Below are 121,896 nucleotides of genomic sequence, written 5' to 3'. Positions count from 1 at the left end.
AACTGACAATGATAACATTTACCTCCCAGTGTTGTAAAATGGGAGAGAGAAAGTAATGGATATAAAAACTTCTGTTCAGAGCAGGGACGGATCGTCATTGCGATCAGGGTGGGCGACCCGAAGGGGGTCATGAGCTTAGACCTTGACAGATCTGTCGTGGTCTGGATTTGGTTTGATTCCTGGCTATCTTTTCTTAACATTCAACTGGCTCTAGGTTTTCTAACCCACTCACTTTCTTCAAGGTAAGTGTGGCAGAAGCCTGGCGCATGCGCAGTACAAGCACCGTAAGCGGCGCCCCGCCCACGTACTACTACAACTTCCGGCAGGCTCCGCGCCCGCCTCAGGCGCGTCGCGGGTTGCTGACGTAATGCAGTAGCGCGGGGAATTTCGAGTGGTATTGGAGCGCCAGAGGCTAGTGGGTGGCGGACCCCTAGCATCTTCGGGAGAGACCATGGACTCCCTGGCCGAGCCTCAGTGGCCTCCGGGCCTGGCAGTCATGAAGGTGAGTGCTTCGGAGAGGTTGGGAGCTCCCGGGTGTCTGCGGGGGGAGGTCCCTCCCTTTGAGGAGGATGTCTTCGCCTTAAGGAGAAAGGATGAGGCGCGAGCGTAGCCCTGGGCCAGGGTACCCGGCTCTGCTCTGCCACTAGCCGACCGCGTGGCTCTGGGTCTCAGTTTACTCCTCTGATAAGTGCCAAGGACAAGCCTGGTGAGCTGAGGTTGGCAGTCTTATGGAACCAGATATTCTGCGATCCAATCCCAACAATAACTGGGAGAAGAGCAGTTATTCTAAACAGTGACATCGACAGCTGATCTTTACTGAAAGCTTACTTTGTGTCAAGCACTAAACAGTGACACCGGACATGGTTTTGGGTGGAAAGTTTATCAGATAACATGTATGTAATCACGTAGCCGAGCAGGTAGTCTCCTTTACAGGCTCTTTCATTTATTCTGATTATTCTCAATAAACCTAGTGCTAGTTTGTTGTGACATGCTGCCCCAACTCCTCTCTAACACACCCTCACTCTTCTCTAACAATTGCTCATCTCTCCGTCTTTTAAACAGAGATCAGGACTCAGGCCCAGCGCTGATCTTGCATTGCATCTAATGATTTCACTTAAATAACATTTATTTTTGTGGCCACTTTCGGTTTCAGCAAGGCATACCAGTTTCCATTTACAGTAGCGGTGGGCCCTGGATTTGCTCAAGAGCAGATGCACTTTGCTGTGCTGGCTAAAAATCAGTTGCTTAGTTTCTTCTTGCTCTGTGATTATTTCCGTTTCTGACAGTGGCTAAGGTAGCCTTCTTCTCTTCCTCAGTTTTGTAGACTTGGGGATTATAGTATCTGTCCCACTGACTCATAAATTTGACTTTAGAATTAAGTGAAGGCTAAAGTAAGTAGGCCTTGTTCTTCCTGCTGTTATCAGTGACGTCTAGAGTGCTTGCGGACTTGAGATACCTGCATGACGAGAAGCTGACATTGTGAAATGATCCAGGAAAACTGTAGTTTTGAAGTTGTGGTGGGCTTGGTACCAGGATGCAGTGGAGAAGAGCACAGATATGAGTTCCAGTGGTCCTGGGTGAAATCTCCTCTCTGCCTCTTAACTGTGTGACCTTCAGTTAGTAACTTAACCTCTCTGAGCCTGAATTTCTTCAACTATAAATTAGAGACAAAAATAAACAGTTCATAGGATTGATTAAATAAATTAGTTGATGTATGTGGGCACAGATTCTGCTGTGTATTCACGTGCTTAATGCAGTGCCTGACACAAAGTGGGTGCTCAAATATTTGTTGCTTGATTGAAAGTATCTGGAATGTAGTAAGCATTCAATGAATGTATTTTATTATTATTAGCACGGTGTTGAGTGCTTCTCTCCCCTTTTAATTTGTTGTCATGAAGCTTGACTTGGATAAGGAAAGTAAAAGAGCTCTGTAACCTGTAAAGCTCCTGCTTTGTAGATTTAAGCATACTTTACATATTCCCACAATTTCAGTGTTCTTTAGAGGCGGGTTCCATGTCTTCTCTGACTTTGGTATCCCACCACAGCACTGAATGTAGAGTGTGGCACCACAGGGTGTTCAGTGAGTGTTCAACCAGAGAGTTGATTGAGCCCATATTTTTTGCTCACATTAGAATCATGGAATCTTAAGGTTAGAAAACCAGTCCCTTTCAGTATTTTAACCTCTTGTATAACACATCTGCCAATTTCTCGCTTAATTTTTGCTTGAATTCTTCCAGGGACAAAGAACTCTCAGATCCCAGAAGCAGATCTGACTGAAGTTTCTTCTTTTATTGAATAGAAGTCTGACTCAGAATGCATGGTTGCTAACTTAGGATCCACCGAAAGACTTTGGAGTCTCAAGTTATTTGTAAAATTTTTGTATGTATATTTTTCTGAGAAGAGAGTCCATAGTTTTCATTCAATTTTCAAAGGAATCTGTAACCCCAAAAACTTAAAGAATATTTTTGTAATTATTACATTTTTCCACCTGTTTTCTACTTCTCTCTTTCACTTTCTCTCTAAAGTAAAGAAATTTTGGGGGATCTGCTGGCCACTCTCTATTTAGGCATCATTTTTTGTTTGGTTGGTTGAGGCACATGTGATATGCATGTTACTCTCTTGGAGTGACATGACCAGAAATTTTAACAGAAATAGCTCATCTGATGTAGTGTCAACTTCCACAAATTGTGCGCTACAGATCTTTCAGAATCATTCCTCCACCAGAAGAGGATGGCATAGATAAGAAAGTGTGATATGATAGACTAGTTCTGGCTTCTGGGCCTGCCTCTGCTCTTAATTTTTGTGTCTGTGACAGCTTACCATCCACAATAATGGAAGATTTTGGCAGGTTTTACTTTAACAAAAATTTACTGTTTTTGGCAGATCGTAAATGTAATATGTGTACACAGTAGAAAAAAATTAAAATTCAGAGTAAGATAAAGGAGAAAAATAAAACCATCCATGATTCTACCACCCAGAGAACCAGTGTTTAACATTTTACTTTATTTTCCTTTGGTTTTTATGCATTTAAAATTTGGGACCACTGTGGAGTCAACTTCTTGGGTTTGATCCAGCCAACTTAGGAACTCTGTAGGCTTTATTTTTAAAATTGGGATATTGATGCTGTGGACTTCGTAAGATTGCTCTGAAGATTAAACTGCAGAGTTGTTATGTATTATTGGCACAGATTTATTTTCTGATTTTTATTTTCCTATGGCATTAATTATCCTTTGAAAGCATGTTCTTTAATGACTGCCTAATATTTCATCATATGAACCGTTAGTGACATTAGTCTTTTTTTGTTTAAATTTTTAAAATTCAGGTAATAGGTTCACATGGTTCAAAATACACATAAAATAAAAAGTAAAAGTCTTCTTCTTACCATGTTCCTGGCCCTGATCATTATTTATGACTTCTTGTTTATATTCTCATAATTTATTTATATTTACGATGAAAACAGAATGCATTCTTTTTTCCTTTTTTTTCTTTTTTGAGATAGGGTCTCATTGTCGCCCATACTGGAGTGCAGTGACAATCACGGCTCACTGCAGCCTTGAACTCCTGGGCTAAAGCAATCCTTACACCTCAGCCTCCTGAGTAGCTGGGACTACAGGCATGCGTCACTACGCCCAACGAATTTTAAAATTTTTTTATAGACATGGATTTTTGCTATTTTGCCCAGGCTGGTCTCGAACTCCTGGACTCAAACAATTCTCCTGCCTTGGCCTCCCAAAGTGCTAGGATTACAGGCAAGAGCCACCATGCTAGGCCTATTAAAATACATTCTTATTCACCTCTTCCTTTAAAAAAACGGTAGCATAGAATATGTACTGTCTGTACCTTATTTCCTTTATTCACTTATCTTGGCAATCTTTTCATACCAGTATGAAGGAGAGCATCGTCAGTTTCACTCTGTCATGCAAGCTGGAGTACAGTGGTGTGGTGTGGGCTCACTGTAGCCTACGCCTCCTGGACTCAAGTGATCCTCCTGCCGAGAGCTTCCTCCTTTTAAAAAATATTTCCATTGAATGGAATACTATTTTAAACAATTTGAAAGATTTTAAGTTGCAAAAGTAGTTCCTTTCCTTTTGGATTGCATTCCAGGTTGGCACACATCTCTCTTTCCAAGTTGTCCACTTTCCCTTCCTCTGCTTTCACTGCCCCAGCTCTTTCCGGGCTTCCTCATTTGGCTCCATTGCGTGGTACCATGCAGAAAGCACTAGACTGCCAGAAGGGAGACAGGAATTTTGGTTTTGACTTGACTAATGCCTACTATTCTGTGCCTGCTCTTGATACCAGTTTCCTCTTTTGACTAGACAGTTTCTAGTGTTTGGCTTTAACATTCTTTGATTTGATTCTTAACCTGTGTGGTGGCAATGGCCACCTTTCACCCAATAGTGACTATAGGCTAAGTATTGGAATCCGAAGAGGAGGAGGCTTGGAGTAAGAGCTGGAAGTGCATTAGAAGTGGAACAGAAGTACAGTAGCCTTTATGTGAAGGGATGACAATATGGCACAAGAATCGGTGCACCATCATCTTTAGCTGTCTAAAGCGATTTGGGCAACCTGAGACTGAATGTATAAGAGTCATATGAGAGAAATTTTTCTTTATTTGTCAAGATCCCTTGCAGTTTATCTGGAGTTAGCTTTTGAATTTGTGTATTTGACAAAGAATTTGAATTTTTTTTAGGGGATAGAGAAAAACTTTTGTGACAAGACTTCCAATTTTGATGTCTTTCTGATACGTATATATGCACATTTGCATTACAGACAATAGATGATTTGCTGCGGTGTGGAATTTGCTTCGAGTATTTCAACATTGCAATGATAATACCTCAGTGTTCACATAACTGTAAGTATGCTTTGTTCCTGTGAGTTAGTAAATTGTGATTTTTACATGAGGTAGTGTTAATTTAACACCAAAGATACGTGCACATATTTATGTTTCACCTTTAGCTCTTCTATCTTGTAGTTTTTCAGAAGGTCTTTTTCACTGCCTTCCTCTTGAATATTGAAGGTTTTTACAAGGCTTCTATATTTTCTACCTCATTCCTCCTTGATATGTTTATGCCTTTTATAGCATTTATGGCAGTAAAATTTTTGGTCACAATAAGTGATTCTTTATTTGCCAAAGTGCTTTTTGATGTTAAGTTTCAGAATTTTTGTTTTTAACAGGGTAACAGATAGGTGGTTCCATCAAGTAGTACTTGATATAGAATTTCAAAGTTTAAAAATTCTGTAGCAGTATTTCCCCAGTGGGAGAATTCTATCACTGGCTTTATTACAGACAGTTTTATAACTTAACTGCTATGTGATGCTGGAAAGACTCACATTGGAATTTGTTTGTACTTCTCTTTATGAGTCTAGTATATAAGCATTTAAAAATATTGTACCTTGAGATATTTAGTGCATAGGGGTTACCCTGTCATTGTTGAGGAGCTAGACACACAGTTTATGGGTTATTTAGGATATTTAGGTTCATGGTCTTTCTTGTCCTCTATTTTTGATTTATCTTGGAAAGTTAAAAAACAGTCAACTTAGGCCTAAGAAATTGGTTTTAGTTGGTAGTAGCTTTGGTGAAAAAGTTTATGTAGAGAAGACATAATAAGAGGATAACAGTGATGGAAACACGGGCTTTAGAGACATCCTTGGGCTTGACTCTTGAAAATCTGGTGAGTAATTACTACTTCAGAAAATGTTTGTGAGAATTAAATGTGCAGAACTCACTGCACATTATGAGTCCTTAATAATGTTAGTTTTCTTCCAGACAAGATTCGCATTAAAACCAAGTTAAGTTTTGGAGATTGTTTTAAAATATATTTTAACATCATCTTTATTTGGGTATAATTTACATACAATAAAATACATCCATTTTAAGTGCGCATTAAAGTATAAAAGTGTTAATGAATTTTGACAAATGTGTATGCTGTGTAACGACTGCAATTAAGATACTGAACATTTTTATTATCTGATAAATTTCTCCGCATCTCAGTCAGTATGACCTCAGCTAGCCATCTGTAGTCTATTTCTGGACTTTTTTGTTCCATTGATCTTAGAAACTTTTTCACCAAAACTACTGCCCACTAAAACTATTTTTTTAGACCTAAGTTTACTGTTTTTTAGCTTTCCAAGATAAATCAACTTGAAAATAGAGGACAAGAAAGAGCATGAACCTAAATAATCTGTAAACTGTTTGTCTAGCTCCTGAACAATGATAGGATAACCCCTATTGCAGTAAATACCTCAAGGTACAATATTTTTAAATGCTTATATGTCTGTCCTTGTATCAGTATCACACTATCTTGATTACTGTGGCTTTGTAGTAAGTCTTGAAATCAGGCGTTGTAAGTCCTCCAACTTTTTTTTCTTTGGTTCTTTTAGGATCTTTGCATTTTAAATGCATTTTCCATATATAACTTAAAATCAGGTTGTCAGTTTCTACCAAAAGGCTGCTGGGATGTTCACTAGAATTGTATTGAATCTAGAGATCAATTTGGGAGAACTGACATCTTAACAATGTCGAGTCTTCAATGTGTGAATATGATATACTTCTCTATCTTTATTTCTCTCAACAGTGTTGTTTGATTTTCATTGCACAGACCTTGCACAAAGAAATATAACTTATATTGACCTTTCGTCTTCTGACTGCACTAAATTCACTTAATTCCGGCATATTTTTTGTTAATTCCTTAGAAATTTTTGCATACACAATCATGTCATTTGTGGGTAAAGACAGTTTTACTTCTTCCTTTCTGATCTATACGCCTTTGTATTTCTTTTTGTTACACAGGCTAGTACCTCAAGTACAGTGTTGGAAGTGGTGTGGATGGACATCCTGTCCTTACTCTTATTTTATGGGGAAAGCATTCAGTCTTTTACCATTAAGTATGATGTTAGCTGTAAGTTTTTTTATATTCTTAATATGTTTTCATAAACTTACCAAGTCGAGGCACTTCTCTACTCCTGGTTAGGTGAGAGAATTTTTTTTTTTTTAATCATGAATGGGTGTTGAATTTTGTGAAGTATTTTCTGCATCTATGGAGATGCTCATATGATATTCTTCCTTTAGTTTGTAACATAGCTAATAACATTATTTTTGTTTTTTTGTTTTTGTTTTGTTTTGTTTGGGAGACAGGGCCTCACTCCCTCACAGTGGCTTTGTTACAGACTGGCTTTGTACTGTATTCCCCACTTATCTGTGGTTTCAGTTACCTGTGGTCAACTGCAGTCTGAAAATACTAAATGGGAAATTCTGAAAATAAGTAATTCATAAGTTTTAAATTGCACGATGTTCTAAGTAAAGCACTGATGAAATCTTGTGCCATCCTGCGCATGATGGAAATCATCCCTTTGTCAAGTGTATTCATGTTACATATGCCATCCACCGTTAATCGCTTAGTGACCATCCCAGTTATCAGATTGATTGTTGCAATATGGTAGTAATTGTAACTGTGTTGCAGAACACAGTAATTGTGTTCAAGTAGCCCTTATTTTACTTAATAGTAGCCCCAAAGCACACAAGTAGTGATGCTGGCAATTCAATATGACAAAGAGAAATCATAAAATGCTTCCTTTAAGTGAAAGATGAAAGTTCTTAACAAGGAAAGGAAAGAAAATTGTATGTTGCTAAGATCTACAGTACAATCTACAGTACCCCACAAGATATTTTGAGAGAAAGACCGCATTTACATAACTTTTGTTATAGTATATTGTTTTAATTCTATGTTATTAGTTATTGTTCCTAATCTCTTCCTGTGTCTTCTTAATAAATTAAACTTTATCATAGGTAAGTATGTGTAGGAAAAAACGTAGTATAAATAGGATTCAGTACTATCTGTGGTTTTAGGCATCCACTGTGGTTTATGGAATGTCTCTCCTGTGGATAAGTGGGCACTACCATGTAGAGAAAGCCCTTTACTAGTCAGCTTGACTGCAGATTCTAGGGGCCTCTTAAGCCTTTTCTGTGGATGTGTCTTCCCTGGACTTGTGATTATAAATTCCCAAGTAGAGAGCTTTGATCAGTTTTTTCATTAGCTGGTATTTTTCTCTCTCGTGTGTCTGTCCATGGTATTGCAGGTTCTCCAGAGTTGATGTAAGCCATTGACCTCTTTTTTGTTTTCAGCTGCCCTCAAGCATCTGAAGTATGCTGATCCAAACCATCCCAAGTTGAGTGAGACAGAAACCGTTCCCTTAGGCAGTCCTTTGAAAAGGTCAAATGTTGGTCGCACACTCCACTATTCTCTCCCTGCCTCCCCTCCCAAGATAAGCCACAGAGCTATATCAGCCTCTGTCTGCTGTACTATGGGTCCTCTGGATCAGTAGCAAGCTACCCAGCTCTTTTTTGTTCTTAGCAGACTGCATTCACCTAGAACATGCTGGGTTCATGCTTAGTGAGGTGAGACAGAAGCCAGTCCTATGGGCATCTCTTGGAAAAGCTAGAACATTGGACTGTGTTTCCCTTCTTTCTCCCCCCAGGCAGAAGGTTGGGGGTTTCTCTTCCTTGCTGAGCTGGGGGAGGCACAGTGGCCAGTGAGTGTGGTACTAGTCCAGACCTTTGCTTTTGTTCTCAGTGGCCCTCAACCAGGTTCCCTTTTCTGTCAGTGTGTAGATTCAGGCAGTTCAGAAACCAGTTTCTCAAGTAGCCCCCACAATGTAAGTGCTTGTCTTCTGTTTGCCTCCCTAGGGATATATGTTCTTTGCTCGCTTCTTCATGACTTATAGCTGTCACTTATGCCATTCTTTAAGAGGAAGTCAGTGGAGGAACATTTCAGTAATGATTTTTTTATTTTATGAGCACTTTTTTTTCACTTGTGAAGTCTCAATATTCAGTAGGCCTTTTCTGCTAAACACCAGTTGTCACAAGTCCCATCATGTCTAAAATTGGCTCTGGGTCTGTAGTGTTTTAATGACACAAAGCCCCCAGGGCTTTAGTAGAAGCCAGGTCTGTCATGTTCTGATATCATCTTGGATTGACTAGAATTGGTGATCCAGAATCCTAGGTATTTATTGCTGCTTCTTAGATTTTTCATGATTTACCGTTTTTAAATCATCTTATTTTGTTTTGTTCTGTTTAGGTTTTTGGATATGAGTAATAAACACTACATTTGTAGTTCTGCAGGTACAAAGGTGTGAGTGGGTTGCCTTGGCAGAATGCAGGTCAATTAAATTGATCTAAATTTGTGCTATTAAAGAGTATTTTGGGGGCAAGAGGGGGCAGACCTACTCCAACCCATAAAACACCATTAAGTGAGAAATGGTCTTGCTAATAGACTGATATGCTCAAGTGCCAATTTTCTTTGCACTTGTATAATTTTTCTCACTTAATAATGGAAGATGATCAAAATATTTGCTCCTAGATGAAATAATTGGCTTGTGGACACTGATAAATTACCACTATTTAAAGCTTGGCCAGCAATCTTTTTTTTTCCCTTTTGTGGATTTTGACTCAAAAAATTAATCAAAGCTTGTGTAGGAGTAAAAAGCAATTTTATTTCATTTTTTAAAAAAAACTGAAATACGAAATGTTCCACTTACGAAACCTTTGCTAATTCAAGAGACAACGTAAGATTCTGTTAGGCATATAATAAACGTGTTTGTCTTCTTTTATATTCTCATGAAACAGCACTGTGAAACAAGACAGAGGAGAAGAGAAATAGTTACACATACAAAAGGGACATACAATTATGCAGAGCTGCACTTCTGGAAATTCTGAAATGCTAGTCTTTAGTTGGAGGGATGTTATTCTCTTATCAACTAACTGTCCCTTAACATTAGAACTGGAGGCAGATGCCAACCTTCTCAGCTTTCTTGGACCTCCTGTTCTTTTCACACTGGGAACTGGAGTTTTTGCTTTTAACTGGGCACTTTAGATGTTTCTTTCTAAAACATTCCTTTTTTCATAAAGTCCTTAAGATTTCATACGACAAGGATTGATTTAAGTTTTAGAAATTTCCTTTTTACTGTTGAGATGCTAGGCTCTTTTGATGTTTGAAAGCCAACAGATTGCTGTATCTTGCTTGGGATTAGAGATGGCCCGTCTCCCAAAGCTTGGCTGTTTCTGTGAAACTACTGTTTAATTCACTGTTGTTATTATACTGTCTCCTACTCTACCCACACATCTTTTTTGGACTCTCTTGGATGGAAAGACAAACTTCATAGGTGATTTAAATGAAGCCCTCTGGGAATACATGAATTCAAAACTCTTCAGCTGTTCTCCCTTGAATGGAAGGGTTGTCATAGTTGCCCACTAGAAAATAAGTTATGCTGGTCTGCAGCTTACCAGTACATATTTGGTAGTAGTCTAGTAGACTGAAATTAAGCCTAGGGCTTGATCTACTCAGGACTCCATATCTGATTCTCTGCATTTCAAAAGAAAAGGAAAGGAAAGGAAACATATACAAGATTATGCAGAAGAGAAAGCAGCAGCCTTATTATAAAAATTAATTTAAAAGGCACATGTGACCTTATTAATTAAATATTATTTAATTGATATAAGTATACATAATATATAATATACTATATATAGTACAATAGTAACATGTATATATAATATATATACACAATATGTTGTATAAGTATAATATAACTATACATAGTACATATTTATATACATATACATTATTTATAGTGTAAACGTACAGTATATATTTATTATAAACAAATATTTATAGATATAGTCAGTCCCTGACTTAACGATGATTTGACTTAGGATTTTTCAACTTTACGATGGTGTGAAAGTGATACACATTCAATAGAAACCATACTTTGAATTTTGAATTTTAATCTTTTCCCAGGTTAGAGATAGGTATATTAAATACATTTTGGCTTATGATATTTTCAATTTATGATGGGTTTATTGGGATGTAATCCCATGTTAAGTCAAGGAGCATCTGTAATTTTAAGTAAACATATTAAGAGTATGAACTGTATATTAAAAATATATATTAAAAGTATATTTTTAAAAAGTATATTAAAAAAGTATATTAAAAAATATATTAAGAGTATGGACTGTGGTGCTTGCCTTTGCCACATATTAGTTCCGTTATCTTTGGCAAGTTGGCTGAGCCCTGTGCTTCATTTTTCCTTCTTGTCAAATGTGACTAATATTGGTACCAACCTCAGGGTTGCTGTAAGGATCAAACTAGTTAATACATGTAAAGTGCTTAGAACGGAGCACATACTAAGTGCAGTGTTTGTTTGAACCACATGAAATTGCAATATTTGTCCATTTTTGACTTAACCAAAAATGTCAGTTTCATATAATTCAACTTAATAGTAACAACTTATTAATTTTTAAAAAATTGTTGTTGTTGAATCAATATCACATATTAAGGATGTGATTTACTGACCAAAATCCACTGAATCACTGTGACTGGGGGTAGAGTCTGGGAAACTAAGTTAAAACCAACATGAATCTCCCTAGGTGACTGAGCTGAGCAGCCAGGTTTTAGGATTTCTTGACTTACAGTATTGCTCAGGAGACTCTTTTAGTATAAAGAGAATAGCATTGGTAATTAAGAGAATGAGTCTGGACAGGAATTTTTGCCTCAGGATGATTCATACCTTGAGTCTCATCCATATCTGATTTAGGTGATATTTAGATGAGACTTTAGATTTTAAACTTTAGTTTTGGTACTGGAATAAGTTGAAACTTTGGGGGCTGTTGAGATGGTATGGATGTATTTTGCATTTGAGAAGAACATGAATTTGGGAGGTTAAAGGTGGAATGCTATGGAGTGAATTTTATCCCCCCCTAAAGTCCTATGTCGAAGCCCCAACCCCAGTGTGTTGGTGTTTGAAGATGAGGCCTTGGGGAGATAATTAGGTTTAAATTAGGTCATGAAAGTGGAGCTCTAGTGATGGGATTAGTGTCCGTATGAGAAGAGATACCAGAGCTTATGGACTCTCCCCACCCCCTCGTGGGAGGACGCAGTGAGAAGGTGGTTGTCTATAGACCAGAAAGACAGCTTGCAACATAAACTGACCATATTGGCACCTTGATCTTGGACTTTTAGCCTCCAGAACCATGAGAAAACAATTTCTGTTGTTTAAGCTACCCAGTCTGTGGTATTTTGTTATGGCAGCTCGAGCTAAGAAATTCTTTCCTCTAGTCTTTTGTACCATTGCTGTCATTCATTTCACTTATGCATAAGCATTCATAAGCATGCATTTTTATATATGCATATGTAATAAGCATCCATAATTGAATACTTTGTTATTATTTTTGTACAAACTGTTATCTGTTAAATTAACAAGAAAAAGTTTTTATTACAGTTTCACATATTCCTTCTCCAATACTCTTCCTTTCTTTATGTAGATTGGAGTTTCTGACCTAAATTATTTTCCTCCTCTCTGAAGAATTTCTTTTAGCATTTCTTGCAAGGGAAGTCTACTGAAAACAGATTGCTTCAATTTGTATTTGTCTGAGAAAGTCCTTATTTCTCTTTGACTTTTGAGGGATAATTTCTCAGGATATAGTTTTAGGTTAGTGATGTTTTTCTCTCAACACTAAATATTTCACTGCACTCTCTGTGTGGTTTGTGAGAAGTCAAGTGTCATTCTTTGCTCCTCTGTAGGTAAGGCCCCCACTACAGCTTCTTTCAAGATTTCTTCTTTATCTTTGATTCTATGTAGTTTCAATTTGATTGGCTGAGGTGTCTATTTGTTTTGTTTTTGCGTTTATCCTGCTTAGTGTTCTCCGATCTTCCAGGATGAGTAGTTTAGTGTTTAACGTTAATTTGGATAAATTATTAGCCATTACTATTTCTTCTGTTCCTTTCATTCTTCTCTTTCTGGTATTCCCATTATGTGTATGTTACATCTTTTGTAGTTATTTTACAGTTCTTGGATATTCTATTCCATTTTTCCTGTCTTTTCTCTTTGCTTTTCAGTTTTGGAGGTTTCCATTGACATGTCCTAAAGCGCAGAGATTCTTTCCTCAGCTGTGTTCAATGTATTAATGAACCTATCAAAGGCATTCTGTTATAGTGGTTCTTTTGATCACTAGCATTCCTTTTTGATGCTTCCTTAGAATTTCCACCTCTCTGCTTATGTTACCGATCTGTTCTTGATGTTGTCTACTTTTTCCATTAGAGCCCTTAGCATATAATTTTTAAAAATTGCTGGTCCGATAATTTAACCATTTCTGGTATATCTGACTTTGGTTCTGATGCTTGCTCAGTTTCTTCAAACTGTGTGTGTTTCCTTGTGATTTTTTTCTTAATAACTGGAAATGATGTACTGGGTAAAAGGAACTGCAGTTAATAGGCCTTTAGGTATGGGCAGAGGGGACACATTCTGTAGTCCTATGATTAGGTCTTTTAGCGAACTTTGCCCTGGACTGTGAATGTCACTAGTGCTCCTCAGTTTTCCCCTCCTTAGATGGGACAGGATAGAGGGCTGTCTGTCTGCAGTCTAGAGGGCTGCAGTTGTGTATTTCCTTTTTCCAAAGTCAGCTAGGCTCTGATAAAACTCCAATAGATTAGGCTCTGGTAAAATAGTTTCTCCTGAGGGGGGGCTTTGTTAAGAACACACTACTCTGGGCCAGTGCAGTGGCTCACACCTGTAATCCCAGCCCTTTGGGAGACCGAGGTGGGCGATCACCTGAGGTCAGGAGTTTGAGACCAGCCTGGCCAATATGGCAAAACCCCATCTCTACTAAAAATACAAAAATTAGCTGGGTGTGGTGGCGCACACCTGTAATCCCAGCTACTTGGGAGGCTGAGGCAGGAGAATCACTTGAACCCAGGAGGTGGAGGTTGCACTGAGCCGAGATTGTGCCACTGTACTCCAGCCTGGGTGACAGAATTAGACTCCGTCTCGAAGGGAAAAAAAACAAAAACAAAAAAACAGACTACTCTGACTTATTTAGAAATGGTTACTTTTACCCTTCTACTCCTGGAATGACTAGGGGGTTTTTCTCCAATATTCACTGTGAAAACTTAGAAGAACTCCTGTAACTGAAACTCACAAAAGTATGAGGACATCCTCCCCACCTCTGCAATGACAGGGTTCCCTGGAATTTTTAACGCTCAGACTTGCCCGCACTGAGCCGCCAGCAATTTGTCAATTACAGCTCAGGTTCTCCCACTCCAGCACTGGTTCCAGCACAGGTTTCTTCTCTGGTTCCCATGGAGGTTTCTGTTCCAGTAAGTTGTGATTCTCTGTATTACCTCTGTCTCTCCCCATTTCGGCGGGCAGCAGTTTGCCCTGTGACCCTGCTTTTCTGCTGGATCTAAGAAAAGTTGTTGGTTTTTCAGTTTGTTCAGCTTTTTACTTGTTGTTAGGACAGAGTGGTGACTTCTAAGCCCCTTACATGCCGAGTCGGTCCCCTGTATTCATCTTTGCTTCCTAAAAGAACTCAACCTGTTGTCTGTTTTATCCTTTTCATAATGTATTTCTTTGTTTTTCCTCGTGGGGTGCTCTTACTTAGGCTGGCAAGACTTGCTTATTTCCTGGATATCCGTACCATTGAAATTATGTTGTCTCCTCCTCAACTAAACAGAATCCTGAATTTATACAGTATACTGAAATTATACTGTCTTCTCAACTAAACAGAATCCAGCTGAATTTGGGCTACTAGTAAATTAGCTTAGATAATTAGTAAGGTACCATTCTGTTAGTCACATCTGCTTTTTCTTTGACCGGGAGAATATTTTACACTGCCTTGAGTGTTGTGAATTTAGTTTGTGCCCATTTCCTGCTTAAATTGTTAGGCTATATTATGCTGAATTATGCTGTAATTGCTTCACTATTTTATTAGCTCCTTGAGGTCAAGAACCTTCCATTATATATATTGTTCTTAGTGCCTGCCACAAAAGTACTTGTTAAATGTGGGACAGAGGATATTATTTACAGAATTAAGATATAGACGTCCCTAATTTGATAACCTGGGTGTATATTTTTTCTTAATATGTTTATATATATTATTTCAAAATTTATATTTTCAAATGATAAGCAGTAGAGATACCTGGCAAGTTTATACAGTACGAAGCTCAAGTCTTGCACGTGTGTTTCCTGTATTTTGCAGATGGAGGACACAGAGTGATGTATGTTGCTTGTGTAGTTGTGGTATCCTAAGGACTTACAATATTTGTGTTTTCCTTTCCTTAAAATGCTGTTTAATCACATGTATAAGTGTGCATAGAGTAGAGGTACTAGAAATTTAAGCTTATGATGATATACCTTAGATGATGGAAATAGTCTAGGGCTTAAGATTTTGTTAGAAGTCATATTCCTGTATTAGTATAACCTCGTTAACATTATGTTGCACTTTGTGTTTTGCAGACTGCTCTCTCTGTATAAGAAAATTTCTGTCCTATAAAACTCAGTGTCCAACTTGTTGTGTGGTGAGTTTTTGTTTCCTTTTTTGAAAACTTACTGACTACTGCAAGTATTTTTGCTTTGTGTGTGTATAAAAGCCTGTGTATATGTAGGGTGATGTGTAGTTACTGAATTAAGCTATATGAAAGACACTTTCGGAAAGGACCTCTAAAGTACGTGTAAGAAGAGCTGGGCTTTGTTCAGTTTTTTGTTAAGATTTCTGAAAACCTAAATGTATTTTAGGAAGTAAAAACTAATTTTAAGTTCAGGATGTAGCGCTCTTTAATTCTTATGACCCATGTTTTTATGGCTTCTAATTTTTAATAATTTCTCACTTTGGTAGAAACTCTGATGGTAGGATTATTCATTTGCAAAGAACTGGTCTAAGTATTTGTGCAGAAAAATATGCATGGCCGTTGGACTTAATCCAGCCTACCTGTTCCCTTAGGTCTTTCCCCTACCAGAGCTTCAGGGAAAATACTAGGAAGTTTGTTGTTATTGTTTCTGAAACTTTTCAGGTAGTGGGAACAGGTGGAAAAGCAGACTAAAAGGGTAATTAAACATAAGTGGGAATAAAGAAGAGACAGGTGAGGTCTGACAGAGCCGACGCTAGGACTAGGTAAGGAGTTTAGTTAGTTTTGCCTCTCTGGTAGGTACGTGGTGTCAGGGTGTCACTGAACCTTGCAAAACTGTTTCTCTATGTAAGAAATTTTGTGATTTGGCTGTCAAGTCTAAGATGTTTACAATATGTTACACTGCTTTTGTCAAGATGGTCTCATCACTAAAATAAACTGTGTACCATTCATACCAAATAAGTACTGGGTTTATCACTTTTCTCTTGCATTCCTGAAAACCATTCTTATTTTAAAATTCTCCTTGAACACTTAATGCCTCTCCCAATGTTAGTACTTAAAAGAACATTTCTCTTCTGTTTTTCCAGAGAAATTTTTGAGAAAGCTGAGTACTGGCATTTTGAAGAAAGATTCTTGCTTATATTAGGTTTGATTGTAGTCAGTACAGAATATATATGATTATAAGAGAAGCTTTGGAGAGCTTTTATCAGACTTCCAGTCAGCAGATACTGATTCACTGTTTTAAAATTTCATATTAGCATGAGATAAATGAACTTTATTTTGAGGCCGCCTTAGAAGACTTAGTGGGATGGCGAACCTCAGGAGGATGGGTCAGACATTTTCAAAAACAAGATTATGACAAGTTGATTATTGTTTTTGACCTTTTTCCGTCTGTTTTTTCTAGACTGTCACAGAGCCGGATCTGAAAAATAACCGCATATTAGATGAACTGGTAAAAAGCTTGAATTTTGCACGGTATGATTTAATTTTGTGACTAACCTCTAACTACTTTTGCCTTTTATGTGTGTTCTCTCTTTACTTTCTGCACCTTTGGATTAGGGAATAAAGGGTTGCGTATTTTATAGTCAAAGAAGGGAAGTAACAGTAGTCATTATTCACACATGGAAAATTTACTAGAGTAAGATTTTCTTCCTTTACTTAACAGAAATTCTCCTGTAGTATAGAATAATTAAGAGTTAAAATGCAGATTTGAGGGCTTCCTTACTTTTGGGTGCTCTAAAGATACTCCTTTTCCTGCCCAAGCTCTAGAAACAGCCATTTCTCCAAGGAGCTCCTCCTATTGGAGAATAGCATTGAGAGACCAGGATCTGGTGCTGGGTATGCTTGTTGCTACTGGGGTGTCATTGCTTCTAGGCCCTCTCAATGGGCAGAGCTAAGTAATATATGTATATTATGTATATGTATGTACTAACTCATGTATATACACATCTGTAATTGATTCTGTCTGCTATATATTAATCTATTCTTAATCCGATTTATTCAGCATGTATTAAATGGTATGGCATTTGAAATATGTAATTGCTTGTACTTTATAAAGCTCAGATATGCAACTTTACTTCCTAACTGTCAAATGCATGAATGTGTGAAAGTGAGTTTGGTCACCGAAAGGGATATGAAAAGCCATGTTTCAATATCTTGGATTACTTTTAGTTTTAATCATGCAAGTCAAGCAAGAATTTTTATGAAGGACATACTGTGTTTAGATAGTGGTCAGGTGCCCCTGTAGTTAAGTGTAATCATGTGTTGCTTAACAGGGATATGTTCTGAGAAATGTGTCATTAGGCAATTTGGTTGTTGTGTGAACATCATAGAGTGTACTTACACAAACCAACATGGTGTAGCCTACTACACTCCTAGTCTATATGGCAGGGCCTATTGCTCCTAGGTAACAAAACCGGTACAGCATGTTACTATAGCTAATATGGTAGGCAGTTGCAACTCAGTGGTACCTATTAGTGTATCTAAACATAGAAAAAGTACAGTGAAACTATGGTATAAAAGATAAAAAATGCCATACACCTTTATAGGGCATTTACTATGAATGGAGCTTTCAGGATTGGAAGTTACTCTGGATGTCAGTGAGTGAGTGACAAGTGAATGTGAAGGCTTAGGCCATTACTGTACACTACTGTAGACTTTATAAACCCTGTACACTTAGACTACACTAAATTTATAAAAAAGTTTCCTCAATAATTAACCTTACTGTAACTTTTACATTTTATAAACGTATACTTTTTTTAACTTTTTGACTCTTTTGTAATAACACGTAGCTTAAAACACAAACACATCATACAGCTGTAGAAGCATCTTTTTTTATATCCTTATTCTGTGAACTTTTTTCTAGTTTTAAACATTGTTATTATTTTTTCCTTTTAAAATTTTTTCTTAAAAATGAAGATGGAGGCCGGGCTCAGTGGCTCATGCCTGTAATACCAGCACTTTGGGAGGCTGAGGTGGGCAGATCATGAGGTCAGGAGTTTGAGACCATCCTGGCCAACATAGCGAAACCCTGTCTCTACTATAAATACAAAAATTCACTGGGTGTGGTGGCACATGCCTGTAATTCCAGCTACTTGGGAGGCTGAGGCAGGAGAATCGCTTGAACCAGGGAGTCAGAGGTTGCAGTCAGCCGAGATCATGCCACTGCACTCCAGCCTGGTGACAGAGCAAGACTCCGTCTCAAAAAAAAAAGATGGAAACACACACATTAGCCGAGGCCCACACAGGGTTAGGATTATCAAGATGTCACTTAGCAATGGGAATTTTTCAGCTCCATTATCATCTAATGAAACCATCACCATGTATTTGGTCTCTTGTTGAACAAAGCATCATTATACGGCTTGTGACCGGATGGGACTTCTAGGCTTGTTGGAACATTCTTGGAGGTACCTTATGTTGCTTTTAAAAATATAAACAGATTTCTTTCAATAGAATTGCACATTTCTTTATTGGTTTGCATTCTAAAAATGATCAAATTTGTACAGTTGTCGCTCAGTCAAGGGAATTGGTCCCAGGACCCTCGAGAATACCAAAATCTGTGGATGCTAAAGTCCCTGACATAAAATGGCATAGTATTTGCATATGGACATGCTCTCTTATACTTCAAATCACCTCTAGATTACTTAGATTAGATTACCCTAATACAATGCTATATAAATCGTTGTCATACTGTGTTTTTAAAATTTATATATTTTTTATTGTTGTATTGTTACTTTTATTATTTTTTGAACATTTTTGCTCTGTGATTAGTTGAATCCACAGATGCGGAGCTGGCAGATGTGAAGGGCCGACTGTACTCTGAGCTAACTTCATGTACGTCCTAGAGATTGGCTGGTTAGTTATTTCCTTACGGAAAAAAAGAGGGTGTAGTTTTAAAAAGATGGCATACTTTCCTAGATTAAGAAACTTTAAAATTCTCTGATTTTCCCAATTAAAGCTACTTTTTTTCTTAGCATTTTTCACCAGTAAGTTTTTGAAATCTATGAGAGGAAGGGACCATGCCTTTAAAAGGGAATTGATTGCCTGTTTTTCTCAAGGCTTATTTTTTTCCTCAGCCAGTACTAAAAACATAACAACTTCCCTGCTAGGATAAAGGAAGCCTTGCATATAACAGCATCTGTTTGTTGAAGAGAAGTGATCAAGGTCTTTGGATTCACAGACCTTTTGGTGTAACTTAAAGGGAGGTCATGGAATGGTTGACCTCTCCTCTGTCCCTTCTCCTTCCCGAAAGGAATACATGATTTAATTATTATAGTGGGTGTGGTAGGGTGGGAAGCATTATTTGTAGAGTTGGGATGGTTTATATCGTTTGTGCCTTCTTGGAATTGCTGCTCTTCCTAGCATCATCCTTGTGGTGAACATTTGTCATGGGTAAAGTGTTGTGGTTCTTCATTTGCAAACTTAGGAGGGATGAAATTCAAGCTAGTCAATTTCATTACTTGTTTGAACTGTGGTTTAAGATTTATGAGGGAGGAAACTTAATCCTATGACCAAAATATAAGATATTTATATTGTCTGTCAATTTCATTTCTTGGCATTCTCATTTGTCATTGTCATTTTATGTGCCATTATGATTTTTAAATATTTAATATTCTAAATTTAATAATATAAAAAGGATATTGGAAATAATTTTAGAGGTTTTCAGATACAAGGCTGCATACAGCTCTTACATTTTCATCTGATCTTTTACTTTTATTTTCAAAGAACACATGATTTTTTCCTTGACTTAGTTTTATTTAAAATAATGTTCTTAACCTGTTGTTGAACATTTATTAGAATATTTTTGTGTAAGTGTAGCATCATTCTTGACTTAAGTGAATGCTGTTTCTCTGTTTTTGTAGTCAGTGTCCATCTCTTATTATTTTTACAAATTGAGAGTAGAGAGCATCATTTACTGCTTTTGTTTATCCACCATTAAGGGATAAGTTTTTCTGCAAATACTCCAAGTTTAAGAATTTAAACATTTTAGATGACAATTGAAGTAAAATTCCCTCAGCAACTCACAAAGAGGAAGTAGAATATAATTTCACCTTTTTTATTGTACAGTTTAAAGCATACTGATGTTGAATTCAGGCAGAACTGGGCATTGGTCTAGGCCCTATTAGTTCTAATGTGATTGTGATCAAGATGTTTAATCTCTTTGACTCCTGTTTCCTCATCTAAAAAGATGAGAATAATACTGTCGCTGCCTTGAGGATTAGAAATGAAGAGCTATAGTAAAAGATATCTAGCATAATACCTAGAACAAAGGAACCTAAAAATATTCCTATTATTATTATTATTATATATTGCCTATATTTTCAATAGTGTTGATACCCTAAGATGCTATAAAAAGAATTTGTGTTTGGGTGGGCCTCTGCTTGTGTAGCCAAATGGTTCTAGACTGCTGTTTACATGTTTCTGATCAGAACTAGCATTGTGGGGACTTCAGTTACAGAAGTCTATGGAATTGATTGCATAGGTTTAATGGCTACTCATGTCTACCCAAAGGCCTATTTTGACTCTTGATTCTTAGCCCCATTCTGAAGAGGTAAGGTTATTGTATAGTTCACAGATGGACAAGACCTACCTTCCTTCCTTCCTTCCTTCCTTCCTTCCTTCCTTCCTTCCTTCCTCCCTTCCTCCCTTCCTCCCTCCCTCCCTCCCTCCCTCCCTCCCTCCCTTCCTCCTTTCCTTTCTCCCTCCCTCCTTTCCTTTCTCCCTCCCACCTCCTTTTTCCTTCCCCACGCTATTCCTCCTTCCCCCCCTCTATTCCTCCCTCCCCTTCCTTCCCTTCCTCCCTTTCCTCCCTTCTTCTTGCTCTGTTGCCCAGACTGCAGTGCAGTGGTATGATCATGGTTCACTGTAACCTCAAACTCTTGGGCTCAAGGGATTCTCCTGCCTCTGCCTCCGAATTAGCTAGGACTATGGGCATGTGCCACCATGTCCACACTGAAGAAATATAAACAAAGCTTCCTTAAATATGTGGTAGAATTTACCAGTGAAGCCATCTGGGCTTGGAGTTTTCTTTGTGGAAAAGTTTTAAATTATAGCTTCAGTTTATTTAATAGATAATAAGGGCTCTTCAGGTTTTCTGTTTCTTTGTCAGTTTTGATGAATAGTGCCTTTCAAAGAATTTGTCCATTTTATCTAAAATTTAAAATTTGTTGTTTTAAAGTGTTCGTAATGTCCTCTAATTATCTTTTCTATAGGATTTGTAATTAGGTCTTTTAATTCTTTGTTTTGGTAATTTGTATTTTCTCATTTATTTCATGTTCGGTCTTAGTAGGGATTAATAATTTTGTTATTTTTTTCAAAGAACCAACATTTGGCTTTGCTTGTTTTCTCCTGATATCTCTTCTATTTCACTTGTATCTCTTATTAGTTCCTCCCTTCTTTGGGTTTAGTTTGCTGTTCATTTCCTAACCTTTTAAGTTGGAAGCTTAGAGTAGTGGCTTTTACTTTTTCTATTTTCAATAATTTTCCCTCCAGGGACAGTTTTGGCAACCTTTCATGCTATCATTCAGTTTAGAATATTTTCTAGTTTTCATTGTGATTTGACATGTGGGGTTATTTAGAAGTGTGGTGCTTTATTTCTTAACATTTGGAGATTTTCTAGTTATCTTTCTGTTGTTGAGTTTCATGTAAATTCTGTAGTGGTGGAATCTATGGGTTGATTTTTTTTTTCCATCAGATTTGAAAATTCTCAGCCATTGATTTTTCTAGTATTGCTGATTTTCCATTCTTTCTTTCTATTCCTCTGGGCTTCTACTTATGCCCAATATCTCATACTTTTTTGTGTCTGTCTTTTTCATTAATTTTTCTCTCTGTGCTTAGTTTGGATATTTTCTATTGACCTGCCTTCAAGTTTGTATTGTGTGTTGTTATACTCATCCAGTTTAGATAAGGTATTTTGCAATTGTAGAAGGTTCATTTTATTCTTTTCTTAATGGATTTTATTTGTCATAATGCGCTATCTTTTTATCCTTTTTCTTTTTCTTTCTTTCTTTCTTTTTTTTTTTATTTAACATGTTTATCATAGTTTGAAGTCCTTACCTAGAAATGCTATTCTTTGGATTACCTTTGGGTCTGCTTCTATTGAATATTTTATCTCTTGATTAGTGGCTACTTTTTCTTGCTTCTTTGCATGTTCAGTAATTTTAAAATGTGTGCTGAACATTGTGGTTGAAATGTTGTAGAAGCTGTGAATTGTCTTCTTTTGAAAGATGACACATTTTGTTCTAACAGGCAGTTGAATCACTAGCTCTTCATCTTTGTTCTTTCAAGGCCTGGTATAATGTTTTCTTAGGTTAGGTCTGTTTGAGCTTTGTTTATATTTCTTCAGTGTGGTCCATTTTTCTAAGGTGTGGCCTTTGTGGGATCTCACTTGAATGTCCATGATCTTCGCCAAGATTTCTCAGCTTTGGCTGAGAACAACTAACTTTCCAGCAATGACCTTTGGGATTTTAATTTACCAGTATCAGCCTCCTAGTGGGTCTCCTGTGTTTTTGTCTAATCATATGCAGCCCTGGAGATGAGCAGGAATGGATGTGAATTTCTAAGCAGACTTCTGGCATTCCCTTTCAGTAGCTGCCGCATGTCAAAGCACTCTGACCCCTCAGTCCTGGCCAGCTTTGCCCAGAACTCTGATCTCTTATTTTCTCTACCAAGTAAGATCAATGTTTCCTGTTTAGACTTCACATTAATACCCAATTCCTAGAAAATGTTTCCAGGGTAAAGTCTTGGAGGAAATGTTGGATTACTTCATGTTTTCTTTTTCAGGCATTGCAGCCTTGTGTTGATTTCAGTCCAGTGCCTACAAAGAGTTGTTTTTTATGTGTGTTAGGCCGTTCTTACATTGCTAAGTAATGTAAAGAATGCTAAAGTAAACTTGAGGCTGGGTAATTTACAAAGAAAAGAGGTTTAATTGGCTCATGGTTCTGCAGCTGTACAAACCATCTGCTTGGCTTCTAGTGAGGTCTTGGGCTGCTTACAATCACAGTGGAAAACAAAAGACAGGGGCAGCATATTACATAGTGAGAGCAAGAGAGAGAGGAGGGGAGGTGCTGCACACTTTTAAAACAGATCTCATGAGAACTCACTCACTATTACAAGGACAGCAGTAAGGGAATGGTGCTAAACCATTCATGAGAAATTCACCCTCATGATACAGTCACCTTCCACTAGGTCCCACCGCCAACACTGGGAATCCCATTTCAATGTGAGATTTGGTGGAGACAACATCCAGACTATATCCCTATATTTTGTTCAGATTTTAAAGTTACTTATGGTTGGAAATTAGGTCTCACATAAGCTATTCTCTGTGGCCGAAAGCTGATTTCGTTTCATTTTGTTTTATTGACACATTAACTGCTTTTTAAGTTAGATTTATTGCTTTGAGTTATACTAGAAGAAACGTTGGTTTGGTTGTCATTATAGTATAGGTCCTGTATTTCAGAAAACAAGGTTAATTGGGAAAACAGCTTATGTCAGTTAATTTATTGTATACAATTGGATATCTTAATCATCTGTTGTGTTTTTTGTTCTTCAAGGAATCATCTATTGCAGCTTGCTTTAGAGTCACCACCCAAATCTCCTGCTTCTTCCTCTTCAAAGAATCTTGCTGTCAAAGTATGTACTCCTGTAGCCTCCAGACAGTCTTTAAAGCAGGGGAGCAGGTTAATGGATAATTTCTTGATCAGAGAAATGAGTGGTTCTACATCAGAGTTGTTGATAAAAGAAAATAAAAGCAAATTCACCCCTCAAAAAGAGGCAAGCCCTGCTGCAAAGACCAAAGAGACACGTTCTGTAGAAGAGATGGCTCCAGATCCCTCAGAGGTTAAGCGTCCTGAGACACCCTCAACATCCACTTTGAAACACATTACTAAAGGTAGGAGGTTATTTTCATATGTGGAAATATGGAAATCTTTTCATCCACACGACATAAGAATAAATAGGCAGCATCTTTGAGGGGGAAGGAATGGTAAAGGACAAACAAGATTTTACTGTATCACAAACCTCAGACATTGTTGTAGGTATGTTTGTTCTCTTTCTCTCTCAGAAATAGGAATTCAGGCTGACTGCTACAAAAAGGAAACAGTTTTAATTAGTTCAGGCTTTCAGTATGGCAGTAGCTTTCTGTTTTCAGCTTTTAATCCTTCTTCCCCCCATTCAACATATCTGTTGCCATTTAATCTTGAAGAGCTCTTTTAATCTTATTTTACCACCACTTGAATGCCTCCTCACTATTCTACCTGCCATGTAAAGCCTTTGACAATTTGAGCCCTACTCTAGTCATCCCGCTTTATTGCTCACCTCTCCCTCTCAGAAGTCCTGCTCTAGCCAAGCTGATATCCCCACTGTTCCTCCAGTACATTGAGGAATTGGCAAACTACAACTGGCAGAGCTAATCTGGCTTGCCACTTGTTTTTGTAAATAAAAGTTCACGTACCCATTTGTTTGCATATGTCTGTGGCTGCTTTCATGCTACAGTGGCAGAGTTGCATGGTTGTGACAGAGGCCATATGATCTGTAAAGTCTAAATTCTACCTGGCTCTTCACTACCTGGCCCTTCACTAAGAATGTTTGCCGGTCCCTGTTCTATACCTTTACAGACTATCCAGATCCTCACTATTCATTTGTTATGTTAGAAAACACTGTCTCACGTCACAAAAGTGCTATAGCACTTGTTTTCTGGAGTGTTTTGTGTCCCATTTGCTTAACTGTTTGATGGATATGTCAGCTTGTTTAACCTTTTGTTTCTGTGTCTTCTTTCCAGTGAAGTTTAGAGCACCTTTTAGGCAGAAACTCTTAGACATCTTTGGTATACCCATACCACACACAGTGCAGAGATGTGAGTGTTTATTAAACTTAGATTGAAATTAGTTTATTAGTACTTAACGTGTTTACATCTTTTAAAGATATATAAATTACACTTATATTTTCTACTATGTCTATCCTTAGTCTTTTTACCAATTGACAGTTCTTATTGTAGTATTTTTTAGCTTGATGGTTAACTGTTTTTCCCCTAGCAGAACCTTTTTTCCCAAATGAAATTTTACAATAAACCATAACATTTTAAAATAGATAAAACAGATTGTTCTGTTTCACCTGCCCTCCTTCTGCCTATTATCCATGGAGGTCTGTAGGCCCGAATTACCCCCACAGATCCCTGCAACTTTATGAAATAGTTTGAGAATGATTGTGTTCCTTACTTTTAACATTATGTATAGAATTATAAACGAGAGCTAAATTAACAAATTTGTTTAATTGACAAAATTGAACAGTAGTTGGCCCAACTCAATAAATTACTAAACTACCTTTCCTTCACCCAGCCCCTGGGCCAGGTGTGTCTTAAGTTGTTACTATTGCTTCTATGCTAAACATGGATAGCTCCTAAGGCTTGGGAAAATTTAAGATTAGTTCTATAGTTTGGTCATACCTTGTTAGAAAATATTTAACCGAAGCATTTTCTAATAAACAAACTTTCAAGCTTATTTGCAGTCTCTTTCTCTGGGACCAGGACTTCAATTGTGTGACTTCCCACAATTTAGCCATTACCCAGTAACCAGTCTGTCCCACTCCTGTTGTCCCGACGGGCCGTTCTTTTTCTTTTCTGCTTTTCTAAGTGCATGTTAAGTTGGGATTCTTTTTTACTTTACTTGCTGAAAAGATGCCAGTTTACATACTTTTTCCCCTTCTACAATTAATACTCTCTTTTTCTTTTTAAAAAATACAGTGGATTGTCCTGTTTGTGGGGTTAATATTCCAGAAAGTCACATTAATAAGCATTTAGACGGCTGTTTATCACGCGAAGAGAAGAAGGAAAGCCTCAGAAGGTAAGGACGTTGAGCAGAACCATTGAGCTACTTTAGCTGAGTGCCTCTTGTGCTTTATAAACTTGGGGGAAAATTACAGTATTCATTTTATCCTGGTAACCGTATTTCCTGCTCTTATTTGCTTTCTCCTTCACTCCTGTTGGCCACTTCTTCCAATCCCTCTCTGTTCTTTCTTCAACTCCCACTTTGCCAGATATGATTAGCTATGTTGAATATTTGAACTGCTACTAAATTTTGACTTAATAAGAAATTAATGACTTCAAATTCAATTCTTTTTAAACTTGTTTTTTTCTCTTAGAATTTTAAAACTACTAAAAAGCTTCTTGGCCAAAGAAAGCAAGATTAGACTCTGAATATAGAATATAGAAAATCTGTCTCTGATCTTTAGGATGCTCAGAAGTTTTAAAATTTAAAATTGAATTTTTCAAAAATTTTTGACTAGGAAATTATATAAATATATATGATATAAAAAGGTACAAAAATGCATATATGAAATGTAATGTCATACCCCACCCCACACCCACACCATCCAGGTATTGTTACTAATAAATTGTCAGCTCAATATTTGCATCTAAACAACTGTGCTATTCTACCTCCTTTGTACATGAAAATAACTGTAATTTCTTATACTAGTCCACTATTGTTAGACATATAAGTTGTTCAGGAATGAAATACTAGTCAAATTGCAAGGCATTAAGGAATCAGTGGATAATAAACAGAAGACACAATTTAGATGAGTCTGGTGATGAAGGGAGAAAGATGAGATGGTAGTTTGGAGAAGGAGTGAGTGGCATAAAGATCAAGGGATGTTATTTTTAAAAATAGGAGTTTAAGCCTTCAGTCTCTTTCCTTCCACTATTTCCAGGGAGAGAGCAGAGGATAAATGGAAGAAAGTGAGGAGCACAAGAGCCCAGTAATGAGGTTATCCTTGATATGCAGAAAGGACCCTTCTGAAACAGGAGGCAAGGGGAAGATAATAGGTGACAATTCAGAGAGATTTGGAAAAGAAGAGGAGGGAAGCTGAAGAAATTAATGGTATTTGGGAAGTGGGGATGAAAGAATGATTTGCTTCTATGTTCAGTCTGTTTTGAAGGACTTTGAAGAGTATTTTCCAAAAACCACGTTAATAAGACAGAGCCATAGTATTATTTTTTGTGATTAAAGAAAATACATCACTTAATTTTTATGAGTAAATTTGGAGTGAATGCAGATTTTGAGGGTCAAATTCATACTGTTATAACTTACAAAAGCTAACATATAAAACACAGTGTTGCTTTATTAAAAATGGTAGACATATTTGAGTCCAAACCTGGGGCAGTTTTGCATGCACAATACTCCCACCTAGTGGGTAAGTTTGTTGATGAGAATAAAATTTAGATTTTTAGGTTGCTTAGTTAGTGGCGATTTGGAGTAAATAAATAGTCCTAAGGGTTATTTCCCATAAGCCACGAGAGTTTGATGACCTGCTTTTCTCTTTAGAAATGCATGAGTTGGGAATATAGAAGCTGAGTATATTCTTTGAAGAATAAGGAATCTGCGCTGATTATCTTGCCTGGACTCCCCTTTTTCTAGATCCATCCATCAGTTCGAATACATTTCTGATACATCATTTTTGATGCTGTCAGTTTATTTAAAGACATACTCGTCCATGTGTAATTAAGTTCTAATAGTGGTTTAAATTCCTGCTTCAAAGAATGGTATAGTCCTGCCAGTGCTCTGTAGTGAACTTACAAGCACCATCTCCCGGATCCCCCTCTTAGTGTATTAAAGGCTTTGAGAAGTCCTACATTAAGCGTAACTGTTAGGTTTTGTTTAATTCAGTAATTCCTAAATTTATTTGACTGCCAAGCCTTTCTGTCCTCATCATTTCCATCTTACAAAACTGGTGTTTGTGGAGATACTGAAGGCAACACTGGGCCATGTTGTTCTTTAGTTGTATCCTGGCCCCAGAGTCGGGTCATAGAGAAGAGGCCCTGTGAGTTTTCCTATCTCCTCCACAATATTCTGACAGGCCATCTGCTGAATGTGAGTGGCAGCCCTTAACCTTTCTATATAAAACCATGTCAGAACTGATCGCAGATGCACCCTTCCTTTGCTGTCCTCAGATTCTGAGGCCCCTTAAATGTGTTACTCAGTTCCACTAAATCACGGAAGAAAAATCAATGTCATTTTCGTGTTTGGGGAAACATTTATTGGGTTTCATGTTTTAAAATTCCTGATAGAAATTGATCTCTAGTGGTGCTTTTTATTGTAAATGCCAATGAACAGTACAGTTCCTCACTAGAATTTCACAGTCATAGTTTAATCATCTATCCTTGATAAAACAAATGTTTTAGATACAGACTTAATGAATCATCTCTCCCTGTGTGCTTCTGTAAACACAAAATGATTCAGCTGTTGCTACCTACTGAGATTTCATTTTGCTGTAATTTTATCAGTCTTGTAGAGTCTGATGGACTGTCATTGTAAGAAGAGCAATTTTCAGAAAAATATAATCTATCGAGAGTTTGCAGGTCTTTTCACATTTAATTAGTTATTTCTGGCTTTTAGACTTCATTAATACAGCATGAAAGACATAATTTATTTGGGGAATGGCCCTGTTGGTTAATAGAGAAATTTTTGATTGTTTTCAGTCTATACCTGACTGTAATATTTCTCTATTTGATTATCGGATTGTTTATATCAGATTTACTCTGGAGAACCTTGTTGAAAATAGAGATTTTAGATCTCCACTTCAGACCGAACCACAATTGGTGGACGGGGTGGAGAAGGGGATGGAGAATCTGCATTTTAAATGAACTCTTTAGGTGCTTCTTAGGTACACTAATGTTTGGGACAGCCTTGTGTGAGCTAGTTATATGCTAATCCTTTGTAAAAACTTGTTTTTTTGATAAACCTATTATTTCAAGTTTCTGTTAATTTTCACCTGAATCTTTGCTGTTCTTATTTTGAAATGATAGCAAGTGTAATGACCTCCTTGAGCACATTTTTGTTGAGCATCTAATTGCCATAAAGCTGAGCCAGGTAGAGAACCTGCTATAATCAGATAAAATGAATTAAAACTCACTAAAAAGTTCCTGTTTATGGAATTGTCTCAAGTCATTGGTACTTTTAGGTAGCTTGAATTTTAGCCCATCAGAATTTCTAGCATGCTTTAAAGAGGTGGAAAATTGAGTAGGTCTGTGTAAGTGTGATTCTAGATGAAGTCCTCATAGCATATTCCACAAGCCTTACATATCTGTCTTCTTAGTGTGCCTCTTTAGGTCTGACATCTTTTTGAGACCCAAGTCTCTCACTTCTGGTGCCACCTAGGCCCCTGTGTCTGAATATCTCACCAGCACCTGAGATGCATCATGTCAGACACTCAGCTTTATCTGCAAACTTGATTTTTCTCTCCCTTTTTTAATCTAATGGTTCTACTATTTTTCCAGGTACCCAGTTGTTGAATCAGAATGTGTTTGCTATTTTACATGAAAAGCATTTGATAATTCACAATAATCATCAGGGATCTTCCCCCCTTTTCAGTTCTGTTCACAAAAGGAAACCGCTGCCCAAAACTGTATATAATTTGCTCTCTGATCGTGATTTAAAGAAAAAGCTAAAAGAGCATGGATTATCTATTCAAGGAAATAAACAACAGCTCATTAAAAGGCACCAAGAATTTGTACACATGTACAATGCCCAGTGTGATGCTTTGCATCCTAAATCAGGTAAAGTAATAAAACAGTGAGTTATGCTTACCTTGTGGATAAAGCAATTTTGTATAAATCAGAAATTATAGACCATAGAAAAATATTGTAAATAAGTACTTTTTAGATAATAGATAAGACATGCAAATGTATTCCTTCAAAAGGTACCTAGAGTATGCTATGATAAGCCAGCCTTCCTCTCAGCCTGCCTTCTAATCCCCAGATCCCTTCTCAGAGGCACCCCATTGCCAGTTTCTCATGTGCCTATCTAGGGAGGGTGTGGTGGGGAAGAGTGGATCTGGAGAGCCTGGGTTACAGTGCCCGTTTTTCAGCTTTATGGCTTGGTGACCATGGGCATGTTACTTGATATCTCTGTACCTCAGTTTTCTCATTCATAAAATAAGGGTTATAATACTACCTACTTCATAATGTGGAGTGGAATAAATGATAAAAGGCATGAAAAGTGCCTAGCACAGTACCTTAGCAAGTAGTTAGCTTTCAGTAAATGTTGCCATTATGATTATAGTACACAAACATATATCCTTTTCATTACTGTTTTTACAAAATGGTAGTATTCTGTGTAGTGCACTATTTAATGGTTGTTTCTTTTCATTAAACCACACACATATATTGGAGTTCTTTCTGTTAACATATAGAATTGTCTAATTTTTAAAAACTTGGAGAATAACATGCAAACATTAAAACACACAAATTTTAAGTATATTGTTTGGTGAATTATCACAAAGTAAATTTCCTAAAGTGAAATGTCATTGTAGCCCCTACTGAGATCACTACCAGCATCCGAAAAGCCCTGTCTGCCTCCTCCCATTCACTACTTCATTCTCACATTTGACCACTATCTTGACTTCTAACCCCATATGTTCATTTTGCCTATGTTTGATCTTTAAATAAATGGGACAATAGCTTATGTATTCTTTTGTGCCTGCCCTCATTTGTGCAACATTATAAGATTAATTCATGTTTTTTTATATGGTCGTGATTTTTTTCATTTTTGTTGCTATCTGGTATTCCATTGTATAAACGTATCATCTTATCCACTGAGTGTTTAGTAAACATTTCACTTTTTTCCCACTTTTTCTCTATTAACAATAATGCTGCTATGAATAGTCTTTTATATATCTTTTGGTGCACATAGGTGCATGTTGCTGTTGGATATATATATATACAGGAATGGAATTGGTGTTATATATTTGCAGATGTTCAGCTTTAATGGATACAGCCCCAAATTCAGTAGTCGTGTACACTTTCATCAGGAAGATATGAGGGTGTCAGTTATTCTGCACCCTTTACAACATCACCATTGTTAACTCTCCATTTTAGCCATTCTGGCGGGTCCATGGTAGTACCTTTTTGTTTTAATTTGCATTTCCTTAATGACATAATGTTCAGCACATTTTTATATGCTTGTTGGCCATCTTGATATCCTCTTTGGTGAAATACCTGTTTAAATCTATGTCTAATTCTTCTGTGCTGTGGGTCTATTTTTATTCTTATTTGTGGGAGTAACTGAAATTTCCTGGATAAAAATCTTTTGCTGTATGTATGTATATTTCTAATTTCACCTTTTCACTCTCTTAATGGCATCATTTGAAGAGTAGAAGTTCTTAAAATAGTCCAATTCATTACATTTTTCCTTTGGATCAGTGCTTTGCCTTAGCCTACTTCAAGATCATGTGGATCGTCTCTTATTTTCTTTTAAAATTTTATTGTTCTTTCTCCTAAATTTTGATGTACAGTTTATCTGGAATTGATTTTAGCATGTGTTGTGAGGTAGAGGACAAGATTGTCTTTTTTTTTCCCATATGAATAACCAATTGGTGCAGCACCACTTATGGACATGCCATCCCTTCTCCCACTGAATTGCCAGAAGTCTTGACTCAGAATCAGCTAATTGTACATGTGTAGGCCTGGACATTGTTTCATTCCATTGGGCTATTATTTACCCTTGTGCAGGATAAATAATGTGTGTCTTAAGTACTTTATAAGTAATTTATGATAGGTCTTGCTGTCTGGTAATATAGTTCTTCCAGTTTCGTTTATTGAGGTTGCCTTGTTTTTTCTAGGCATTTTGTATTTCCATGTAAGTTTTTAAATTGGGATTATATTGAATTTATAGATCAATTTTGGGATAGTTGATATCTGTACAGTATTTGAGTCTTCCAATTCATGAATAGGGTTTATCCCTTTTTTCGTCTTTGATTTTTATCAATGTTTTGCAGTTTTCAGTGTGAAGATCTCATACATCTTTTTAAAGAGTTATTCTTTGATATTTTTGATGCAGTTGTACATGATGTTTTGTTCTAAAAATGTCAGTTTTTATTAGTTGCTTGTATAGAAAAATACAACTGATTTTTGTATAGTTTCCTTATATTCAATGGCATGTCACTTTTTGTGTGTGCCCTTTTTATTGAGGTATAATTTACTTACAATGTAATACATCCTTTAAAAGTGTATAGTTAGGTGAATTTTGACAAATGTATATTGTCATTTAGCCATTGCTCTAATTGAAATGTAGAACATTTCCTTCATCAGCGAAAGTTCCAATGCCCCTTTGCTGTATATTCCGTCTTTTACTCTAAGACCTTAGGAAACACTGATCTCTTTTTTTGTCCCTATAATTTTACCTTTTCTATACTGTCACATAAATGAAATTACACAAATTGTATAGTATGTAGCCTTTTACATACGGCCTCTGTCACTTAGCATACTTTTGAGATTTTTCCATGTTGCTTTTACCAGTAGTGCATTTATTTTTTATTTTATTTATTTATTTATTATTTATTTGAGACAGAGTCTCTGTGTCGGCCAGGCTGGAGTGCAATGGCATGATCTCAGCTCACTGTAACCTCAGCCTTCCAGGTTCAAGCGAATCGCCTCAGCCTCCCGAGTAGCTGGGACTACAGGTACCCACCACCATGCCGGGCTAATTTTTGTATTTTTATTAGAGACGGGGTTTCACCATATTGGCCAGGCTAGTCTCAAACTCCTGACCTTGTGATCCACCCGCCTCTGCCTCCCAAAGTGCTGGGATTACAGGCACGAGCCACCGTGCCTGGCCAGTGCATTTATTTTTTATTGCCAAGCAGTGTTCTGCTTTATAGCCATGCCACAATTTGTATATCCCTTTGCTTATTAATGGACAACTGGACTGTGTCCAGTTTTTTTATTATCAGTAAAGCTATTATGAACATGGGTTCACAGATCTTTATGTAACCATATGTTTTCATTTCTCTTGGGTGGAGTGGAATTGCTGGTCATACGGTAAATGTAACTATAAGAACCTGCCATACAGTTTTTCAAATGACTGAACCATTTTGCATTGTGAGAGTCCCACTTTTGCCACACCCTTCTAACACTTAGTATTTTCATTCTTCTTAATTTTAGCCATTCTAACCGATGTGTAGTAGTGATATCTCATGATGGTTTTAATTTGCATGTTCCTGTGACTAGTGATGTCTCCTGTGTTTTGATATTTTTATTTGTTACTTATATATTTTATTTGATAAAGGCTTGGTTGAAATATTCTGCCCCTTAACTCTTTTTATTGATTTGTAAGTTATTTATATATTCTGGATACTGAATTTGTTAAATATATGTGTTGTGACTATTTTATCTTAGTATGTGGCTTACCTTGTCATTTTCTTAATGATGTCTTTGAAGAGCAGAGAGTTTTAATTTTGATGAAATTTAGTTTACTTTTTTTATGATTTATGCTTCTTGTGTATCATTTCATGATTTTTTATGTATACAGTTGTGTTGCATGTCAACAAAATATATGTTCATCCTAAGATCACAAAGATTTTCTCCTGTGTTATTTTCTAGGAGTTTTATAATTTTAGCTTTTATATTTAAATCTATGATCCATTTTCATTTAGTTTTTCTGTATGGTGGAAGGTAAATGTCAAGGTTTATTTAAAAAATATGTATATCTAGTTTTTCAGCACCGTTTGTTAAAAAGATTATCCTTTCCCCATTGAATTACTTTGCCACCATTGTTAAAAACCTGTCAGCCGTGTATATAGCATGTGAATCTATCTAGAATCTATTCTGTTCCACTGATCTAGGTATCTGTCCTCTCACTCATGACACACTCTTGATTTCTGTAACTTTATAGTAAGTCTTAAAATTATCAGGTGGTATAAGTCCTTCAACTGTGTTCTCAAAATTGTTCTAGGTCCTTTGCAATTCCACATAAATGTTAGACTCAGTTTTGTTGTTGTTGTTGTTTTTCCCCTAAGAAATGTCAGGCTATTATCCATTCTTGTTGTTCACTGTTTTCTGAACACTGAGTGTAGAAATAGCCACTTTCACTTTGCCCTGATGTTACAGGCATAGCAGAGCATCTGCATCTGTGCTGCTGGCAGGTCCAGGACAGCATCTGCAGGGCAGTCAGTTTATTAGTGTGTACCTTTTGGGATTTTGAGTGAGATTACATAGATCAGCTTAGAATTGATACCTTAACAATGTTAAGACTTTTAATGCACAGTCATGGTATGTCTCTTTAGGCCTCCTTTGATTTCTCTCAATAGTGCTGTCTAGTTTTTTATGTACATGTGTTCCATGTATTTTGTTAAATGTATCCTTAAATATTTCATGTCTTTTGGTGCTATTGTGAGTGGTTTTAAAATTTTTATTTCTCATTGTTTATTACTATTTTAAAGAGTCATGTTGATATACTGATTTTTGTATATTTACTTGTATACTATTAACTAGTGAAACTCACATGTTTCTAATTGCTTTTTTATAGATTTCATAGGATTTTTATATACACAATCAAGTTGCATGCCAATAAAAACAGTTTTATTTATTTATTTTTTTCAGTCGATATGCCTTTTGTCTTTTTGTCTTTCTATCCTTGGTTAGTTGCATTGGTTAGAACCTCCAGTGCGATGTGAAATAAAAGTGGTGTGGGCAAATATCCTTTCCTTTCTCCAATCTTTTTTTTTTAATGAATTTTTTAAGAAAGGATCTCTAACTTTCCTCTGAGTTTTCAAGGTTCTGTCTCCCCAGAAGGAAGAATGATTGCCTTCAAAAATCATTTGAGTGATAATATTATTGCATCAATATATGTTCTTTTAATTCTGGAATACCCCAATCTTATAGGTAAAGCATTTAGTCTTTCACTATTAAGTGTGATAGGTTTTCATAGATGCCTTTTATGAGGTTGAGGACATTTCTTCCCTTCCTAGTTTATTGAGAATTATGAAGGTGTGTTGAATTGTCAATTTCTTATTCTGCATCTATTGAGATGATTATATTTTTTATTTATTCTGTGATATATTTATAACATTGAGTTTTATTCAGTTTATTGAAATATAATTAATATAATACTGAGATATAATTCATACCCACCTAAAGTATATATACAGTTCAGTGGTTTTCAGTATATTCACAGAGTTGTACAACTATCATCACATTAAATTTTAGAACATTTGTTATCCTGAAAAGAGCCCAGTATCCATTAGCATCATTTTCTACCAACCCTTCCAGCCCTAGATAGCCACTAATTTACTTTCTGTCTCTATAGATTTGTCTGTTCTGGATATTCCATTTAAGTGGAATCATATAACATGTGGCCTTTTATAAACTAACTTCTGTCACTTAGTGTAATGTTTTCAAGGTTTGTCTGTGGTCAGTACTCATTTATTTTTGTGCAGTGATCTGTAAATGTTATGTAAATTTGCTTGATAGTGTATTCAAGTCTTCAGCATCCTTGCTGATATTCTGTTTACTGATTCTATCAATTACTGACAAGCTTTTTGAAATATCCAACTATATTTATAGATTTTTCATTTTCCCTGTCAATATTTTCAGTTTTGTTATATTTTGAATCTCTTAGTATTATTATGTATCTTCTTGATTAGTTAGCCTGTTTATTATTATGGCATATATGTCTTTGTCTCTGGTAATATTCCTTGTCTCAAAAATTATCTGATATGAGTGTAGCAACTACTTTATTTCATTTTTCTTTAAATCTATTGTATCATTATATTTAAACTGTGTTTTATTATAAGCCATATATGGTTTGGATTTTCTTTTAACTTAATTTGACATGCTCTACCATTACATTGTAGGGTTTAAACTATTTTAATTTCATTTATTCTATTTGGTTTGGTTTATATCTGCCATCGTGCTTGTTTGCTATTCTATCATTCTTTTGTTTTTTCTTCATTTCCTGCTTTCTTTTAGATTAACTGAGTATTGTTTAGTTTTTTATGTTATCTTCATTTTATGAGCTATACTTCTTTTTTTTTTTTGTAGGAGTGATTGTTCTAGTTTACTATATGCATTTTTAACTTATCTCAGTGTACCTTCAGTTAATAGTATACTACTTCATGTGTAATGGAAGGACCTTATGACTTTCATTCTTTGTACTATTGTTGTCATAAATTTTTCTTCTACGTATTTTAAACACTCTATAATACCTTGTTACTATTTTTGCTTTAAACTAAATAAAAATGGAAAAGAAGGTCTGTATTTACCTGCACATTTACCATTTTCAGCATTCTTTATTTCTTTGTGTAGATCTGGTTTTCATCTGGTGTCATTTTCCTTTGCCTGAAAAACTTCTTTTTTTTTTCTTGATTTCCACAGTGTTTGGACATTTCCTGAAAAACTTTATTCGTTCATTCTTTTTCTTTTTTTTTTAAGACGGGGTCTTGCTCTGTCACCCTGGCTGGAGTACAGTGGTGCAATGATAGTTCACTGCAGCCTCGGACTTCAGGAATCCTCCCATTTCAGCCTGCCAGGTAGCTAGGACTACAAGCGCATGCCACCATGCCCAGCTAATTTTTGTTTGTTTTGTAGAGACAGGGTCTCGCTATGTTACCCGGGCTGATCTTGAACTCCTAGCCTCAAGAGATTCACCTGCTTTAGCCCCCCCAAAGTGCAGGGATTACAGGCATGAACCATCGTGCCTGGATTATTCAATATTTCTTGTAGTGCAGATGTGCTGTTGAGACAGATTCTCTCAGCTTCTGTTTGTCTGAAAAAGTCTTAATTTTGCATTCTTTTAAAAAACTTTCTATTTGGAAATTTATAGGAAAGTTGAAAGACCATCATAATCAATGCATAGACTGTACCGTTTGTACAGATTCACCTATTGTTAGCATTTTGCCTCATTTGCTTTATGAATTACTTTGTTCCTCTGTCTCTCTTTTTCTGTGAATGTATGTGTCCATATAATTACACACGTATTTTTTTTCTTTGTCTGAGAATAAGTTATATAGTGTTTACTCTTTATTCCTAAATACGTCCTTATATTATTTCTTAAGAAAAAAAGATTCACTTTTTTTGCCACTGTAGTTAGTACTTGTAGTAAATTTAACTTTGTTATAATACTTTTGTTCATCTATTCAATTTTGTCAGTGGACCCCATAATAACCTTTGTAGATTTTTTTTTCCTGCAGTACATGATCCAGTTTTGGAGCACATATTGCATTTAGTGGTAATATCTTTTCAATCTCTTTCAACCTGAAATAATTCCTCAGCCTTTGTCCTTTATGACACTGGCCTTTTAAAAGAATACAGTCTTTGTTGTGTGTGTGTGTGTTTTTCAAGTAAAATGTTCTCATTCTGGCAGAAAATTCAGATTATGTATTCCTGGCCAGAATACTATGTAAGTGATGTTTTGTCTTCAGAATATTACATCTGGAGCCATTTGACATCTGTGTACCCCTCATTTGTGATATCAGGCTTGATCACCTGGCCAGTTTCTCCCTCATTTATACTTTACATCTGCTGCCTTGCTACTAATAAGTCTGCAGAGACACTTCAACGCTATGTAGCTATTCTCTACCTTATTAAGATTTCACCCCTATATTTAGCATCCTTTGGTAATTTTTATCTAAACTAATCTTTTCTGTGATAGTTGCAAAATGATGATTTTTTTCAACTTTAGCATTCCTTTCACACTTGCTAATTGATACTTGGCATGATTCTGAAAACAAGAACCCTTCCCTCTGCCTTATTGTTTTATTTGTCTCTTATGGATATAGATTCACAGATTTTTAACTCATTACTTCTCTTAATTAGTTTTGTGTTTGTATTTTTCCAGATTTGGCCAGCAGGAGCGTCTTCATTCTAATTCCTGTCCTCATGACATACCCCCGTTATTTTCATTGCCATTTTCTTATTTCTAACATAACAACATATTGCAGGCTTTTCTTGCTCTTCCATATCCCAACCCTGAAATCAACCATTTCTCTGAGGAGCTCTGGTCCTTTCTATTGGTGAAACCAAGATATGGCTACCAGCTATGCTCATATATATACATATGCACACATGGATACAAATATACATACACATGCATGTATGCATATGTATACATGTAAATCCATGTACACTTACATGTTTCAAGGCTTTCAAAAGTATTTCATACAGTAGCAGTTTTGTTTTGTCTCCAGAGCATTAACTGCCTGTTGGATCATTTTTATGATGGTAGGTTTAAAATTCTTGTCAGATGATTCCAGCAACTGGGTTGTCTCAGGTATTGGCATCCTGTCTTTTTTCATTCGAGTCATGATTTTCCTGATTCTTAGTATGTCAAGTTTTTTTTCAATTGTATTCTGAGTATGTTTTGTATTCTAACGACATTCTAGGTTCTATTTAAAAATTCTAATTTAGCAGAAAGTCATCTTGTTTAAGTTTAGCATGCAGATCCTGGCCTGCTTTTGTAGGCTGTGGTTCTAGTGATGATTTAGTTCCCGGATCCCTTGAAATGTTATTTTGGTCCACTTTATTTAATTGCTACCTGGAGACTGTTGTGAATACCTGATATTCCACACTGTGGTTCAGTTTTCAAACCTTTTGGCATATTAATTGTAAACAATTTCACATGTTGGTTGGGGATGCTCTACACAGGCTGAAGGAATTCTTTCTCCAGGTTCCTTCTCTTTGATATTCTCTCCTCAGTTACTAGTTGAGAGGGTGCAGTTGTCACCTGCCATCATTGGATGGGGGGTAGAAGTCTGAGCTCCTCACTAGACCGACACTGTTGCTATGGGAGGACATCCTGCACTAGGACCCCTTCCACCTCTGGTTAATGGGCAGAAGTCCACGCTCCCCACTTGCTCTCTGATAATACTGCAAAGGGCAGGGAGCATCAGCAGGGTTTTGCCTGGGTAGGTCAAGTATTATCAAGAAGGTTTCTGGGCACCCTCTTTTTCAGTCCTTTGCTTAGAAAGAGTAGATTTTTCTTGAAGCTTTTTTGTCTGTTCCTCTTGATGTCTCTGGGCTTTTCCAGAGCCTAGTCTATAAGATACAGAATACAAAGACACCTCAGGGAACTCACCACAGTGTCATTCCTCACATGCTGAGGTCTTAGCCAGTCCATCTTCCTCTTTCTACTTTCCAGAGTTCTCTTACAGTTGTCAGTTATATATCAGGGTTTTTAGTTGTACTTAGTGGAGAAATGAGTCTAATCCATCTTGTTTGGAACAAGAAATACTTTTTAATGTATTTTAAATTTCTGTTTTAGGAGCAAACACATTTAAGATTGTTATGTCTTCTTGGTAACTTGACCCTTTATCACGGTATAATTTCCCTCTTTTTTTTCTTTTTTTGAGACGGAGTTTCACTCTTGTTGCCCAGGCTGGAGTGCAATGGCACCATCTCAGCTCACTGCAATCTCCTCCTCCTGGATTCAAGTGATTCTCATGCCTCAGCCTCCCGAGCAGCTGGGACTGCAGGCATGAGCCACCATGCCCTGCTAATTTTTGTATTTTTAGTAGGGATGGGATTTCACCATGTTGGTCAGGCTGGTTTCGAATTCCTGACCTCAGGTGATCCACTCGCCTCGGCCTCCCAAACTGCTGGGATTACAGGCATGAGCCACTGTGCCCGGCCCCTCATTTCCTTCTTTATCCCTAATAACATTCATTGTTCTGGAGCTTGTTGTGCCTCATATTAATAAAGCTCCTCCAGGTTTCTTTTCATGACTGTTTACATGAGACATCTCTTTCCATACTTTTATTTTTAACCTATCTTTTTATTTAAAATGGGTTATTTTTGATAGTATATAGTTTGGTCTTGCTTTTTTATCCAATCTGACATTCTCTGCCTCTTAATTGGTGCTTTAAAACCATTTCTTTAATGAAATATTGATGCAGTAGGCTTTGAATTTAATATCTTGCTGTTTTTTTCTTTGTTCCATCTCCTTTTTGTTATCTTTTTTTGCTGTCTTTTGGATTGAGCATTTTTTATTATTATATTTTATTTCTATTATTGCCTTATTACTTTACCTCTTTTTCAAAAAATTTTAGTGGTCTCTCTAGGGTTTGCAGTGTACATCTTTCATTAGTTACAGTCAAGTAATTATACAGCCTCACTTGTAAGAAACTTTTCACAGTATACTCCCAACTCCTAATTATTTGTACTGTTATTGTCATGAACTCCTTTTACATATACTATTAACACAATACGTTGCTATTGTTTGTCCATTAAACAGTTATCTTTTAGAGTAGTTAAAAATAAGAAAAAAGTGTATTTCATACTTATCATCATGTTTACCATTTTCACCAGTTTTCATTTCTTAGGTAAGTTTCTCTCTGGTTCTACTTGAATAACTTGTTTTAATACTTTTTGTAATGGAGGGCTGCTAATAATACTTTCTCTTAGCTTCAGAACGTTTTTGTCTTTCACTTTTGAGAGATATTTTCATTAGAATTCTGGATTGGGAGGCTTTTTTCCAATGCTTTAAAGATGTCACTCTATTGTTATCTGGCTTGAATAATTTCTGATGAGAAGTATAATGTAATTCTTGATTTTTCTTTATATAATGTATCTTTTTCCTCTGATGGCTGCATGATTTTCTCTTTGTGTCTATGTGCATGTTGTTGTCATTTTTGGTTTGTTTTTATATCTGTGTTGCTTGATCTTTGAGATTCTTGCATTTGTGGTTTGGTGTCTTTCTTATATTTGGCAAATTCTAGACATTAGTTCTTCAACAATTTCTTCTCTTCCCTTCTTTCTTCTTCTGTGATTTCTATTATGTGTATGTTATATTTCTTGATATTGTCCTATAGCTCTTAGAGGCGCTGTTCTGTTACAGTTTTTTTTTTTCCTTTTCCTTTTTTTTCTCTCTGTGTTTCAGATTGGATAATACCAATCCAATTTTAGGTTCACTGATTCTTTCCTTAGCTGAGTCAAGTTATCTGTTACTGTGTTGGTTTTATGTATCTCTATCTATATATCTAACATTTCCATATTATTCTTTCTAAAAGAAAGGATTTCTATTGAAGTAATTTCTACAGAAATGCCCTATCTGTTCATGTGTATTGATACAGATGATCCTTTATCATCTTAATCATCATTTGCTTGCTTTTTCATGTTTAAGTTTTCCTTGAAAGCCAGACATTGTAGGTAAGAGTCTGAGGTGCCAGACTCTTTTTTTTTAATGTACCTATATATCACTCACAACTTAGGTTTTCCCTATGAGCCTGTGCCTCAGAGAGGGTCTCTCTCCATGTTCATTTCTCTCCTAGAAGTAGATTGCTGTTATGTATCACTTGGATCATGCTAGGTTTGTGGTAGGGAGAAAAGGAGGGTTCTCTGTTACTCTGATTTAGCTTCAGTCTCAGGCAGGTCTTTCAATCCTGCATCTCAGGGGTGGGGCTCTTTCAGCAATCCTGCCCCTCTCCCACTGCCAGAGGCAGAGATCCTCTACGGGGCAGGGCCCAGAATGGTTTCCTGGTCCTCCTGAGGGGTAGAGGGGGTTTTTTGTTTGTTTGTTTGTTTTTGTTTACTTCCCTCAGCAACCTATGCTCTGGGGATAACATTTTTGCTGACCTTTCGTCAGTGGCTTAATGCTTTTTTTCTTCAGGGATAAAGATGTGATTGGGGCTTCATGTCCGTCCTGCAGTGGGGGTGATTCTCTTTTGCCAGAATTGGATCTGGAGGGAGATCTTTTCTAATTTCTTGCCCTTCCCCAGTGAGCTACAGAGAGACTGAGGACTCTTGTGAGTGCCCACTGAGGTCTGTAGAAAATAGCCTGCAAGGCCAGGCACGGTGGCTCACGCCTGTAATCCCAGCACTTTGGGAGGCCGAGGCGGGCAGATCATGAGGTCAGGAGATCGAGACCATCCTGGCTAACACGGTGAAACCTCGTCTCTACTAAAAATACAAAAAATTAGCTGGGCATGGTGGCGGGCGCCTGTGGTCCCAGCTACTTGGGAGGCTGACTCAGGAGAATGGCGTGAACCCAGAAGGCGGAGCTTGCAATGAGCCGAGATCGCGCCACTGCACTCCAGCGTGGGCGACAGAGCGAGACTCCGTCTCAAAAAATAAAGAAAAAAAAAGAAAAGAAAATAGCCTGCAAATGGACGTGATGCCCCTTGTGTCCAAGCCACCCAGGGTTTTTATATTTTCATGGTAGCTCACCCTTGGCCTTTTGCAGTTTATCAAAAAGTTTAGCTGAAATCTTACCCAGAGATAGAGTGGTACCAATTTTTCTCGTGTGTACTGCCCTATGTCAACCAGCGCTCATGATCCCCCTCTCCTCTAAGGCACTCATCTTTCTTTAGGTTTCAAGGTAGTTGATTGCCGTCTTACTTTAGCTCTGATGGATTCAAGAAAAATTATAGTTTTATAAATTATCCAGCTTTTTCTCGTCATTAGGGTTATAGCTAATTATTTATAGCTCTCTACAACCTAAACAGAATCAGAAATCTCCCTGAAAAAGATTTAAGCCACTAAATTCTACCCAATCCTAATATAGTTTTCTTAATATCTTAGAAGAGGATATGCCAGATGTTCTTTATCTTTAGTGATACTTGTATTAATGGATTGGGTAGAATGCAGATGATCCCTGTGTTTTTCATGTTATTCCATGACTCATTTTGGAAAGGAGAGAACCACTAGCTGGTCATGTTCACAGGGAGATTGTTTACATTGTTTCTACTGGTTTTACAATATCAGGGAGGCAAAAGGTACCTCTCAGTGCTTGGAAAACATAAACTTTATATTGAGACAGTTGCATTCTTAAATGATCCTCATAAGGTCTGTGGTTTAAAAAAAATAAAACTGTATAGGGGATTATTTCAAACATACAGAAATAGAGAGAAGAGTTTACTGATTTCCCCATATGCCTACTACGCAGCTTAAACAATTATCACACCATCTTAATGTTGTTTTATCTACCATTTACGCCCTTTTTTCCATGGATTATTTTGAAGCAAATTCCAGATATAATTTTTAAGTATAAATGAGTGTAAGGGATTGTAAATTTTTATTTCATACCATATGCATTTCAGTTTTAATGTATTGACTTTGGATGCAGAAAGATAGCATTTGCAAATTCTGTGCTGTTTGCATTCAAAGGCATTTAATGTGTGACAGGGTGTATTCCAGATCTCTTTTATGTGTGTAATTGGTAACCATACCTACAGACAAAGGTTCTGGAGGCAAGGACATTTTTCCTGGTATTTGTAGACCTTTCTCTCTCCTTGAACAGTAGCCTGTTGTACTGCATTTAGTACATTGGAATTTGAGCAGACATCCCCTAATAATTGAATTCACACTAAAAAATTAATTTTCATCTTTCATTGAGACTTCTGTTTAGACCTATATATTCAAAGGAGAAAGCAAAGTGACTTGACTTTACTCTTCTGGTTATACGTTGAACAACATGTGCATGTGTAAGAGTTCAGTGTTTTAACTTCATGGTTTTTTTTAACCTTTTGTTTTGAAATGGTAATTGATTCACAGAAAAATTGTAAAAATAGATCAGGGAGTTCACATATACCTGTCACCCATCTTCTAATGTTAATAACTTAAATAATTACTGTACAGTGATAAAAAAAAAAGTAGTTAACCTAGTGGTTATTTTCTTATTTTAACAGCTGCTGAAATAGTTCAAGAAATCGAAAATATGGAGAAGACTAGGATGCGTCTTGAAGCTAGTAAACTCAATGAAAGTGTATGTTAATGGGCTATTTCAGTATCTGGATAGAAATGAAGAAAGAAAGTTTAATACCCAACAAAAATTAAAGCAAACCATTATTAAATTTGTTCATTTACTAAAACATTTCCACTTAGTGTATTATGATTTACTTGCAACTCCTTTTAGGACAATATTTGATTGTACTTAGCAGTCTTCTAGTACAACATGCAATTCAAAGTAGAGTTTGTTCATGAGCTAGAGTTCTATAGAAAATGCCTATGCCTGTGCATCAGGCAGCTTTGATATTGGTCCTTTCTCTGCTGGTTGTGTTCGATAAACTGCCTCTAAGGACCTCTAAGCTACCGCTAGGGACCTCTATGATTCCTTGTTAGCTCTGGCATTCTGCAATTCTATGATTATACTTATGGACATGTTAAGTAATTGTAAGAGGATAAATTAAGTAATTTCAGGATGGAGTATTCTCTTGAGCTTTTGAGAGAATCAGAGACCTAAAATTCTTCACTGTTGCCTTCCACTAGCTTGATGGCCCCAAACTTGAAGACAGGATACCAGTGAAGAAAATAGTCATTGTGTCCTGTGACACTGGAGGAAGTGTTTTGGTCTCTTCCAAGTAGACTTCTTTTTTTTTGTAGGCCATCTGTAGTGTGTTTGTAAGGAAAGCAATGGTTACCTTAAGAAAGTAAGTTTATAGCCAAATAAGTAGGAACAAAAATGGGATTTACATTGACCCTATTATTACCTGTGTGCTAACTGTAAGATGAGAACTGTAGTGAATTATGGAAGTAGATTTCTGATCTTTTAAGTCTGAGATTTAAAAAGTGGACCTAGAAATTTAACTTACTGTGTTTTGTATTATTGCATTTTCTATACATACTACTTTTCTATAATGACCTGGAGAAGTTAGGTTGGAAAGAGAGAAGGCAGACAAGAAGATCAGCCTTACTGATAGTCAGCTAAGTGTCATCAGTCTTCTGGTTTCAAATATTGCCTGTTGTATTAATGAATGTGGAAAATTAAATATTGAAAATAGAAAATTTATTATTTTGTTAATATATAATTGAATCATGTTGCATTTTCTACTGATAAGAAAAAATAATGAGTAAAATGTATACTGTTTCTGGTATTTAAGGGAAGTCCATAGGAATGATTCTTCCTAGGTCTATATAAAACAGATGACAGATCATTTTCCTCTATTTTAAACACTCACATTTGAGATTTGAAAGTTTGTAATATTTCCCTTTTTATCATTTTGGGGAGATTTTTATTCAGACTTTTTTTGATTATTTTAGGTAATGGTTTTTACAAAGGACCAAACAGAAAAGGAAATAGATGAAATTCACAGTAAATATCGTAAGTTGCGTGACTTTTTTTATTTGTAAAGAGCTTCGGTTGCTGTTTTTCATCTTAAGTAATTTTTTCAGGATAATGTTTTATATTAAGGTTCAATTCAAACTTTTGTTAACATTACTTAAGAGATTGAATTTTAATTGAGTGTTACTTAGTGACTTTTTTTGTATTTTATGTGCCTGCTTTTTTGTTTTTATGACTAGCATTCTACTTTGAGCTTTGCAAATATTAATTAGCTGCTCTCAGAGCATCTCTGTGAGAAGAAGCTGGGTTTAAAATGGAAACATATGGAGGTTCTATCCTGTCCTCAGGCCACTCAGTAACAATACTTCTGTATAGGATTTCAACGCTTCTATATTTGTGCCAAAAATAGTTTTCATTTTATTGCTTGTTAGCAACCTCCCAACTTTATCACTTCCTTTTCCTTAAATGTCTTTGTGTATATCTTTCCTAGGGCTAACACATTACTGTTTTGTCAATTGGATAGCTGTTATTCTTTGTGTGATTGGTTGGTTTTTAGTTTAAATTTAAGTGCCTGACGAACAGTAGATGGTTAATAGATGTTCACTGAATCAGTATTCCCAGGCATGGTGTGTTTTAATTGAGGTAAGATAATTTTTTTCTCTCTTCATTTCTTAAACTCTGAAGGCCCAGGTTCTGTAGTGATGTATTGTGGGAAGGAGGATGAAGCACACCTGCACTGGATGTAGGTGTGATCGCCTGTGCCTTGGTAGAATAGGAAAAGGACCCTAGAGGAGTCTTGGATTATGGACTGAACAACAAAAGTCGTCATTATTCTGTTGCTAGACAGATAAGTATGATGTGAACCTCTTTGATCAACTTTTAGGATGCCAGAGTGATTTTTTAGAAAGGAGAACAAAAGAGAATATCAAATGATCACACTGAATTGGCCTGTAAAAATAAAGCCTGTGAAAATAAGGAAACCAGAAAATTTGCATTGGGAGAAAGTAATTTAAATAACTGAAAGGGTGGCATCTAATAATTATCCCATATTAAGAAAAATTTGGACTGTATACAGTCAAGAAAATATTCATTGCCCACCACTTAGATATCTAAAAAGTAACTTTACTAAATAGATGGTATTAAATTAATTGATTTAACCTTAAAATAAACCTCAAAAGTCAAGTGCTTCACAAAGCTTAGATGCTTAGCCTTTTAGTTTATTCATACATTTTGATTTAGTGTCAGGTTCTAACTATACCGTTGATATATCTTCATCTTTTAAACATTTTATTAATGTTTTACATGTTGTTTTTTTAATCATTTACTTTTTATGAGGCTTATCATATAAAAGAGCAGTCTCTTGCTTCCTCCAACAACGTGCCTCTATTCCCATTCCCTAGAGGGAACAACTATCAAACCTTTTGGCGCTACTTTTGGTTATTACCTTACAATTTATAAAAAGGTATTATTTCTGCTATTTCTTGAAGCTTTTCAATTTCACATTAACTATTGATGTGCTAATATGAAAGGTGGAGATTTAGCTCATTTATGTATCCTGAGCCCTACCTTTGCTTCCTTTCCATCCTTTAAATATTATGTCATAAGTTTTTGTAAGATCAGTATTAAGTTAGATACACTGTTTATGGCTCAAGCCAGACAATTTGCATAAGATGGTTATAATTCGTTTCATCAAAACATTCTGTTTTTCTTTTTTTCCTTTTTTTTTTTGAGATGGAGTCTCGCTCTGTCACCCAGGCTGGAGTGCAGTGGCGCGATCTTGGCTCACTGTAAGTTCTGCCTCCTGGGTTCATGCCATTCTCCTGCCTCAGCCTCCTGAGTAGCTGGGACTACAGGCTCCCACCACCACACCCAGCTAATTTTTTGTATTTTTAGTAGAGATGGGGTTTCACCGTGTTAGCCAGGATGGTCTTGATCTCCTGACCTCATGATCCTCCCGCCTCAGCCTCCCAGAGTGCTGGGATTACAGGCATGAGCCACTGTGCCCGGCCCTGTTTTTCTTATAATTAATAATTCTCTTTTATTTGTTTAACTATTTACCTAGTACTAATATATCTCGAAACCTTCCAACAGAAGTATAAATCACTTTCCAGTACATTTACACACATTGATTATAACTCATTATTTTCTCAAGAACTTCTCCCCTAGGGCCACCCCTAGTCTCTGTTGTCCTGTTCCAGTCTACTGTGCTTGCCCTTTATGCCTTCTATTAATACATGGCTGCTTCTCTGGAATTTATTGTCACCAGCTTTCTGGGAATTCTGCTCTCCTCCTTCCTGTGTTGGTTCACTTCTTCCAGATTCCAAGTCTCCCTCTTCTCTTGCCTTGTTTTGGTAGAGTACATTTTCCAGGAAACTTCCTGAGAAAGGGTGTATGCAACCTTGTCCAAACTGCGGCCCCTGGGCCGCATGTGGCCCAGGATGGCCTTTGAATGCAGCCCAAAACAAATTTGTAAACTTTATTAAATACTGTGATAATTTTTTTTTCTTTTTTCCTTTTTTTTTTTTTTGGTCATCAGCTATTGTTAGTGTTAGTGTATTTTATGTGTGGCCCAAGACAATTCTCCTTCCAGTGTGGCCCAGGGAAGCCAAAAGATTAGACACCCCTGGTGTAGGGGAATTTCTTGAGATATATAACATTCCATACATAACAGGAAATAACACCTTTATTATTGATTGATAATTTGGCTGTTTGTAGAACTTCAGGTTGAAAAGATACTTTTCTCCGAATTTTCAAAGGTATCCTTCCATTGTTTTCTGCTTTCCAGCACTGTTGCTAATAACTAGCTTGCCATTCTGATTCTTTATCTTTCATTTATTACTTTTTTTTCTTGATCTGCCCATGTTCAGTTCACCATCAAGTTCTGTCAGTCTCTATCTTGTAAATATCCCCTGAGTCCATACACTTCTTATGTATCACTTTGCTTTCTTGTCATCCCCCATCTACTCTTGACCCTTCCTAATACTCAGAAGCCAAAACTGTCTTCCAGAACTGCTGAGTCTTCACATCATTGCCATTTCTGCCTTGCTGCCCTCCTGCCATTATAAAGAATTCTTCAGTGGACTTTCCATTTCTCTTAAGCTAGAGTTTGTAAAGTCTGTTATTTCCTGTATCTGGACCTGCTGAGCTCTCTAGCCTTGCCTCTTCTCTTCCCCTTACTCCTTGTATTCCAGTCACTCTGGATATCTTTTACCTCCTTTACCAAGTCCTTCAGTGTTTTAGGGCATTTGTTACCCTCTTCTCTCTTTGTCTGGAACTATGTCTTTCTCTAATTGCTTCTGACCCCTATCTATACTACCTACTCTCAATCAGCTCAATTGTAGTTTCCCTGGGAAACCCTTTGTGATCTCAGACAAGGTAAGATTTTCTTTCTATATGTACTTACATTATCTTGTGTTTTTTCATAGTACTATTCCATTCGTTCAACCATCACAAGTTTTTCTAGTACTTAGCATGTGCCAGATGCTATGCTCAGAGCTGGGGATATAGGAATGAACAAGACAGACAAAAAGCCTACTCTGTTGGAGTTTATATCTTACTAGTATTTTAGAAAGTGATAAGTGAAAAAATAAAGCAAGGAAGAATATAAGAAAAGTTTAACTTTTTGATAAAATGGTCATAATCGTTATTTATTGTGCAGTTAATTAGTTTCTTATTTCTAATTAATTTCTAATTAATGTGTTTTTATCAGTGTACTAGGGCTGCCCAAACAAAGTACTGCATGTAGACTGCATGGCTTAAATAACAAATTTATTGTCTCGTGGTTCTGGAAGGTAGAAGTCCAAGAGCAAGGTGTCAGCAGGGTTCTGGAGGCTAGAAGTCCAAGATCGAAGTGTCCTGAGCTTCTCAGGGCCGTGCAGGAAGGATCTGTTCTAGGCCTCTCTCCTTGGCTGTAGACGGCCATCTTCTCCCTATGTCTCTTGACATCATCTTCCCTCTATGTGTGTCTCTGTGTCCAAATTTCCCCCTTTTATAAACATATCAGTTGTATTGGATTAGGGCTCATCCTAATGACCTCAGGGGTGGCTCCTCTGTCATTTCCCTATCATAAGCAAAGTCCTGAGGTTGGGGAAAAAACTGTCTCGCTTAGAAAAGAAAAAAAAGCTTAAAATGAATAGTGGGGGGTTGGGGGTCTGGGATAAGAGCCTCTTGCTCTCTGGAAATGGTTTCCTTTAATCACTGTATCTCTACCCCAGTTCAGATCAGCTAGACCTCTATGAAGGGAAACAGAATCAACATTCCTTTTACCCAAAGGAAAGATAGAGGTGGCAGGATCTTGGAAAAGAGATAGATCCAACAATTCCACATTTAGCTCACCCTTTGTCATATCCTGGATGAGCCCCCATATGATGGGATAGTTCCCTGGACCTTGACCCCCTTCGTGGGCGGGAACTGGAGTAGATCCTTTCACTCAGCCCACTGCTGGCCACTCCTTGCAAGAGGGAACACATGCTGGAACCAGCCGGACGCTCCTCTCTGGTGGGAGCAGGCTCTGTGCAGGCCCCATAGCAGCGTCCTAGCCCCTGCCCTTTCAGCACGCGGGTTCTCGTCCTGCGTCTTAGAAAAATGAAGTTGCACAGATGGATTGGAGTGTAGTGTATGTGGAGGATTTTATTGGGTGATGGCTGGCAGCTGATGGAAGTTGGAAAGGGGATGATGTGGGAAGAAGGTGGTCTTTCCCTGAAGCTGCAGCATCTGAAGTTAGCTGCATTTGTCTGTAGTCTCCAGTGCTCAGCTGCTTGTATCCCCGATGCTCAGCAGCTTGCATCTCTGACTGCTTGCATCAGCTGCTTGTGTTGCTCTGCCAGCTGAAGTATTTTTATGGGCAAAGGATAGAAGCATGGCAGACCAAAAAGGCAATATTTGGGCGGCGAGATGGGGTCAGCTGTTTTCACTTAGGGCCAAGGTCCCAGGCTTGAGGGTGGAGTTTAGCCAGGAGCCCAGCCATTCTGTATCTCAAGGACACCAAAGAGCTTTTGTTTATGTGGGTCATATCTATTAATATGTATCACATTATCAATTAAAACTTAGGGATGTCTGTTTCCAGCCATGGAATAGCTTCATTTACTCTCTTACCTAAAACAAGCAAAATGAATGTACAAAGTATATGAAATAGCAATTTTCAAGATACTGGCCATTGGGCACCAAAGGATAGGGATCCTTGAGAGGTAAGCAAAAAATGTGATGAGCCTTATACTAAAGTTTCCTGGCTATAGTGTGGGCAAGTGGGTATTCCAGGCAAAGCCTGGAGACTCTAAGTTAAGGAGAAAGAGCTGAGAGATCAGAGGAACCAAAGGAGTTAGAGTTTGCAGGACGGAGTACTGGAAGGAGAAACCCAGTGATCTGCAGAGAGTTCACCTTGAGTATTCATTTGGCATGCAAAATACATTCTCTGACCACAGTGAAATTAAATTAGAAATCAGTAACAAAGCCCTTGGGAAAGTCGCCAAATATTTGGAAGTTAAATAATCCATTTCAAAATAACCCATAGGTCAAAGAAGAAATTAAAACCAAGAAATTTCAAAAATATTAACAATGAACCCATTACATGTTAGCATAAATAACATATTTTGATTTAAAAAAAAAAAAACTGTTTCCCCCTCTCCAAAAAATAAAAATAGAGATTTCTATTAGCCTAGACGGAATAACAGAGACTATATTTACTCTCCTCCATGAAAAAAAAAAAAAAGAAAAACCTAGAAAACCAGGTGAATGTTGAATGGTTTTTCAGATAATAGGAAACAAACAGGTAGCATAGGACTGTGATCTCTGAGATAGAGAGAAAACAAATCATGACTTAGGCCAAACGTTGCTGTGAACAGACAACATTACATTTCACAGAGATAGAAGGGAACAGGGGTTTCACAGCTTGGAAGCAGCAAACCTTGACAAGACCAGCCTCAGAAGTATTTAGAGGTCAGAAGTATTTAGAGTTGATTGAGACCAAATTGGAGGTGAGGAAATGAAACCATTAAGGTAGACACCTTTTTGGGGGAGGTTTTAGTGTAAAGGAAAGCAGAAAAATAGGGTCATAGCTGGAGGAGGGGTGTTGGGTCAAGGGAGGATTTTGTTTGCTTTTTTTTTTTAAAAGTTTATTATTTAAATTGGGAGATATTTAACTCAGTGGCTTTCTGATCTTTTTGACTACAACCCACAGTGAGAGATACATTTTATATCACTACTAACTGTATACATACACGTGACTGAAACAAAGGCTTCACAAAATGGTATTTGCCTTTTCCATTTTTAATGCATTCTGATACTTTTTATTATCTTTATTATTTCAATAAGAAAAAAATGCTGGTCTGGATTTACTGAGTTGTTTTCATAATTCACACTCTAGGTTCGAAGGCACAGTCTCTCTGTTCACAGCTTCATGATGGAATCCCGAACATAAGTTAGAGGTTAGCCTTTAATTATAGCAAGGACAGTTGTTTCATGGTAAGAACAAGGGAAATAGAGCATAAGTGCAGAGACAAGTTATACTGGTGCTTGAAAGATGACAGAGTTTCTGTTAGAATGATTCTATATTTTTCAAAGTAGTGCGAGACTAACTAAGAGGGGCCACATGGGGAGTGTTGAATATTTGAATGAAGAGAAGAAAGTGTAAGATAGATATTTTGGAGTATTGTAGAGAAAACTTTACTAGAGAAAGGTGCAAGAGTTGTACAGCAGTATTGAATGCCCATTTGAGAATTATGATCATGAAATTAAAGTGTCACTAGTCAGTTCAGGGCTAGATGAATAAGCCTGTAGTGAACATTAGCCATAACTGTTAAACTCTGTTTTTCATCCATGTTTAGCTGGTTGGCTATAATAGGTGGTATGATGGTGAAAGAAATATATGGGATTTTACTTTGGCAAACACTGACTTCAAACTCATTTCTTGATTTAAAGTGGACGAAGTATCTCAGTGGCATCACTGTAGAAGGGTGTGAGTCTTTTCTACTCTTGAGAGAGCCTGCTTTTAGTCTTTTGTGCCACTGGGTTCTGGGTTCTTGGGCAGACCCAGAGACACTCTGACTGTAAGGGCTGGTCTGAAGAAGAGTAGTTAAAGTGATCAGGGAGTGAAGGGCTTGACTTGGTACTAAAAAAGATTACATTTAAACTTGGAGAGGAACTAAGGATGGAATGATCCAAGTATTCAAAATCGGGAAGAAAATGAGTTGGTTGAATGTGTACTTAGCCATGGACACTCCCACGACTAGCTGAGCCACTTAAAACTTCTAAGAGGTAAATTCAGGACATATACCCACCAGAACTGAGATTTTAAACTCTACAGTACTCCTTGCCAAATGGCAAATCTTCTAAAATGAAGTAAAGAGGTAAGTGGGAACAATGTTACTAGTCTTGATCTGTTGACATTTTTCATTTTCTGAGTAGGGGTTATTGGAATTCTCTGGCTAAAGCCAGAGTAGTGGCTGCCATTTACTTTTGGTTTCCAGCCTAGCTCTGGGGTAATTAGATTTAAATCTGGGATTTTATTACTTCAGAAGATGATAAGTCATTAAGCCTTCTTAACTGTTAATGCTATTACTTTAGCAAATTTCTTAACTAATTCTTAAATCTCCAGTCTTTATGTGTACAGTGGAGTGGCCTTAGTAGGAAAATAGCTTAGACCTGGTCTAACTAAATTATGTAGATCCCATAGTACTGTGTCACCCTAGCCTAATAGAAACTACATAATGATGGTGGTAGTGTTAGCCCATTGATTCCAAGAAGCCAGAGAAATACAGGATAGTTTTCCTCAAGTGCGTAGAGTACTTAAAAGAAATCACCTAGCTTGTATCCTAGATAGGATCTTACTTGTTTCTAAAGAGTTAGTTTTTTTCCAGTAATCTTTACGTCCAGGATATATTTCTTTTGCTGACATTTTAATGAGTCTCTTATTTAAAATGTACCATACATTTTATAGCCCAACACATTAGTTTCACTAGAAGTTTTCATACATGTACCATACACATAAAAATATTGTAATTAGGAGCATTCTTTCCTGAATGTCTTTGCTGTGCCTGTCAATATTCACGTATAGGAATCCAACTATTTTCTTCCTTGTGCATCACAATTTAGTTTTTCTCTTTTCGTGTTAAAAGATAATTTTCAAAAACAAGTAACATCATTCTCATATGGATGTAAAACGAACATGTGTTTTTATTAAAGATTTAAGCTCATTAGTAGAGAGAGGGCTGATATTATGAGGTGATCAAAGAAGGAGCCAAAGAATCATCACATTTACAGATGAAAAACATTGAAATGAATGTATAATGGGCAAAAAACTGGCTTCTTCCACATTGGAGGACGGAAGTCAGTTGAACCTCCACCCAACAGGATTTTGCATATCTATAGTCAAGAATTATTTTCCATTGCTCTCAGTTATCTACAACATATACCATAGCTCAAAGGCAGTGAATGTCTGGAATCCTGGGAGAGTAGATTTAGACAATGCCATAGTTCAACTGAAGCTCAGTTTTTTTCCCTACACCCAGTAAATTCCTTATGCCTTAGTATTGTGCTAAGGAAAATGGGAGAAACCAAGTGATAAAAAGTACATTGTTGATTTTTGTACGAAAACAGTGTCAAATTTTTGTTTTAACTATTTGTAGTATGGTTCTGTCTAAAAATTTTACAGGATTTATGACATTACTTTGGACTGTGGCCTAAGTGTTTAACATTGCTAGATAAGTAAACTGCAACCTCAGCTGCATGGTTCAGAATCACAAATACATGCCCTAAAGTCCATGCAGTAATGATGACTGGCTGCTCTTTATTGAACAAATTGATACATTAATAATGGTGATCTTGAGGTCAGGGTTAATTATATTCAAAGATGTTAAAATGGTAGTAAATAAAGATTCGAGTTAGTATAGTATCCTAAGATAAGGTAGAATTGGTTGGGAGAGGTCTTAGAATCTTAAAGGGGCTCGCTCTACTGGGAAACAGGCCAGAAATGTGAAGAAAAAAAAGAGCTGGAGTGGATATCCTTTGTTATTATGATTCAACTTTCCTAGAGGCTTCTATTTTAGATCCAGTGAATACTCTTAGTACTCTTGTATCTTGGAAGTTAGAATGGTATCATTTGTATATATTTAAGAAAGCGTGCATCTTTCTTGCTCTTATGATTATGTAAAAGCCTCTCTAGAGAATGGAGTTTGGGAAGAAACCTAGAGTAGCAAACTAGGAATATCATGTTTCCATATTTGTATTTGAGGAAGAGAGAAGATAAAAAGAATCTTCCATGACACTGCAGCCCTTTGTATTCTTATGCTTGGTAGCTTTTAAATTTATTGCAAGTGATTCCTATGGATGCTGTTCTTGAGCAGTCTGGTACACCTCTTTTTTTTTTTTCGAGACAGAGTCTTGCTCTGTTGCCCAGTCTGGAGTGCGGTGGTGTGATCTCGGGTCACCACAACCCCTGCCTCCCAGGTTCAAGTGACTCTTGTGCCTCAGCCTCCTAAGTAGCTGGGATTCTAGGCACACAATACCACACCTGGCTAATTTTTTTGTATTTTTAGTAGAGATAGGGTTTCACCATGTTGGTCAGGCTGGTCTCGAGCTCCTGACAAATGGTCCACCTACTTCAGCCTCCCAAAGTGCTGGGATTACAGGCGTGTGATACCACGCTCGGCTAATTTTTTTGTATTTTTAGTAGAGATGGGGTTTCACCTTGTTGGCCACGCTGGTCTTGAACTCCTGACAAGTGATCCATTCACTTCGGGCTCCCAAAGTGCTAGGATTACAGGCGTGAGCCACCACGCCCATCCCTTGTACACCTCTTGGTATTCATTTTGTCAGTTGTAGATGGTTAACTTTCATTGTCCTAGCTTTACTGTGAAGATCTTTTGAATTTCAGGTAAGAAACATAAATGTGAATTTCAGCTTCTGGTGGATCAGGCTAGAAAAGGATACAAGAAAATTGTTGGAATGTCACAAAAAACAGTAACAATAACAAAAGAAGATGAATCTACAGAAAAGCTATCTTCTGTATGCATGGGTAAGAAACTATAATTAAAAACAGACATATGTTGAATTTCATTATTTACTTTTAATATGAAAAGAAAATTAAACCAAGGAAATTTACTTTGGAGTTCCTACTTCTTTGAAATGAGGAAAAGTATTTTTAGACAAACTTCATGTAGCAGTTTGTAAACTAGATTTATTACTGTGCGGAAAATGGTTGGAAGAATGTCCTGAAGAAACAATCTCTTTTTGTCTATCATCCTTTCAGTTAATGACAAATCATAAATTTCTTAGTTATTTAAGCTTGAGGATGTTTTCTAGGTGTAGAATTTATTGGTGGAGATCCTGAGAGATCCTGTAAGAGAGTGAATTATTTTTGTGATAGAACACTGGTGTTTACTTTGGATGAAATGTTCTGCCAAACGGTCTAAAGCTAATATACTGGTAGGCTAATACAGAGCACATTCCTTAACTTTGATCCATTTTAAAATTTGAAATTAATATTTTAATTCTATTGCCTGGGCTTTGGACCAGTGAACAAAAAAGAATCATAATGGGGGAAAGTGTGCAAGAAAATTCCTTATCATGTTTTTCTATACTGTGGCAAAATATATATAATACAATATTTATCTTTTTAACCCTTCATAAATGTATGTCATTGGCATTAAATACATTCACAATATTGTATAACTATCACCAATGTCTATATCCAAAACAATTTCATCATTCCCAGCACAAGCTCTGCACTCATGAAATAGCAACTCTTCCGTCCCCTCTGCCTCATAGCCCTGGTAATAACGGTTCCACCTTTTGTGTCTATGAGTTTGCCCATTCCAGGTACCTCATATAAATGGAATTGTATAATATTTTCTTTGTGTGTTGACTTCTTTCTCTAAGCATAATGCTTTCAGAGTCCATCAGTGTTGTAGCATATTTTAAAATTTCTTATTATGATTAAACAGTATTCTGTAGTATGTATATGCCATATTTTGTTTATCCATTTATCTGTTATGGTTATTTCCACCTTTTGGTAATTATAAATAATGCTGCTATGAGCATTGATGCTCAAATATCTAAGTTTCAGCTTAGAGTGGGATTTCTAATTCATATACTGGTTCTATGTTTAACCTTTTGAGGAATTGTTAAACTTTTCCGTAGTGGCTGCATTATCTTACATTCCCACCAGCAAAGCATAAGGGTTCCAGTTTCTTCACATCCTTATCAACGCTTGTTATTTTCTGATTTTTAAATTTTTTTAAAATTGTAGATGTGAAATGGTATGTAATTGTGGTTTTGATTTGCATTTCCCTAGTGACTAATAAACAATTTGTGCATAAGGTGCTGCCTCAGTATGTAACTCATGGTCTTTGAACAAATCGAACTTGTTCATGCAATTGTGAAAGGATATTTCTAGAAACTAGTTTAGCACTTGAGAAAATCTGACTGAATATTTCCCATTAAGAAAACTTTTTTTTATTAGTTGAACCTCTCTTGAATATCATTGATGGCTTGTATGTATTTATGAACATCAGTATTACTCTTTCTGGGGTTCAAAGGTGATTGCTGCTTTTAGATTGCTGTGCATGAATGAGATGTCTGAGAGGGTAAGGAATGTGAGAGAGGTGAAGACAGACACAGACTGACTAAAAAGATGAATTTTGTATAGCATCATACAACCAATATAATTGTTGCTCTTTAGGACAAACATTGAAGTGCTCATGTAAGTGAACAAGTTGCATATTCTCTCAAGTGAAAACTTAGCCTGTTTTTGTTGTGTGTCTCTGGGGAGCTCTGATGTCTGAGCCTCACTCCTGAGGCTCTATTTTGAAGTCCTGCATTCTGAGATCTAAGGGCAGGTAGGAAGGATAACTTATTTTTTATGCCTACAGATTATTGAATGCTGTTTGTCCCCAAGAAGGAATATATTGTCTAGAAGTGTATGTAAGAGTGGAAGAAGTAAGAAAAGAATACAGACAATGTGCAAAAATAAAAGATTGTTTTCAGTTGAATTCCTGTTCCCTGGTTTGCCAGCTTTTTTGCATGCGCCTCACTAGTTGAGTAATATAGTCCCTGGGTGAACCGAGTTGACTGGGGGATTGGCTCCTCTTAATGTGATCCTGGTATCTGTTTACAAGAGGAGTTCTTAGAGGTTCAGGATGGTCATCCTGGCTAACTTCTTTTTCTCTTTTCCAGATATACTTTAGAGGGTGCTGTTTTGTTTTGCTAATGATAGTTTATTGATAGCCAGATGACATTAGGAGCATATTTTTAGGAATTATACTCTTGTGAAGTATGCTGTTCTCCCGCTATAACAAAAACTTAGAACTATTTCTGAAAAAAATTTGACTGTGTGAACTTGGCAAGGTTTTTTGAAGAATGTGTTATGTTCTTTCCCCATAAATTCTCTCTGTATAACCAAACCTTGACAATTGTATTTTTATTGTGCTTCGTTGAAGACCACTTGCCTCTACAAGTGCTTGAGGAGTGATGTGTGAAAGCTCTGTTTCTCTGTGAGGAAACACATGAAAGGAGCTCTGTACTATTATTAGCACGTGTAGCTTGCATGCGAAAGTACCTCCTCAGTTCCTGAAAGTTAAGGACAGCACAGATGAAAATCCCAGCAGAGTTTATGATGAGTAGGAGAATCCTGGGCACTAAAGAACCTTTCGCAGATATTCTTCTCGCTCATATTTGTAGAAAATTGGCCATTCCCATATGCCACATTTTTGTAAACACTGCATCCTTCCAGCTTTTTGGGGTCTTTATTTTTATCTGCAATAAGAGACCTTAAAAGCTGAGAATATGACAAAGAATGCATGGAAATGTGATGTATATTGGATCAAATGGAAATATTCCTTATGTCTGATTAGTTGTCCTTTTCCATAGAGAATAATTAGATTCTATTTAACAGGTTTAGAAAAATGTCCAGATAGATTCACTATCATATAGTAGTGACAAATATTGTGGTTGTCTTATTAGTTGAATCTGTAGTCTTTTTTTTTTTGGTTATACATCTTACGTTGGTTTGTCAGTGTTCTCTGATCTATGAAATATGCAAGAATTCCTCAGTGATATGTTAATAGATGCCTCATTAGAATTACAAGATTCTTCCTGCTCCTGGTTTTAAAATAAATTTTATTTTTAAACTAATTAATCTTGGAAAAACATGGGCTGGATAGTATAATTAGGTAGCACCATTGTAGTGTTAATTCTTGCTCTCTGGCTGTCACTAGAGTTCTGGAATCAATGTGACATATTCTTCAACTTTACTAAGTGCATATGGTAGTATTAAGTGTTGCAGAAGTAATAGGCGTACAGAAGTTGTAGATTTTAACGTACTCTTAAATTTATTTTTTCCTAGGACAGGAAGATAATATGACCTCAGTAATAAACCACTTTTCTCAATCAAAGCTGGTAACAAACCACTTTTCTCAATCAAAGCTGGACTCCGCAGAGGAATTGGAACCTGACAGAGAAGAGGATTCTTCTAGCTGTACTGATATTCAAGAAGCTCTTTCTTCACCAGAATCAGATTCATGCAATAGGTAAGAAACATGCAGGAGTTGATTATTTTAAATATCTACCTCATATGCACACATAGATAGTTAGGCAGAAATAATTAGAAAGTAGCTTTGAGGCATGGTATGGTGTGTCACTCTTACATTTCAGTCCCTTTTTACTGCTGGGTCATCTTCACAGTGGTAACAAGGCAGGATTTGGGAAGGAAGTACAGGGATCAGAGGGTGAGTTTGGTATAGGCTTTATATAGCCTTTTTATAGATATTTTTCCTACCGTTGGAAAAGAAAGCATGATAGGCAGTGAAATTTTTGTCAAGACAATGAGTGAAGGAGATAAAAACAACTGTATTGGAAAACAGAGATGATCAGAAAGACATGGCACATAGGAGAGTTAAGAAATGAAAAATTTAACTGAGTAAATAGATGGGGAAACTTTAAAAATGAGAAGTTTGGTAATGAGTCATTTTGAAAAGATATTTTAAAAATATATAGGGTTTATTTTACACACACACATGCATGCACACATACCATTTTTTGTTCTGGTCTTTCACTTAATATTATGTCATAAATGTTAACATTTCTATAGGTTGGCACAAAAGTAATTGAAACCACAGTTAATTTTGCACCAACATAATACCTTATGTTTATAATTGTTATTTTTAAATGAGTACAGTATTTTGTTATGTCTCTGTACCATAATTTACCAGACCCTTCAGTTTCTGTTAGAGCTCTGCATTTTTTCCAGTGTTCTACTTACGTGCCTGATGCTATGGTAAAGCTCTTCCTTTGTTCCTATTGAATACTTTTTTTTTTTTTTTTTTCATTTTTTCGAGATGGAGTTTTGCTCTGTTGCCCAGCCTGAAGTGCAGTGGCGCAATCTCAGCTCACTGCAATCTCTACCTCCCAGGTTCAAGCATTTCTCCTGCCTCAGCTTCCCAAGTGGCTGGGATTACAGGCCTGTGCCACCTCACCTGGCTAATTTTTTTTGGTATATTTAGTAGAGATGGGGTTTCACCGTGTTGGCCAGGCTGGTCTCGAACTCCTGACCTCAAGTGATCCACCCACCTCAGCCTCCCAAAGTGCTGGGATTATAGGCGTGAGCCACCGTGCCTGGCCACTTTTCTTACATTTATTATTCTGATAGGTAGGCATTGCCTTCCGAATGAATTGTACTGATTTAAAAAATGCTACCAGCAGTATGTCAATATGAGTGTGTCTTGGAAGTTATTTGATCTTTGATGTTAGTTTATTTAAAAATTAGTAACATTGCTGTAGAATGATAGACTATTTCTAATCTAACTAATGGAATTATTAGTACATTTTTTATTAGTATACCCAGTGACCCTCTGTTTTTGTAGGATACCTGGGAAACAGTTTCAAATTAGTCAGAATGAAGTATTAGGAAGGAGAAATCTTCCCATCTCATTCCAAAGATTTTCAAGATCAAAAAATTATATTTCTAGTTGACTGAGGGTAAAACATAGGGTTGCGTGATTTGTTATCGTAGATCAGGCCATTCCTGCAAGTCCAGTGCAGTATTTGTTTTTAAACACACATGTAGGAATACAGAAAAAAAAAAAAATCAGAGTCAGGGGAATAAGAGTTAGATTTTAACCATAGTCATTAGATGCTTGAATGTTTTGGAATGCCAGAATGATTTGGGACATTTGGGAATGGCAAAAACTGAAAGGGAAACGTGGGGCAGTCAGATGTCTTTATCTGGTTGTGAGAATATGGGAAGTGGGGCGAGTTTGTTGATGTCCTAGCCTCATTCAGACTTGTTGGCATCACTGAACTATGAGAGGACTATGGGAAAATGTCATTGCTTTTAGGTATACCATGGCCGAGGAACTAGGAGAGCAAGCAGTAGTCTCTGGGTTTAATAAAAAAGGTAAAGGAAATATGGCTGAGGGAAATATGGAGTAAACTTTATTGGGTCAATTTACTAAAATGGGTTAATCCAAAGGCTGATCATTGTAACTCATTACTCACTGAAAGAATTGAAAGGTACTTTCACACTTATCCCCAGTCACATATTGCTCCTGCTGCTACTTCATTAGGGGATTAGCCTTTTCTCATTATTTATCTTCCTACTGACCAAGATTCTGGGTAATATTATAAGTTTTACCATCTTTAATGATTTCCTCTTGATAGGAGTCATATAGGGGTATCCTTATACTACATTGTGAGGTGATCCTTTTGTTAGCAACTGAACGTAAGTACAGTGATGCTAGATTAACTTTTGTTCTCTGTCCATCACAGGGTCTGACATTACACTATTGCACTCAGCCATTCAGCATATATGTATTGTGTTCCAGGCACTATTCTAGACACAGCAGTTTATCAGGGATGAAACCATCAAATAATTTTTTAAAATGTAAGCACTTATATTCTACTTCACATTATAATTAGTTGGTAATATATGTACATATTTCTGCATGCACACACACGTACATGGCTCAGTGGAAGTACACACTAATTACATATTTTAACAGTTTTATTGAGATACAATTCATATACCACACAGTTAACTATTTAAGAGTACAATTCAGTGGTATTTAGTATATTCACAGAGTTGTACAGCCATCATCACAATTTTATAACATTTTTATCACCCCACAGAGAAACGCTGCACCCATTAGCGGTTACTCTCCATTTCTTCCCAAACCTCCTGCTCCAAGCCCTAGACAACCACTGATCTTCTTTATGTCTCTATAGATTTGACTCTTGTGGACATTTTATGTAAATGGAATCATACAATATGTGGTCTTTTGAGATTAGCTTCTTTCACTTAGTTTGCTCTCAGAGTTCATCTGTGTTGTACATGTTTCAGTACTATATTACTTTTTATTGTCAAATATTTAATTTTATGGATATACATTTTATTTACTCATTTGTTAGTTGATGGACATTTGAGTTGTTTCCAGTTGCAATTTTAACAAGGAAAAAAATCACCAAGTTTGCTTGCACACTGTGGAAGCTTAGCTTTAGTGATGGTATGTAAGGATTTACTAGGCTTGCTTTGAGAAAGTGGGCAGTGTCTCCTCTAGTACTCATGTCTTAAATTGTACTACAATACTAAATATTTACTCATTGTAAATATTAAGTATGGTAATCTTTACATTTTTTATTTTATTTGGGTTCTTTTTTATATCTGTTTCTGAATCATTCTGCTGTTTTATCAATCCTAAGATCTTTAAGCTTAAAAGGTGGAGTCTATTTCTTGTATAAGACCTAGAAACTGAGGCTAAAGGGAAAGTGAGAAAGAAATGGACCTTAAATAATGGTGTTGGTTTAATATCAGGACAGACCACTTGGCAAATGATTCAAGAGTAGATTGTCAGAGTGAGCATACAGCAGGAAGCAGCTATGGGCTAGCAAGAAAAGTAGTTGGCTTTAAGTTGATGGATTACAGATCAAGTTCTGCCGGGTGATTTTTGATTCAGTCTTTTGAAGTCCATTTCCACATATCTTAGAGAAGCACATTAAAATATCTTATGTCTCAGATCTGTTGGGAAAATGAAATGAGATAATAGATGTGAGAGTCATTGATAAATATATGATTGTTATACCTTCATAAAACAAATCAACTAAATTTTCTTCCTAATTCAGGAAATTAGGACTTATGTCTGGACATTTTTTATTAAAAACTTTTTTTTTTTTCTTTACAGAGGTAACCAAGTTAAATGATTGGGCATTTAGAAGTGCTTTCACAGCCCTCATTTTATTCATTTTAAGACATACGTTTTCAGTTTTACATTTTAATATCTGAAATTGTGATATGTCTTATAATCAGCAATAACTTAAAATTGCTGATGGCCTGGTTGTAGTCATGAGGTATTTGCCAATGGGTGTACGTCACAGTGCTTCATGGTATCATCATTGGGTTGGGTTACATGTATTATTGGCATTCCATTAGTTAGTCACGTAATATGTCTTCAACAAAATAATGAAACCAAAAAAGTTATTATGCATGAAGAAAAGCGCAAAAATAGCAGCAAGATTTAAGTTTGATGTTAGGGAGGTAATGTTCATCATTGGGTGAATGATCTGAATTTTGTGTCTTCTTGAAAAACAGTCAAGTGCCTTACAGGATCTAGGAAAGAAAGATACCCACAAGTATATGAAGACATGTTACATTATGTGTGCAAAGAATTGCCTATTTGTTACATGACAGACTGAAGGCAAGAGAAATGGCCAAATCCCTTGGAATAAATGGAAGAAATTTCAAAGCAATAACAGCATAACTAATTCTGTTCAGCATGACTAATGCAAAAGAATATTGCTAAGGTTTATCAAGTGTCAATTTGTCAGACACTTCTCCTTTAATAGAAACTGCTTATCTGCCAACATATGCAATGTGATTGAGGAAACAAAGAAAATTATAACTTCAGTTTGCAGAATGGATGTCAGTGTTTTAGATCAAATTCCTGGAAACAATAGTCTAGTACATCTGAGAAATGCTGGTGCTCTTGGTGGTGCAGAGGATGAGTTTTTGTGGAAAAACTCAGTTATCAGAGATGCTGAGTCAAAATATGATGAAGTAGAGTTGGGGTCTGAATATGAAGACAGTTTAGGAATACTTTAGCCAATTTAACTCAGTTTTTACAAATATATGTACAACAATAGCATAAAGTAAAAACCTATGTCTATCTAAGTTTAACTCTCTGGATACGTACAAATTAAAAATTCTAAGTGAAAGTGAAATATTGTATCATAGTTGACTTCAATTTTTTGTCTTTTAGTGGCAGATAAAATAATGTTTCATCTTGCCATCAACGTTATCTTCAATTTTGTGATTAAGGTCCCTGACTTACTTCAAACATAATTTATATCATCTAGTTGGAAACTCATAAAGTGGCTTATAATACTGGTTGGTGGTATTACAGAAGACTGTCACAAAGTATTGTGAATCATTGCTTAGTGCCAGTGTTATTTAGTGACTCTGAAACTTAATCAAGAGAGACACCCATTTGATTCGGGTAACTAATACCATAGAAATTAGGAAAAGATTCAAAGTTAGAAGGGACCACCAGTCAAGACCAAATTCTTTTAGTAGAATCATAACATACTAGAAATATGTGGTATTTATTTATCTGGTCCAATTGGGCACTCTCAGGGTGGATTAATGAGTGTATTACATAGATTTGGCCTTGCTCTACTGAAGACATGCCAGTCTCCTCACCAGCTTCATACTCAACCCCTCAGTTTCTGTTATCAAGGAAGCTTGTAATCAAATTAAAGCTTAAGTGGTAGAGGAAATTTTCATTTTGGGGATGTTGCTTGTCTTTCATTTCTTTTTTCCTTGTGGGGTTCAGTGTTGTAAGCGATTTCTATTATCCCCCTGTATTTTATTATTTGATTTTTATTTGTATCAGTCATTTATACTACTGACAGTTGAATGAATAAAAACAGAATGAAGCATCCTTATTTTGTTTCCCTGCCTGTTTAACTTGAGAGTTTGGTTTAGTGTCTAGTTGTAGCATTGGATATTTTGCTAATTAAAAGAATTTTCCCTTGCATTAGACTCTCAGAGCAGATAATCTTTTGTTTCTTAAGTTTGTAAGTTAAATGTAAGCACAAATGTTTAATTCTCTTTTGAACTTGAATTTTTGTAGAGATCCAAGAGAACTCCAATATTTGGAACTAACCTCATGTTCTTATGTTTTTTTTCCTTAAAAAAACATAGCACTTTACTTTTTATAAGAATTTAAAGTGATTGACTTAAAAGGAATGCATTCCCTCTCTCTTTTTCTACTATCTTTAATACAATGTTTCCTAACCCTTTTCTTCAGCACACATAGCAAATGATAGTATTTCTGTGGCATGCCAGGATAAAGAGATGATGTTGCCATGGGTTTCAGCCACCCTACATCTCACTGTGGGCTAGGGATTAATGCCTGGTGTCCAACTACCCCGTGGGGGAGGGGGAGAACACACGAATTAGGAAGCTTTGCTTTTAATATATGAACACACCGTTGAACAGTTGAATAGGTGGGACATACATAGACAAATAGGCTCATGGTGCTTCTGTAGTAGAAAGGACAGCAAGAGCATTTGAAGCACCCCTGTTTCCGGGCAGGTAAGGCAATGATTGAGTCAGTTGAAAAAGAAATTAAGTGACTTAATCTCACGATCCTAATGAATGGTAAAGCCAGTTTTCTGAATTCAAATGTAATGCTTTCTCCTGCTTGTTTTTGCTGTTCTCCAAATCTTAGAAGGCACTGAGGCCAGATTAAAAGTTAAATGAACAGGTGACACATTAAAGTTACAGGTTGATGAGTTTCCCCACTCCACTGTTTTCATGTAACTCCAGAACCTTAGAGGATAATGGAAGAAAAAGTCAGTCCAGTGCTATTTTTCAGAGTAGAATCTATCATGTTTTTAAAGTTAAAAATTATCAGTATACATATTAAATACAAGTTTTTCAGATTTAGAATTTGTTCTTCTGAAAATAAGAGTTCCAAATGTCTCCTGGACAGAAAACTCTGGTTCTGGGGGTTTTAGGATCCAGAAGACAGCATGCCCAGATGGGCTTGGGTTAGTTCACTTGATTTGCTTGTGAAAGATGTGAGGGTACAGGAACTGTGTGGGTTGGGGTGGTCAGAAAAGAGGAAACAGATTTGGCTATAGCAGGAGAGAATTTTTGCAGGTTGTTTCTTAGGACTAGATCTAAACATTTTAAAATCAGCATTTCAACTAGGATTCCTGGATAATGGAAAAGTTCAGTGTTCAGAACAGCATGTATAGCGTGTGACCTCTTTTCTAAAAGGGGGAAGAATACTTATATTTGTTTGGCTTTGCATAAAGAAACACTAGAAGAATACACAACAAACTAATGAAAGTGATTGCATGTTGGAGACAAGAGAAAACGGGTTGGATGGGAACAAAGGAGGAAGTGGGCCAGCTCAGTATACATCTTTTATGTCATTTGATTTTGAACCATGTAAATATATTAATCTACTTTAAACAAACAAACAAACAAAAAGCAAGTACTGTTTAAACCTTACTCTTTAAAGTTTTGGAAATCATCTCATCAGTGTTAATCGTCATCATAAATTGGTTAATGAAGTTTGGTGGAGTAGGCAGTAAGGAAGACAAATATATTAATGAGATTTTGTAATTTAGAGGGTATTGGAATTACTAGAAAAATTACTAAATAAGTGTTTATGTTTCTGGTCAAATTGAGAGAAAAAAACATCAAACTAGTGGAACAATATCCTAAGTTGGAAGTATCTTACTGTAAGTCAATGATGGCTTTGTATTTTTTAAAATCTTCATAATTGCTATTGGAAGGTTGACATTATATTTCATTTTATAACTGTTAAATGTGACATTCAATGAATTTAATGTTGCCACAAAATCTTTTTCTACTAAAACTCATTACTGTGTGTATTTTATTATACACATTACTGTGTGTATCTTTTTTGTGGGAATATTTATGAACTTTAGAATACCCTGAAAGCTAAATGGTTCATTCTGTTTCAGGTGGTGAGTTGTTTTTTGTTGGAAGTTTCTAGAGAAAATGTGGGAACATGAAATCGTTCTTCAGTATCTTTTGCATTTTTCAAAGAGCTTAGGCCGGACACAGTGGCTCACACCTGTAGTCCTAGCACTTTGGGAGGCCGAGGCAGGTGGATCACCTGAAGTCAGGAAGACCAGCCTGGCCAACATGGTGAAACCCGGCCTTTACTAAAAATTCAAAAATTAGCCAGGCACGGTGGCATGTGCCTGTAATCCCAGCTACTCAGGATGCTGAGGCAGCAGAATTGCTTGAACCTGGGAGGCGGAGGTTGCTGTGAGCCAATACTGCGTCACTCTACTCCAGCCTGGGCGACAGAGCGAGACTCCATCTCAAAAAAAAAAAAAAGAAGAGAAAGAGCTTAAACTGGGTGTGGTGCATGAGACAGACCATCTTTTGGATGAATGAAACTTTTGTTTTAGGGGAATGTATCTTAGTCCAAGATACTGTAACATCAAGTCCTTGAAATGTGTATGACTCCTTGAGATCCATGTACCTAGCAGTCAGTCTTCTTTGTTTCATTGTGGGAGGATAGCTCAGCCATTGGCTTTATGACTCTGGAAAGGTGCCTGGCACGTGGGATTTTAAATTAATCTCCCAGAGTTTCACTTTCCTCATTGATAAAATGGAATAGCTTTTATTGTTTGTTTGTCCCTCTAACTTCCCTGGATGAGTCTACAAAGCAAATTAGATGATCATATATTGTGAATGCTTTGTAAATAGAACATAAACTTATTGTTGCTTGGTTTCATCTCTTATTAAGGATTTTGCATGTATTAAGTTATTTTTATTATTTTCTCTTATCTGGAGCTCTCTTCATTTTATCTTTTTTTAGTTCTAGTGGAGAGCAGTGAAACTCTTAGCCTTGTTTCTTCTAGAACTTTGTTGATGGTCGTGTGACAAACACCTTATTGATAAATAGGCAGGAGAGGGTATTCTTAACTCTGGTAAAATCAATAGCATTTGATTTTTCTGCTACCACTGTTGAAGCAGCACAGTGTGGCAAAAGAAGATGACTTTTGCATTCCCATTCCTGTTTTTCTACTTTAATTTCTCTCAGCCTTTGTCAAATGGGGAGAAAACTTAGGGTGCTTCTGTGAATTAAAGCTAATGTGAAGGCTGGACGTGGTGGCTCAACACCTGTAATCCCAGCACTTTGAGAGGCCAAGCAAGGTGGGAGGATCACTTGAGCCTAGGAGTTTGAAACCAGCCTGGGCAACACAGGGAGATGCCATCTCTACAAAATATTTAAAAATTAGCCAGACATGGTGGTATGTACCTGTAACTACTCAGGAGACTGTGGTGGGAGGATTCCTTGAGCCCAGGAGGTTGAGGCTACAGTGAGCTGTGATTGTACCACTACACTCCAGCCTGAGTGACAGAGCAACACCCTGTCTCAAAAAAAAAAAAAAAAAAAAAGCTAATGTGTACAAAGTAATTATCACTGTGGCTTGTAGAGGTAGTTGCTCAGAACATGATAATTTTTGTCATTGTCATAATTGAATGAGTTTTTTTGGAAACTGGAACTTTACTATTCTAATATGTTGTCAGCCAACTGCTAAAATATTTGGCTTATAAACTATTGTTCATCTTACAGAACAGATTACTAAAAATAGGAGTTCAAGGAGAAGATTCATAGTAGCTGATAGAATTTATTTAAGTACCATTGTCTGGTCGGCATGTCATCCTGCATTGATCCTCCAGTGATCTATCCTTAAAGAGTTATTGTTTTAAACTGGATATACTCAACTGCATTCATATTAATGCCACAATTAAGGGAAGAAATGGCGGGGAGGGGGGCGGTAACTACCAGATAATAGAAAAATTCCACTTGTAAGTAATCCTTAATCCTCAGGATTTTTATAGCAGATGTTTGCGTTTTTTCCTACTCCACAGTACCCTGTGTACCTGCCATGCTGGTTCTGATGAATTTGCACCCTGGTGTCATAGAAACAGTGGAAATAAAAGATTAAAATAGAGCACATAATCATCAGGTTTTCTCTGGCAAATTGGAGCATGGTGCTGAGGCAATTATTCAGATAATTCAGACCCAAATCTGTTTCATGAAAATGGAACTGACATTTGTTGAACATTTACTATGTACCAAGCTCTATTCTAAACATTTAGTGTGTTATATTGAATAAGCTTTTAAAAAACCCTAAGGAATACCTGTATCATTATCCTGATTTTATACTTGAGGATATTGACACAGAGGAAAGTTAAGTAACTTGCCCAAAATTACACGGTAAGTAACAGAAATGGGACCTCAACTTAACTTTGTCTGACACTGAAATCTGTGGGTTTTTTCTCTAACATCAGTCATACATTTGCCAGAGGTATTTGACATCTTACTTTTCAGCTTCAGAAGTAAATTCTTTACTAGTAGAATGAAGTAAGATGCTACAAAAGGAATGTGTGAAGATAGTGTTTTCCTTTGCTGAAGAAGCTTTGCTACTTTCAGTCAGAGAATGACAAGAGTGAGATATTACAGGAAAACCCGCTTGGCCAAGGTGTGCATGTGTGTGTGCATGCACACACACAGAATTAGCTTACATTTCTGCAACTTTGACCTGAAAATGAGGCTAAAAGCTGACTAAAAGGTGTGAAAAATTAATTGCAGGTGTTCTAAATAAAACTATTAACATCTTCCTGGACCAAGGTTTGGAATTCCATCGAATTCAAGATTCAATTTTGAATCTTTGCCAGTGAGTCTTTCTCATATGTAATCTCTATATTAATATCCACTGTAGCCTGGACCAGTGGGGACATCAGAGAGTGCCATTTGAATGCCCTTCCACAGGGCAGCTGTAACGTTCATGTACCAAACCTTATGTTCATCCAGCTTCTGGAAGCACGGCCTTCCAGAATGTTTCAAGACCAAATAGTAGACAAGCTGAAGCCTACTCTGAAAAAGTTCCTTGTTCTAGACTTCAAAGGTGTAGTTGTGTAGGCTTGTATATGCTCTGACCCCAGAAATATCAGAATGAGTAATTAATTTTCTCCTTTGGAGGATTTTTTAGATGTCTTGAAAGAATATTAAAGGAATTTTTGATCTTCAAGGCATATTAAAATGACTAAGACTTCAAAAATATTAATTGCTTTTATCCACAGGGAAGCGATCTGAGAGTGATAATTTTAGTAACACTGACTGCTATACCTAAGTGTCTTTTTGTAAAATCCTATTTGTGAAACTATGTTTAATTTTAGGAACGTGGTTTTTGAGCAGATATAGTAATAAGTACATTACTTTAAAAAGGAATGAGCAGTTCTGTCTGGTATTTTAATTGTATTAGCATCAACTCTATTTTTTAGTGGTGACTAGAATTGGAACAGCAGATATAGCAGATGATCCTGAAACTTCATTTTAGATAAAATTCTGAATCTCCCAAATTTTGTATCAGTCCATTTAGTGATCTGGTTATCATTCAGGTGAGTGCCTGAGGTGGGGTAGAAGGAAAGGTAATGGGAAGTGAAGACACCAGGGAGCTGTGCAGCCTGGCTGGGCAGTGACATTGAAGTCGCAGAGGAAGAGAAGATTGCAGGCAACTTCTGAGATGTGTTTTTTGTAAACCACCTCTACCATCTGTTTTCACCGAGGTAGCATAACAAAAACCTCTTAGGTTTATGTCATTAGTGTACTGCAAATATTTTACTTTAACAAATCAGTGATTTGTGCTGATGATTTGAAAACCCCTAGGTAAATTGATCACAGACTCTACTACGTTAGTTGACAGACTTGGCCATCCTCCTTTCTTAGCTGGACTAGTAGAGATGCTTCATAACCTTCCTGTTTAAAAACAATTGTGTGTGTTGTGGAGCATGGGGTGGGGGAAGGGGGCAGTGTTGGCAAGAAGCTGACTTTACTCTTTCTCCAACTCTGTGACCCCTGCCAGGCCCCAGAACTACATGATCCTCCCCTGCTCCCATTTCCCTAACTCATGGGTTTTCAGTAGGAGCAGTATCACCCCCAAAGGGTGGAATTTTGTTTTTCATGGGGGTGGGGAGAGGGGAAAAAGGTTACTCTGTATATGCATAAAACACAGATATATATATATACACACACACACATATATATATAGACATACACACACACACATATCCGTGCTTTATACATACACGTACATATACACATACACACAGAACACATGAACAAATAGACATCATATTTGTGGTATTAAAATGTCATGGGGTTAGGGGGAAATGTGTAAAAAGGCTCCTTAGGAAGATGATAGTTTTAAAAGCTTGAGAAACAGTACCTTAAGCACATCAGGTAAAGAAGAATGGATGACACTGGAGTAGAGAGAAGGGTAAGAAAAGGTTGGGTTAAAACAGCTTCAGCTTTGTTTAAAATTGGAGTCGTTCTCTCTGAGGTAAGGAGTAGCAGGAGCTGGGGTCTTGTGAATAGAAGGGTTTAGAACAACTTCTGTTGAAGTAGGGGTGGCAGGGAATCTCAGCCTCCCTGGCTAGTGGAAAATACTAAAGTTGGTAAAATCTGCCTCAGTGTTCTTCAGTGCTTTTGGCCTTTGCTCCCCGTCTCCTAATGGAAACTACATTTGGCTCTTTCTTTCCTTGCCCACCCCCACTCTCCCTCCTTTCTCTCACTGGTAACCATTTGTTTGCTTTCTTTCACTATAGACTCATTTGTTTTTTCTAGAATTTTATATAAATGGGACAATACAGTCTTCTTATTGTCTGTCGATACTGATGTACATATCCTTTTAGTTCCAGTTCAGACATCATAAGAGATCTTTTAGAAGAAGAGGAAGCCTGGGAAGCATCACATAAGTGAGTTCTCATAATCATGAAATAAACATGCACTTTGACCTGAGAAATTATACTTCTATGCAGCTGATTTTCAAACAAAATGATATTTGTGCTTTCTGGTTTAAAGGAGTAGTAATCCACGTGCAAGGTAAAGATTTTCGGTTTACTACTTGTTTCTATATATTTCTGCTAAGAAATGGAATCCTATATAACTGTAGTTATGTATCAGATGTTATTTCTGTATGGATAAATTGTTCCTATGGGCAATTAATACACTCATGTATCACTTAACAATGGGGATACATCCAGAGAAATGTGATTTCATTATTGTGGGAACATCAGAGTATACTTACCTAGATGGTATAGCCCACCATACAGCTGGGCTCTAGGGTATATAGCATATTGCTCCTAGGCTACAAACCTGTACAGCGTGTTACAGTTAGGCATTTGTAATGCAACGGTACCTGTTAGTGTATCTAAACCTAGAAAAGGTACAGTAAAAACATACGTAATTTCCACAATGCAGCTAGAGCCATCTTTTCAAAATGCAAATCTGATCACTGTTACTCATCCCTCTGCTCTAAAAGTCTTGAATGGCCTCTTGTTCGTTTTAGGTTCAAGAAGGGACTCTTTAATATGCCTAAAAGGTGCTAAATGATTGGATCTCTTTCTCCAGACTCGTCTTTTATTATTTACTTCATATTCATATTCTCTCTGCTTCATCATATAGACGTCTTAGGTCCTCTTGCATGAAAAGCTGTCTCCCACCACAGAGCCTTTGAACTTGTCCCTCTACCCAGAGTGTTCTTTATTTTTTCATCTAGTTTACACCCCTACTCACCAGCTCAGGTTCTTCCTGGATCCAGTCCTCCTACTGTAGGTGCTTACGGCACTGTGTGCATCTCTTTCCAGCACATTTGTATGATTGTTTGTTTGCCCATCACTCCTACTGGTCTATAAGTTAGGCATTTTAACCCAACTGTCAGCATGAGCCTAACTCATAGTAAATACATGTGTGATCTCATTTAAATATAGCACTATTATATACTGTTATCCCTGTTTTACAGTGAGGAAACTGAGGCTAAAAGGGGTAAGTCTCCAGCCCAAGGTCATATAGCAATAAGTAATAAGTGATGGAGATGAGATTCTAACCTAATTGTCAAAAGTCAGCGTCCTCAACTATTAAACTCTACTATCTTTCCAAAGGAGGAGAGGTTTGCTGTGCAGTTGACATTTTGTCGTTTCGTAGCTGAATCACTAGGAGAGTGGAAAAGTATGGTGTATCCAGGGGATACATGGGTTTATTATGAAATATTTGGTGGTTCAAGCAGTAGCATTTTATGTAAGTTTGAGATTTTGGCTGCATTACTGTCTCTCACCTAAGCATTATTTAACTTTGAGCTCTGGAAGAGGAGGCAACTCCTTAGCTAACTACTTTCCTCTTGTACCTCTTCATGTTGAACTAACCCTGACACTAGTGACTATGATGAGCCCAGAGTTCCTGAGCCCAAGCCTGTTCTTGATAATGATGATTTCTTAAAGTCATTACTACCAGAAAGCACTTAGAAAACAAATTCCACCATTTCACTTTTTAAAGCGAGAAAGATACAAGAGCTTGTCTAGCCCCACCCATTTGTTTTATAGAGAAGGAAGCTGGGCTCCAGAGAGGTAAACGGACCCTTGGTCAAGGTCCGAGGACTAGTTAGTGATACCACCAGGATCAGAATTCAGGCCTCCTGATTTCAGCAGAATATAGAATAAACAGCCTCAGTTCCTTCTAAGGAAGAACTTATGCTGTGATGTAGTTTTAAAAGCAGAATCAGGAAAAGCCTCCAGAGCTTTACTTTTCAACAAAATGTTACAGTTCTACAAATGCCCATCTTAAGCTTATAGGCATTTTTTTTGTAGTACCACAAGTGGCATATTTGAGATATTAGTCCTGGAACATACCATATCAGTTCCAACACATTCTCTTAATTCCACAAATGATTTAGAGGTTTCGTTAGCAACACATGGCTCCATATAAAGCAGTGTTTTCGTAAGCAGCAGGAAACTTATTTTCTACAAACTGGTCTTGGAGTCTTATATCTACATTTTGTATTCTTTTATGAGATGATCAGTCAGGTGTGGCCACAAGAAGAGACACAGGAGAGGCTCAGGAAAACAAGTTTCATTATACTCATAGGTCCTAGAGACAGGACATGGCATACCATGCAGGTCCACAAGGGAAAGACACTAGCGTGGTCAGGAGGCAGAAGACAGGAACAAGGGTAGCGCTTTAGGCTAGGTCCCTGATTGGGGTTTTCTCAGGAAAGGCAAGGCAGGGTGGGGTGAACAGTGCAGGCCTGGCTAGTTCGAATAATTTCAGTGGCTCCAAGCTATAGGAGTGGTCCCTAGTTACCTAGAACCTGGCCCTGGCATGATTAAGTCAGAGGACTATTGCCTCTTAGGGTGCTGGGGCCAGATAGAGGAGGTGTGACTCTGGATTGGTTAGTTTGCATGTCACAGCCATACTCCTGGCTGGGCCCGTTGCTTTCTCTGAGAATTGACCAGCCTCTCCTGATGCCAGCAGAGGCAGTCTCTCCCCAGCTAGAAAGGCTGTATTATGATGTCAAAACATCATAATATATAGGAAACACACACACAGAATTTTTACTTAGCCTGTCTGATAGTTCCCTGGAAGACTCTACTTGCAAGACTATCTTTACTTTACCTGACTTGGAGCTTGCTCAAAAAAGGCTTCGAAAAGCCTTTTTTCTAAAGATGTTTGTTGAAAGCAATTAGAGGCATTTGACTAGCTTTGCAGCTGTCTGAGGTGGTAGATAACAGTTGGGGCAAATGATGTGCTAACCAAAAAGCAACAACAACAAGCTACAAGATATATTTACATTGAACAGAATGAAAGTAGGAAGAAAATGGTCCTGGTGTTACTTCACATTTTGGGGTCTCAGTTTCTTTACACATAAATGTGGGTAAAATATATATGCTTCAGTGAGTCTAAGCCCTTTGCTCCAGATCTGCTCCTCCTCCGGTGTCCCCTCTTCTCAGTGAATGGTAGGATCATAGTCTTCCCCACTGTTCAAGGCAGAACCTAGCAATTATTTTAAACTTCTCACTCTCCCTTACCACTTACCTGCAGTCACTTGCAAAGTCCTACAGATAAGTGGTTCTCAGACTTAAAATCACCTGGAGGACTTGTTAGACTACAGATTAGTGAACTCCACCCCTAGATATTCTGATTCAGTAGCTTTAGGAAGGGGCTTAATGATTGGCATTTTAACAAGCTCCTAGGTATAGCTGGGGCTGCCTCTGTACTGTCTCAGTCTCTTTGTGCCACTGCTTACTCCTGCAGGTCCTTTACTTTCCAGCTTGCAGCAACCGCTGTCCAGCTGTCTCTCTGCCTCGGTCTATTACTAGTTCATTTTGCCAGTGAAATGTAACATACAGGTGTTTTCCCCCTTAGACTTTAAAGTAGCTCTCCACCATCCAAGGCTTTTCATGTTCTGGCCCCAGCCTACCTGGCTGGCTCATGGAATTTTATTCCCTCACTTCCCCACCCCACGACTGTGGCTTCAGCCAAGCTGCCAAGCTGAACCACTCGCAGTTGCCTCATGAGTTATGCTGCCCTGCCCCTGGCCTTTGTACATGCTGCTGCTTCTGTCCAAATTGCCCTTTCCCCTTTCTTCATCTAGATAGCAATTGACATTCCTTTCTTCATACGCTGTTCAGAAGCCCCTGATTTTGCTCCAGCAGCACTCTCACCCTTTCTAGTGAGTAAGTACACTGGATTTCAAATCCCTAGCACCTAGCACCATGCCTGGGCAGCCCAGCATAGGCACTCAATAAATATGTGAATGAATGAATGTGTCTGGCAGTCAGTCAGTCAATCAGTGTTTATGGGATCTGAATGTATTCACTAGTAGATTCTATGTTCTTACTTGGCTTCAAGAACCTGTGAATGAATAAGGATCGCCACTGTAAACTAAAAATAAAATTTTAAGCCATCAGCTGACTGAACAGACTCCCCTGTTGGCCAAGGGGACCCATAGAAACCTTAAAAACAGTCCCTGGCCATGACAGCACAGGAGATCAGACATGCTTCATCATACCTCCTCCCTTTTGCAGTGTAGACATAACAACTGGCCAACATTAATGTTAGAATAGAGATCATAGGACTGACAGAACATATTTTTTTGTGGCAATAAAATACCAAATTATAGACAGGAGCTAAGGTTATTATACCTGCTCCCTTTTGCAGTGTAGACATAACAACTGGCCAACATTAATGTTAGAATAGAGATCGTAGGACTGAGAACATATTTTTTTGTGACAATAAAATACCAAATTATAGACAGGACCTAAGGCCATGCGAAGCAAGGGTTAAGTAAATCACCCTACACTTAAAAGAGTAATTATGTTCTAATTGCTACAAGGCTTTTCTTTTTTTCTAGCAGCTAAACAAGCACTGGCCTTGAGATAAACAATGTTAAAACAATTGTAGCACATCTACTGCCGGAAGCTGACTAACTGACCCTCTGTTCCACAAGCTATAACTATATAGCATTGGTTTGACAAGAGACTGATTTCAGTAACTTTCTTCTGATAAGAGACCACTGATCATGGACTGGTTCTGGCCAGTTTTATAGTGGCTGAGCAGTTGGGTGCCTTTGTGTCCTAAAAAGACCTTTTGACATATATGGCCTAATTGTAATGTATTTAAATATTAAGTCTCCACCCCAGAATGAACATGGGTTGTGTGTAACATGCATGCATGCATTAGGACATGCATTAGAACCCCCCTTTATGAATAATCATAGCTCCTCCTGTAACCTGTTGAATATGTATGTTTGGGCCACACATTCACCATAAATCCCTTTTCCTTCTTCTTTTCCCTTACAGTACCTGTCTTTTGGGCTCTGCCGGAGTTAACACTTCTCAGCCTTGTCGGAGTGGTCACCTTACAGGCTGTAATTGTTTATAAGAAATAAAGGCTCCTTTCCAAATTTGTAAATTTGATTTTTAAGCTAACACCACTTAAAAACCTTGCTAACTCTTTGTGTCTATCTCATAGTGCCTTTAAAATAAAATTTTAGAAAATAACTTTCTCTAATCTTATAAAATCAGAAAAGGAAGAATTATTTTCTCTATTAATAGTCTACATTTCATCTTAAACCCATGAGAACTTGTTTGCATGCACTTATGAGCCTGTCATGTTTGTTAAATGATACAATTACTGTAATTGAAAGTACTTGCAGCAGGAAAACAGTGAATCTCATGTTTAAAAAAATGAATAAAAGGAAACTCAGGCCTGTTTACAGTGGTCCTTGATCTGACCACTCTCTCTATGATCAACATGAGGCAAGGAGAGCCACACACCAGGAGATTCTTTCTATGGACCTACCAAGAAGGAAAGTAGGTCATCCTGGAAATAATGTGTATTGGAAGCAGGTTAATAATGAATGGCTGGCTCTCCTAAGGCATGTTTTTGCATTCAATAGATTCAGTACTTTAACAGTAGATAGATTCAGTACTTTAACGGTAGATGCCTCACTGTGGCCCTCCCCAGGAATATCCTCTCATCTGGCTAACATGCTATTGTCAAATTTTACTAAAAGAAATTCATTAGTAATACCTGCTGGAGACCAAGAATTTTAAAACCTGCTGCACCTGTGAGATCTTACTAAGTGTTATTCCAGTAAGTCAATGCGTTACATGCATGGAAAAAAATATGGGTTGGGTTATTCTATTAGGATTCTTGCATCTTAGGGGATGAGGTGTTTTAGAGAGTGTTCTGGGAGTACCACTGAAATACTCCTTGCCAGGAACTCCCCTCCTAAGGAAGTGGAAGAAGTATAGATGACTTCTTCCGCTACCTCAATAGCTGTGTCTGTTGCCAGCTATCATAAAGGCAAATCAAAGAGGGGAAACATGGAAAGAAAATATTACTGAAAAATGTTAAAGGATTATTAAAAACAAGGTATGAGAATAAAGAGCAATAAAATAGAAGTTAAAAGTAAGGAGGAACATCCCACTAAATTTTAAGCCTTAAAAATAATCAGAAGTCAAATAAGTAAATGATAATAAAACATTAAGATAAAAAATTTGACATGGTGAAAGTTGAGAGATTTTTAAGAACATAAACTAAAACATGAAAAAAAGTAAAAATGATAAGAGTGATAGCAAAAATGGTGGAAATTCTCTGCTCCATAAATGCAGTAATAAAACTGCAAAAATTGTCGGATTCAACTTTTCGGAAAACTCTGAACATTAACCAAAGGCAGCAGCACTTTAGGGGGCATTTATTCAAGAAAATGTCTGAATCTCAGTGAGAACAGTGAGTTTTGTGGTGATTCATCTGGTTTTGTTCTCATCCTTCTCTCTCTAGTTCCTCTGTGGCCTTGGGAGCCAACAGTCTGCAATCATGGTGAGGACCAGCAGGCTGACAGCCTGCAGAGAAGGCAGAGTAGGGTTGGAGCCCCTTTAAAGCCACATTCCTGGAGAATTTTTACTTAGCCTATCTAATGGTTCCCTGGAAGACTCTACTTGCCAAGACTATCTTTACTTTACCTGACTTGGAGCTTGCTCACTTCAAAAAGCCTTTTCTCTAAGGGTATTTGTTGAATGCAGTTAGAGATGTTTGGCTAGCTTTGTAGCTGTCTGAGGTGGTACATAACAATTGGGGCAAATGATATGCTAACCAAAAAGCCTAATAGTAAAAGCTGAAAAGTAAGATTTCCATGGGGGTTTTGAACAGCTGTAAAATATTACTGGGAATCTAGAGGGTCACTCTCATTCATAGAGCTTCTGTGCATACTTAGGATAGACCTAAGGAAGCACTAAGCTTTCACCCCTGGTTAACCATGAGGCTGTGTGCAAGCAGGAAGTAGAGGCTAAGGCAGAGTTGTCCACTGAGTGTTGAGTGAATGTTGATTGCATGCCCCAGCATGCACACAGAGCCCCTCAGCAAAGACTGGTTTTGCTAAGAGTTTCTGAATGATACTGGTTCCAGAGGTCTAAGGAACTGTTCAATCATTAGTGGACTACAAAGCTAATCAAGCAGACACTTTTAGTTGCCATACACAACAAAGAATACGTATTTATAGGATTGGTTTAGAAACGTCACTAAACAATAATAGCAAACAGCAACAACAACAAATCCTGGAGAGATCTTATTGGTTGGTTGTTTATTTTTGGTATTTATCATGATTGGGGTTCTTTGACCAACTTTGATCTTGATTTGATGTGTTTCAAATTTTTAGAAAATCCACAGCCATATGTATTTACATACTTATTTTCCACAGTTCTTTCTCTCCTTTCTTCCAGGCATTCCAGTTACACACATATTATGCCATTTTTATTGTCTCACAGCTCTGGCTGCTCTATTCTATGTGCACACCCTCACACACTCCTTTTTCTCTTTGTATCTTAATCTGGATGGTTTTTATTGACATCTTCAAGTTCACTAAGTCTTTTTATCAACTTTATGTATTACACTTAAAGCCTATTGAAGGAATTTCCATCTCAAAATGGGTTTTTTTCCTTGCATTATTGTGTATCATACTTTTTGAATGCTGGCCATACAGTGAAGGACCATAGGGACTGAGGTCAATAGTGTTTGTGCCTAGAAATGGGTATCCTTCTATTGGGTCATTAGTGTTGGGAGTTGAGCCAGGTAATTCAGAGTTGACCTGGGTTGGAGTTTCCTAGTGACTAATGTGACCTTCAGTGCATCCACTTCAAGTTACTCTAGCAGATGTCTGCTTTGACTTCTGCTTAGTGTTGGGGCTGGATTGCCAGAGGGTTTGTCTCACTGATTTTACTCCCATTTTCCTTTCCGTCATGCTTACTTGCCTGCACCCCATAGGGGCATATCTTCACCATGTTCGTATCTCTCCCTCAGCCATTTCCTGCTCCTGCTTATTGCTTGGTGCTACGCTCATGGTGGGAAACAGCCAGGGTTCACTGTTATCTCAGTCCAGCCTGAGTCTTAGGTAGGCCCTGTGAGCTTAGGGATGGGCCTTTCTCAGCACTTCTGCCTCCTCCCATGGTATCAGGCTACCTTGACCAAACCTCTGCTTGGTGTCAGTGTAAGGTCATCAGCTGGAGATGATTTTCTGCCCCTCCTGTAAGGTAGAGGTTTTAGTTTCTACATTTCCCCTGCCGCAGTGAATCTTTGCCTGCGTCCCTGCAAATGAGGTAATATGCCTCCCCTTGAGACAGACTGATTTCACCTCTGTTCCTTCTCCAGAGGCCATGGGTCTTTGCCAGAGCCCCAGAGTGAGTTTCCTATGTTTCCCTCAGCAATTGAAAAGCTTATGCTTCATGGGAGAGAAGCATTCAAGAAAGCAGGCAGGACTTCTTCTTGTCCCCAGTAGCCACTGAAGTGGCCCCTCTCCATTCTCCTGCCCTGCTCCCAGTCTTCTTGTGAGCACCTGACGGAGGCTCGTGGAAAAGAGCTGGCAAGTGTGTGCAGACTCTCCTTGTGTCAGTGGCCCGCAGTACTAGCCTGTACTTAAGAAATTAGGAAAATCTTAGCTGATTCTTCTTCCCTGTTTGTATGGTAGCCACCTCGTTCTCCAACACTCTGCCAAAAGTGAGAGACGTGTGGCCCATCTTTGGAGGGGCATATTTTTCTTTGGAATTTTGCTTTCTTAGTTCCTTTACAACCTCAGGTCTCTGAAGGATCAAGAAGAGTTAAGATTTTGTTAGACTGCCTGGCTTTTTCTTGTTAGGATGGGAGCAGCTTTTTGTTTACCTTTTCTTTTCCAGTCCTCTACATGCTAAACAGAAGCATAAAACTCCTAAATTTTAATTCAGCAAAAGGGACTATCTGTAATCCTTGCTAATTCACTAATTCATAAAGTGGAAATACTAATAATAACAATTATGAATTCATCCACAGAATAGAGGGTTATTTCGAGGTTTTAATGAAATAATACCTGTGGAAACACTTGTAAACTAGAAACTGCTGTAGAATAATAATCATTACTTTCTAAGATGCCATTTCTTTTTTCTGTCTTCAGAAACGATCTTCAAGACACAGAAATAAGTCCAAGACAGAATCGCCGCACAAGAGCCGCTGAAAGTGCTGAGATTGAACCAAGAAACAAGCGTAATAGGAATTAGTGTGGGCTTTTGCTGACTTTTCAAATGCAGTGATTAGAATAAGGTACTTTTGGTTGCCACAGACAGATTTCCTGTTTATAAATGCCCAAGGAAAGATGCTAAATTCTAAATATTATGGTTAGCTGATGTTCATTCTTTTCTGCTTTTCCAGAGGGGAAAAATATTACAAAGTATCTGTACTTGGTCAGTTGCCTCCTTCCTCTAAAACATCTCTATCTAAAAATACTGACATTTTACACAAGCACCAGCTTTGCAGAGTAGGCAGACTCTTTGGCACTTTGGCAGAGGGATTTGGTTTGGTTTGGTATGGTTTGGTTTGATATCTAAATTTCAGAATGTCCTTAGGCCATTCTCCTTCTCTTCCCTGGAGAATCCAACCTCACAAAAGGATTCTTTCAACCTCTTTATTACAAGAAAGAGTTGAGTTAAATGTTTATGTTTTTGGAAAGGCAGGATGTCAGTTCACATCCTTGGTGTGTGTAAGTACCAATGCAGGCCACCACCATGCCTGTGGTACAGCAGCTCCATGATGGTTGTTGCCCGAGGTTAATGTAGTTGTTTGTTAGACCTGTGTCTTACACATTTCTCAGAGTAAGATATTAGTATTATAATTTAAAGCCACAACAGTCAGAAAGTCACAATAACTTAGAAACATTGCACATATTCTTCTGAAATAGCACTTAAAAATGATTAGTGTATTTTTTCACTTGGGTCAATCAAATCTGTAACACTGAATCCAAGCTATTAAACAAAAAAAATATGCAATGAATGAATTTTGTAAATGAATAGAGTGTATCAGTTTACAATAATGTTCTTAAAACAGGATCCTCTGGATAGCTGAGTATGGGTTAGAAATCATTGAAATGGATTGGTCAGAAATTGCTATCTGTGTGTAAAATGTCTACCAGTAGCCAGATGCTTCCGGAGTTCATAATGCCTCTCTGGCATTTCAGAGCCAGCATTCCCCAACTCCCACCCCTCTGCCACCACCCAACCCAAACACATCATCTTTCAAATGAGATGACAGCAAATGCAGCAATGTTAAGACAAGAAATTTGTAATTTGCCAGGTTCAACATTTATGACCTCCCCATTCCAAAGACTGTCTCTGTTGACCTTGGCTTTTTGATGTGCTTTGGGGTTTCTGATAATGTGCAGAGTCTCATTATGGCTGAGAGTTTAGTGTTTTCACAGTGAAGTCCAGACATTTGATTTCTTTATGAGTTCCTTGTGTTAGAAATGACTATAGAAAAATTTGTCATAATAATTTCATTTGCTTGAAATCCTTAATGGTGCATTAAGGAAACTAAAAGCACCACTTACCAAATCCATCAGCAGAACTGATGTGAGGTAAGTGAGCATGTCAAACAAAATTGGGGCTCACATGAATATATTTATGTCACTGAGTTGTCAGAAATTATGTCAAAATGAAAACTGCTTGTTTCATGACAAATTACACAGTCTGTAAATTAAACTGGAAGTAATTACTACTTTAACTGCAGCAAAAGGAGTTTGTGAGGGAGTGGTGAGACCCAAGACTGGGAAAGCAGGCACATGAGTTCATTCAGCAAATATTTAGTTATCTACTTAGTTATATATCTGTCACTGTACTGACACTGGGAATACAAAGGTGGCCAAAGATCAGCTACAACAGTGGTTCCCAGTGGGGTGGGCAGAAAGATTTTGCCCCCCAGGAGATAGCTGGCAATGTGTGGAGACACTTTTGGAGGTGGAGGGTGGTGAGGGGTACTACCAGTATCAATGGGTGGAGGCCAGGGATGGTGCTAAACATCCAACCCTCACGTGTTAGTTTGCCAGGGCTGGCATCACAAAATACTACAGACTGGGAAGCTTAAACAACAATTCTGGAGGCTGGAAGTCCAAGATCAGTAGGGTTTCTTCTTCGGCCTCTCTCCTTGGCTTCCAGACAGTGGCCTTCTTCCGACGTCCTTGCATGGTCTTTTCTCTGTGTGCACATGACTGTGCAGGACTGGTGTCCTGATTTCTTATAGGGACAGCAGTCATTGGATCAGGGCCCATGCATATGGCCTCATTTTACTTTAGTTACCTCTTTTTTAGGTAGAGGACCCTATCTCTCAATACCGTCACATTCTGAGATACTGACAGTTAAGACTTCCAACATATTTAGTGGCAGGGGTTGGGGGGCACACTTTAGCCCAGAACACTCCACAGTAAAGAACTATCCAGTCTAAAATATCAGTTGTGCCAAGATTGAGAAACCTGTAATGTAAAGGAACTCCCAAGTCTACCTGAAAAATAAGGTCTAAAGAGCTTTTGTTGAGCACTATCTGTTAGCACTTAGCATATGTTTAATATTCATACATTGAAAGAAATGTATGTTTATATCCATCTGACAAAGATTAAGGAACTTAGAGTAAGTGGTAGATCCAGAATTGAAACTGATAAACTTCTGGTTCTAAAATTCACCTTTTGCGAAAATACAGTTCTCACCAAACTTACAGTAATTCACTGGTTATTAACTCTTTCTACCTCCTCACTCCCCTCAAAGTTATAACATCTCCCATCAACGTCAGCTCAGAATGGCAGTGATGCTTATGGTTTGTGGGGGTGCGGGTGAGCTGCTGGATGCATTTTAGATGGCCTAGTATGCCAAGCCATCCTTTCATCCTCTACACTCGTCTTTTTTTCGACCTAATGAAAGAATTCATACACGTAAGACCATGTATATAATATAGGGAGGTTCGCCTTTAAAAACAAAATCGTATGGTAAAGACTGATATGTCAACAGGGATAGACAAAATAGAGAAAGCTAGAACTGGGGGAAAAAAACCCAGAAACAGTGAATTTCAAACTTCTTCGCATCCGATAAAAGAAAGTAGCAGTGATTCAAATGAGAAACACTTCTGTTATGTACATATTATAAAAGTATGAACATAAGAGGGAAAACCACAACCATTACATTTTTTTTTTACCATTTCAATAATTTTTTTTTGGTTTTTAGTCTGTTTTTTAGACATCTTTAAGAACAACTATCTGAGGCTGTAAACAAGTATTTATATTAACACCCATGATACTGATTTTATGCTCCCTACCTGCACTGAGACCTTAAAGGGGGCATTTCTCCATTCCTTCTGTGTATTTCTGGGTATCCCCAGGTTCAGATATTCAGAATACAGATACAAGTCCATGCTTGCATATGTTGCTGCTCCCCTGACAGACTTCTACCAGCATCTGCCCTCCTTACTGCTGCTCTGTCACGTGCACTGCGGCTGGTCCTGCTGGAAAGTCCTACCTTGCCTAGGACACCATCCCCAATACAGCCCCAACATGCAAACCTGCCAAGTGCTAGGGCAGCCCTGCCTTCCTGTCCATTTCAGTCTCCTGGCCTTGCTGTGTTCCAAGTGGAAATGGGAGTGTGTTTTCCCGGTTTGCTAGTGTACTTACTGTCACCCGGACCACAGCGTCCTGTGCAAAAATTTGCTTCTTCTCTCTTCCCCTTTCCCTCTTTCTTCTTTCTCTCCCCCCACCCTTTTTTTTTCTTCTTTCCCCTTACCCTTCTTTCCTTTCTTCTCTTCCTCTCCTTCCTTCCTTCAACTATTAGGACTATATGTCAAGTAATATGCAAAACAAAGACAGGTCCTGCCCTGATGAAGCTTGTAGACCAGAAGGGAAGATGAGCATTAAGTAATTATATAGATTAATGTACAACTGTGATGAGTGCAACAAAAGAGAGGTTCATGGCACTATCAAACATACAGTGGAGGGATTTTGTTTTTGCCTATAAACTCTTGCCATAAAAAAGCTTGAAAATCAGTCCAGGGGGACAGTGTTAATCACCATGTTCTTTCCTTATCCTTGTCTCCCCCAAAATTCATGTGTTGAAACTTAACAAGAGGTGGGAACTTTAGGATGTGATTAAGTTGTGAGGGCAGAGCCCTTATAGATGGGGTCACGGTCCTTCTAAAAGGGGTTGAGGGAGTGGTTTTGTTTCCTTCCATCCCTTCCGCCACATGAGGACACAGTCTTCGTTCCCTCTGGAGGACTCAGCAGCAACGCACCATCTTGGAAGTAGAGAGCGGTCTTCACCAGACGCCGAATCTGGAATCTGCCAGTGCCTTGATCTTGGACTTCCCAGCCTCCATACCTGTGAGAAATAAATTTATATTGTCTATAAATTACCCAGTCTGTAGTATTTTCTTCTGGCAGTACGAATGGACACCCAGGAACTGATGTGTGCATCTTCTGACTCCTTTGGTTCTAAAATACAAAATATTGAAGTAAAATTATGGAAGTCAGCTCATGCTAGTAAGTGCCTGTGTGTCTGCCAACTTCCCAATAGTATCAAGAGAAGCTGGACAAGTCAGAATTTCGTATCACCTATCCAGGATCACCTCCATAAACACACACACACACACACACACACACACACACACACAGTGCTTTAATTTGTCACAGATAGATTCCACAGTGCATTATCAATTCTATTTAATGATTGTATAACAATCCATCCGGATCGTGTGCCATTTGGCACAGACATTCTACTCTTGGACATTTAGGTTACTTCCAGTTTTTTCCAATTACAAATAATTTAGAAGGCATCATGGTGCATATAGTTTTTTCCATGTATATGATTACTTCCTTAGATTATATTCTCGGAACTAGAATTATTGGGACCTTAGCTTTTAATAAAATATATGGCCAGGTTTTCAAAACAGGATACCAAAGTATTCTGAAGGAGTTTTTTTCTCTGGGTCTTAATGGGTTTTAAGAATCACATTGGAGCTCATCAGTGTCAATGTCACAGCAAATGCAAGGCTTTCATTTAACTATCAAAGCTGAGAGTCCAAAATTGAAAGGGACTAAAACAAAACAATTCTATGGAATTATAAACAAACAAAGACCAACAATACTTTTCGTGTTCTAATGTAATAGAAAGTTAGATAGGTTCTAGTTATCCCTAGTTTCAAATTAGAGATATATAATAGGTTGTGTATCCTTAATTTGAAAATCTGAAATCGGAAATGCTTTGAAATTGGAAACTTTTTGAGTGCTGACATGACACTCAAACCCTCACTGGAGCATTTTGGATTTCAGATTTTTTGGATTAGGGATGCTTAACTGGTAATTATGATGCAAATATTCCAAAATGCATAATCTGAAACACTTCTGGTCCCAAGCATTTTAGATAAGGGATACTCAACTTGTATTTAAGGTCTTTCAGGGGAATGGCTAAGAAATAACTTCTATAGTATTTCACACCCGGTCCTTGGATAGCAGCTGGATACATTTTCTGGCAAGATTCTAGAGCTGCTCTTACTCTAGTGCTCTCCAAAGAAGCCAGCTGGTTTGGTGTCAAATGAATAGACGGCAAGGCTGACATTCTATTGTAAATGTCTTTTCTTGAATGGGAGTCAGGTAGGCAGCAAGCAGGGAATTTTTTTGGTCCCCATAATATAACTTCGGAATTACAAGCACATAGTTGAAACCCCAGGATTCCACATGACGTTTATTTCCATTTGGGTCACGTAAGAACTGCATCACGGTCTTAAAAGAATTGTATCATATCTTTTATGTAATAGCTGATTTTGAACAGCACTGACTTTCTCATGCCTAATAAGTCTTCACTGCAAAATGCACTTTCTAGGGAACATTACTGAATGAGCTATTTTAATATAACTATTTGAATGTTAAAGACTATCATCTACTGAAAACATTTTGGCAACATAAGTAATGAATTTCTGAAAGCATGACATCTACATAGAATAATTTGTCTCCTACTTGCAATACATGGTATTGTGTTACTTAGGTTAAAAACCTAAAGAAGGGGGTGGGGCTAAGAGAACCATTATGGTAGCATAATGTAAGGCCCAAATCTGATTGTCGAGAGACTATTCTTACCCACTTTGTCACAGTTTTGTAGAATACAGTCTTCATAGAAGCATATTTGTCTAGATGTATTTTGGGACCATTGCTGATTTCTATCCAGAAAGGGAAAATAGTTGAATAAATGCTAAAAGTCATAACCTGGTCAAGGGCTGGTTTTTTTTTTTTTTTTTTCAAAGTAAAAGAATATCGTAGTGATGAACTGTGGGATGGTTCTGTTTTAAACCAGCTCAGCTTGTCCTTCATGCAAGATACATTCAGAGATCCAGATTTCTCTTTGTTAAGTTGTGATGGGCCAAAATACTTACTAAAGGGTGCTCTTTAGTAAGAATGGAATGGAACCCTGAAGAAAGGAGTGGTATACAAAAAGCAGTGGTGAGTAAATACGTTGGTAAACACACTGGTAAGTTTTAAGTAAATATAGATTTGGGGATGGGGAGTGGAGAGTGGTTAAAACAAGGTGGAAATAAAATGGTAGATAATCATGTGAGACATGGAAGATCAGAATATCAAGGTATTCTGAGGCTCTTGGTATTAGTATTGTTTGGGAGGCATCGACCTACTTTGAACTCTTAAGACTCCATTTTAAGGTTTTAAAGGCAACTCTTAGTGAACACCTGTTTCCAGAAAATGGGTTTCAGGAAAACTTGATAAAACCACTGAGGCAGAAAAGATTAGAAGAACAAGGAAAAGCATGGTGAATAGAAAATACGAAATACGATGGTCCAATAACCCCAAGTATATCAATAATCACTATCCCTGTAAATGATTAAACTGAACTCTTAAGAGTAGCCAGTGTTTATTAAGTGTGTAGTACATGCCAGGGCTAAGGGCTTTGCCAGTGTTAACTCAGTCATCGCAACAACCCTGTTGTACAGATAAGGAAACGGGACAAAGGTTAAGACGCGTTCCCACAATAATATGGGACAGTTTCTCAGGTTGGATTTTTAGGAAACAATCTAGCTTTATGCAGTTTACAAGAAACAATCACACAGAAAGCAAAAAGGCAGGAAAAGATACCAGCCAAAGCTAATTAAGTGTAGCAATGGTTGTAACAAATTCATGTGTATATTTTTTTCATTTTGCTCTGGATTTGTGGAAACTTGTTATGGGAAATTGGGACTTGGATTAGCTTTTAAGAAGAGATGCAGTTTCCATTAGCAGAAGAGTACAGAGAATGCCGGAGATGTAAAATGACGTCAGGGTGAGGTGAGGAACAGTCATTGCTGGAGGGAACTAAGGGCTGGCTGTATAGGAATGTGGTGTGCTGCCACCTTCCCCTTCTCTTTCCTCTTGGTGTGCTCCTTTCACCAAATGCTGTCCTTCAACGGAAGGAGCCAAAGCTCCTCCTCTAATATAACTTTCTCTCACCCCATTTTCACCAAAATCTCCACTCAGTAAAGGAAAACAATGTCATTGCATGGATATTCATTTAATGAATACCGTGTTAGGATGTAATAATAAAGAATGTGCAAGAAAGAAGCACTCCCTGCCCAGAGAGCTGCCTGTCTGACTAATCCAGTTCTAGGAGTGGGTCACTTTCCCTCCCCCGGCCCCTGCTCCCTCATCTTGATATAAAATAGGGCATTTGAACTAGACTCTAGACTATCAAGAGCTGGAGGGAGCCTCATCTATCATCTAGCTCAATCTCCTCTTTTAACAGATTGGAAAACAGATTCAGTGGGTGCCTAAGACATAGGGTGTCTTCTGGCTGTAATGTTTCAAGTACCTAAGGCTCAGGTGGAAGTTCTGGCCAAGACACTCCTGCATCAGTTGGAGGGATTAGTAGCCCTCTCTGTGTGCTCTGCCCACAAATAAGACCTGGACTTAGAGGGCGTCACAGAAGGCAGCAGGGGAAACCCACTGCTCCAGCCAAGGGGACAGGAAGGCAGCACTTGGATGTTTCTACATGGTGACTTTGAATACTCCTGAGACTAGAAATCCAGGGAAGTCAAGGCCCAGCCATCTGCTAGCTGTGGTGACCCTGCTCACTCCCTGGGTTGAGGGTCCAGGAACCTAGCAGCAGCCTCACCGAAGACAGGACTGTGCCCTCTCTTGCTTCTAAGGAGAGTCCATCCAGGCCTTGAGTTTCAGACAGGAAGTGTTGAGGGTGAGGGCAATTGACCAGCTTCAAACTCCTCAAGCCCCCTTAGGTGAAAAAGGATAATCCTTGTAAGGGGTGAGAAAGAGGGGTTTGTATTTCCAGGCCTTTCTATCCAGTGGATTCTTAAACCATTCACCACCCACCCCTTCCAAACCCAGGCCACCTGATTGTCAATCACTTTTCTCTTAAGAGGCGCTGTCTCACTATGTTGCCCAGGCTGGAGAGCAGTGGCGATTCACAGGTGCCATCACAGTGTACTGCAGTCTCAAACTCCTGGGCTCTAGTAATCCTCCTGCCTCGGCCTCCTGAGTAGCTAGGACTGCAGGCAGGGGCCACCATGCCCAGCTCTTTGATCGCCCGTAACAGATTCTTTCCCCATCACACCTCCGCGCTGGCCCCCAGTCATGCTCTTGCCCTCCTGTACCACCACTGAATCCCTGCTTTAGGTTTCTAGCTCTGACCTCCTATTCGTATCTGTCCCCACACCAACAACTCTTTGACCACCCCCCCTTCCAGTGACCTTCATTCCTGTAACCTTGCTACTTTTTCACTGTTCATCATCCCGGGCCCCACATACATGTCCTTACATCCATATTATCCAGTTCAGATTCCATGGCCCATCACAGCCATTCCCTTGCCTCTCCCCTCCACCACATTTGCCTGGTCCTCATGTTTTCCTGCCACCTATCTAGTTACTCTTTCTCAGTCTCCTTTGCTCAAGCCTCTTTCTCTGCTTGACTTCTAACCATGAATGAGAAGTGCCCCAGAGACTAGTCTCTGACTGTCTTCTCTAGCTATGTCTTCTCCCTAGTTGGTTTCATCTGGTCACGTGGCTTTAAGTTCTATCTCTATGCTAATGATTCTCAAAAGCATTCCGCTCTGTCTTTGACCTCTCACTTTCCTGTAAAGCCTGCTTCCCACTTCCTGGTCATTCGTTCTCCCTAATGCTTTACTCCTCCGCAAAATAATTGTCTACATTCCCCATCGTCCCCTCCACTCTTCTATGAAAATGAGTATTTTTTTTAAAAAAGTATTCCTCTCCCCTGAGTTTCAGACTGATTTGCCTGACATGTCCACTTGGCTTAGAGGCACCCCAACCTAACATGTCCAAAGGAGAACTCTTGATCTCCTTCCCTATCCCAAGCCTGCTTCTTCCCAAATCTTCCTATTTCAGTCCATCACACCCTCATTCACATAGTTGCTCAGGCCAAAAACTAAGTAATGAGTTGTTGAACAAACATCTGGGGTTTAATTAGGAAGCAACTATTTGTATCTCTTCATAGCCCTTCAAAATGTATTCAGGGGCTTATCTGCCCCTGGATGGAAATTCTTGTGGTCCCATGACTTTTGTGATCACTCTTAGGTAAAACAACAACAACAAAAAAATACCTATAGTCCGAAGTTAAAATACCCGATCTCATGTAGTGATAAAAGTCTGACCTTGATTTATAGTTTTCTCCCTACCCCAGCCAGAGCTTGCTGTAATCTGGCTTCTTGCAGTGGATGTGGCTGGCCGGTGGCCAGGGGCTTGCGCAGTTAGTTCTCTCCCTACCCTACTCTACTTCATGCTTTCACCCACCCTCCAGCATCTGGCAGTTGGTTCAGGTAGTGGAGAGAGAGAGGAGAAGCAGGGGAACAGGGAAGCTCTTTTCTGAAAGGTACTATCATAAGATGGCTCACCCACTGGGCCCAGCAAGTAGTTAAAGCTAGCTGTCATGGTTCCAGCCCCACTGAGCAAGTTGTGCCACAGAGCTTATAACTCACGTGGGAATTTTCCTCCGAGTGGCAGCCCTTTTCTTCAACCTGTGGTTTTCTCTGGTCAATTCTACACAGACTCTAAGGATCCCATTGCTTTTCTGGCCAGTCCTCCTGAGGATTTACAGTGACCCCAGGCCAAATCTAGATCTAGATCTAGAACAGCTCTAGATTTCCAGCCTGGTGAGCTGAACCTCAGTTCCCTCTGCCCCCCATACTGCAGGGAATTTATATTAAGTTCTCTGAGTGGTCCTGCTGAAGGTCATTTCACTTCATTTAAAGTGAAGGGGCAAGTACCTCACACCCTCCTCTCTATGAAGAGAGGGATGTGGGACTCTCAATACAATTTATTTCAAAGAAATCACAATATCCACACACTTCAACCCTTTTAATACCTTCCTGGTGGTTGAAGCATTCACCAGGCAGCTGGTTTTTAGCTGAGTCATTTAGCAAGTCCTACCTGATTTGTCTCACAATTCCTTTTGGCATCTGACATTTATTTTCTTTCCTCCAAACCAAAACGTTTTAATATCCTGTTACACATAGAGCTCATCTTTGTTTCCATGAATTTGTCTGCTTTTGAATCTGCCTATACCTCATATAAGTTGAATCATACTGTCTTGTCTTTTCTGACTGGCCAATTTCACTTAGCATAATGTCCTCAAGGTTCATTCATATTGTAGCATATGACAGGATCTCCTTTTTTCTTTTTTCTTTTTTTTTTTTTTTGAGATGGAGTCTCTGTCACCGAGGCTGGAGTGCAGTGGTACGATCTCGGCACACTGCAACCTCCACCTCCTGGATTCAAGTGATTCTACTGCATCAGCCTCCTGAGTAGCTGGGACCACAGGCACCTGCCACCATGTCAGGCTAATTTTTGTATTTTTAACAGAGGCGGGGTTTCACCATATTGGCCAGGCTGGGCTCGAACTCCTGACCTTGTGATCCACTTGCCTTGGCCTCGCAAAGTGCTGGGGTTACAGGTGAGCCACCAAGCCCGGCTGACAAGATCTCTGTTTTTAAGGCTGAATAGTATTCCATTGTATGTATATGCCACATTTTCTTTGTTCATGTATTGGTGGACATTTGGGTTGCTTCTACCTCTTGGCTATTGTGAATAATGCTGTAATGAACATAGAAGTGCAAATATCTCTTCAAGATCCTGTTTTGAAGTATTTGGGGAATATACCCAGAGGTGGGATGGCTGGATCATATGGTAATTCTACTTTTAATTTTTTGAGAAATCCTCTTACTGTTTTCCACAGAAGCTACACTATTTACATTTCCATCAGCAGTGCACAAGGGTTCCAATTTCTTCACATCCTCACCAGCACTTGTTATTTTCTGGGTTTTATTTATTTGTTTATTTGTTTTATAGTGGCCATTCTAATAGTGTGAGGTGATACCTCATTGTGGTTTTGATTTGCATTTCTCTAATGATTAGCGATATTAAGCATCTTTTAATATGCTTGTTGGCCATTCATTTATCTTCTTTGGAAACATATCTTCTCAAGTCCTGTACCCATTTTTTAATCAGGTTGTTTTTTTCATGTTGTTTTAGAACTCATCTTTGATCTCTTGTCTTTACCCAACACATCTTACCATCACCAGGATTCTTATTGGTGCAGCCTTCAGAATGTATCCTCTATCTCTCCCCTCCTTAGCCCCTCCAGCCCTACCATGTTTATTTCAGTCACCATCATCTTTCAATGATGCTACTGTTCTAGCTTCCTAATTAGTTTCTCTCTCCATCCACATTTATCCCACCATAGTTGATTCTTCCCCAACAGCCATCTTTCAGAAATGTAGATCAAATATTATTCTCCTCCTTCAAGTCCTCTAATGACTGCCCAATATATTTCAACTCAACCAAATTTCTTACTACGATGTAAATGTCCTGGATGGCCCAGACTCCATCCACCTCTCCAGCCTGTGCCCTTCCACTGTCTTGCTGTTTTCTGGGCTACAGCCACACGGCCCTTCTTACGGTTGCTAAACATGCTAGGCTTGCTCCTGTTTCAGGGCTTGACTCTCACGCTTCCTCGGTGTGGAATCGTCTTCTCTGGGATCTTCCCATGGCTGGCTGCTTCTCTTCATTTGAGAGCTGCACAAATGTCACCTTCTCATTAAAGCCTTCCTGGACCTGTCTTCTAAAAGACTTCCTCACTCCTCCACGTCAATATCTGTTCCAGACTCTGTTTTCTTTTCTTCATTATATGCACTGTCCAGAGTTATTTATTTATTTATTGCTTTTCTTTCCCTACTGGAATGTAAACCCTGTGGTGGGAGGGACTCTGCCATGTTTGCTACTGTCTGCCAGGCCTAAAATAGTGTCTGGTACACAGTAGGCATTCAAAAACTGTGAAAAGAAAAAACCAAAGGACTAATTGTTGATAGACTGTCTTCTCTCCCTGGAATGTGAAGTCTGTGAGATCAGGGACCTTGCTTGGGTGGTGTTCACCTCTCCATTCCAGTGCTCTGAACAACATCTGAGCATATTAGGTGAGCAGCAAATCACTGTGGAATGAATCCTCTCTGAGCAAAGAGATCTAATCAAGTGAGTCAGGGACCCACTGGAGCAATCTCCTCCTTTCTTCAGTTTCTGCTCTTCTCAGCTGCCCCAGAAATGCTTGGCTCAACCGGATGAAAATAACACCAACTGTATTAGTTGAACTACTCACTATTTTCTCCAATTCCTATAACTCAATGTATGCTTGTGTCTTCACTGAAGTGTACAATAATCTTTATTGTAGGCTTATTGGACACAAAACTAAATGCTTTGTCTGGATGAAATGTGTTACTTTTCTAGTATGGACATGCTCTCCCAACTAAAAAAATTGCTACAGGGACCATCGATAAGGACTTAAACTATGGGAATAATTTTCTATTTTCATTTAATACTTATCTTTTGTCTTATTTCTTTGGGCCTAAATTTAATTTTGCTTTGGACCTTTGCTTTAAACCTCCATGTCAGAGGCACAACATCTTTAAATCTTCATTTGAAGATGACTAAGAGACTCAGTGCTTAAAAGCTATCACTCCATCTTCCTGGGTACCTTCACAGGTTTTGTATTAATAGCTTTCCTTCCTGTTGAACAGATTATCCTGCATCTCTGTGTCATGTTGAAGTGCTCAGCACTGACATCCCTTTTCTCAGGAGGCTTTACAACAAGAAGAGCAGAGGTTTTTGTTATGGATACAAAGCTCTGCTTTTGTGAGCATGTTGATTCATTCTCATCAGGGAACAGGTGAGGGGTTGTGTGAAGGATTGGGGCAATTGTTATCAAGAAAGAAAAAAAAAGAAGAAGCCTGAGATACTGTTTTAGCTTTCTTGACCTAAAGTTCAAGATGTCATAAAATCAACCTTAAAGCCTACGTAGTACAGTGTTATTATTATATAGATGGGGACACTTAGTTCAGGGAGGAAAAGGGGTTCTCCCAAGACCACACAATTGAAACACAGAAGTCAGAGTCAAACTGAATTCCATCTGGATTTGTGAAGGGCTGATTACCAAAGTACAGTTAAAACTGTTAATGGCTTACTGTGGGATCTTGAATGAGTCCTCTCAACTTTCCATTTATGTTTTTAAATCTGTAAAATGGGCCTATCTGGAGAAAAGTCCAGATGAGTATTATAGTTATCACCAGATTATTTTTATTAGGTGTCCAATTGTATTTTGGCTCTTTTACAGCAACTGCAATAATATCATCATAATACCTTTACTTAGTTTATTTACGTGATAAAATATTTTATTTTTAAGCAATACATTATCATGGTTTATTATTCATAAGGCACAAAAGAATATACAGCAAAAAGTCTTCCTGCTGTCACAGCTTTAAAACCATTGAGTTCTTGGAGGCAACCAGTTTCTACCAATTCTTAGTGAAGTTTTCTAGAAATGTTTTATGCACATGCAAGAAAATATGCAGTCCTCTCTTTTTTTTTTTTTTTAACAGAAATGGTAGCATACTATATACATTGTTCTGTGCTTAATTTTTCTCTTTTAACATTTTATCTTTTTGTATATTTTTTTGTTTCCTTTTTTGTTTTTTAATGCTGAATAGGATTGTTCTGTATGGTTGTACATTGTTTGAACCAGTTTCCTACTGAGATATGTTTAGATTTCCAATCTTTTTCTGTTATAAATATTGCTAAAATAAACATACATGTGTATATATATGTATGCACATTGTGTATGTGTGTCTTTCTGTGTGTGTGAATCTGTAAGATAAATTCTTAAAAGTGAACTAGTGGGCCAAAGATTTTGATAGCGTGCACCACTTTAATGCCTTGGATTTAAATGCTGCTTTTGACTTTCCCTTTTTGAATGATTATTCCGTAGGCTCTGTCCTTTTGAATCAGAGGCTTAGGATCTGAGATAACAAAAACAGGTATGAGTATGTATCTGCATAATAAAAACAAGGGACAGAGAGTTCCAAGACCCACAACTTCGAAGGCTCTTCAGAAGAAAATAGGTGTTAAGGTGCTTGGAAGCCTGTGGGCAGCTCATGCTATCACTGAAGGTGGTCCTTGCTTCTGGAATGCCCACTTCCTGAGCCTCTAGAGGACTGGCAAACTGCAGAGGATGCCCTGCAGAACCCAAGCTGTATTGTAAAACCCTTGATCTGGGTTGTCTGTAAATGCCAAGGCAGGGTATAATAAAATTAGTATAAAAGCAGTAAATATTTGTTACATGAACGAATCTTTCTTAGGTACCTTCCTCTTAGACTCTTGGAACATCAGGGCTAGAAGGGTCCGTGGAGACCCTCTAGTCTACCATTTGAGAGGGTGGGAATGGTGCAGCTCTTACATCTAGTATTGGAACTATTGAACTTTGCCCCTACCACTCTATTTATGTGGAATTGTGTATTTGGTTATGAGTGCCACATTTTAGGGGGGAATGTAGGTGAAAAGGATCCTATCCAGCATGTGGGGAATAAATGAAAAACCCATATGTGTTAGGCTTGGGAGGGGAGAGGGAACTTTAGAAAGGACATATACGTGGCACTTGTCTTCATAGCCTCACAGTGAAGAAAATATTCTAAGCACTTCAAGAACTATAACTAGAGCCAGTGGATAGAAGCTATAGGGGTATGGATTCAGCTTAGTATGGAACATCTTTCTAATAATCAAAGACACGTGAACTCCTGGTGATGTGGCCACATCCCAGCGGTAGCAGTGTTCAGGCAGAGGCCACATGGCCACCACGGGGAGATTAAGTTCAGGGGAAGGCCACACTCGGGGAGATCAGACCAACTCTCATCAGATCACCACCAATTCATATTCTGTGCTTAGATTAACATCCAAATGGAGCTTTGCCTTTAGTGTAAACCTCCGTTATTATACTTTATCAACTATATTTCTTTGTGGTTTTATTATACATGCTCCTTGACTTACGATGGGGCTATGACCCGGTAAACCCATCGTCAGTTGAAACTGCATCTAATACACCTAACCCCCCAAATGTTTTAGCTTAGCCTAGCCTGCCTTGAATGTGCTCAGAACACCGAGCAGTGCCATTTTAGCAGAAGGTAATTAGGTACAGGGACATTATTGTCTTAGTTTTCTGTAACTGCTCTAACAAATTACCACAAGCTTAGCGGCTTAAAGCAACACCTATTTATTACTTAGAGCTCCAGGAGTTACGAGTCCAACATGAGCCTCACTGTGCTAAAATCAAGGTGTGGGCAGGGCTGTGTTCCCTCTGGAGGCTCTAGAGGAGAATCTCGTTTCCTTGCTTTTTCTAGCTGCTAGGGGCTGCTCACATCCCTAAGCTGTAGCCCTTCCTTCATCTGCACAGCCAGCAACGACCAGCTGAGTTCTCATATCACCTCACTCTGACCTCCTCTTCTGCCTCTCTCTTCCACTTTAAGGATCTTGTGATTAAAATGGGGCCACCCAGATAGTCTAGGATAACCTTCCTATTCCATCTGCAGCCTTAATTTTTCTTTGCCATGCAACCTAATGTAATTATAGGTTCTGGGAATTAGGGCGTGGCCCCCTTTGGGGCTCATCATTCTGCCCACCTTAGTTATGCATTTGGTGTGTTATTTCCCTGTCCAGAGACAGGGATATGGGAGCATCATCTGCACTTGGGTTGCACCTCTTAGTGGCTTGCCCTTGGCTATGATCATATAGGAAGCTGGACCTGCCTTACTGACAGAATTTCTAGGGTCATGTTGGGGTTTTCTTAACCTTGGGCCTCTGCTGCTTCTGGGCTTGCCTTGTGAATGTATGTGCTCTATTTTAGCACCCACTTCTTTGAATATTTGAGTTAGCACAGAACTTCACTGGACCCTGCCCTGACCAGTCCTGAGGGCATGTGCTACCAGTAAGAGGGTGAAGTGGGCTGTGCTGGGTGAGCTCCCATTAATCAACACGAAACAGAACTGCGCACACACACACACACACATGCACACACATGCCCATATGCACACACACACACACATACACGCACATACACATACACATGTGCACACACACACGTACACACACATATACACACACAGGCATTTCTGTATGATCATTACACACACAGACCATCAAATCACAACTACCAAGAAAATTGTTTATGTGTTTTGCTGGACTGTCCTTTCAACACCCTGTCCTGCCCTGGGGGTGGGTTTGGGGGTACTGTGGTGCAACCGCAGACATGGCCATTCTTCTAAGTATTTCAGGCCAGGCTCGGTGGCTCACGCCTGTAATCCCAGCACTTTGGGAGGCTGAGGTGGGAGGATCACTTGAGGCCAGGAGTTCAAGACCAGCCTGGTCAACATGGTGAAACCCTGTCTCTCCTAAAAGTGCAAAAATTAGCCGGGTGTGGTGGTGCGTGCCTGTAATCTCAGCTACTGGGGAGGCTGAGGCAGGAGAACTGCTTGAACCCAGGAGGCGGAGGTTGCAGTGAGCCAAGACTGCTCCACTGCACTCCAGCCTGGGTGACAGCCAGACTATGTCTCAAAAAATAAAGATAAATTTAAAAAATAAACATTTCTACTCTGACAAAACAAAGCCTAAAATGTGGACATTGAAAATTAAGGCCAAAACAAATGGAAAGAGACAAAGGAAAAGCAGTAAGTAGGCACTTAAACTCCGACTGAAGTTTTAGATTTCTCTGTAGCTAAGGCAAACTGGGAGCTGTGTAGGAATACTTCATTCTCACCGGCTAACTCTCCGCCGAGGTTTCGGTTTTAAGTTTCCGGTTTTCTATAGACATTACTTATGCAGTATCTCATTCTAGTTAAAGCCGTGGGATTTGATGGTCACAGATGAGTGGTTTTGTCACTGGGCTCTGTCCTTCAAGCCTGTCCCCTGTCACAGAACAGCTAATATTGGAAAGTGCCCCCTGTGGGAGGAGCAGGTGTGCCCACATTCTCACATCTACCCTCCGGTCATGCGTTGCAGGTCCTGACTCGGGCCTCGCTGGTGGCGGCCCCTCCTGACCCTCCTGTCAGCTGCTCACCCTTCCAAGGTGATGGTTTCATTGCTGAGGTCCCTTTTATGCCCCTCTTGTGGAAAAGGATGAACTTGAATTGGAATGACATGGCAGTCTTTTGGACTCAGTTTCCAGTTTCACTTCTCCAATCTCCTAATTGCCACCTGGTCATGGCCCGGGGCTTTTAGAATTGATTGGGCACCATGGCGTGGGATTGCCTCCGTGTAGATGCCATCCAGTCTGTGGTTCTGGGAGCTCGTGTGAGTTCCTTAAGGGAACTAATTACCAGGCAGCATTTCTTATTAGCATTTTCTCCCATCTGCCAGCCAAACTCATTTCTTTTACACCTTAGATAATGTAGTGTGTTTTAAAATCCAGCCCAGATATCCTACATTCTAACCATTTCAAACTGATGAGGAAGCCAAGTGTCACAGTCAGGAATGGGACGGTCAGGTCTTTTTGGGCAGAGCCGCCTCCCCCTGCCCTCCCTCGTGAATACCCCCAGTCATCACCCCCAACCCCTCTGCATCCTCTACATCAGTCCCAGTTCTTCCAGAGGCAGATGCCAAGATGAAATTAGACTGGTCAGAGATTTATTGAGAGAACATCTGTGTCGGACAAAAAGGAGGGAGCAGGAAAAGGTGGGGAGAGCCATTTTCAATGTCCACATTTTAGACTTTGTTTTGTCAGAGTAGAAATGTTTATTTTTTAAATTTATCTTTATTTTTTGAGACATAGTCTGGCTGTCACCCAGGCTGGAGTGCAGTGGAGCAATCTTGGCTCACTGCAACCTCCGCCTCCTGGGTTCAACCACTTCTGCACCCCTGTGGAGAGAGAGGGAAGGGAGGGTCATGCATAGGAGGACCCTCGGGTGGTGGTGCAGCGCTGAGACAGCCTTGGCCAGATGGATGGGGAGTCTGGCAGTTACAGGGGCCCTTCCTTTCCTAGGTGCAAATTGTCTGTCCAGCAGCTTTATCTTCAGATGGGCTGACGCTGTCACTTCACACCTTATTGCTTCTCCGTTATCACCAACCAAACTCCCACAGAAGGGGAGGCCAAGACCCTGTGGGAGCAGATGCTGCATCCTCACAGCAAGCCTGTTCTATATGTGTTTTGCTGGACTCTCCTTTCAACACCCTATTCTGCCCCAGGGGTGGGTTTGGGGGTACTATGGTGCGACCCCAGATATGGCCATTCTTCTAAATATTTCAGGCTGGTCGCGGGTGCTGTCATCCCCAGTCCTCCCCCATGGGCCTGTAGCTCTGCTCACCCAGGGAACTGATAGTAGAATAGAAAGAGCCCTGGGTGTGGACAGAGTGAGAGCAGGGTTTGGACTCTAGCTCTGCCATTTGGTCTGGCACATTCATCCGGGGCTCCCACAGGCTGTGCCCCTTTCTAACACTAGGAATTTAAGGACAGCTCAAGCACAGCCCTGGCCCATGAGGAGCTCAGTCTGGAAGGGAGACCAGCAGCCTTGCAGCAAACACAAGGAGAGCAATGTGATGAGGACGTTGATGGACATACTATGTGTTCTTCCTGTGTATGCTCACTGTGGCAGGAGCACAGCCTGGTATCTCTTGCCTCTGTTAAGTATAAGTGGAACCCTCGAATCAAGAAAAATGTTTTCAGTGCCTGGCACCAAAGCAGAGGGAGGCAGCTGTTTCAGAACCAAAGGGCACACCATCATGGGGGTCCTCCCCCCTCAGGTTTGCCCGTGGAGCCTGAAGAGACCTAACATGGTCCCTGTGGACAGCCTCTTAGGAGCCCCCACTGGCCCCTGTGTACAATCAGAGGTCCTGAGAGGAAAATGACTGCTCCTGACATCCTGGCCCTGCTTTCCTGGTCCGGGGAGTCTCTGCTTTCCTTGTTCTGAGCTGGGGCAGGAAGGGAAAGAACCAGGAAGGGGCCCTTCTTCTGATAGAGGAGGACCCTGGCCTGTGTGGGCGTCTGAGGGAGGTGGAAGGCAGCCTCCTGCGTCCATTCTGTCCATGTTGGTAGCACAGCTGTCCTGAGCCCAGAAATGAGATATTTGCTCTACTTCCTCCGCAAGGGGTTGGTTAACTCATCTCAGGCTGGAGGGAACGTGCCCACTTTGGAGGCAGGAGTCGCAGTGCCTTATGGAAGATTTGCTGAGGGAGATCTTAAGTGACTGTCACTCAGTCATTCAAGGCCTGAGCTTCCCCAGTCATAAAAGAAGGGTGAGTTGAGGGCTTTCTGAGTTCCTTTGAGCTCAGCCATCTAATGTCCTCACCTGGTCTAGCACTGCTGTAGGCTGGAGGTTGGGTGAAGGTGGTGGTCACGGCCTCCAGCAGGACTCTCTGAGCTGGAACCTACTACAGGCTTCTCTGTTGCTAGCATCCCTGGCTTCCTGTGTGTGCCTCCCTTGTGAAATGAGAGCTGGGGTCCAGCCCAGTTTCCAGCTGAGAGGGCTCCTGGGAGTCTCTGAGTACACCACCACACGTGGAAAAAGAGGAGCTCCCTCCCACTCGGCTGTCAGCCGGGAAGGGAACAGGCTCCAGGTGTTTCAGAGGCTGGACTGGAAACACGGTCTCTGAGGCTGGGCAGCTCAAAGGTGGGAAGAGCCTCCTGAATGTTAAGAGAGATAAATAGTAATGGGGCTGGGTCAATAAATTTAAATTAAAGTCTCGCACTGTCACCAAGACTGGAGTGCAATGGTGGGATCTCGGCTCACTGCAACCTCCACCTCCCAGGTTCACACAATTCTCTTGCCTCAGCCTCCCGAGTATCTGAGATAACAAGTGCACACCACCACACCTGGCTAATTTTTTGTATTTTTAGTAGAAATGGAGTTTCACTATATTGGCCAGACTGGTCTCGAACTCCTGACCTCATGATCCGCCTGCCTTGGTCTCCCAAAGTGCTGGGATTACAGGCGTGAGCCACCACACCTGGCCCAGTAATTTTTTATTGGGTGCCAGCCATTGTGAATTTTACCTTGTCAGTAGCTGAATGTTTTGTGTTCTTATAATCTTGATCTTTGTTCTAGGACATAGTTGAGTTATTCAGAAACATTTTGAATCTTTAGAGTTTTGTTTTTAAGACTTTTTTGAAGTCTAGAACAAGGATCAGTTTAGGGCTAATTATACTCCACCATGGAGGCATGACCTTCCCAAATACTCTACTGAGTGCCCAGTGAATGGTGAGTTTTTGCAGTCTGGCTGGTGGGAACAGGCTGTGTCCAGCTGTGAGAATGCCCATTTTCCAGCTGTGTGTAAATACTAGACACTGTTACCTCTAATCCTTTCAAATGGTTCTTTTCCCTGCCTCCAGTAGTTTTCCCACACATGCTCATAGGTATTCTCCTGAAGACCCAAGAGAGACCTTCTGCTCGTCTCCAGGGTTTGCGTTCTCTGGGGAAATCTCCCCTCTGGTCCCTCTCCTGTCTCCCTAGCTGCCACAGTCTCTCTGGACTCTCAGCTGCATTTCCTCAACACAGTTCGCCAAGCTCTGCCTGGGTTCCCATCCCTGAGTCGTGACCTGGAGACTCTCTCAAGGCAGTGAGCTGGAAAATTGAAGGGCTGACTTGCCTTGCTGCTTTTCTGTCTCTTAGGGATCTGTCCTTCCTTGCCTGATGACCAGTTTCTTAGAAAATTGCTGTTGCACAAATTTTGAATGGTTTAAAAACTTTTTTTCCAGGTAGGAGAGTTTATTAGTCAGGGTTCTGCAGAGAAATAGAACAAATAGGATAGATGGATGGATGGATGGATGGATGGATGGATGGATGGATGGATGCATAGATAGATACATGGATGGATGGATAGATAGATAGATAGATAGATAGATAGATAGATAGATAGATAGATAGATAGATAGATAGACATAGATAGATAGATAGATAGATAGATAGATAGATAGATAGATAGATAGATGCTGAGATTCATTATAAGGAATTGGCTTGCATGATTATGGGGGCTGAGAAGTCCCATAATCTACCATTTGCAAGCTGGTGACTCAGGAAAGCTGGTGTTATAAATTCCAGGCTGAGCCTGAGGGTCTGAGAACCAGGGGAACTGATGGTGTAAGTCCCAGGCCAAGGGCAGGAAAAGACCAATGTCTCAGCTCACACCACTGGGTAGAGATAGAATTCAACTCTCCTCCACCCTTTTGTTGTATTTGAGCTCTGAACAGATTGGATGATGTCCACTCATACTGGGAACAGCAATCTGCTTTACTCAGTTCACTAAGTCAAATGTTAATCTCTTCCAGAGATACCTTAACAAATACACCTAGAAATAATGTGTAACCAGGTATCTGGCCCAGTAGAGTTGACACATAAAATGAACCTGCATGAGTCTATCCTTTGTCAACTTGGCACCCATAAGCATCTCTTTAAACCATACTTAATCTCCAGATAAAGAGAAGAACAAGTTCATAATTCCACCTAACATGATGCATCTCTCCTGCGTTCAATAAAAAATGCACTAGCGCTTTTCTAGAAATAAGGTAAAATCCTTGATATATTTCTCCTTGATATTGCCTAACTAAAAATACTATGATGTAAAATTAACAATCTTAAATACTATGATATTAAGTCAAATTTTCTTATGTTATATGCTAAGGGAATAAGAGAAGAAAGAAAACTAAGCTATTTGCTTTATATATATAATTAATTAATATAAATAATAAATACAATGCACACATACTCATAACACAGGAAGGAAGAAGTACTCATGATAATTACAATTCTTGTGTCTGTAACTGGTCACATGGCCATAGCAGGTATTTATAACTGCCTTCTTCCACTCTGTATTCTCTTTGCCTTTAGCAAGCATCCTAGTTGGTCATATTTATTTACCTAAGGGAGTGACCCAAATCTTCATTCCTGAAGAATCTCAGCCATTCGTAGCCCTGCCTCCATTGGGTTGTTGTAGTTATTCATTGACCTTAATTACAGGGCGTGGTGATACTAAAACATGCCCCAAGGGATTTTCTGTATTCCAGACAGAGTCTTCTTTACCTCCATTGTGGAGTAGTCATCCAATTTGTCCTTGATAGTCTGGAACAGCCATCCCGACTATCACTGTAACTCCCTCCTCACCTGTTCATTCACGGGCATGAAGAACCCAAAGTGGCCAGGTGGCAGTCTTAACTTCCAGCTCAGTGAAATCATCGTTGTGATTCCTGGTGGAAGCATTCTCCCTCTGAAACTAAAACTTCTAGGAGAGTAGAGTATAAGGTCACAGGTACATGAAGTAAAACTTTTGCTAATAGATTGCTAAGGGTAATAGTGAGTGGTGCCACCTCCATTTCCACCTCTTGACTTCTGGATCCTTGAATCCTAACTATGGGAGAAAGAGCACCATATGTTGGATGCTGACTCAGAGGTATACAGGCTTCTGGAGAAACTTGCCTCCACCCTATAAAGTATTGCCACCTAGCTGACGCAGTAAATTAATCTGCAAAAGGCCATCAAACTGTTCTACATATGCCACCTGCTTTAGGATGGTGGGGAACATGGTAACTTCAGTGAATTCCATGAACGCAGGCCCAGTGCTATACTTCTTTTGCTGTGAAGTGAGTTCCTTGGACGGAAGCAATATATGTAAAATACCGTGACGGTGGATAAGCATTCTGTAATTCAGTGGACGGTAGTTTTGGCAGAAGCATTGTGTGCAAGAAAGGCAAACCGATATCCAGAGTAAATGTCTATTCCATCAAAAACAAAATGCTGCCCCTTCCATGATAGAAGTGGTCCAATGTAATCAACCTGCTCCTAGGTAGCTGGCCGACCACCCCCAGGGAATTGTGCCATACTGGGAATTCAGTGTTGGTTTCTGCTTCCGGCAGATTGGACACTCAGTGGTTTTCATAGCCAGATCGACCCTGGGGTTTGGAAGTCCATGTTGCTGGGCCCATGTACAACCTTCATCCCCGCCATGAGTGCTGCTTTTTAAAATGAGCCCACTGGGCAGTGACAGAGTTATCTGAAAAAAGAGGCTGACTAAGCCGGGCGCGGTGGCACATGCCTGTAATCCTAGCACTGTGGGAGGCCGAGGCAGGCAGATCACTTGAGGGTGAGGAGTTTGAGACCAGCCTGGCCAATAGGGTGAAAATCTGTCTCTACCAAAAAATACAAAAAAAATTAGCTGGGTGTGGTGGCATGTGCCTGTAATCCCAGCTACTGGAGAGGCTGAGGCAAGAGAATTGCTTGAACCCAGGAGGTGGAGGTTGCAGTAAGCCGAGATCATACCATTGCACTCCAGCCTGGTGGCAGAATGAGACCCTGTCTCAAGAAAAATAAAATAAAATAAGAGGTTGACTAATATCTATAGAATGAATCACCCTATTCACTTGATTATTAAAATTTGCCTCTGCTAATGTCACCCTTTGGTGAGCACTCACATGGGACACAAATCTCTTCATCTTTTGCACATTCAGAGAGGTTTATCCATATACCTCTTCCCCAGATTTTCCTTGTCACCAATTTTCCCATTGTGTTCTTTCCAAGTCCCTGATCATCCAGTTAAACATTGGCTACAGCCCATGAATCAGTATATTATCACATGTCTGGCCATTGGTCCTGCCAAGCAAAGTGCACTACCAGGTGCACTGGCTGAAGTTCTGCCCACTGAGAAGATGTCCCTTCACCACAGTCCTTCAAGGATGTCCCAGAAAGGGGTTATAGTGCTGCAGCATCCACTTTTGGGTCGTGCCTGCATATCGTGCTGAACCATCTGTAAACCAGGCCTGAGTCTTCTCTTCCTCTGTCAGCTGATCTAGGGAACTCCCCATAAAGTCACAGGTACAGGCTGGGAGAAAGAAGGCAACGTAGCAGGAGTAGGAACCATGGGCATTTGGGTCACTTCTTCTTGTAACTTATTTGTGCCTTCACAATCTCCTCAGGCCTGCTCACAGATACCCCACTTCCATTTGATGGTTGAGTCTTGCTATGTCCACCCAACTTTATGGCTTGGTGGGTCAGATGACACCCAGCTCATGACAGGCAGCTCAAGTTGCAATGGTAATGTGATGGCCCATGGTCAAGCGTACAGTCTCTACTGAGGCCCGATAGAAGGCCAAGAGCTGTATCTCAGAAGGGGAGTAGTAATCTGCAAATTATGGCAGGGGCAGGCCCTTGCCATGAAATCCTAACAGTCTCCACTGTGATTCACCTATAGGGGCCTGCCAAAGCCTCCAAGCAGCATCCCTATCTGCCACTGACACTTTAAGCACCACTGGATCTGCTGGGTCATGTGGCCCAAAGGGCAGAGCAGCTTGCACAGCAGCCTGGACCTATTGCAGAGACTTATCTTATTCTGGGTTTCACTCAAAACGAGCAGCTTTGGGGGTTACTCAGTAAAGGGGAGAGACACACCAAAATGAAGAATACGTTGCCTCCAAAATCCAAAGCAGCGCATGGGGCTTATTTTGGTTGTAGAAATGGCCAGATGCAAAAACATATCCTTCACCCTAGAAGGGCTATCTTGACATACCCCATACCACTGGACGCTAGAAATTTCACTGAGGTAGAGGCCTCTGAATTTTAATCAGATTTGTTTTCCACCCTCTGACACATAAATGTTTTACTAATAAGTCTAGAGTAGTTGCTACTTCTTGCTCACTAGCATAATGTCATTGGTGTAATGGATCAGTGTGGTACCTTGTGGAAGGGAAAGGCAAACAAGATCCCTGCGAGCTAACTAATGGACATACGGCTGGAGAGTTGCTGTATCCCTGCTGCAAAATAATGAAGGTACATTTCTGGCATTGCCATCTGAAAGCAAACTGCTTCTGGTGGGTCTTATTAACAGGGGTGGAGAGAAGGCATTTGCCCTATCAATAGCTACATACCAGGTACCAGGGGCTATATTAATTTGCTCAAGAAATGAAACCACACCTGATACAGCAGCTGCAATTAGAGTTATTACTTACTTACAATAATCCACTGTCATTCTCCAAGATCTATCTGCCTTCTGCACGGGCCAAATAAGTGAGTTGAATGCAAATGTGGTGGGAATCACCACTCCTGTGTCCTTTATGTCCTTGATGGTGGCATCAATCTCTACACTCTCTCAAGGCAAGGCTTTTGGTTTACTATTTTCCTAAGTACAGGCAGTCCTACTGGCTTCCACTTGACTTTTCTCAACATAATAGTTCTGATTCCACAGGTCAGGGAACCAATGTGGGGATTCTGCCACCTACCAAGTATGTCTATTCAAATTTTGCATTCTAGAAAAGGAGAAGTAACCACAGGATGAGTTCAGGGACCCACCAGGCTCACTGTGAGATGGAATTGAACTAAAACTCCATTGATCAGCTGACCTCCACAAGCCTCTCCTCTGACTCCTGGACCACAGTGACATTTTGGGCCGCCTGGAATCAGTGTGAGTTCAGAGCCAGTGCCCCCTAATCCCTGAAAGTTCTGATTATTTCTTTTTTCTCAATGCGTAGTGACCTCTGTAAAAGGCTGTATGTAGGTCCCTTGGGGAAGGCTAGGAGAAAAATTAACAGGATAAATTTCAGGTATTATGCTGGGGTGGTTCCTGAAGGGGGCCCATCTTCCCCTTTATCCAAGGGGTTCTGGGGCTGTAAGCTGGCTCAAGTCTGGGAATTGATTGAGGGGCTATGACTCTCTGCTTCTACAATTCATGTTAGATTTTTTGTTCACTTAACCTAGAATTTTCCACTTATACACATCAAGTAAGAATTTGGTTGGCTTCCTATCTATTTGACTTCTAGGAACACCACGGTCAGCTAGCCAACACCACACACGCTCGCATACGCGTGCACACACACACACATGCACACACATTCCTGGGAATTTATAATTCTGAAGGAACATCTCCCTCAGCTGCTTCTGCCTGTCTGAGGGGAGCAGTGGGCATGGGGCTGGGGAGGGAGGGGCCGAGGCATGCATCTGCGTTACTGCAGACATCCATGTTACTGCAGACATCCACGTTACTGCAGGCGTCCACGTTACTGCAGGCGTCCACGTTACTGCAGACGTCCATGTTACTGCAGACGTCCATGTTACTGCAGGTGCAGATTGGAGCCCTTGCCCTGACCCGCACCAGATGCTGCCATCTCCCCTGCTCAGTCCCAGGACAGTTATTCTCGGCTTTCCCGGGCACCTCCCTGTTCCCACCAGATGCGGGAGCACAGCTAGTTCCTGCTGCACAGTGCTCTCAGCTTCTGAGTCTTTAAACATTTGTTTTTAGAGATGAGGTCTTGCCATGTTGCCCAGGCTAGTCTTGAACTCCTGGCTTCAAGTCACTGGGGTCAGGCCCTGCAGGAAATTGGTACTGCTAGGATGGGGTCAGGCAAGGCAAGTCCCATCCGATAGACTGTGGCCCGCCCAGAGTATGCTCTGCACTTGGTATTTGGAATGACGAGGGGGCTGAGAACCATGGCATAAACTGGAATATTTAACCTAGAAAGACTGTTCTTAGAGACATTGTTACGTTTGAGTAATAAAAGCTAGTACTTACTGGGCTCTAAGTTTATGCCAGGCATAGTGCTAAGTGTATTATGTGCTTAAAAAAATTCTCAAAGTCCCCATTTTACAAATGTGGAAACTGAAGCACAGGGAAGTGGAAAATCATTGTTACTCTACCACAGTGTGAACTCCCATGGGCAGGATCCACCAATGGATGCTGAAGTGAATGGGCAGAGCTAACTCACGGAGCTGGGGGTGGCAAGGCTAACATCTCAGCCCAGGTTTATCTGATTCCGACTTTTTAACTGCCACATATGGGGAAATAGATTTTTTTTTTTTTTTTACACCTAGTGGTAACATTTGGATCCACAGGTGGCAGCTACAGGGAGATGTGTTTTACCTCAGTATAAACAATATCTTTCTATTTCCACCATTTGAAAGCGGAGTAGGCAGGCAGCTTTAATGGGTAGTGAGTTCACCATCAGTGGTGGCAAACAAACTGAGCATGTGGCAGGGACACTACAGAGGGGATCCAGCATTGATTAGATGATCAGGATTGCAGAGTGACCTCTTAGGGGTCATTTAGAAAATGTGTGAGTGGAAGAAGGGAGGAAAGTACCGGCCAAGGGAGACTCTCTTCAGGACTAGACTTCACCCAGTCCTGGGCCAGATGCGTGCGCAGCGCCGTGGTGAAGTGCTCCAATGTCTCTTGCATTGTCTGGGTTGAAGGTGGTTCAAGACAGCTGTGGGCTCCAGTTAGTTCTTGTGGGTTCAGCCACAGTTGTCCTCTTGGGTTGCAGGATACCTATTGGGTCCCTGTTCGTCTAAAACCTGCGAGCAGAATGGCAAGCTATGATTGCTGAAACATTATGGTCACAGCCAGGGACTCTGGGCACTGCCAAAGATGGGGGGCTGTAAAGGGGCAGCATGTGACAAGGCGAAGAGTGGGCAGTTTTGGGATCAAGATCCCGAGGGGCACAACGTCTTTGTAAATCCTCCACAAAAGGCCTTCCACAGAAACTTTGTACTCCAAAATTCCAGCCCTGGTACGTCGTTCCCTTGGCTTCAGACTTTTGTCTTTGTTGAGATGGAAGTTGATTTGGGCTGAGTCAACTTAGCTAAGTGGGAGCCACATTTCCCATAGTTCCCTTCCCAATGTGCTTCCATTTAGGGTTGGCTCTAAAGAGGAATATACATGAGATTTGGAAGGTGAAATGAAGAAACAGCAATTTTCAGGCTCTGAAGCCCAGCATAAGATACCAAACACTGTGACTGGTCATGGCTGTTGTGGTCCTGCTGCCTGGCCTCATTGACTTGGGCAGCACCCAAGCCCATATCACCTGCGGCTCCCTCCAGCCCTGCTACTCGGACTTCACCTAGTCCTGGGCCAGATGCGTGCGCAGCTCCGTAGCGAAGTGCTCCAATGTCTCTTGCATTGTCCAGGTTGAAGGTGGTTTAAGACAGCTGTGGGCTCCAGTTAGTTCTTGTGGGTTCAGCCACAATTGTCCTCTTGGGTTGCAGGACACCTATTGGGTCCCTGTTTTTCCTTACTCTCCTCTACCTCACACCCTGATTTCCCTCCTGATTGCCAGCCCGGCGGACCTATAATGCCTGCAGGCCCAACACCAGAAGCAAGGACCCCAGTTTTGCCCAGACTTCTCTTTTTTTAAATTTGTTTTGAGAGATGAGGTCTTGCCATGTTGCCCAGGCTAGTTTTGAACTCCTGGCTTCAAGTGCTTCTCCCACTGAAGCCTCCCCTGCATAGCCTTCTTAACCAGGTCTTACAGTTGCATAAGGCCTAATCCCTTTGTCAAATGCCTTGTTCTGTATCACTCATAACAATTCCGCTTCTCTGACTGAACTCTTTCCTAACTCACACATACCTGTCTTCCTGCACACACTGCCAATCTTGTCATTCTATTCTACCCTGGCATATTACTGACTTTTATTAGTGCCTTGCCATTACCTAGAAAATCAAGTCCACATCCCTGAGGGCGGCATTCAAAGCCCTGCATCGGCTTCACCAAAGCCTATCCTCTTAGCTGCTACACTGAACTGCTTTCCGGAAGGCCTGGGAAGGAATCTGCCTCTGCCTCTTATTAGCTATGAAGCCTTGGTCTAGTCAATTTCCACTGAACATCAGTTTCCACATCTATAAAATGGCAAAACCATCCTGCAGGACTGATGTTCTGCCCACACCACAGTTGTTTACTGCCTGTGTATTCTCTGATGGGTTGGTGCCCATTTCTTGCCAGTTCTTAGATATTTTGAATATCACCCTGAATTATTTTTCTGTTGCTGCATAACAAATTGCCACAAACACAGTGATTGCACAATCATTTATTCTTTCACAGTTTCTATAGTTCAGAGTCTGGGCACAGCAGAGCTGGATTGCCTGTTCAGGGTCTCACAAGGCAACATCAAGGCATTGGCTGGGGCTCCATGTTGATCTAGAGGGTAGGGTCCTCCTCTGAGCTCATTCGGGATGTGGGCAGAATTCAGTTCCTTGTGTCTGTGGGGCGGAGTTCCCTGTATTCCTGCTGGCTCTCAGCTGGAGGTTGATCTCAGCCCCTAGAGGCAACCCTCAAGTCCTAGCTGTGTGGGCCTCTTCTAGCATGACAACACACCTCTCCAAAGCCAGCAGGAGAATCTCTCTCCAGCCTGCTAGGACAGAGTCTTACATGACACAACCCAATCAGGGGAGTGACTCCCCATCACATTCCCAGGGCCTGACCACAGGGGAGGACCCAAGGGGAGGAGATTTTACAGAGCATGTTCATCAGGAGCTGGGAATCTTGGGGCTACCTTAGAAATCTGTCCAGCACAAACCCCATTACCTCTCAGCACTGTAAGTTTAAAAAAAACAAAAGGACTTAGCATACGGCCTGGCATGCTGGTTGTCTTTTATATATATTCATTAAATCTCTTTCTCTGACTTATTCATGATTACTTGAGGGCAAAGGATCCCACCTTGTTGTTTTCTTTGTGTCTCCAGTACCGGGCACATGGCACGCCCAGGACCAATAGTCCCCTGCAGGTGGAAGGACAGATACAAATGGAGACAGGTAAGGAGAAGACAAGGAGCAGGGTGGGAGCTGGAGGGCAGGCTCAGACATAAGCAGGCAGAGGGTATCTGTGATGATGGAAGGCACATCTTACCTCCCTCCGCTCTCTCAGATCCCAGGCGGTGTCACCCTCAGCCTCGGTTGCTGTTGCTACTAACAAATAAGCTGTTTTTGCCACCCCCACATGAGCCTCTGTAGAGGATCCTGGAAGAGCTGCTCCAGAAAGGAGGTGGGGCGCCAGGCACCTGCCCAATTAGCTGGGCAGCCTCTCTGGTGCAGAGGCTGTCTCCTCTCATCCTGTTCTTTCCCCCAGAGGGGCCCAGTGGGACAGTCCTGAAAAGGCGATGTAGAAATCCCAGCTGAGGTGCCCTCCAGAATCCAGGGCTCCAGCTGTGAATATGTCAGCAAGAAGGAGCCTTGTACCAGGGAAGGTCGGGTAGGGGGCGGGGCAGAATTGACAGGGCTGGTGTGAGGAATTAGGGCGCTTGGATGACCAGGTGCAAAGGGAGTTCTGCACCCACGCCTTTGTTTATGTCCTTCCCCCAGAGCCCAGTCCTTGCCCACCTCCTTCATGGTGCTTTTCTCCAACATCCCTGAATGAAAGCAGCCGGCTCTTCTTGTTCATGGGCAGTGGGTTTCAGTGAAGGGCTCTGGAGCAGGGTTCAGGACCCCCTAGGTCCTACCTTGTCTAGTAACATGCTGTGCGGATGGGGGCATGTCACTTACTTCCTCTAGGAATCAGATTTCTGTACCCTTTAAATGAAGAATCTGGAGTCCAGGACCTCTGGGGTGTCTGTCAGTTTCACATTTGGAGACACTTCAATTCCAAAGACCTTATTTTATCTTATTCTGGTATCTTGCTCTTGTCCCTTCTCCTGCTGGCCTTGAGCTAGGGCTGTGAATGGCCTCAGCGCTTCCATGTGGGCTGAATTTCATACCACAAATGTTTGCTGAATGAACATCATGCCTGGGACTACTGGTTCTGTTTTTAGGAGTGTGCCGGAATTTCTAACCAGACTGTGAGCTTCCTGAGGTTAGGGTTTGGAGTGTGCCTCACCTCAGAACCCAGAGGAGACTGAGAAAGGACCCAGGGAACACTGGGGATGAAAACTTTCTATACACTGTCCATCTACATAACAAACAGAACTCATTCCTGCATTTTGGAAAACACAGACATCTGCATTCTGTCCCCAGAGATCCTGATTTAATTGGCCTATGGTTGGACCTGGGAGGTGATGTTATCTGGAAGCTCCCCTAGATGATTGAGCTGGGGTGAGAAGCCCTGGGCTCAGTTAATACCTGGGAGCAATTCCACCCCTACCATTCTGTGATTCCTGCACTCACCATCTGTGCTATTGGTATAGGGCAGAGGAGCCATATGTGTAAAAACAAGTTAGGGCTTTATATGTTTTACTGGTAATAGGAGTTGTGAATCTTATTTATGCAGCTCATATTTTATGCTTGGTTCTTTGTAGATATTCCCTTTTAATTGAGTCTTCATAGCAACTCTATGAGGTCAATTTCATGATTGCCATCTTAGAGATGAGGACTCAAGAGCTCAGAGAGGGGACATGATCTGCACAACGTCACACAGCAAGCTAATAAGTGGCTGAGTTGGGATTTGAACCCCTATCTGTCTGACTTCAAACTCCATGCTCTTTTCAAACTGGAAAACTCAAGATAAGTAGTCATTTAGGTAGTTTTCTTGAAATATGCAATTTGGAGCTACTTCAGTACCTAACCAGGGAAAGAGAAGTCTCCCTCTTTTCTCTTTTGGTTTTACATTATCCCTAAAGCTTCTGGTTCTGCTGCCTTTGACAAAAATGCTCTCTCCTTGAACCAAACTTTAGACCGGCTCCTCCGAACCTGCTTCTCAACTAGGCCTGGACACTTGTGCTTTTGCATTTGTCTCTATGTTGCCTTGAATGGTTAAAGAAAGTGTGGCATGGCTGGCCGCGGTGGCTCATGCCTGTAATCCCAGCACTTTGGGAGGCTGAGGCAGGCAGATCACGAGGTCAGGAGTTTGAGACCAGCTTGACCCACATGGTGAAACCCCGTCTCTACTAAAAATAACAAATTAGCCAGGTGTGATGGCATGTGCCTGAATATCAGATACTCAGGAGGCTGAGGCAGGAGAATTGCCTGAACCCGGGAGGCAGAGGTTGCAGTGAGCCGAGGCCACTGCACTCCAGCCTGGGTGACAGAGCAAGACTCTGTCAAAAAGAAAGAAGGAAGGAAGGAAGGAGAAGGAGAAGAAGAAGGAGAAGGAGAAGGAGAAGGAGAAGAAGAAGGGGAAGGAAAGGAAGTAGGAAGGCAAAGAAAGAAAGAAAGAGAAAAAAGAGTAAGAAAGAGAGAGAGAGAAAGTGTGGCATATATGCACAATGGAATATACCATTCGGTCTTAAGAGAGAAGGAAATCAATCCTATTGTTTTCAACAGCATGGATGAACCTGGAAGACACTATGCTAAGTGAAATAAGCCAGTCACAGAAACACAAATACTGCAAGACCCTGTTTATATGTGGAATCTAGAAAAGTTGAACTCATAAAAGCAGAGAGTAGAGTGTTGGTCACCGGAGGATGGAAGAGTGGGTGGATGAGGAATGGGGAGACATTGATCAAGGGGTGTGCAGTTTCAGTGAGATAAGAGAAATGAGTTTTACTGATCTATTATACAGAGTAGTGACTATAGTTAACAATAATGTATTGTGTATTTCAAAATTGCTATAGGAAGGCCAAGGCAGGAGGATTGCTTGAAGCCAGGAGTTTGAGACCAGCCTGGGCAATACAGCAAGACTCCCAGCTCTACCAAAAGAAAAAAAAAAGTTAGTCAGGTCTGGTGGCTCATGCCTGTAGTCCTAGCTACTCAGGAGGCTGAGAGGATCACTTGAGCCCAAGAGTCTGAGGTTAGAGTGAGCTATGATCATGCCACTGCACTCTAGCATGAGTGACATAGCAAGACTGTCTCAAAAAACAAAACAAAACAAAACAAAAAAAACTAGATGAGTAGATTTTAAGTAATTTCATTACCCAAACAATGTTAAGTATGTGAGGTGATGGATATGTTAATTAGCTTGATGGAATCGTTCTGCAATGTAAACATATATCAAAACATCAAGCCTGACCCACATAGGAAGACCCCATCTCTCCAAAGGAAAAAAAAAATACTGGGTGTGGTGGCATGCACCTGTGGTCCCAGCTACCTGAGCGGCTGAGGTGGTAGGATCACTGGGGCCCAAGAGATGGAGGCTGCAGTGAGCCGAGATTGCGTCACTGCACTGCAGCCTGGGTGACAGAGCGAGACCCTGTCTCAAAAAAATAAATAAATAAAAATAAAAGCATCACATTGTACCCTATAAATATATACAATTATTGTTTGTCAATTAAAAACAAAATTTCAAAAATCTTACTAAGTCAGTTTAGTGAGAATTCCTCATACTTGGTATCTGATCAAATTCTTTATCCTTCACCCTCAGAATCTGATCATCCTGGCCTTCCTTCAGTGAGATGTCGAGTAGCTTTAGCCAGAATCCACCCCTACCCCTGATGTTTCCATTCACTGACTGTCCCCTCACAACGTGCTCCTTGGCTGTAAATCCTCACTTGTCCTTGCTGTATTTGGAATGGAGTCCAGTTCTAAGGTTCAAGAGTTCTAAGAGTCCTGAGGCCTCATGTCTCCTATCGAAATAGTTCCTGAATAAAATCTGCTTTTATGGCTCCATTTACTGTCTGGCTCTGGTTTTCTTTAACACTTATATTTGCAGAATGTTGACAAGCTAGAACGTTTTTGAATGAGTGAGGTCAGCCAGGAGACTGAGAGGATCCTGCTGTCATGTGGAGAACCATGGAGGACTTACAGGCTTCAGTGCAGAAGCAGACAGGGAGGCAAGAGGGCTGTCTTCACATGCATCTGGCTGTGCAAGAGAGAGGAGTTCTAAAGCAAAGGATCTGGTCGTCCTGAATACTGTCAGGACTGCTCTTACCAAGTAGGAGTGAACAGGAACTGATTTATACTTAATTTTAAAGATGAAGTCAATGCTAAGGAATGGGCCCCTTTCCTGCATGCTCTGTATGCTTCTGGGACATTTGCTGTGGGATGACCCTGGCCCTCTTCCAGTGGGAGGCTGGGGGAAACATGGCAGGGGATGCTCACTGGGGCCCATGTGACCCATGGTGCTGCTCCGTAACATGTCAAGGATGCAGATTCTTCCTACGCATGCTTGAAACTAGCAGGCAAATGGAGTGCACAGCCTCCCAGCAAGCTAGGCACACATTTCGTGTTTCCTTAAACTGTTTGTTGGGTGTGCTAGATGGGTACTTGGATCTCACTTGATGCAAAAAACTCTGATGGTTTCAACTAAACAAATACAGAGCACCTATCAGGTGCTAGCTAGAGAGCCGGATGCTGGGAACCGGAACAGGAACTGGGCATATTGGCTGTCCCATAGAAGCTCACAGTTTGGTTTTGGGAAGATGAGAAATACATACTTGACTAAAAGAGGAGACTGACAGTGGCAAGTGTGACAGTGACGTGGGACACAGGACAGGATGGGGTCCTGACTGAGGAAGGAGTTCCCAGCAAGCTCCACAGACATGGTGATGTTCCCCAAGTAAGACCCACCTAACAAGAGAATTTCTTCTGCCTGCACAGACTGGAAAACAGACTCATTAAAAAAAAGACTGTCATTCAGGTGGGGTAGGTGCTAAAGATCTAAAAGTGGTAGAGGTCAGGGATGTGTTTTTTGGTTGTAGGGGAAGGGAGTAATGTCAAGGTATGGGGTACCTAGGTGTAGCAATGCTTTCATTAAACCGTATATTCCTCTCTGCCTTTCTGATAGAACTCTGCTTCCATTTGGTTAATATACCCTTCACATGGTCATGCCCTTCATGGCAGCATGGCTATTTCATTCCCTTCGGCAGTAACTAGTTTAGGCATGACCATTCAGTGCAACTATGGCCAAGGAGATGTGAGAAGAAGTGTTCTGGGGGCTTCTGGGAAAGGCTTTCTTATTGTTAAAAGGAGACAAACTCAAGGATGGAAAGTCTGTTCTTCTTCTAGACATCATTGTGTCTGGATGTGATGCTGCCAAGAAAGCAACCATCTTACTGCCTTGAAGGGAGTGAGTCCAAGGGCAGACCCTCAGACTAGAGATGGCAGAGCACAAAGATGAAGAGAATCACGTCCTTGAAGATGGCATTGAGCAGCTGAATTTGCTCATCTAGCTCTGGAATTCTTATGTTAAATAATATATGTCTTTGATGTTATTTTGAGATGGGGCTGTCTATTACATGCAGCTGAGAGCATCATACCCTAAACAAAGGAAACAGAGAGGACATTCAGAGGGGTATCACACACCCAGGACTTTTCCACTTTTCCTGAGTGTGAACGTCCCTCCTCAAAATGGATCCCTGCTAGTGGGACAGCCAGCCATCTTCTTCTACCCTCAAATGTTTTCTAGCCTAGGTCCAGATGGGGCGATCAACTGGAAACCTCTCTATTTTAGACAAATTCCCTTTTTTCTAAGACCAGCTGGAATTACACAGGAGAATTATTAACTACCACTTAATGTATTAAAATCTGCTGCTACTCAGCCCAAGGTCTTCCTGCATAAAGCTGGCCAAGCAAGGAGCTGCTCTGTTACCAACCAACGCCTACAGGCAAAGTGTCTGCCTTTGAGACTTTAGATTTCGTGTTGATTTTTGAAAGCCCTCTGTCTCTTCCAGTGAGCAGGACACAAGCCTCTCATTGTAGCTTTGTTTTAGTTGGAAGATAACCATCTATATTTTCTGGAAGATAACCACCTATATTTTCCAGTTCCCTCTGGGGCCTCCAAGAGTGAATTCTGGGTAAACCAAGGAGCCTATATTTAATGTTGGGCCAGCCAACATACCCTTAACATTTAGTTTAAATTCATCAAACACTTAAAAAAACTACACTGTGGTTAAAAGACAAACTTACTTTTACTTAGAGGTATCTGGATGCTCAGAATTTCACCTTGAGAAATCATTTCCTTCTACACAGGACCTGGCTCCCAGAAGAGCCTTGAATATTTGTGTACTCCGTTTGCATGTCAATATCTCGACCACATGTAAATGCAGCCAATGGAGATCTTGTTTATTTCTAATTACTCACCTTATTACAATCAGTAATTTTTTAACATTACAGAATTTTGGGAAATTGAAAAATAAAGTCAATCTTAATCACTTCATCCGATGCATCAATGAATTAATTTTATCCTGGCTTCTGATCTTCCAGTATTATCCACATACAAGTATATTTGTATGCTGCAATTCTAGTATGCATACATTTTTGTCTCTTGATTTTTTTTATCTTTTTAAATTAAAAACCGTCCATGTTGCCACAATGTGTTTATAATAATTTTAATACTTGCATAATAGGATCAGCAAATAAATGGAATGGAATAATGTAACTTTGTAAAAACACTGGTAGTAGTTTAGGGAACTGTTGTTTCTCTCCTCCTCCTTCTCTTCTGTTTTGTTGCCCATCTCTCCACTGGGAGCAAGAATTTAGGAATGAGTAAGCCCATCCCCAGCTCCAGGGGTAAGTTCTGACCAGTCTAAGCCCATCATGGGGGTTCCGTTCCCCTTGCTGGAGATTGGTTTAGGTGTCTACATGTGTTGCTAGTCTGCCAAGGGGCATGAGGGGGACTTCTGGGAAAAGTTTATCCTTGTAAAAAGAAACATGTGGGAAGAGATGTTCCCTCCTTCCACTGGACACCATTGCATCTGCATGTAGTGCCTGTAAATGTGGCAGGCAAATGTTACCCAACCGAATCAACTTTCTCTCCCGTTGGTAAACATTAAAGCCTATTGTAGGCTGTGGCTATAAAGCCTATTATTAGAAAAACCTCACTTTCTTGGCATTTGGGGTGCTTAGACCTGGAACGTTTTCTTGGACAGTAGGATTTCTTACCTTGGCAAAAGTGAGACACCAAACGCTGAGACACTTCTCCAGGGTCTTATCATAAATGTCCCATTTGTCATTGATATGAAAGGATGAGGAGTAAACCGGTTCAGCCAAGTTGCTATTTTTTTCTGTTGTCCCAAGTGAGTCAGGGCACAAACTGTCTGATCGCTGGGAACAAGCTGACAAGTGTGACTCAGAGCCAGAGACGTGGAAAGAGACAGGTGCTGGGTCCCTAAGATGCCCTAGAAAGAGCTTCATCCTGAAGGGCCAAGAGCCCATAGGAGATAATCCTCTTTAGTCTTCTCAGGTAAGGAACCCTTACTCTAGACCTAGGTTGCAGACTTGCACTCCTGTTTTTCTTTAGTGGACCCAACTTTTGGATAGACTCCATTCAGACTCAGTTGACAACCCTTAGGCTCTTGTAAGACTATAAGATTTAGGCTAAGAGGACCTGGATTAAGATTCCAATTCTATTATTGGATCCATCTCAGGATAATTGTAATTTTGGGCTACCTTTTCTGATTTTCAATTTGTACAACTATAAAATGAAGTTAGTGGAAATACCTCTATCATAGAATTTTTGGGAATGTTAACTGACAGAATATGTATGAAACTGAGTGTAGCAACAGCAATTTATGGGCCACTTACCATGTGTTAGGCTCTGTGAATAAAAAGATAAGTAAGAATTCTTTCTTGTTCTTAACAAGCTTATAGTCTAATGGAGAAAGGAGTTTATAAAGTATTGGCTATTATCACTACTCCCCAGGATCCACATATTTGAGGGTCAAGTGAGGATTTTCTTGGCATATGATTGTCTTAGTCAGTTTGTGCTGCTATAACAAAATACCACAGAAAATACAAAATTTCTATGCACAATACACATTTATTTCTCTCAATTGTGGAAGCTGGGAAGCCCAAGGTCAAGGTGCTCTCAGGTTTGTTATCTGATAAAGGCAGCTCTCTGCTTCCAACATGACGTCTTTTTGTTGCATCCTCTGGAGAGGACGAAGACTGTGTTCTCACATGGTGAAAGGTAGAAGGGCTCAAAGCAGATGAGGGCTGTGTGAAGCCTCTTATAAGGGCCTTAATCCTGTTCATAAGGGAAGAGTCCTCATGACCGAATCATCTCCGAATGGCCCCACCACTTAGTACTGTTGCATTGGAGATTAAGTTTTAATGTGAATTTTGGAGAGGATACAAACATTCAAACCATAGGTTACCTATTGCTGTCCTGCCAGGGCAAACAAGAATTCAATACTGCAAGAATGCAGATTGTAAGACCTCTGTGGGCTAGGACCTTATCTGCAGGGTTGCGTGGACATTTCTTTCATGACTTTGTTTTTAATGGCTAAGTTTGGGCAGTTTTAGTTTTGAGCTGAGGAGTGATGACATCCTATTTCTTATTTCCAAAGCTTCATATCTGGATTGACAAAAGCAGGAATTGATGAGGTTGCAGGAGTCTGGAGTCGATGGAGAGAGGTCACAGGTCCATCCCTTCATGGGCTACATAGACTCTGAAGGGATATGTGGCACCAAAGGGAAGCATCCTTCTTGATGACACCTTAGGTGTTAGCTCCTTTTCTTCCCACCAGCTGGAGACAAGCCCTCCCCCTTGATAAAGGAAGTATCAAGATTTATTTGTTTAGCAAAATGATCCAGTTAAGTTGTTTCAAACCATTTTGTTTTAAAAAGCAAAATCCATTTTTTCAATGGAAACACCTGGACATGGAATATGTAAAATGGATAACCATGGAGGAGTACTCTTGTTTGATGCTAGTTTTGGGGAGCAGGGTATCCTGCCCATTGAACCCACCCTCTCCACGAAAACCCTTCTCTCCATGGAGACCCTTCAGGCATCTTGGTGGAAGCCACAGGGCTCTGAAGAACACAGCTTGACTAACTTCAGCGAGATGGTGCAGGTACGGTCCCTGTGTATATCATACCTAGTATGAATTGGGAACTATTGAGGTTTCCCAGCCCTAAGGAATCTCCCTTGCCAGCCACCTATTAGGTGCCTAAAATTCTGTCTCTTGGGGGCTTTAGAGGTTTCTGGTCTTCACAAATATGCCCTCATAGAAATGTAAGCATTTCTGGAAAAACTACAACAAGCCCATGACCAATTTCTACTCACATTCACTCATCCATTCATTTATTCAATGAATATTTACTGAGTATCTACTAAGTGCCAGGTATTATTCTACATATTGGAGATATGATTCTGAGCAAAACAGACGAAAGACCTACCCTCTTGAAGTCTGCATTCCAGTAGAAGGACAGTCACTGACAGCTGGGCCCTAGGGGATTGGAGTACAATGCTGGAGGTAGACTATGTTCAGAACATGTTGCAGACATGCGGTGCTCATCTCCTTGCTGCTGGCCCTACTCAGCTGGAGCTAAACAATGTTCTGAGTTGAACCAGCTTGGCAGGACATTTTGGACAAACATTGGAGTCAGCTGGTTTGTACACTGTCTTGAAGTCCTTTGGGTTTGGTTGTAAGGACTCAGGGGCCACCTTGGGGCACAGAAGAGAAGAGGTGGGAGGGGTAAGGAGAGGCCACTGGGGACCTCACTTGGATCTAACTAAGGGCTTCTCAGACTTTGCTGCACATTAGAACATCTTGGGAGTTCTCAGAAATCCAGACGCTGAGCTGATCTCAGACCTATTACATTAGGTTCTGTGGTGGTGGGTCCTGGGCCTCAGTAGTGCCAAAAACTCCTTGGGTGAGTACAGTGCACAACCAAGATTAAGAACCCCTGAACTAACTTGTATAATTGGTCTAAGATTCTTCTCTTGTTGAATGTTCTCCTGGGCTATAAGCACATTTGGACAGTGTATTAGTTCATTCTCATGCTACTATAAAGAACTGCCCAAGTGTGGGTAATTTATAAAGAAAAGAGGTTTAATTGATTCACAGTTCTGCATGACTGGGGAGGCCTCAGGGAACCTACAATCATGGCAGAAGGTACCTCTTCACAGGGCAGCAGGAGAGAGAATGAGAGCCAAACAAAGGGGGAAGCGCCTTATAAAACCATCAGATCTCATGAGAACTCACTCACTATCATGAGAACAGCATGGGGGAAACCACCCCCATGATTCAATTATCTCCACCTGGTCCCACCCTTGACATGTGGGGATTATTACAATTCAAGGTGAGATTTGGGTGGGGACACAGAGCCAAACCATATCAGACAGTGTTCTCTATCTTTGGCCTATATTGGACTCATCTGGGGGAATTTGGTGAAAACAGGCCAAGCCTCTTTCTCCTACATCAATGAGCTGTGGGGCCTCTGAGTGCTTTATCTGCTCTCCAGGTGATTCAGGTACACATCAAAGTAAGAGAACGTCTGACAGCAGGGAGTACAAGGCTCACTGGCCAGAGGCAGCTCACTAATCTGTGACCTCTTGGGCCTAGAGCCAGGAAGGAAAATAAGTATTCCTATACAGGTTTCACTGTTGTGAAACTCTACATGCTACATTACTGCATTGCAACATAACGCCTTGTAAGGTATTATTGCCCCCATTTTACAGATGAGAAAACTGAGGCCCAAAGATAGAAAGTAACTTGCCTGAGGCCACATGGGATTCAAACCCTGATGTGTCTGACTTCAGATCCTGGGGAGACAGAGTTCTGGTTTCTCTTCTGTGACCTGGAATCTGTTACAAGAAGCACTAGAGAGTTCTGTTATCTCTTAGCTCAGATGATGCTCTCATTGTCCTTTAGAAGTGTTGCCAGAAGTTCATGCTGGGAGGCTATTTTGTGCTCACAGGAAACGGCTCTTTCATTCATGCCCCTTTTGTTCTCCTGAGTCAGGGATCTCAGCTCCCTCTTTTCTCCTGGAACCCTGCAATTAGCCTAATTGTAAATCGAATGAACAGATTTTTCAGTGACATAATGCAGTTTGGAACTATATGGACTGAGTCTATTTTCCCTTTCCGGTACCTCTGCAACTACAAAAATCCTATGTGGACTATAGAGATCATGTCACATTTCCTTTGGTTTGAAATCCTGTATGACCTAAGTACTTTAGGCAGTTATCTATGAACATCTACACTAAGAAATGGGGCAAAAGAGTGGAAGATTGTTCCTATTCCCATTAAAGAAGACATTCTCTTTTGTGTTTAACATGGGCAAAATAAAAGTCTGTTTGTTAGACTTCAAACACATGTTTTCAGAGCACATTTACTGCATGCAGCAAAGTTCAACTCTGCTTTGTGCCTGTACATATAAGTATCAAAGGAAGAGAGGAAGAGCCTTCATTCCTAGTTCCTGACAAATATGAAATTGCTTTCAACAAAACACATGCAAAAGCAATTACGATTATGAATGGCTTTGACAGCCACCATCTTACATTATTAATTTTGTAATACAGTCCACCTCCTCTTCATTCATATTTGATAGGGAGCCTGTTTGGTCAAGAAGGAAGCCCAGTGCAGGATTTATGAAGTTGTTTGTAAGGTTCGAGACCCTGTGCTTGTTCTGCATTCAGGGTTGTACTTTTCCTGCCCTCCATGACCTTTCTTGCCTTTGAGATTACAACTGCTCTTTTGGGATTCATCAACAAGTATGATCAGTAACCGGCAGGGTGTTATCTAAAGGAAACAAAATAAGCTTTGAGCATCATTTGGAATCGGCCGCATTTCCTCTGCAGTGGGAAGGTGCTGGGAGTACAGAGTATTCGTGGGAAAGGTTCTCTCCAATAGCCTCTGATGAGAAGGAAACACATCAGCCGCAATACTCAGCATTTATATCAAGGTCAAGCTCAAGCTCAAGCTCAAGCTTGATACCATTCACAAGGTGTTTCCAAACCTATAGTCCATTTGAACGTATGATAATCCTTAAGGTGGACAGGATGGCTATGATTAGATACCTTTTCCCAATGGAGAAAAGAACCTCAGAGAGGTTAAATGATATTTAGTCTTTTCGAGCCTCGTCTACACAATAATCCCTTCACTCCCTTGCCCGCTGCTTACTCCCACAAGCAGCCCTTCTCCCGCCCTGTTCCCCAGGCCTCTACCCCATATTGCATTTTTAAAGGCCCTTGCATTTTGCCTGCGGCTGACCGGCACCTACCAGTGCATAACTTTGCACTTCCTAGCTATGCTGAGGTGCCCAGGGTGCTGTTGGGAGCTCACAGGAGCTCAGTGAGGTATTGTAAAATTTTGAGGGAAGCAAAGCAATGCCTGACATCTATCCAACCCCACATGAAAGAGATAAACAGATCCCTCTACATTCCTTCAGATAATGTCATATCTTTGCAAAGCTAGGTTTTTAGTAATTGCAAGGATGAAAAAAAGTACTACTGAAAATCAACGTGGGACAGGAGTTGAGGGTGGCAATGTTCAATCTGATTGCAGGGCTGGAGAATTCTGCAATGCCCAACAGAGACACATGTTTTCTTAAGAAGTGATTGTGGCTCTTTAAGAGTGAAATACGATAATATTTTCCTTTTAATTTATGTATACTATTTTTTGTGAATAAGGACACATTTATTAAGTTGCTTATACATAACTA

The 121,896-nt window shown here is 39.6% G+C and overlaps 1 protein-coding gene and 1 non-coding gene across 3 annotated transcripts; one reads left to right on the top strand and one right to left on the bottom strand.

The window, feature by feature from the left end:
• Positions 1-361: 361 nt before the first annotated feature.
• Positions 362-81,333, top strand: RAD18 (RAD18 E3 ubiquitin protein ligase). Of its 2 annotated transcripts, XM_050778625.1 has the most exons (14): positions 362-502; positions 4,771-4,852; positions 15,286-15,347; positions 16,579-16,649; positions 23,726-24,063; positions 24,952-25,026; positions 25,912-26,011; positions 29,537-29,721; positions 43,560-43,636; positions 44,911-44,971; positions 54,801-54,941; positions 58,269-58,452; positions 70,671-70,733; positions 79,736-81,333. In XM_050778625.1, exons 1-14 carry the CDS (start codon positions 452-454, stop codon positions 79,836-79,838), a joined length of 1,593 nt encoding a protein of 530 aa, XP_050634582.1. In that variant the 5' UTR covers positions 362-451; the 3' UTR covers positions 79,839-81,333. The 2 variants fall into 2 exon arrangements, with proteins under 2 accessions (XP_050634582.1, XP_050634583.1); XM_050778626.1 differs by lacking the exon at positions 24,952-25,026.
• Positions 33,960-34,097, bottom strand: LOC126949519 (small nucleolar RNA SNORA43). The gene has a single exon (XR_007723798.1). It is a non-coding gene; the product is annotated as a small nucleolar RNA SNORA43 (small nucleolar RNA).
• Positions 81,334-121,896: the final 40,563 nt, after the last annotated feature.

Source organism: Macaca thibetana, chromosome 2 (genome assembly GCF_024542745.1).
Source record: "Macaca thibetana thibetana isolate TM-01 chromosome 2, ASM2454274v1, whole genome shotgun sequence".
Classification (NCBI taxonomy): Eukaryota; Metazoa; Chordata; class Mammalia; order Primates; family Cercopithecidae; genus Macaca; species Macaca thibetana.
The sequence above is the reverse complement of the archived record's forward strand: the minus strand, read 5'-3'. Positions and strand labels throughout refer to the sequence as shown.

What these genes read in the sequence shown, in the direction of transcription:
- RAD18 (XM_050778625.1), top strand. Translation starts at nt 452, where the DNA reads ATGGACTCCCTGGCCGAGCCTCAGTGGCCTCCGGGCCTGGCAGTCATG. An exon ending in TTTGAAACACATTACTAAAG is followed by an intron (nt 24,064 to 24,951) that starts GTAGGAGGTTAT and finishes TCTTCTTTCCAG; the next exon opens with TGAAGTTTAGAGCACCTTTT. An exon ending in CTAGTAAACTCAATGAAAGT is followed by an intron (nt 43,637 to 44,910) that starts GTATGTTAATGG and finishes TGATTATTTTAG; the next exon opens with GTAATGGTTTTTACAAAGGA.